This window comes from Lycium barbarum, chromosome 7 (genome assembly GCF_019175385.1).
Source record: "Lycium barbarum isolate Lr01 chromosome 7, ASM1917538v2, whole genome shotgun sequence".
In the NCBI taxonomy this organism is placed as follows: Eukaryota; Viridiplantae; Streptophyta; class Magnoliopsida; order Solanales; family Solanaceae; genus Lycium; species Lycium barbarum.
The window spans coordinates 44,063,073-44,207,251 of NC_083343.1; positions in this window are offsets into that span (position 1 = coordinate 44,063,073).

Consider the following 144,179-nt stretch of genomic DNA (forward strand, 5'->3'; position numbering starts at 1 on the left):
AGAATAAAAAATGTGTCCTCTTAGTCATCTTTTATGAATTAATTGGGCTCCCATGTGGGCCTTGGCCCACTTCATGTTGGACGGCCATATGGCCTATTAATTCAAGCCCACTTTTTTTTTTTTGTTTTGCAATTCATGAAAATTTATTTTCCAAATTCCAAATTTGCCCTTAGCCTTCCTCCATATTTCTATGAGTCATCTTGCGAATTTCCCTTTCTACCCCTAACTATTCTTAATATTTCAACATCAAAAATTGTATAAACAACTTATGTACCAAACAAGATCAAAATATAGCCTTGCTCTTAACTTGTCACAATTACCTTAAAATATTCGAATACACAAAATACGGGATAAACCAGTCTCGGCGAATGATATAATAGTAGTACGCACGAGCAGAGTAGTGAGAAACCATATGCATATAAATCAATTCTGAGACTTGATGGACAAGTACACTTACTGACACCTGAAGGCTCAGAAACAAGTTTCGGGTCAATCCGACTTAGGAAAGTTATGGGCGTTTGAAGTACAGAACCTTCTACGAACGTTTCAGAAGCAATTTTTGAAAAATCAAAGCAACAATCATGTTAGGTACCTTTCGAATATCGTTATGGATCAAATCAAATAGAGATTTTGGAACCATATGTACGTATCAAAATATATCAAAGACTCAATGGAATAATCAAACGTGCTATCATTTGAAAATCAAGACATTAGTCATATCAATTATCTCTCGAATGCCATTCGGAACATATCAAGTAGATCTTCGGACATCATAGATACGCATCAAAACCATATGAAATAGCTTATGGAGGTCAAGAATATTAGCCATCCTAGTGGCTCTAAGAATAGGAATTTCTTTGAAATCGTACATATACGTCATCTGCTCGTTTCATAAGGATCATGCCAAAAGAAAGAAAGGGTAAGCCTTACATACCTGTCCCACGTCCAATTAGCTACGCTTATTCGTCCAAGCTTGCTAGTCTACATTCAAGAGAATCGACATAATCATTAAACTCATTGACATATACTTGTCTTAGTCTTTCAAACAAATTCGTTATAATCTGCCAAAATTTCGGCAGCATCTCCCCTGTAAATACACCATCCCCGAGAATCTAACTCGGCCAAATCATCAACCACAAACCCGAGAATTCAACTCGGCCAAATTATCAACAACAATACTAACAATCATGTCTCCAACTTCAACAATTATTTCCAATGCATTCTAACACTAGCATTCCTTTCTACACAATTCGACGACATTTCATTTATATTCAATTCAATCACATATATTCAAGCTAACACCAATGATCCCACATTCAAGTATTAATCTGAAACATTCTAACATGATTCAAGAATACTTCAAACAATTCACATAATTTTCAAAACAACCCAATCAACATACTACTTCACCCGAAACCTTCCAAATTCAACAAGAACAATAACAACATATTTTCTTTCCTTCCAAATTCATCAACTACACCAACAATCTATACATTAACAACTTCATCCTCATAATTTTAAGAAACCACACTAATATCAAATTAACTTCTTCAACACTCCCACAACAATTGCAACTTCATTTCAAATCATCAAACCTTCATTTTTATTATGGAATCCACAACAACAACAATCAATACACTAAATAAAATTAATTCATCACTTCTACACAACACCACCCCCATTCGGCCACACCATACACATACATATTTCATGAATTTCATCCATTTCTACATACTACAACATTCATAAATCATCCATAACACATGTAAAAGAAGATTGAACACATACCTTTCTCCACACATCTCTTCACTTGGATAGGGCTTATGAATTACACAAATAAAGGCTTTGCTTGCTCCAACAACTCTTTCATGCTAATGAGGACCTTCCATTTGGTGGAAATACTAGAAGAAAATAATTTTTCTTGATCAATTTCCATGGGGTCATTTTTGGAGCTATGGCCGAATGGCCTTCTTCATTTGTCTCCAAGTTTCTTGAATTTTCTTGAGTGAAGAAGATGATAACTTTGACTACTAAGTCATCTATTATATACATATATTATACATCCATGTGGGCCAAGCCCACTCCACCTCACACGGCCACTTGGCCCTTTTTTTTTTTTTTTGTTCAATACTTATAAGTTTCCATAATTCACTTCTAACCGCAAATCTTTCCTTAATATTTCCATGAGCCACCTTGTGAATTTCCCTTTTTACCCCTAGCCTTTCTTAATATTTCCACATCAATAATGTTGATAAACAACTTGTATATTAAACAAGATCAAAATATGGCCTTACCCTTAACTTCTCGCAATTATCTTGAATTATCCGAACGTACAAAATACGGGCCATAACAGGAATGAAATGTAAGGAACGTGCATGGAAAACCACTCGGTTATAGCATCAGAAAGATAGATAATGGTTCGGTGAACGAGGATAAAGAGAGTGTAAACTGTAAGAATTCTGTGCTAAAAGCAAAAGTAGCAGGACGCTTGAAGAACTTGGATGCACAGCTGCGACATAAACGCTTTAGTTAAGAAGGATTATGAGTAAGTGAGCTAAGCGGGTGAAAGGACTAGTAGTGCATGGAAGGGTATGGAAATGTTGGAAAAATAAAAATAAAAAAATGATGATATAGACATAAATGGAAGAAGAACTCAAGATAAGAAAAATTCTAGATATGTTATAAGCAAAGTCGGGAATAGAAAAACAAGGAGTTAGGTATAATCGAAGACTTCATAAAGGACGTGGTGAATCTCGATGTCCCCATTAACTTGTAGGTCCGGAAAACCGTTAGTCATAAAAAGACAGAGGTGTGAAAAGACGAAAAAGAAGGCATCGGAAATGGATCTAACCCTTATAAGTATTCCGATTAGATACAAGACTGTAATTAGCAAGAAGATAGACAAGTCAGACCATACGATGACAAAACCCCGGCCGTAAGAAGATCATGAAGGACGACAGACAATTATCGAAGACGATGGATACTTGAAGGCTATTGGTATATAAGGACCTTCATAATAAGGAGGGAAGAATATATTATACCTGAAAGGACTTATGACGTTCTCAAGCTCCAGAAGAAGAAACTTATTAGCTCAAGGCCAAAGTTTGAGGCATATCGGCATATCAGGGAGGTACCAGAAAGAGACAAAAACGAATGAAAAATAAATGTACCATGAGGCAGACGTAGGGAGAAAGTATGGAAGAAACCTTAAGAGAATGCTTCATGCCGATATGAGCTACGATATTTCTAGACCATGGTTTGAATCCCCCGTATCGAGCAAAATTGCGCAGTACCTAAGTATGCAGCGACGTGTCCAAGAGGGTAATAAAGAGAGCAAAAAAGGTCTACAAGCTAAGTTCACAAAGGATAATGGAGAGGATGACAAATCCAAAGGACATTTCGGATGACAACGACTATTATAACGAAGTAACAACAATTGGTAGTTTGGTAATTTTTCGAAGAAAGGAAGAACGCTGCTCTTATGAAAGGAAATAAAAGAGTTCGCCGGATATTAGGAAATAGGTCATGGACCACTAACTACGCTGAACATGAGAGCATATGCTATGGAATTATATGAACCGTCAACGTGAAGCTATGCCCAACTACAATTGTAAGAAGGCCACACCGGAAAGCCAACAAGGAATAACGATTGACGAAACGATCGCCAAAATAAGAAAATCGAAGACAAGTATACTTGAGTTGCAAGAGAGTCATAATAGAAGAATTCCCGTAGTCCTATGCTTCTGGGATTGTGTTGAGAGATGTGAGGGAAAGAAGTAAAGAAACGTTTTAGTAGGAGCTCAAAGATGTTGCGAGATATGAAATTAGTTGAACTCAGATTATAAGTTGCCATAAGTGTAACTAGACTGCGAAGGATAATAAATGGCGAAGAAACATTACGTATATATGTATTTTGGATATTGATATAACTAGCCTAGGAAAGGAACGTAACCATTATGCTCATTAGCGACAAAGTCGTGATTGGATAAATGTTTAGAATGTAAGATTAAGAGGGATAGTGACAAGATGTAAAAGAACAGGGAGCTGAACTAATGAACTATAGGGAGTCGATGCAGTGTATGTCTAAGATCAACGGTTATAAAAAGGATGGCCCGAGATGGTACCGAAGAGATAAACGCAAAGAGTGTGCCATATATGAGCAAGTAAATTGCCCACTAGCAGGGAAACAGGGAGCAAAACAAAGAGAATACTTATAGGCCGATGAATATTTATAGCACGATAAGCAAGACTACTGTTATATCCCGCATTCTTGTACAATCGGATAATTCAAGACAGTCGCGGGAAGACAGAAATCAAGGCCATAATTTTTACTTGGCTTGGCATATAAGTTGTTATGAGAATTTTGAAGTGGAAATAATGAAAAAAAGGTTAAGGGCATAAAGGGAAGTGCGCAATATGACTCGTGAAAATATCGAGGATGAGTAAGGGCAAAATTGGAATTTCGGAAATTAGCTTCTTGAATTACAAAACATGGCCTATGATTAAATTGGGCTCAAAAAAAAATTATGAAACAAGAGGCCCAACATGTGAGGGGTGGCCGGCCATGGTCCAATAAAAATGGCCCAAGCCCATGTCTTGATTTAATTCAAGACTAGTAAATAAATAAGGGGGCCATGTGTCATTTTCATCTAGAAATTTCAAGAAGACAAAAGCAAAGAAAGAGAGAGCTCAACCAAACAAGGCCATTCGGCCATAGAGTAATCCCACAAGAAAAATTGATAAAAATTCCGTCAAAAATCATTTTCTACCAAGTAAAGGGTGCTTAATAAGGTGGAGTTGTTGTTGGATCAAGAAAGATTCATAAGCATCCAAGTTGCCAAGTTGTAGGCAAGTGGGAAGATGAAGAAGAAAGGTGAATTTTAATCTTGTTTTATGTGTTATACATGGTTTATATGTGTTGTAGTATGCTAAAATGGATGAAATTCATGAAAGAGAGGAATATGGTATGTGGCCGTGCATGTGTATATATGTGTAGGAATCATATTTCAATTATTTTGTTTAGTGCTTGGTTGTTCTTGTTGTAAATACTATATTGATAATGGAAGTTGAATGAATTTGGAAAGAATGTAGTTGTGTGTGCATGATGAAGCCGTGAGTGTGTAGTGTGCATGTGGCCGTGTATACATGATGTATAGTCGTGTATATTGGTGAGTCGTGAAAGAATAATGAGCAAGTTGTAGTTAATATTTTAGTTGTTGTGTTGTAGATTTCATATTGCAAATAAAGGCTTGATAAGTTTGGTGAAGTATTGGTAATTGGAAGATTGTGTATATGGAAAAATAATGTTCTTGCAGGGATAGCATGTAATGGTATTAGTATGATGTTGTTGGAATATATATTATAAGGTTGCTATTGTATTCATTGAAGTCGGAAGGTTTTGAAGAAAGTGGTAAATTGAGATCATGTGTTTTGAATGGAATATGTGAATTGCTAGTGTGATTGTTGAGCTGTGTTAATAGTTTGGCCGGGTTTGAATTCCCGGGTTGTTGTTGATTGAAAACTTGCTAGGTTGAATGTCGAGGATGGTATATTTACAGAGGAAGTGCTGCCGAAATTTCGGTAGCCAAGTATCACCTTAAGATTTCAACTCTAAGCATCCTAATAAGAGTTTTGGTAAATATGACCAATTTGCAGATTTTGACGAAATTGCAACGTGAATTTGGAGTAGCAAAAGGAGCGGAAAGAGGTATGTAAGGCTTCACCCTTCTTTCTATGGCATGTCTTAGACGTAATAAGTCGGGTACGAGCCTCGGGGACAACCCTATTTCCCGGAATCGGCACTTAAAGTTTTCCCTTTTTCCTTCAGTAGAATTGAACTAGAAATTGTGCAAAATGTTGAAAAACCTTCTTGAACCTCTAGAACTTGCATAAAGAGGACCCGATTACCTTAAAACCCTCACAAGTAACGCCATGAAACGTAACATATATAAATTTAGTATGCCGCCTCATTTGACCCGAGGTGGGCCCAGTGATCCCGGATTTTTCCTTAATGTTCAGTTATTACCCGATAAGTGTTACAATTATTCTAAAGGGAGTATTCTATGATAAAAATGATAGCGGTGATGTTAAGAAAGGAATATGTCTATGATGAGTATGACAAGAGTGATTCCACGACTAAGAACCTTAAGTTAAAGACTCAAAATAAGTATGAAAGTGTCAAGCTAGTATTGATCTTTAATGCTACTCCTTGGTTATGACTCTAATTTCTAAAGACTTCAAGTAAGTGACTTATGATGATGATGACCTTGTCCTATGTTTTTCCTTAACGCTATTCTTCGTTGATAGTATCGCCTTATATTACTAGTCCCTTCAAGGCGAGGCAAAGTCATGATGATTATTCCATAATGCAATCGGAGGTTTCCGGCCTTATGTCACTCCGATAGAGTTGTAGCGTTCACTTGGGCTCTCATGCATGCTTTATACTTATGTATTATTTACTTTATGACACCGTGCCGTCCCACGAGCGGCCGGGCAGATATACACACCACTATAGTGGGCAGCTTATACCCCGGACGCGGGAGGCCTGGACGCGGGCTCACACACCGATCCTACATGGACGGGCAGTCTATGCACCGTTCCTATTGGGACGGGCAGCATTACACCGCACCTATATGGTCGGGCAGTTTACTTACAGATTTTTACATATTATTTTTAAAGCTAGCATGCATGGCATCCGCCCTAAGGGGCATTCAGATGAACAGCTTATTCCTTTACCCTATGGTATGCCCAGATAAAGTTACACCGTACCTCTATGGTCGGGCAGTATTACACCGTACCTACGCGGTCGGGCAGTGTACTTGAGATGACTATATTTTATTTCTAGAGATAAAGTTAAATTGCATAAGTATCTGCCTTAACAGGCAAACAGAGGTACAGATTATATCCCTCCTCCTCTATGCTATGTTTTATGCTTTCTAGCATGATCTTATTTTACTATTCATGCCTTACATACTCGGTACATCATTCGTACAGACGTCCCTTCTTGCAGACGCTGCGTTTCATGCCGCGCAGGTAAGCAGGTTGGCGGACTTGATCCTTAGGAGCTCCACCAGCGGTATATTGAGAGTGCTCTAGTTTTTTCGGGGCTCCAGCTTATTGGTACTACTTTTGTGTACATGTCCGGACTCGGCAGTATCCGGTCCTTTTTGTGATGCTATGTATTATGTTTAAAGGCTCGTAGACAGACATGTATAGTTAGATGTTTTGTACTTATGTGGGCCTTCGTCACTGTATAAGGTGCTAGTAAAGTTTAATAGCGTACGTTTATGAATATGCGGTTAATGTTAATGTCGAGTAACAAGGAAAAAAATGTATGGTATAGTTCATATGGCTCACTTAGTAATAAGAATATGATGCGAGATAAGGGGTGCTCGGTACAAGTATCGGGTACTCGTCACGGCCCCTAGTTGGGTCGTGACAGAAGTGGTATCAGAGCAGTTCGGTCCTAGGGTTTTGTCTACGAGCCGTGTCCAGTAGAGTCTTGTTTATGGGTGTGTAGCGCGCCACACTTATAGGCAGGAGGCTACAGGGCATCTAGGAAATATGACCTTCTTTGTATTTTAAGATCGTGCGATAGAGCTATGCTCCCAGGTTTCCATATTCCTTTCCTAATCCTATGTTATGGTTTCAGTAATGCCGCCGAAGAAGAAAGCTAGGGCAGCCCAGAAGGGCGAGACAGTGGCTGGAAGGAGAGTTGAACGGGATCTAGAAGGAGACGAGTCTTATAATGAAACTCCCCCTCAGACTTCTCCTGCTTCCCCTGTATCAGCGGAGCAGGAAGGAGCTCCAGCTCCAGCCCCAGCACCTCGAGTCCCACCGCCAGCAGCCCCGGGCAATCAGATGGCAGAGGCCATCCAGTTATTAACCCAGTTAGTTGCCGCACAGGCTCAGCGGCAAGATGTAGACCTGGGGGACAGGGCGGTGAGTGCAAGGGCTCGCGACTTCATCACCCTGAAACCTCCGGAGTTCTATGGCTCGAAACCAGAGGAAGACCCGCAGAATTTCATAGATGAGATGTTATGGACACTGAGAATAATACATGCTTTAGATACAGAGTCAGTGGAATTGGCATCTTACAGGTTGCGGGACGTAGCAGTGTTGTGGTATAACAGCTGGATATCCTCTAGGGGAGCAAATGCCCCTCCCCCAGTCTGGCAGGAGTTTACGGAGGCATTTCTACGACATTTCTTACCGCCGGAGGTTCGACGGGCTCGAGCTGATATGTTTTTGAATCTTAAACAGGGAAATATGAGTGTCCGAGAATATAGCCTTCACTTTAACTCGTTGGCCAGGTACGCCCCAGCCATGATAGCTGATATGGGGGATCACGTACACCGGTTTGTGAGTGGATTGGGGCCAAACATAATTAAGGAATGTTTGACAGCTTCACTCCAGGACGGGATGACCATTGCTCGTATTCAGGCCCACGCCCAAAACCTGGAGGAACAACATCCGTTGCAGAAGAGCGGGCGTCATATGGATAGGAGCTCTAGAAAAAGGGCCAGATCTTTTGGAGCCAGCAGCGAGTATAGAGGGGGCCAGACACAAGAGCAGTCCAGGATTTCGAGCCCCCAGTACGGCAGTGGATCTGGTCAGACGAGGTCGCCCCCACCACAGTGTAACCGGTGTGGTAGGATGCATTCGGGACAGTGCCGTCTGGGTTCGAATGCTTGTTATTCTTGTGGACAGACGGGGCATATGATGCGTGACTGCTCCTCAATGCGAGGCAGAGGTGCGAGTCAGCCCATGGGATCGGTAGCAGGTTCATCATCGTCCGTGCGCCCTTCTGGACAATCTTCCCAAGCCCCAGCAGGCCGTGGCCGAGGTAGAGGACAGACACCCAGTTCGGCCGGTCCCCCGCACCGTATATATGCATTGACAGGACGGCAGGATCCTGAACCTTCCCCAGACGCGGCTAAAGGTACACTATTGATATTTTCCTATTATATGCGTGTGTAAATTGATCTAGGTTCTACCTTATCATGTACCGCTCTTATATTACTGAACTTATGAGAAATTGGGAATTCGGAACGAAGAGTAGCTGTATACGTAGGAGAAAGGTGAGTAATAGTAACTACGGAGGCTAAAATAGTAATTGAAAAAAAGGAAATACGTTACGAGGGCGTCTCGAAAGTTGTCAAAACCCCAAACCGCCCCTAGTGATGTGATAAAGATAGTCCGAGAGAATGGGGGTAGAATACTAATACTAAGACACAAAAATGCGTTAAAGTTTCGAGGTTAAGCGTGCTCAGGTGGGAGCAATTCCATGATGGGTGACCCCCTGGGAAATGTGCTGAAATTTTCATAAATATGGGAACAAGAGACGAATGTGAGATTAGGTAGCCCAATGTAAATTAGAGTGTGTGGAGTGGTTAGGAACCCTACAGAAGTCCAACAGGCGGAGGCGGACAAGACAAGCAGAAGGGAAGAAAGCATGACAGAAAGGGTATCCAAGATCAGGGAAAGTTTGATTAGCTTTTGGGAATGGCTGTAAGTAAATTAGTGGCGGAAATGTATATATATATATATACGTGACATCTTATCGGTGACTGAACAACCCTAACAAGCAGTGTCGCGATACATAGCATGCGCAAGCTGAATGAAATTCAGATGACGCAATGAAAGGTATAAGTATGGATGTCACAGCGTAAGACCGATCCCGATCCCGAACCCACAAGGCTAGAAAGGCCTAATGCGGTGATACACGGGAACATATCTAACAAGTGAGTAAACGTGACAAACTCTATGAAGAAGGAATTATAATGGTAAAAGATCGCGGGAAGCGACGATTACTTAAAGGGCATAGGCGTGTGCAGACCCTCTTAATAAAAGGGGGGGAGGACATGTTGGACTTAAAATGGATTATGACGATTCAAGATCCAACAAAAGGTACTTGTTAACGCAGAGCCAGCGTTCGGAGCTACATCAATTGACCTAAGACTTAAAGGCAACCTAAGCTCCTAAAATGGATATCCTAAGGGATATGTGAGGTATCTACAAAGGAGACCTCCCCGAAGTATTACAATACACTATGAGGCTAGTTTAACATTCGAGGACGAATGTTTTAAAGGGGGGGAGGATGTTATATCCCGTATTCTTGTACAATCGGATAATTCAAGACAGTCGCGGGAAGACATAAATCAAGTCCATAATTTTTACTTGGCTTGGCATATAAGTTGTTATGAGAATTTTGAAGTGGAAATAATGAAAAAAAGGTTAAGGGCATAAAGGGAAGTGCGCAATATGACTCGTGGAAATATCGAGGATGAGTAAGGGCAAAATTGGAATTTCGGAAATTAGCTTCTTGAATTACAAAACATGGCCTATGATTAAATTGGGCTAAAAAAAAATTATGAAACAAGAGGCCCAACATGTGAGGGGTGGCCGGCCATGGTCCAATAAAAATGGCCCAAGCCCATGTCTTGATTTATTCAAGACTAGTAAATAAATAATGGGGCCATGTGTCATTTTCATCTAGAAATTTCAAGAAGACAAAAGCAAAGAAAGAGAGAGCTCAACCAAACAAGGCCATTCGGCCATAGAGTAATCCCACAAGAAAAATTGATAAAAATTCCGTCAAAAATCATTTTCTACCAAGTAAAGGGTGCTTAATAAGGTGGAGTTGTTGTTGGATCAAGAAAGATTCATAAGCATCCAAGTTGCCAAGTTGTAGGCAAGTGGGAAGTTGAAGAAGAAAGGTGAATTTTAATCTTGTTTTATGTGTTATACATGGTTTATATGTGTTGTAGTATGCTAAAATGGATGAAATTCATGAAAGAGAGGAATATGGTATGTGGCCGTGCATGTGTATATATGTGTAGGAATCATATTTCAATTATTTTGTTTAGTGCTTGGTTGTCGTTGTTGTAAATACTATATTGATAATGGAAGTTGAATGAATTTGGAAAGAATGTAGTTGTGTGTGCATGATGAAGCCGTGAGTGTGTAGTGTGCATGTGGCCGTGTATATTTCTAGTTCAATTCATTGCTATTGTATACGGTCGGGCAGCATTACACCGCACCTATATGGTCGGGCAGTTTACTTACAGATTTTTACATATTATTTTTAAAGCTAGCATGTATGGCATCCGCCCTAAGGGGCATTCAGATGAACAACTTATTCCTTTACCCCATGGTATGCCCAGATAAAGTTACACCGTACCTCTATGGTCGGGCAGTATTACACCGTACCTACGCGGTCGGGCAGTGTACTTGAGATGACTATATTTTATTTCTAGAGATAAAGTTAAATTCAATAAGTATCTGCCTTAAGAGGCAAACAGAGGTACAGATTATATCCCTCCTCCTCTATGCTATGTTTTATGCTTTCTAGCATGATCTTATTTTACTATTCATGCCTTACATACTCGGTACATCATTCGTACAGACGACCCTTCTTGCAGACGCTGCGTTTCATGCCGCGCAGGTAAGCAGGTTGGCGGACTTGATCCTTAGGAGCTCCACCAGCGGTATATTGAGAGTGCTCTAGTTCTTTCGGGGCTCCAGCTTATTGGTACTACTTTTGTGTACATGTCCGGACTCGGCAGTATCCGGTCCTTTTTGTGATGCTATGTATTATGTTTAGAGGCTCGTAGACAGACATGTATAGTTAGATGTTTTGTACTTATGTGGGCCTTCGTCACTGTATAAGGTGCTAGTAAAGTTTAATAGCGTACGTTTATGAATATGCGGTTAATGTTAATGTCGAGTAACAAGGAAAAAAATGTATGGTATAGTTCATATGGCTCAGTTAGTAATAAGAATATGATGCGAGATAAGGGGTGCTCGGTACAAGTATCGGGTACTCGTCACGGCCCCTAGTTGGGTCGTGACAACTACAATACTGAAGATAAGATGAGAGCGAGGTGCTAATTAATTTCCGACCATGTACATGAGGATAAAGAAGTGAAAGAAACTGACTGAAAGCAACGAAAAAGTTAAGGGAGGATGAGAAGAAACTGAACCAACTTATAGTCTAAGCAAACGGTCATCAGACCTTGAGGGAAGAATGACGGTTCTAAGGAATCAAAGATGGTGTTGTGGGTTGGCAATACTGCAATATTCGAGGATGAATGTTTCTAAGGGGGGAAGGATGTTACACCCCGTAACTTCTGTACGTTGAGGTTCGTGAGGTATTAGCTACTCAATTGCAAACATCGGAGTTATTGTCGAGAAGATACAAGATTATAGGTGCTCGTGTTACGATTATAAAAGTCTGAGTTCGCGTAATAGGTTATAGGAGGATTGGAAAACCAGTGAATTAAGGAGATTAAGCTTCCGAGGCTTTGAAGGAAAGTTGGGCAGGGGTTGGTACGAATATTTTGGCCTAATTGGAAGAAAGAATATGTTTTGGTATATTAAGAGTTTTGAAGCAAAACAAAAGTCTAAAGTGAAGTTCCAGAAGTCTAGTTTCCAACACAACAAACCACTCCTCGATAGGACATCGGGGTAACGAGATATGGACATTACAAGTTAGGCTGGCAGACCAGGAAAATGGCCTGCGCGAACGCACCAGGGAGTGGCGCGAATGCGCAGAAGGCCAAGGGCCAATACAGCGCGAACGCGCGACCACGAGGCGTGAACATGCTGGACCATTTTGACGCCCAGATACCGGATGAAGGTTATATTATAAGAATGTAATAATAACCTATGTATGGCACTGGGAGACCATATGGTGTGAATTAGTTCATATGTTACTTGACGAAAAGCCCTCGTTGCTGCAAGCTAAGTGGGGTCCACATACCAGAGTTTTATAAGGGACATATGAAGAGATATATGAGTAGTACATGGAAATTTGAGTAAGTCCTAAGAAGGACCCTTAAGCAAAATATGGGCATAAGCCCTCCAAAAGGACGATTAAAGGAAACATTTTCGGATAATCTTACTTGGAGGGGACAAAACGATATTATAAGTTTGGAATTTGGAAAAACACAAAAAATTAAAGTTGTAGATAATTGAATTATATTTCCAACGATATGTCTTGGGCCCTCACACGAAATAGGTATCAAGAGTTATGACCTTTTTACTGAAGGAAGGTACAGTCAGAAAAAAATAAGCCAGCGCGAACGCGCTGAAGGAAAAGTAAGTCGGTCCAGGCAGAACCTGGACCGTTCTATAAAAGGGGGAGGCCCCCATATTTTCGTCCAAAACACACCCAAACCTCCCCACACCTTCCAGAATCCTTTCCAGCTTTCCACCACCAACTTTTTAGCCCGAAACTAGGTATAATTCCCAAATTCCGGTCCAGACGGCGTATAGTTGCAACTACAAAATTGTGTATTAATGCGCTGTGGCTCAAGATCAAGGTGGAGGAGTGAAGATATAGCATTCTTATCGAAACAAAATGTTATATCCCGCATTTTTGTGCAATCGGATAATTCAAGGCAATCGCGGGAAGACAACAAGCAAGGCCATATTTTATTTTGTTTGACATATGAGTTGCTTATGAAAAATTTAAAAGTGGAAATAATGAGGAAGGTCAAGGGCATAAAGGGAAATTCGCAATACGACTCGTGAAAATATGGAAGAAGACGAAGGGCAAATTTGGAAGTTGGAAAAAAAATTGTTTTCATGAATTACAAGAACTAGCCCAAAATACAAGTGGGCTTGAATTTTTTTTAAAACAAAGAGGCCCAAACGGCCATGGTATGGGCTAAGCCCATGTGGGGATTTAATTTGCCAAGTTAAAAAGATGACTAAGTCATCTTTTTGGCCATAATTCTCTAGAAACCTCAAGAAAACAAGAACAAGAGAGAGAGGAGAAAAACCTAAGGGCCATTTCGGCCAAGAGCAAAAACCAACAAGAAAATTTACAAAAATTCCTTCAAAAATCATTTCCTACCAAGTAGAGGGTCCTTACCAAAGTGGAGTTGTTGTTGGAACAAGAAAAACACAAATTCACAAGTTGGAGTTTCAAACAAGTTGGAGGATCAAAGAAGAAGGTGAGAATTCATTTTCTTTGTATGTTATGGATGTTATGCATGTTGTAGTATGCAAACGTGAATGAAATTCATGAAACCTTGCATGTTGGTGTTGAGCCGTGTGAGGGTGTTGTTGGCCGTGCATTTATGCCTATGTATGTGTAGGAATCATGTTGTAATTATTTCATTTAGTGCTTGGTTGTTGCAATGAATGTTATGTGATAATGGAAGTTGAATGAATTTTGGAGAAGTTGTAGTTGTGCATGCATAATGTTTGAAGCCGTGTGTGCATGGTGTGTGTGTGGCCGTGCATATATGTTGAATTGTGAAGGAATAATGAGCAAGTTTTATTTAGCATTTTAGTTGTTGTGTTGTGGATTTTATATTACAAATAAAGATTTGATAATCTTGGTGAAGTGTTAGTAGTTGGAAGTTGTGTAAATTGAAAATAATGTTCTTGTATGGATGGTATGTAATGATATTGGTATGATGTTGTTGGAATATATATTATAAGATTGTTGTTGTTTTATTGGAATTGGAAAGTCTTGAAGGAAGTAGAATGCTACTTGAAGTGTTGGAATGTACTTTGAGTGGAATATGGAAATTGCTAGTGTGGTTGTTGAGTTATGTTGATAGTTTGGCCGGGTATGAATTCCCTGATTGTGATTGATTAAAATTTGACTATGTTGAATGTTGAGGATGGTATATTTACAGAGGAAATGCTGCCGAAATTTTGGTAGCCAAGTGTTACCTTAAGATTTCAATTCTAAGTACCCTAATAAAAGTTTTGGTAAATGTGACCAAATTGCAGATTTTGGCGGATTTGCAACGTGAATTCGGAATAGCAAAAGGAGCGGAAAGAGGTATGTAAGGCTTGTCCCTTCTTTCTATGGCATGTCTTAGACGTAATAAGTTGGGTACGAGCCTCGGGGACAACTCTATTCCCCGGAATCCGCACCTAAAGTTTCTCCTTTTTCCTTCAGTAGAATTGAACTATAAAGTGTGCGAAATGTTGAAAAGACCTCCTAAACCCCTAGAACTTGCATAGATGGGACCCGACTACCCTAAAACCCTCACAAGTAACGCCATGACATGTAACATATGCAAATCGTATACGCTACCTCATTCGGGCCGAGGTGGGCCCGTTGCTCTCAGATTTTCCTTATAGTTCTGTTTGACTTACTTGAGGTTGAATCCAAAGGGGTCCTTTGATCCCGATTCTGTTACTAAATGATAAGTACTATAACTACTCTAACGAGAATACTTTTATGATGATAATGATAACGACGATGTTAGACAAGAGAATATGCCTATGATAAGTACGACCGGAACGATCCTACGGCTAAGATTTCTAAGTTAAGGATTCAACGTGAGTATGAAAGTAATAAACTAGTTCTTGAACCTTATTTCCACCTCCTAGCTATAACACTATTTTCTAAGGATTCCAAAGCCTATGAGTTGACGTCTATGATGCCCGTGATTTCATTCCACGTTTACCTCTAATGTTATTCTCCGTTGGTAGTCTGGCCTTAAAATACTTGTTCCTTTAAGGCAAGACAAAGCGACCACGATTGTTCCATAATGTAATCGGAGGTCACCGACCTTACGTCACTCCGATGGCTACACGATTTTTCTTTGGGCTCTCTTGCGTGCTTATATGACATACGTATATAAGACATGTAAATGTATATAAGACATGTATATGTATATAAAATATGTATATGTATATAAAACATGTATGCGTGTTATATTTATATGTATATGATAAAAGAACCAGAGCGCTATAGACGCTGATGCATGTACATGACACACGTATATGCATATGATGAAAGAGCCAGAGCGCTATAGACGCTGAGATATGTACATGGGAAATGCATATGTATACGGGGAAGATGGAGATAAGGGCAGAGCGTTATATACGCATATCCACCTGATCAGTTGGCATTACATGACATGATATCGTCCCGGACGCGGGATGTGTATATTTATGGTTAAATGGATCGGCTGCCGACGCCTCGGCAATATGACATGTTCTACTTATATATATATATATATGAACAAGAAAATATTTTCAAAGGAAAGATAAGCATGCATGGCATCTGCCCAAGGGCACTTATATGTACAGGTTATGTTTCTACCTCAGGACATGTGTTATAACTCATTTTATGTCATTATCCCAGTTTTACATTTTCCGTATATTAATATTCATGCCTTACATACTCGGTACACTATTCGTACTGACGTCCCTTCTTGTGGACGCTGCGTTTCATGCCGCGCAGGTCAGCAGACAGGCGGATTTGGTCCTTAGGAGCTCTACCAGCAGTATTGACAGCGCTCCAGTTATTCCGGAGCCTCACTTCCTTGGTACTATTTTGTGTATATATATTCGGGCACGGCAGTACTCGGCCCTTCCTATGTATATGTTTATTATGTCTACAGGCTCGTAGACAGATATGTACAGCTAGATGTCTTGTATTTTGAATTGTTCGCGTCTCTGTATAATTTGATAGCAACGCTTACTAGTCTATGTTTATGATGACGCGGCTAATGTTAAAGCTCAGCAATGAAAAAAAATGTATAGCACAGTTCCTACGGCCTGCTAAGAGGTAAGGGTAAAATGATAAAGTAAGGGGTGCTCGGTATAAGTATCGGGTACTCGTCACGGCCCCTAGGTGGGTCGTGACACAAAAGGTATGAATCTCTTGCTATTAACGTTAATCTTGGTTTATTTATGGAGAAGGAGCTGTAAAATTGTTATAAAATGATTTTGTGATGGAAATATGGGACAAACACCATATGGGGTATTTATGAAGTATTTTGGAGTTGGAAATATTATGGTTAATGTTGGTATTGTTGTGATTGTTGTTGGTTGTTGAATTGAGAACTCGGGCTAGGTATATAAACATGGGAGATGCTGCCCGATTTTCGGCAGAATATAGAATAGTTTGGTTTGAAACTTGGAATAAGTGTACAATGAAGAGGCTAACGTCAGTGTAAATCCTCTTAAATGTAGACTTGCGAGCTTGGACGAATAAGCGTAGCTAATAAGAGGTGGAACAGATATGTTAAGGCTCGTCCCTTTCTTTCAAAGGCATGATTCCTACGTTATGATTTTATAAGTGTTTTCATATTTCCCTTGTTATCAAAAGTTAAAGGTCTATGATTCCAAGGCATGATTCCTTCCCTCATAACCCGCAAATATTTTCCAAAATGTCCATATTATTCCAAAACAGAGGTTTATGATTTTATAAGCTCTTGTGATAACGATGATGGACATGCTTTATCATGATGGTAATGATGCCAAAGATGGGAATACTTTTCTATGATGAGAACGATTTCATGTTTAAAGGTCCCAAGTTATGATTTCAATGACGATATAAGAATGTTGAACTATTTCTTGGCTTCTCAATTTTATTCACGGATGATGACTATTTCTTAAAGATTTCAAAGTACATGAATTGATGCCTTATGAGATTATGATTTTATTTTATGTTCTTTCTTAATGTTATCCTTCATTGATAGTCTCACTGTCTAATAATTGTCCCTTTAAGGTGAGACACGACGATCATGATTATTCCATAATGTAATCGGAGGTTACCAACCTTACGTCACTCCGATAGATACACGACTTTCTTTGGGCTTTCCTGCATGCTGCTTATGTGATATATGTATATGTACATGGGGAATATGGGAAAAACGGGTGAGCGTTATATACGCGTAACCACCTGATCAGTTGGTATAATATGACATGATATCATCCCGGACGCGGGATATATGGGGTTGAATGGAGCAAAGCTAACGCCACGGCAATATGATATGTTCTATTTTCTATATGTATGAGAAAGAAATGTTTCTCAAAGAAAGCTAAGCATGCATGGCATCCGCCTTAAGAGGCACTCATATGCACAGGTTACTCTTTTATCTTACGATATGCTATATATTTCCAATATGTGCTTATTCATATTTGTATCCCTTATTATACTATCGTTCATACCTTACATACTCGGTACATTACTCGTACTGACTTCCCTTCTTGCGGACGCTGTGTTCATGCCCACAGGTAGACGGGGAGATGGTACAGATCCCTAGGGCATGGCGGGGTCTTGTCCCGTCCTAATGTTCAGTATTCCATATAGAGGCTCGTAGATACATATGTGTGGGTAATAGACGTCTCATGATAACCTCAGTATATATTTTTGTATATCACTTTTGACACCTCGACAGCTTATGCACTTATGCATGTCTTGTGAAAATATTTAGCGACCATTTCACCGCAAGTATGTTGGGAATTATAATTGCACAGGTAGAGTGATAGATAGTATGATATGGGGTGCTCAGTTGCTAAAACTGGGTACCTGTCATGGCCCTCTTGTTGGGTCATGACAGTACCGATCTACAAGACACTACTAGACACGCACTTGTATTATAGACCGAGTAACCTAAGGTTCTGGTACCAACTTGTCAAGACCCAATCTAGCTAAGTCGCGTGGGTATCAACCTTTCCCACCTCAGTAGGCGAACTTTCAACCCAACAATAGTGAAAACGTAAATAAATAATTAAATAAGCGGAAGAGATAAATTCATGTAAGTCTGATGATAATAATGTAAAGAAAGTGCGGAAATAAGGAAAATACACCCCAGAGTCTGGTCTAATCCATACAAGACAAGTCTAGAATATCAATAATACATCAAGTCTGAATATGTCTTTGGATAGAAAATAAGACATAAATAATGAAGAATCTTCAAGGCAGCAAATGTCTCGTGCTCACCCTGTAGACTGTAAGAAACGCTCGGAGTGACTATCAACCACGAGAAATAGAAGTAGATCCAACTTGGAATTCTGCATTCATAAAAGAATGCAGTAAGTGTAGGTCAGTACAAAATCATAGTACTGGTAGGTAGCACAGGCCGACTAAGCTTAGCTATTATAATCCAGACAATACGGTAAGATAAGCAGATAAATCAACAAGTATAAGTCAAATACAAGTCAGAACCAAATACACATAAATCACCCAGGTTGCAGCATCTAAATCCAAGTGTGCCAAGCCTCAATATACCCAATCTGAATAAAAATAACACAAGTAAATCTCCAGATCATCACAATATAAGCCATAGTAAAATGCAATGCAACAATGTATGAAATGCAATGCAATACAATGTTGTGTGCATATCTACTCCAGACGGAAGTATCGACATCTCGGTAGCACAATCCATGGGGGACCCGCGGAGTCCATCTACCTCTGGTTCTGGATCCTTGCCCAACGGTAATAAGTCTCCGGATCTTTGCCCACAGAGGATTTTTATCAAATCATATCATATAATATCACATCACCCGAAACCATTTCCCATCGGGAATTTAAAACATTTCCTCTTATAGATACCAAAAGTCTTTCATTAATCAGTTCCAAACCATTTTCATCATTTATGAATGTATGAATGCATAAATGCTAAATCAATGCAATAAATGCCAATGAATATGCTATGGAAGTCACAACACTATAAGCCCTATCAAGACTTATATAAATCAACTCAACAGTAAGCATGATCTCGTCATCAACTGTCAGATCAATATCACAAGTACCAAGCATGGGTACGCCAACAATATCATGAAAAGGCTACACAAGCCATATATAAAACTATCCTCGTATCAAACGTCAACAAGTAAGTTACTTCAATATCATGAAGCGGTATAAAAAAAAGCCTCCAATATCTATTATCACCACGTGACATCGAGCCAATAACAGTAGAACAAATCAAGTCACAACACAACAGGGCCCAACCTATGAAAATATCCAGCCCAACTTCATACCTGAAGGCTTAAATGCTTTCTCTGACAATATCGTCTAAATGTATGCTTCGCTAAATGAAGTCTCACCATAGGGTAAACCGTAACCTACCTGGAAGGCCGAACATCAATAATACCAACAATCACTCCTTAGCCTTCCCTTTCCTTTGAGTCTCGAGATCAAGAAAGTCTATGCATATTCAAATCATGGAATTAGAATCAAGGAGAACATAAAAAAAAATCCTACTTCTATCAAGACCCAAATCCCCAACCTATAGAATAGGGTTTATGAACTAGAAGGGTGAAATTAGGGATCTAAAGGTCCCAATATGAAATTAAACATCTAGGTGATCAATTCCCATCATTATCAAGCTAGAGTAATCAACAATTCACTCTGATTCGGATTCTAGGAAAAAACCCCAAATTTGGGTATAAACCCTAACTTCTAAATCCACAAATTAGCCTGTAATTAGGAAGAAGTTATGACATAAGGGTTCTAATCAACAATTCAATGCTTAATGAAGCTAACCCAACCAACAATCATGATTTAGAAGCCTAGATAGAATATTCATTAAACCCACTTTTAATCTTCATCACTTAATGAACCTACAAGATGAAAGAGATTCTAAGATGATTAGAGATAATGGAATAGCAAAGAGATTAGAAAGACTTACCACCAAGAATCTTCTATAATTTCTCCCAAAAGCTCAATTTTTCAGAATAGTAATAAATGAGAGACTAAGGCTTTTAATACACACTTACTGAAATAACAGGCCCAATATCGATACGGCGGCATCGGTATCGCTGCGGCGGTGCCGCCCCGACGGCCTCTCAGACCACCGAGACGGTCGGCTACAAATATACAAGGCCGCCCCAGCAGCCCATCCCACCGCTATGGCGATGCCGCTGGGACGATAAGGGTGCCTCCATGGTGTCCTGCCGGACACCAGCACCAGAATTTTCCGAAATAAACATAATATCAATAAGAAATCCTGACTAATATCCGAGGTTATCTCCTCACAAACAACATACACAGACACATAAAAACACGCTACGAACACACTCGTGGCCTCGAAATTCCCAATAAAGGTCTCATTGACCAAGTCAACCCTCGATACCTCAATTTCAACTTCCCAACCCAAGTCCCAAAATGCATTCGAGTGCATTAGGAACCGAACCAGATATACACACAAGTTCCAAATGACCATCCGGACCTCTCGAAATTGACGAATTTCCAAATAAGGTCTGTTTACTCAAAAGTCAAATTTGAGTCAACTTTTTTTTTGCTTTAAGCCAAAATTTCACAAAAAGTCTTCCGAATCAAATATAAACACCTCATGAATCGTGTCAACAAACCCTTAGGGTCAAAAGTGAGCTAACCAAGCTCAGGTAAGGGTCAAAAGTGCCAGAAAGACTATAACGACCAAGCCGGTCGTTACAGCCACTACGGCACGACGTGTGTTAATTGTTACTTATATGAACCATGAAGTCTAGAGCTTATAGTGTATTGATTCCATGTTATAAGTCTTATGAGTTTCTTAAGAAATGTTCTACATCCAAAATCAGTTGTCACTCAAGCATATTACTCTTAGAAGTCAAGTTCCGAGTGATCATATGGAAGTAGAGTTTCCCTTTTGGTGGGATGATATTGATAGCTTGCAGATTCTGTTGTGTGTTCCTTCATACTTCTTATGTAGTCTTGAGTTATGAGTAGTATATCAGTACATCATGTTATGAGTTTCATAAGTTGAATAAGTGTCACGTCATGTGTCTTGATATCGATAACTCATGCAATTATTCCACTCTTATTGATGGGTTCCAGAATATTGACCTTAGACCATTACCTAAGGAAATTCATATTGAAAGATGTTAAATAGTCATTATGGATTTATAGTCCTCGATTTAAGGTGAAACGTGTTGGTAGTATTTGGATCATCATGAAAGGGATTTGCAGAATGTTGTCTAAGGTGAATGATATATAAGATGGATTGTGTGATAGTTGTCAGAGGATAGTGAGAGGTTACCAACCTTGAATAAGGTAAAGTACGTCGGTATGTATGAACTATGATAATGGGACAGTAGAGTATTAACTAAGAAGAACGTCACCCTATGGCTGGTGTTCATTGGGTTAAGAGGTTATAGAATAAAGCGCAAGATGAATTTTGATTGAAGATACTCAGGTTACCATTGTTGGGTTGTAGAGCATCCCTAGGACAAGTTATGTCAGTGTGGTTATGTAATGTTGAAGGTTTCTAAAGTATGGTTAAGGATTTTGTAGAACATTAGCTAAGATAAATGAGATCAATAGTTCTACATGGTTAGAATGAGGTATAGAGGGATCATTTAAGGTAAGCTATGTTGATAGCTCCTAAAAGCTCTAATAGGGAATAAAATGATGTGTAGGACCAGTCATATGGCTAGTTTCTCGTTGTAGTTGTTGGGTTGTAGATCTGAAGGTAAGATGAATCAAATGACTAGTTTTGGCCTATCATTGACGAGTCATAAGGTTTATTGAAGTTAAGTTATATGTAAAAGGTTCAAGAGGTATCATTGAAGAGTTTTAGAGTTTTTGGAAATACATTAACACCATGTCATAAAATCCATAAACTAAATGAGGAAATACATTATGTTCATGATACGATTTATCATTCGAGCGTATTACTCCCAAGGTCAAGTCACTACCTTGTCATTGTAGGATAGAGCCTCTCCCTCAAATGGGTTGATATTGATAAGTTGCATGTAGGCTTAAGGGATTATGGTCACTGCCTAAGATGGACATTATGTTGATAGTTTCTAGATGATCGATAAGGGGCTATGGAGCATAATGTAAAAAGAATATTGTTTCGTAAGCATTCAGATTACCCCCATTGAGGCTATAGGGCTTCTTTTAAGATAAACCGCATTGATGTAGTCGACCATAATCTTTCCAAAATAGGATGGTCCGCAAGATTAATTAATGGTTTCTGAAAGCATCATAATACGGTATGTAGAATAGTAAGTGCGTATGCCTAGATCGTATTCATCTTCTCCGACATTGTCACGACCCAGTTAGGGGCCGCGACGGGTACCCGGAGCTAGTTACCGAGCACCGCTCACTCTACTACTTATCTTGCTCATTTAATACTCTTTTATCAATTTACATACCAGTTGTAGGAAAATCATAATTAAGCAAACATAAATACTTTATATACAATTGCCTTTCGGCCATCAAAATAATATACATGCATATGAAAACCTCTTGTGAGACCATCTAACTCACACTGCGTATCTACGAGCCTCTACTAACATACTGTATATACATGGACGGAACAAGACTCCGTCGTGCCCAAAATATACATATATACCAAAAGGATAATCCTAAGCACCTCCGGACAATGGAGTGCTTTCAACCAGCTGACTGCTACTGAGGATCTGGGCCAAGCTCTCCTCTCTGTCTACCTGTGGGCATGAACACAGCGTCCGAAGAAAGGACGTCAGTACGAATGTTGTACAGAGTATGAGAAGCATAAACAATGAAAGAAAACATCAACAATATAGTGATAACATCAACATGAAATATCTGGATCTGTCTGATAATCATAAAGGAAATCATGCGTGCCATCTTACTCGTACTCATCCTCATAACATATATGCATCATATGCAAGCTGCCCGTCCATGTCGGAACGGTGTGATAATCAATAATATTAGCCCGCGTCCAGGCCTCCCGCATCCGGGGTACCATCTTTTGCCGCCCACTAGTGGTGTCTGCCCATGCCCGAAGGTCATGGTGTATCCGTGTAGCTGCCCGCCTTGGCGGTGACTGCACGGCTAACTAGGCACGGTGTGAAATGCTCATGTCATGCTTATCATAAAATGCTCATAATAATAATATACTCATCATAAAATACTTATCTCATTGTAATACATGCATAAGGCTCAAGATCAACTTTATTCTATCGGGGTGACGTAAGGTCGTGATCCCCCGATTCCATTATGGAACAACTATTGATACTCTGCCTCACCTTGAAGGAACTAGTACATAAGGTGAGTGTAAGAGATAATTAACATCGTCATTATACTAGCATCATCATATCGTTCCTCATCTTATATAGACATTAAGGAGTTAGACTCTTAGCCTTTCGGACTATAAGAACTCATGAAGAGAATAGGAATTTCGTGCTACAAGATTCATGCCATCAGGAAGAAGGGACTAGCCTCACATACCTTGGTCGTTTAGCTAAGATATCGCTCACTCGTTCTCCTTCAATATCGCGTCGTTACCTTCATAAAGAATTCATATCAACATTAGCATACTAACTACAAGAACGCGTCGCTAATTCTAAGAGAAGTCGGACAGCGCTTCTCTTGTTTATACTATTTTCCCCATGTTTTATATTAACTCCCAACATTCATAGCATTACTCACAATATCGAAATCAACAATTGTCGTTTACGTACATTTAGCAAAATCCACCATTTTCCTCCAATTTGCCTCATAATTATCCTTATGACTCGTCCTTGCATTTTCATGTGTTTAACGCTTGTTTCATGATATAAACATCATTTATAACGTATTTGTATTCACAACACTTCAACATTCATAATTCAATCCCACTATCATTCATTTATGGCACTATTCACTCAATAATGGTCCATTTCTATGTTCTTCTACATTTCAAGTGTCTAAGCTTTTCAATACTTCAAACAACATAGAATGATCATGAAAGTTACCTTGGATAGTGGTTGAACAACCCTTGAGTTGAAATTCTTCACTTAAACAAAACCCTAGTTTCACCTTCTTGGGAATTACTTGACTTAGATGATCCCTTGATGTGTTCTTGCACTTGATTTCATAGGTTTTGTGTTGTTGATCTTTAGCTTTTTCCTTGATTCTCTTGGATTCTTATGGAGGAAGTATTTGGAGGGTTCTAGAGTGTTCTTGAGTTGTATGAATGAAGAATGAAATAAAATGAGGCCTAAGTTCCTTTTAATAACTCAAAAGCTGATGTTTAATGATTTCTCGTCGGGTGAACAGTGGTCGTAAATTGCAATTTATGGACCGTATTGTGGTTTACGGTCCGTCTTCTATGATCGTGTTTAAGCAATTCAAGAACAGAAGGTTTGGCTGAGTGTCATGGCACTTTACGACTGAGGTTTACGGTCCGTAAACCAGTTTACGGGCCGTCCTCCAAGTCGTTTTTAATCATTTTCACCATTTACAGGAAGTCTTGGCTGAGGGACATGGCAGTTTACGACCTGGTTTACGGTCCGTAAACCAGTTTACGGGCCGTAAACTGGGTCGTCTTTAACCATTTCAACACTTAACAGAATCTTGAGACTTTTGACGTAATGAAAGACGATTGCACTATACGGTCCGTAAATCACTTTACGGGCCGTATAGTGCCATATACGACCACTGGGTGAAAATTTTTCTGCAACTTTATTATTTCCAAAAATGCAAAATTAGCCATTCTCGACTTAGTAAAACACCATACACTCAAGTCCTTCATTGTTCTACTCATCACACAAGTACGGAAAAATTTCCGAGGTGTAACAGACATAAAGTACTATCATATGTTCCTTTCTTTAGATAAGTTCCAAAGAACGAAGCTTCATAAGTCTTTTACTTTTGCACAATTATTCCCTCCATGAGATGTTATTTATCAACTCCTCATAAGTGATTCAACTCTCATTATTATGGAGTGATATGTTCCAACGGCCTTAGGTCTATCATAAGAGCAGAAAGTATGTTTAAGGCACTTTCTCTTATCCTTTTGGCATGACGAAAATGAATTGAAACGTAAATGAACGATATTCATAATGACTCTATTCCTAGAAATGTTAGAAGCTTATGTTTCTTTCCTTCAATGTTATGACATTGATTTGATTATATAGTTTATCGATCCTTGTAGAAGTAAGTCCTATTGATGATGTTAGTTCCATAATGCTAATCGGAGGTGCAATGACCTTACGTCACTCCGATAGATTTAGGATGTACTCTTATATATATATATATATATATATATATATATATATATATATATATATATATATATATATATATATATATATATATATATATATATGTTTATATGGGTTATAGGAACGGTTATGGCATTATATACGCACTACCACCTGATCAGCTGCTTATATGATGATGATGCCCACAGAGGCTGTTACATTATGATGTTATGCCCACAGAGGCCGATGGTGTTACACACACACGCGCACACACACACACACACACACACACACACACATATATATATATATATATATATATATATATACACACGACAAGCATTATATATGCACCACTAATCAGTGTTTAGGATGATGATGCCCACAGAGACTTGACAGGCATTATACACGCATATATATGTAAGAACATGCATTATATATGCATATATATATATATATATATATATATATATATATATATATATAGTATAAGTATGCATATCATGCGCTCTCACTGGCATTCAGAGTTTCAGGTTATGTCTTATCCTCTTTACATTGATGTCTTTACATATGTTTTATATATGGCTAACGTACTTGGTACAATCTTTCTGTACTGATGTGCTTTTGCTGAGGGTGTTGTATTTGTTATTTTCCACATTGCAGGTTCAAATTTACAGGCTGGTAGACTTTCCCGCTATATAGAGCAGATGTTCAGCAAAAGGATTGTAAGCTTCATTTCTACTTGGAGCAGAGGCAGGTCTAGTATTATCATTGATGTTAGTGATTTTGGGTAGGCCGGGGCCCTGTCCTGACACTTATATCAGATGTTTGGTCATAGGTATTCGTAGGGGCTTCATAGACGGTGTGTGTGAGTTTATTGTATTCAATCACATATGTACGAAAATCATTATGTCTCTCTTTTGTATCTCAAGTTATGACATATAGTCTGTTATAAGTTCGTAGTAGTTGAATAGAGAGCATGGTCTGTCCCATTCAGATTTAGGACGTGACAAGTATTGTCCAGAATTACTGTTTTGATAGTTTAGGGTGATTGTCACTGATAACATGTTTAGTTTCGACATGTTGAAACCACTGAACTTAAATATATATTTGATTGTGTATTTAAGGTGTATATACTCTCGTACAAGCTAAGTAGAATTGGTTGAGGAAGTGGACAAATTTGGTTGGTCTATGGCATAGACGATTTGAACTCCACGAGTTGTGGTAGAACTTGTTGTGTGGTAAAACGCCAAGGTTTGTGTATAAATCTGAACTTGAAATATCTTTACTTGTTGGAATTTTCGAAGTATCATTATGTGTTGTTTCCTTTCTCTTCACTTTATATCATTCTATGGTTATTATCTCAAGTATTGCAAGAAATTCGCTAAATCGCCCACTTGTACGAATTGCTTGATCATTTTGCATTATTGTTAGGACTTTGTCTTTCTTTTGGCTGTGACTTTGTCGCCTATATCAACATGCCTCTTGACTCGAATCTTTTGCCATCTTGACTTTGGATTTTTGGTTCGTCTTAGTTATGGAACATCTCCGTGTTAAGTACGAACTAGAAAGCCATTTTTAATATGGTTCTTGATTCTCTTGATTATTGGGATTCGACCCTATTTGATTTGGGGCTTCAGTCCATCTTGATATTGATTATGCTTGGTGTGATGGCATGACGTACATATTGGGCGACATTTGTTATTTGACAAACTCTCTTGAATTGATTTTATAAGCTTTCTTGACACTTGAGCCTTCGAATAGTGATATTGATATTTGGAAACTCTTCAAGGTTTGGTATTTGAAACTTTTGATATACTTGTTTAATTGATTTATTTTTATCTCATTGAGCTCCTATAACTGGTAAGGGAATTGGAGAATCTAATGGCTCTAAGCCCAAGGTTTATATGCCACTAAGCTTTATGCCTAGCGATAGTTGTTTTCTATCGCAGGTAATGTATGGGAAGAGATTTGAAGATGGTCATTTGGAGTAGAATTTTTGGGAGCTTTATTGAAGATCACATTTGCATATGCATTTAAATTTGGATAGTTTTGGGTCTTGTACATGATCCATATGTTACACTGATGTATGAAATTTTGGAGGCTTGTTAGACCACAAGACCATAAGCCTATAACTTAAATTTGGTGACTTGTTTTCCAGTTTTAGGGTCTGCTAATAACCCAAGTCATGTCATGCACTAAATTTACATTTTTCCTTGTAATTATGTACAAAGGAGATATTCGCAAGTTGAAATTCGTATATAATATGAACCTACAGCGGTGTTGAATGGAAAATATAATTTCACTAGTAAGTTGCTTCAACATTTCGATTATTCAAGAAGGGTGCTACCAAATTAAATTGATACTTTGATATTGTATTTCTTTAAGGGATTTTACGAAGTGTATTATGAAAAAATATATCGCACCTTTAAACCTTTTTCACATGGGCCTATTTCCGATACTAAATTATTGTGAATATTTTTTTAAATTAATTTCTTCTGAATGTTGTAAGTATGAAATTAGCTTTTGTTTCGTAAGTGGCAACCTCCTAAAGGGCTACTATAACCAAGGTCAGCTACAAATCTCATAAAACTGGATTTCCAACCAAATGACCAAAATACCCTGAGTCCCTCGAAAATCGAACCAACTACTCAACCAAGTCATGCTCGATATTCCGGACCTAATGGAATCAACAAAATTTCCAAAAGACTCATTTACCCCCGATGTTGACTTTGGTCGACTAAACACTTATGTACTTCCAAACATCCCATTTTCTTACCCGAATCTCATTTGAATGCCTCGGTACCCGCGCCACCCATCCCCACAAGTCAAATATACCATAAAGAAGCTATGGGAAGGGTTAATAGGGGTAAAATAGGGAAAACAACAAAAATGACCTAGCGAGTCGTCACATCATCCACCACTTAAACATATGTTCGTCCTCAAACCTAAAAGAGAAACGAAGTACCTAAATCGCCGAAAAGTTGTTGGTATCTACTCCGCATATTAGACTCAGTCTCTCAAGTAGCCTCCTCGATTGGATGATGAATCCATTTAACCTTTACAGAAGCAATCTCCTTAGCCCTCAACTTCCAGATTTGTCTATCCAAAATAGCAATTGGCTTATCCTCAAAAGTCAAGTTCTGATCAAGCTGCACCGACTCCCACTGAATCACATGAGAGCCATCAGACTGATACTTCTTAAGCATGGAAATATTAAACATATGGTGAACACCAGATAACACCAGAAAAATTAGGAGGCAAACCCAGCTTATAGGCTACCTCACCAACACGCTGAACGATCTGAAACAGACCAATGTACCTAGGGCTCAACTTTCCCTTCTTCCCAAACTTTATCATACCCTTCATGGGTGAAACCTTTAATAGGACTCGTACACCTGCCATGAACTCCAAATCGCGAACCTTCCGGTCCATATAACTCTTTTGTCTACTCTGAGCTGTGAGAAGTCTCTCCTGAATAAACTTGACCTTGTCCAAGGAATCCCGCAAGAATTCTGTACCCCAAGGCCTCACCTCAAATGCATCAAACCATCCAACTGGAGAGTGACAACTCCTACCATACAAGCCTCAAATGGTGCCCTTTCAACACTCGAATGATAACTGTTTTTTTATGCAAACTCAGCCAAAGGCAAGAACTAGTCCTAATGACCACCAAAATCAATCACGCAGGCCCGCAACATATCCTCAAGAACCTAAATAGTACGCTTGGACTGATCATCAGTATGAGGGTGAAATGTTGTACTAAGCTCCACTCGTGTACCCAACTCCTTCGGCATGGATCGCTAGAATTGGGATTTAAACTTAGTGCCTCGATCCGCAATGATAGAAATTGGTACACCATGTAAATGAACTGCCTCTCGGATGCAGATCCTGGCCAACTTCTCTGAATTATAAGTAGTCTGAACTGGTACAAAAATAAGCCAACATAGTCAAGTCCACAATGACCCATATAGCATCAAATTTTCCCAAATTCTGGGGTAACCCTAATGCGAAATCCATAGCAATCTGCTTTCATTTCAACTTAGGTATAGGCATCCTCTAAGTAATTCCACCTAGCCTTTGGTGCTCATACTTCCCTTGTTAAAATTCAAACAACGAGACACGAATCCCGCAATGTCCCTCTTCATACTGCACAACCAATAATGTTGCTTCAAATCTCGATACATTTTTGCAGCTCCTGGATGAATAAAATGACTCAAACTATGAGTTGAATCCATGATCAGTCTAGTTAAATCACCCACCTAGGGAACACATATGCCACCCTTCATCCTCAAAACCCCCTCATCATCAAGAATGGCCTCTATTGTTTTTCCTTTCAACACCATATCTCGAATTCTGCACAACTTTGCATCATCAAATTGTTGGGCTCTAATTCGCTCCAACAAAGAAGACCGCGCTTCCACACAAGCTAGAATCTTGCCAGGCTCCGAAATATAAAGTCTAACCATGCTATTAGTCAAAGACTAAACATCTAGAGCCAAAGGTCACTCCCCTACATGTAACGATGCTAGGCTATCTATACTCACCGCCTTTCAACTCAAGGCATCCGCCAGTACATTGGCCTTGCCCGAATGATAAAGAATAGTTATATCATAGTGCTTGAGCATCTTTAACCACCTCCGCTACCTAAAATTGAGATCCTGTGATTGATTATATGTTGAAGATTCTGATGATCAGTGAATACCCCACAATGCACACCATAGAGATAGTGCCCCAAAATCTTCAATGCAAATACTACCGCCGCTAACTCCAAATCATGAGTGTGGTAGTTCTTCTCATGTACATTTAAGTGCCTCGAAACATAAGCTATCACTTTCCCTTTCTGCATCAAAACAAAATTAAGGCCAATCCAAGCATCACAATACACAGTAAAGCCCTCTCCATCCACAGGAAGAGTCAAAATCGAAGCTGTATTTAATAAAGTCTTGAGCTTTAGAAAGCTCGCCTCGCACTAATCCAACCACTGAAAGGGTATATTCTTCTGACTCAATCTAGTCAGAGGTTATGCAATGTGAAAATCCCTCTACAAAACGCCGCTAGTAACTACTGAGCCAAAGAATCTCTGAATCTCGGTAACTGAAGTAGGCCTGACCCAATCACGAATTGCCTCAATATTCTTAGGATCCAACATATTACCATCTTTTATCACTACATGACCCATAAATGCCATAGAATCTAGCCAAAACTCACACTTTGAGAATTTAGCATAGAACTGCTTCTCCTTAAGTATCCTAACCACGATCCTCAAATGCTGCTCATGCTCCACTCTACTACGAGAGTATATCAAGATATCATCGATAAAGACGATCACGATTAAATCCATGTACGTCTAAAAATACTTCAAGTCCATAAAGGCTGCTGGGGCATTGGTCAGCCCAAAAGACATAACCAAAAAACTCATAATGACCATAACGGGTCCTGAAAGCGGTCTTAGGGATATCCTCCACCCTAAACTTTAGGTAAGGACAATCGGACCTCAAATTGATCTTAGAGAAGACCAATGCACCCTGAAGCTGATCAAATTAATCATCAATACTAAGAATGGGATACTTGTTCTTGATGGTAACCTTGTTAAAGTCACGCCCCAAATCATGGGTCGTGGTGGCACCTACATTATTCCCAATAGTAGGCGTAGCATTCCAAAACCATTAACCACCTTTTTAAATACAGGTGCGGAACTGAAATAATTAGAAACATTATCTAAATCGTATTGACATTCACAAGAATTTTATAAATAAATTTCCCAAAATCTGGTCTTACACGATTGTAATGACCTGCTTGGTCGTTATAGTCTTTTCGGCGCTCTTTGACCTTTTTCCGAGCTTGTTAGCTCATTTTTTACCCAAGGGGACCGTTGACGCACTTCCCTAGGTGTTCGAATTTAATTTGGGTGATTTTTTAGAAAATTTGGCTTTAAGCAAAAAAAAGTTGACTCAAGGTTGACTTTTGGGTAAATGGGCCTTGTTCGGAAATCCGTCAATTTGAGAGATCCGATGGTCATTTAGAACTTGTGTGCATATCTAGCTTGGTTCCCAATGCACACGGGGCATTTTGGGACTTGGGTTGGAAAATGGGAATTGAGGCATCGGGGGGTTGACTCGGTCAACGAGGCCTCCGTTTGAAATTTCGAGGCTATTAGTACGTTCGTAGCGTGTTTTTATGTGGGTCTATATATGTGGTTTATGAGCAGATGGCCTAGGGTATTCGTCGGGATTTCAGATTGAGATTGATATTATTTTTGGGGCAAATCTGGTGCTGGCGTCTGCTTTGGTGGCACCCTTACAACCTCAGCTGTACCGCCATAGCGGCGGGATGGGCCGCCACAGCTATCAAGTGCATTTGAGGGTCGACCGTCATAGAGGTCTGAGTGACTTTCGAGGCGAGACTGCTGCAGCAGAAACGGTGTCGGGCTTGGTTATTTCATTTATTATGTATTAAAAGCCCTTAGTCCCTTATTTATTACTATTCCGAAATCTGAGCTATTGGGAGCAAATCTGGGGTATTCTTGGAGGAAATTCTCAGTGGTAAGTTCTTCTAATCGCTTTACTAGTCCATTGTCCTTAGTCACCTTAGAATCCAATTGTCTTGTTAGTTCATTAAGTGATCGAAGATTAAAAGTGAGTTTAATGAGTTATTCTTTCTAGGCTTCTAAATCAATATTGACACCTAATTTTTGACCTCCCGTAATTCATTTTAAGTACTCGGAGTCATCGGATAATAAATAAAATAAGATGTGCATCTTAAAGGGTCTAAATAATTTTGCAAAATTATTTAGGACAATATTTCACTTCTTTAAATTGATGACGAGATTTTCAGGGGCATTATAAATTATTTATAAATTAATTGATATTCTATGATATTTATGAAACATTTTATTAGAATTAATCAAAAGCAAAACAATTTGAATAATTATTTACTTAATTGTTGGCTCGAGGAAAAATCAGATGAACAAATAAATTATTCTGTTTTTATCCAAGGTATTTGAATAATTAAAGGAATTGACCATTTTACCCCTCAATCTTTAATTTCTGTGTGTTTACATAATGGTTTAAAATTAATAAATTGTTTTAGTATTTAATTTGGTTAATTAGAGGGGTCATTTTTGCAAATTTGGTTTTGATTATTTTATTGTTTTACATAAAAGACCACATTAAATTAATCAACTCATAGTTTGAGATGATTAAGGTCATTTTTGCAAATGTAGACTTCTAATGGCTTTAATTGAGATGTCCAAATCCATTGGCAAATCAATTGAGGTCATTAGCGCAAAATAGCTTTAATTGGTTAACTAATACCAAGATAAGGCTATATTTGAAGTAATTGATCAGATTAAGATTAGGTAAGGATATTTTTGTAATTGGCTGGATAAAGGCTATAATTGCAACAATCACTTAATTTTGAAAGCCAATTGAGGCCATGTTTGCAAAATGAATCTAATAGTATCAATTTAAATTAGTTACATCCTAATTTGACCAATATTTAAATAATTACGCTCATAATTAGTTATTTTAAGTAATTTTATTTTAATAAAATTCCCGTTTCACCTCTACGTATGTATATACATCTAATATACACTAGTATATATGTATGATATACGAAAAGGGGGCCATGTCCTTGTATTTCTTGCATTGGACCTAGCCCGGTCCAATAATAAGACTAGACCCGGCCCAAGAAGTAGATAATAGGGCAATATTCCCTATCTTCCCTCATTATTCACAACACTCAGGTCCTAGGGGCCTCTAAGAAAAAGAGAGAATGAGGAGGCGGCTAGGGGCAAAACCGTAACGCCGCTTTCACTCCACTGTACCCCCCCCCCCCCCCCTTTCTCCTCTTATCCCATTGGAAATGGGTGTAAAGCATGAGATTTTCAGAGAAGAGGACGAAGAATTAATGCTTCGTCCTTTTCCACCTTTTTCTTTCACAAATTTTGTCCAAACGCGCCTCTAAGGTACAATCGGTGTGGTTTTTTTTTTCCGTTGATTTACAGTTGTTAAGATGCAAACAAAGTCGTTGATTGCGATTTTCCTTTGATCTTGAACGTTTAAAGTTTAGATCTGAGTGAGACGTGTGAAAATCACAAGTCCCACATCGTTTGTTTAAGCTTTGGGTTGTACTTTTGGGGTTCTATTCTTACAAAAAAGGAAAAGGAAAACAAAGGGTTTCAGAATCAAAAATCTTGAGGTTTGAACCTAAAATATTTTTAAAAAAAAATCAAGTATCAAGTATAATTTTAGGCTTTAAACTCGAAATTAAAGTCTCATAGTTTTAAAATTTGTTTTCCTTTGCGCCGTTGTTGGTGTTTGTGGCTTGAGTTGAAAGAATTGGAAGCACAAAAGGTTCCAAGTCCATTCTTGAACACGACTGCACACACAAAAGGTAATATTTTATCTTGCTATTAATTTTTTTCTGCATTTTTTTTTCTTTGTTTGATTCATATTGAGAGAAAATCTGCTTAGTTTGGGTTATTGTATTATTAGTTCCTTACTTTGCTTAGTAAATTGTTAATGATGGGCTGTTCTAGTTTGCTAATTTATGTTGATGTTACTATTTGGTCAAAAGTTATGTGATAATCCTCGTTTAGTTGAAGATATGACTTGCTAATGACATGTGTTTTAAGTTTGAGGTGGGTTTCTGATATCATTATATTGGCTTGGGTTCATTTGTGATAAATCTGTGATCATGATTAGTTAGAACTATTTGATTGAGTCATGACAAGAGATTTTACCCTGTTCTGAGTTCCTAAATGTAAGTGAATTGATCTTCATCCATTTGTCTTTCTTAACTAGGGTTGTATAAGAAGATTGGGACATGATAATGTGAGGATGAATTTAAAATGGTGTAGCCCTGAATTTATAGACTAGAATTGTGGTATGGTTATTGACAATGGAATTGAGTGATGCATTCTTGAAGTCTAGTAGAGTCAAATGTATAATGATTGCCGTTTTGATTGTTTTTTTTCCAACATAATCCTCTCTGTGTGATCAGTTATGTATCTAAACTAACCTACTTTAATGGTCATGAGTAATGCTGAGATATACTAAGTCGTTTATATTTGAATTGCTATGAACAATCCTCTATGACTGAATTTAGTTGAACTGGAACAATTTTTGTCCAAAGCCCATACCATGAACTCTTTTTTTTGTTAATTTGTTTTCTCTAGTGTCAAAAATTTAAAGTTAGAAAGTTGTCGTTACATTAGAACTGAGGCTTATCTGGTTTTGTGTCATCACGTCCCAAGTCTCTGTTTGTTGTTTGAAGCCTATCTAGCCTGCATGAGACCTCACGTTGATAACCTTTTACTTATTCTATATCTCAAAATGCTCTGCTTTGAATGATCATAGGTAGTATGCATGAATCACAATACAATGAGCTATTATTTTCTGTAATCTTCTTCCCTCCCTTATTTGAACAATGACTTGAGATTTGGAGTAACCTATCCTGTAAGTGCATATTTGTGTTGATCTTTGTTCAGTTGATGAAGTGAAAACATGCCATGACTGATTGAGTGTTGATATAGTTCACATGTAGATATTGGTAGGGTTGTATAGGGATTTAAGTAACTCTAAAAGATGCAAAATATGAATCACCAACTAATTATTGTTTGTTTAATGTTTTAACACCTAATTGTAGATTAAATGGCCTAGATAACCTCTGGTTATGCTTGTTTTGACCATAAGGCCTTAAGGGTTTAAGCAGGACCTAGTGAGGTCAACTATGGTAGAATTATGATAATGCTAAGTTATTCTAAGCCCTCCCAAGGCTCTTAGTGGCTGTCACTGGGGTATGGAAATGAAAGCCCAGGATTCCTTTTTATTGAAAGAAGGATCCAGGAAAAGGAGATGGGGATGTGTTTGTCACGACCCAACCCCGTAGGCCGCGACTCGTGTCCGAGAAGGACACCTTACGTACCCAATAACCCCAAACCAACATATAAATTAGATACGCATATATAAAAGCCAAACGGAGTCGCAAGCTATCGTACATAAGCAGATGTAGCGCACGAAAGCCGATAAGGCCGTCACAAAATACATATTCTCAGAACATATATACACAACCCACGTATGTGTCTACAGACCTCTACAAACAATACTAACAGAAACATAAGACGGGACAGGGCCCCGTCATACCCCTGAATAAACATATCCATATGTGATAGAAAAGTCTATACCAAAATATGGCTCCGGACAAAGGAGCACTCCAAAACAGCAGAGCAGATATCCTAAGCGGGCAGATCTCTGAAGTGGGTATCTGTACCTGCGCGGCATGAAAACGCAGCCCCCGAAGAAAGGGGGTCAGTACGGAATATGTACTGAGTATGTAAAGCATGAAGTATAGTAAACAAAATCATAACCGGAACAGAAAGTACAGAAAATGAGTGCAAAGTCCAGAATATCAAAATTCATACTTACAAAACGTAAATAATGCATGCAGAAACATATGCCAAATCCGGCCCCAATACGGGACTCGGTGAACAGAACGTGGCGCCACCCCGTCACTGGCGCCACAACACATCATACTTCAGAACAAGTCAAACGGAACAAATCAGAAAAATTCGGGAGTAGTGGGCCCACCTCGGGTCAAACGAGGTGGCGGACACAAAGTATGTGTAATAAACTTTATGGAGTTGCTTATGAGGTTTTTAAGGTAATCGGATTTTATTTACACAAGTTCTAGGTATTTAGATAACTTTCCCAACGATTTGCAACAAAATTAGTTCAATTCCACTGAATGGAAAAGGGCAAATTTAGACGCGGATTCCGAAGAGTGGAGTAGTCCCCGAGGTCCATATTCAAACCTAATACATCTAGGACATGCCAAGAGAAGGAAAGGTGGAGCTTTACATACCTTATATGCCCTTTACGCCTTTCCAAATCCAATTCCCGTTTCGCCCAAAATCTGCAATTGGTCACATTTACCAATTCTCAATTTCAAGTCTTTAAATATTCAATCTTTATTCATATTTGCCTACAGAAATTTGGGCAGCATCTCCCCTATACATATAGCATCCCCGAGAGTTTAACTCGGCCAAAACACTCAACAACACCCCAACAACAACATCAACAATAACAACAATCACTATAAAACACAATATAACACAACTAGTCTTCTTCCCAAGATAATGTAATTACTTCCATTCCGACTTCACATTTCAAGCCAATACCAACATTCTCATATTCATTACTAATCAAGATCATTACAATATAATTCGGAGGCATTTCATATCATTTCTACAATATTTCACAAGATATACAAAATACACAAACTCTCCACCAAAACCATAATTCATCCGAAACCTCTAATTTTTGACATAAATATCCATAACACATTTTCATCCTCCAATTTCATTAACAATAATCATAATTCGTGCCTTAACAATTTCATTTTTCATAATTACATAAATTTACCATAAAATCACAAAACTTCCCATAACAACTTAACAACCAATCTTTCATGCTAATATGGACTAGCATCCTTCTAAATTCACCAACCAACATAACAATTCACATATAGCTATTTCATAATTTTTATTTCCGTAATGAAGTCGAAATTAATACTAACAACATCAATAGAAACATCCTCCACATTCTACAAGTTAACTACATTTATTTTCATCCAAAATTCTCTTCAAATCTCATTCCATAATTCACAATACCAACGGCCGAATTTATATCGCTATTTTTTCCGTTCTAATCCGTTAAAACTTTAAATAATCTTGTTAGCAATGAAAAGGAGCCTTATCCATACCTTAAGAATTCAGCCACCACGTTATCACCCTCCTCCTTGGTTGATTTTTACCTCAAATTGAAGATAACGCGACATACAACACTTTTGTCTTCATGGGCTTCGGGATTCGGGGCTCGGATTTTGATCAAAATTGATTTTTCTTCTTTCCAATGCTCTTTTCTCTCTCTCCAGAACTTTATGGTCTTCTTTGTATGAATAATGAGGAGAAAGACCTGGAATTTCATTTAAAAGGGTGTGGGTAATGGGCCTAACCCGGTTGGGCCCGAGTTGGGCCTAGCCCACTGACCTTTCGACCTTAAAACGTCTATATCTCCTTGTACCGACGTCACCTGGGAACCCACGAACTATGGTTGGAAAGATAATTCAATTATCTACAACTTCTATTTCTCGGTAATTTTCCAAATTCCAAACATATAATACCGTTTTTGCCCCTCAAAGTCAGGTCACCCAAAAACGTTTTCTTAAAAATATTCGTTTGGAGGGCTTCCACTTTGATTTGGCCCAAGGGTCCTTCATGAGTTGTGTTTAACTTTACATATGTGATTCATATAACTTGTCACATGTTCCAAAAAAATATCGATGTGTGAGCCCCACCCCAGCAAATAATCCGACGTTCAAAAATACGGGATATAACAGTGTTGACCCCACCTTATCTTATTTCCCTTTCAGGACCCGAGGTCCTTCTTTTTCTTTTGAACTTCTTTCCATGTTCCTGGGACACACAAGGGACTTTGGATGGATTAGGAAAGCTTGATTATATCTGGAAAAGGGTACACTTAGACCAAACCAACTCTTGTTGTTACTTGTAAAGCTCAAAGCATGTGTTTAACTATGTTTTTTTAGAGGGGTTTAGTCTAAAATGATCAATTATCTATATTGATATTGTTTTAGGTGAGTTGATTGATAAAGAAGTAGGATTAGGGAATGTATATGGAAGGATGTAAGCCACATTGACCTTGAGAAAGTCTTTTAAAGGCCCCTCGGGGTAGGGATTCAGAAGAACCAAGGTAAAACTTAGTTCACAGTACCTCTCCCTCAAATAAGAGGTGCCATGGCATGCCTCAAAGATCCTGTGGGGGCGCATATCCACTTCTCACATTGCTCTCATTAGGTTCATATATTGCCCTGAGTTGTTTTTGGTTGTGCCATGAGTATGCATGCGTGGTTATGCCCCTATAGTTAGTTCTTCTGATCATCTATATTCATATACCTCAGGTTCACTTTATTTATATGCACTCATTGATCCCATGTATTGCCCCTAATTGTTTCATGGACATCCCATGAGCTTGTGTGATTGGTCATGCTTCTGCTTACTTCCTATATATGTCCTGGAGCTAGGTCCTCTTTGATTATTCTGTGTATATAGAACCTTGACTCACTTTACTTACCCTGTACCCATCAGTTCTATGTATTGCCTCTGATTACATTACATTTACGTGTGTCCCTCTACCATACTTTAATTATAGGCTATTGCTTATTATCTTCTCTTATATGGTTACATTGGTGGGGATATGGAAATTCTAGGGAGAGGTATGACTTGTGAATGTGTTTGATACATGTATATATATATATATATATATATATATTTGATATATGTGCTTGTATAGTTGAAAGTGTGATAAGTTCTGTATCCCTAAACTAACCGGGTTCCTTTTTTCCTTTTCACCCTTCTCACTGCATGGCCACTCGAGTCAAGACATAGCCTTTGGCCCAATAGAAAAAAATTCATTTTTCGAAGAACATTGAGTTCTCGAAAGTGGAATTAATAAGTGGGTGCGCAGAAGGGCCAGCTATGGGTTAAAATGGCCAACTAGGGCTTGGTACGCCGCTAGCCTTCCCTTATCTTTTTATTTTGATTCATTTTCTTTTATTTGAGTCTTGTTGGTGTTTGTACAAAAAACTTGTAAACAACTCATATTATACTTGTGGAATCTTTATGTTTATGAACTAGCCGTCTTAGGACAACGGTACACATGTCGTTTAGATGACTTTAGGTCCCCAAACGACTTTTAATGTGCGATTGGTATAACATTTTCTAAACCCGTACAGACGATTAATAAAATAATTTAGGTACAGTTTTATAAATACTAATAAAGGGATGAAAAGGATTTATAAAAAGGGATTTCAATATTCACAAGTATTATGACACTTTTATTTCAAATCAACCCTTTTAAACAAACCTTACAAAGGTTTAATAATTGAATTTTAAATTGGACTAAAGATTTGGAATTCAAAACAGGTTTAAAGAGATAAAAGGAGATTTTGGGCTGAGCCCCACTTAAATAAAAAACTGGTTTAAAAAGTGAAATTTTCAGAAAAACTTAGAATTCTCTTTGGGCCAAGGCTGGACAGACTTTCTTGTTGTCATAAGGCAAATGCTATAATTTTGAGATTAAATTCAAGACCAAGTCTTCAAATTTGTAATAATGCACACCTTCTTAAAAACAAATACGCTTCAAACAAAACATTCGTATATATGAGTTCTTAGATAAGGTGTTCCAAACGTATTAAACGGATCGACCCAAACCAAGTATGAGTTAAACACGGACATATTATGTATACTTAAACGTAACGATTTAACGTAACGATTTTACATCTTTTCCTTATAAATAACATGTATAAAAGGATGAAAAAAAATTTATACTCTCTTTACAAACAACATATACGATCCTTGTATATAAAAGGAAACTATTTACATTCAAATATGTCACGACCCGACTAGGGGGCCATGACGGGCACCCGGAGCTGACTATCGAGCACCACTCATTATGCTACTCGTCATACCCCGCCTGAACACATATACTCTTCAAAGCAATATATAAATATACATAGGCCCTCATGGCTGCAAAAATGATATACAAGAGTGTACAATGTAGTCATTAAGGGACATCTACTACCCACACATATGTATCTACGAGCCTCTACTAGAGTACTAAGACAGAAGGACGGGACAGGACACTGTCGTGCCCATATATGTACACAAAAGAATACATTAATAAATTGCACCTCCGAAATAGTGGGGTGCTCCTATATAGCTGTTGATAGACTCCTATGAATCTGGGCTACCTCCCTGTCTACCTGTGGGAATGAACACAGCGTTCAAAAGGAAAGGACGTCAGTATGAACATTGTACTGAGTATGTAAGGCATGAACAATAATAACATATCGAACTGACAAGGAGACATCAAGTAAAGAAACAACCTGTAGCGGAATGCCACTTAAGAATGAGTAATGCACGCTAACTTACATCATAAACATCATCATATCAAGTATGTATATATAGCTGCCCGACCATATAGGTACGGTGTGATCAGCATTAGCCCGCATCCAGGCCTCCCGCGTCCGGGGTAAACATCTCATGTCGCCCACTCGTGGTGTCTGCCAATGCCCTCTAGACATGGTGTATATGCCGCCCGCCTTAGCGGTGTCTGCCTGGCTATATAGGCATGGTGTAATCTCATTATCATATATTTATCATAAAGCATGCATAAAACTCAAGTACAAGCTATAACTCTATCGGGGTGACATAAGGTCGAGAACCCCCGATTCCATTATGGAGTAGTCATAATCGTCATGCCTTACCTTGAAGGGACTAGCATTATAAGGGGAGTTTAGCAACAATGAATAAAATCAAGGAATCATTAGCTTTATAAGAATATCATATCATAAGCTTTAGAATCTCTAGACATAGACTCATCATCATCATTATCATGTTCATAACATATCTTTTATCTTTATCTCATGAGAAGCTCTTTATAAACATAGACTCATAGTTTTCGGACTGTAAGAAAGTCATGAAAAAATAAAGGAAGTCATGTCATAGGAATCATGCCTTAGAAAAAGAAAGGACTAGCCTCACATACCTTTACGTCTCTCTAACTTTATCAATTAAACACTTCCTTCCAATTCTCACGATTCTACTTATAAGAGAATTCGTACTAAAGTTGGATAATCGGAAACATGCTTAAGCTTAAGCTAAAGCTAATGAAAATTGAACCGCATTTCATTTGTTTCTACAACTTCCTCCATATGACATAAAAACTCCCAAACATAAACCACAACATACATAATATCGTAATCTGTAGCTTTGACAAGTTTGACATTATCCAATTCTCAAAATTCCTCTCAAAGTCATGCATAACCATAGCCATAATATAACACCACATTCATCCTCATATAATGCTTCTTCAATACTCTTAATACCATTTATAACAATATTATACTCATAACATGTCAAGAATTATGATTCATGTTAAGATATTACTCAAGAATACCGTTATTTCACACTTGGACTCCATTTTCTACTTTCTTCCATAATCCAAGTCTTTCAACCATTAAATATTCTAATAACATGAAATGATCATAAAAGTCACCTTTGCTTGTGTAGGAATGAGTTTTGGATGGAAATGCTTCACATGAAGAAAACCCTAGCTCCACTGCCAAAGAAATTCTTGACTTCTAACAACCCTAAAGAGCTTTCTTGCACTTGATTTCCTTGTATTAGTGATGCTGATCTTTGATTTGTCTTGAATCTACATAAGTGAAGGGTGTGGAATGTTCTAGAGACTTAGAGAGAAGTGGAGAAGTTGGAAAAATGAAAATTTAGAAGTGGGAACACATTTATATACTTGGAAAATACTCAGCCCGCCAGGTGTTATACGGACCCTTATATGGTCTGTATAATCTTATACGGTCCGTATAAGTGATCGTATTTCACCATCAGGGAAATATCCATTTCTGTTGGGTTATACGGACCCTTATACGGACCGTATAAGTGGTCGTATAACTCCACTTTTCTGAAATTATTTTCGTTGTTTCGTTTGATCTCCAATCCTTATGGAACCTTCTTAGCACTTGTTTTGCACTTCACTAGCAATCTAAGGGGCATCATAACCCTTTCTTAAGACATAATGAGTCGATATTAGCTCGGTACTTTGTAAAACCTTTCCAAAACACAACGTATACTTCGCCATTCTTAACGAACTTTCTTCTCTTGCTTCAAACGTCTTTGGAATCTTAATTAGAGCTGTTAAGTACTACTCCTTACTTGTAGAAACATCATACACTTCTCACCCTGCGTTAGTCTATCTATCATACGATGACATGAAATTTTCCGAAGTGTAACACTCTTCCCCCTTTAAAAACATTCATCCTCGAATGTTAAGTTCTCGGGGATTCTATAAACATTTCGCCAGAGTTTCCCCTGTAATGTGACACTATCACCGTGTCACAACAACCCACAATAACAATGCCTCACAGGGCTACAATACAATGACAAGAAAATATGGCCACACACGACAAAAAGCATTAAAAGAGAAGCATTACATACCTTATGACAATGGTGTCTCATCTTGAATCTCTTCCGGCGGTGGAAATAATTGCGGATATTTGGACTTCATGTTTTCTTCTGCCTCCCAAGTCATTTCCTCTCAATTATTGTTTCTCCATAAGACCATGACTGAAGCTACTTCTTTGTTTCTAAGTCTCTGTACTTCCCTATCTAGTATAGCAATGGGTACCTCCTTATAAGTCAACTTTTCCGTGACTTGAACATCATCCACAGGTACGATTCTAGTAGGATCTCCGACACACTTACGGAGCATTGATACATCAAAAACTGGATGGACTGATTCATGTTCTGGAGGTAACTCTAGTTCATAAGCTACTTGGCCTACCTTGCGGATAATCTTATAAGGTCTAATGTATCAAGGACTTAACTTTACTTTCGTACCAAATCTCATCATGCCTTTCATTGGTGATATCTTTAAGAATACCCAATCATCAACTTGAAATTCTAAGTCTCGCCGACGGTTGTCTGCATAAGATTTCTGGCGACTTTGGGCCGTTAGTAATCGATCTCGGATAGCCTTGACCTTTTCCACCACTTGTTGAATCAACTCTAGACCTATTAGTTGTACCTCTCCTATTTCAAACCACCCAATTGGGGATCTACACTTTCTTCCATATAGAGCATTATACAGGGCCATCTGAATATTGGAATGATAACTGTTGTTGTACGCAAACTCAATAAGAGGTAAGTGATTATCCCAGCTACCCCCAAAATCTAGCACACATGCCCGTAACATGTCTTCTAAGGTCTGAATTATGCATTAGGCTTGCCCAGCAGTGTGTGTATGGAACATTGTGCTAAGCCTCAGTCAAGTACCCAAGCCTTCTTGGAAAAACTTCTAGAATTTAGCAGTAAATTTTGTTCCTCTATCCGTGATAATAGATATCGGGACACTATGAAATCCCACGATCTCTTTAAGATACAACCTTGCATAATCTTCTGCCGAATATGTGGTCCTGACTGGAAGAAAATGAGCTGATTTCGTGAGTCTGTCCACAATCACCCATATGGAGTCATACTTGCGTCGGGAATGAGGTAAAACTACAATGAAATCCATGCTAACCACTTCCCATTTCCAGGTTGGTATTTCCATGATTTGTAACAATCCTCCTAGCTTTTGATGCTCAATTTTCACTTGTTGGCAATTTGGTCATTGGCCTAGAAATTCGGCTATGTCTTTCTTCATTCCATCCCACCAGTACATTAACTTGAGATCGTGATACATCTTTGTCACTCCTGGATGAATAGAATACCAAGAGTAATGAGTTTTTTCTTGAATTCGACGACGTAGTTCGACAACATTTGGGACACATAACCTGTGTCGGTACCTAAGAACTCCATTTGTAGAAACTTCAAATGGCGACTCCTCTTTCTCATGGAATGTATCTCTATAGGGGCTCAACTAGGGATCTTTATATTGGCACTCTCTTACCTCCATATCTAAGGATGAAACAGTTGGGTCGTGGATACCAATTCCTGCATTGCCTGAATCAATTAGACGAACTCCGAGGCTGGCGAGCTGGTGGAGCTCACGAATTAATTCTTTCTTCTCCGGAGGTACCTCACATAGACTACCCATTGATTTGCGGCTAAGTGCAACATCTACTACATTCGCCTTTCCGGGGTGGTATAAAATACTCACATCATAATCTTTCAATAGTTCTAACCACTGCCGCTGCTGAAGATTTAACTCCTTCTGCTTGGAAATATATTGGAGATTCTTGTGGTCTGTATAAATATCAACATAAACGCCATACAAATAATGTCTCCACATCTTTAGTGCATGAATAACGACAGTCAATTCGAGGTCATGAGTTGGGTAATTATTCTCATGTTTCCGCAACTGCCGGGAAGCATAGGCAATAACTTTGCCGTGCTGCATCAACACATAGCCTAATCCAACACCAGAGGCATCACAGTACACAACATAACCATCTGGCCTTTCTGGGAGTGTCAGGATTGGGGCTGAAGTTAATTTATCCTTCAACTCCTGGAAACTGCATTTACAATCATTAGTCCACTGGAATTTTGTTAACTTCTGAGTTAGCTTCGTCAATGGTGCTGAAATAGAGGAAAACCCTTCCGCAAATCTTCTATAGTAACCTGCCAATCCTAGAAAACTACAAACTTCTGTAAGCGTTGTAGGCCTTGGCCAAGTCTTTACGACCTTAATTTTATGAGTATCAACTCGAATGGCATCAGCTGAGATGATATGGCCCAGAAAAGTCACTGAATTCAACCAAAATTTACATTTCGAAAATTTAGCATACAACTCACGAGCCCGAAGAATCCCAAGGACAGTGCATAAATGGTCTGCATGCTCTGCTTCTGTCCGAGAGTATATTGAATCTCATCAATCGACACGATCACGAACATATCTAAGAGAGGCCTGAATACATTATTCATCAGATTCATAAACAGTGCCGGAGCATTAGTTAACCCTAATGACATCACCTGAAATTCATAATGGCCATATCTCGTTCTGAAAGCTGTTTTGGGAATATCTTCTTCTCTAACTCTCACTTGATGATACCTCGATCTCAGATCAATTTTGAAAAACCATTTGGCACCCTGTAATTGGTCAAACAAATCGTTGGAAGCGGATATTTATTCTTTATCATCACCTTATTTAGTTGTCTATAGTCAATGCACATCCATAGGGAACCATCTTTCTTTCTCACCAATAGGACAGGTGGTCCCCACAGTGATGAACTGGGCCTAATAAATCCTTTCTCAAGAAAATCTTTCAATTGCGCCTTTAGCTCTTTCAACTCTGCAGGATCCATTCGGTAAGGAGGAATAGATATAGGCTTGGCGTCAGGAAACACATCAATCGCAAAATCAATCTCCCTTTCCGGAGGAAGGCCTGGAAGTTCATCTGGAAATACATCCGGAAATTCATTCACTACCAGGACGGATTGAAAACTCGATGGCTTTACTTCGGTGTCATGAACTCAGACTAGGTGATAAATATAGCCTTTGGCGATCATCTTCCTTGCCTTAAGGTAGGAAATAAACCTACCTCTTGGAGACGCTGTATTACCTTTCCATTCAAGCGCGGGCTCTCCTGGGAATTGGAATCGAACTACTTTCGTTCTACAATCAACATTGGCATAACAAGAGGCCAACCAATCCATGCCAATAATTATATCAAAATCTAACATTTCCAGCTCAACCAAATCAACTTTAGTCTGACGATCACACACCAACATCACACAATTTTATACACTTGCCTCGCTATTACTGGATCACCAACCAGGGTAGATACCTCAAAAGGTTTAATCAGATCGGGTTTCACCCCAATACGGTCAACAATATGAGGGGAAATATAAGACAACGTAGAACCCAGATCAATCAATGTATAGACGTCATGAGAGAATCTCGCATCATATGCCCAACCTGACCACAGACATAACAAGCATCTGAACCTCAGCGACATTGGCCGGAATGTAATTTACCGCACTGGCTACATTGCGGCACTGGTGGTCTCCCCTGTCAAGGATCACCTCCAAACTGAGGACTTGAGACTTTCAAACTCTAACCCAGACCAGAATAAAGGGGGCGATCAAATCTCCTGCCCGTAAATCGAGGTGGTGCGCTCGTCACCGACTGGCCCGAATATCTGGAATACTGTTGCCGCTGACCCCTCTATACTCACTACCAGCACCAGCAAATCTGGCCCTCTTGCTCTATCTCTCTATCAATATCACACTCATCCTTCTGCGGCTGTTGCTGCTCCTCTAAATTCTGGGCGTGAGCTTGAATACGGAAGATGTCCATCCCCTCTTGCAATGAAGCTGTCAAACAATCTTTGAACAAATATGGCCCTAAGACACTCACAAATCTGTGTACCCTATCTCCCATGTCAGCCACCATAGTCGGAGCATACCTAGCCAATGAATTAAAGTGAAGGCTATACTCTCGGGCACTGATATTCCCTTGCTTAAGATTCAGGAATTTATCAGCTATAGCCTGACAGATCTAGGGTGGCAAATAATGAACAATAAAAGCTTTCACGAACTCTTGCCAAACCGGGGGAGGTGCATTTTCCTTTCTTGAAGATATCCAGTAATTATACTAAAAAACCGTCACATCCCAGAGTTTATAAGATTCCAACTCCACAGATTCAGTATCGGAGGCATGGATGATTCTCAACGTTCACAGCATCTCATCAATAAAATCTTGGGGGACTTCATTCGGTTTTGACCTGAATAATTCTGGGGGATTTAAACTCATGAAATGACGGGCTCTAGCACTAGTCTCCCTGTCACCTGGACCCGTACTCTGCCGCTGAGCCTGAGCGGCCACTAGCTGTGTCAATAGCTGAATAGCTTCGGTCATTTATTGACTCGAAGCTCTCGGTGGAGGAACTGGAGGCATAGGAGCCGGAGCTGAAGCCCCCTCTTGTTCTTCTAGAATAGGCGAAGTGTGAGGGGTATTGGACGGAGCCTCCTTATGAGATTCATCTTCTTCTATATTTGTTGGTGGCTCCTTTTCCATCTGTCTTTCTGTCGTAGCCTTACCCTTCTAGGCAGCTGTGGATTTTTTCTTTACCGGCATCGTTGAAATCATAACACACAATTTGGGAGGAGAAAATCTTATAACATGGCTCATTTTACCTAAATTCCCCGCAGCCTCTTGTTATAAGTGTGGCGCGCTTCACACCCATAAACGAGAATCTGCTGGACATGGCTCGAAGACACACCCTACGACGGAACTACTCTGATACCACTTTTGCCACTTCCCGACTAGGGGGCCATGACAGGCACCTGGAGCTGACTATCGAGCACCACTCATTATGTTAATCGTCATACCCCACCTGAACACATATACTCTTCAAAGCAATATATAAATATACATAGGCCCTCACGGCTGCAAAAAATAATATACAAGAGTGTACAATGTAGTCATTAAGGGAAATCTACTACCCACACATATGTATCTACGAGCCTCTGCTAGATTACTAAGACAGAAGGACGGGACAGGACCCCGTCGTGTCTATATATGTACACAAAAGAATACATTAATAACTGGCACCTCTGAATTAATGGGGTGCTCCTGTATAGCTGCTGATAGACACCTATGAATCTGGGCCACCTCCCTATCTACCTGTGGGAATGAACACAGCATCCAAAAGGAAAGGACGTCAGTACGAACATTGTACTGAGTATGTAAGGCATGAACAATAATAACATATCGAAGTGATAAGGAGACATCAAGTAAAGAAACAACCTATAGCGGAATGTCACTTAAGACTGAGTAATGCATGCTGACTTACATCATAAACATCATCATATCAAGTATGTATACATAAGCTGCCTGACCATATAGGTACGGTGTGATCATCATTAGCCCGCGTCCAGGCCTCCCGCGTCCGGGGTAAACATTTCATGCCATCCACTAATGGTGTCTGCCCATGCCCTCTGGATATGGTGTATATGCCGCCCGCCTTAGTGGTGTCTGCCCGGCCATATAGGCACGCTGTAATCTCATTATCATATATTTATCATAAAGCATGCATAAAACTCAAGGACAAGCTATAACTCTATCGGGGTGACGTAAGGTCCAGAACCTCCGATTCCATTATGGAGTAGTCATAATCATCATGCCTCACCTTGAACGGACTAGCATTATAAGGTGAGTTTAGCAACAATGAATAACATCAAGGAATCATTAGCTTCATAAGAATATCATATCATAAGCTTTAGAATCTCTAGACGTAGATTCATCATCATCATTATCATGTTCGTAACATATTTGTTTATCTTTATCTCATGAGAAGCTCTTTATAAACATAGACTCATAGTTTCCGGAATGTAAGAAGTTCATGGAAGAACAAAGAAAGACATGGAAAAACAAAGGAAGTCGTGTCATAGGAATCATGCCTAAGAAAAAGAAGGGACTAGCCTCACATACCTTTATGTCTCTCTAACTTTATCAATTAAATGCTTCCCTCCAATGTTCACGATTCTACATCCAAGAGAATTCGTACTAAGGTTAGATAATCGGAAACATGCTTAAGCTTAAGCTAAAGCTAACGAAAATTGGACAACATTTCCCTTGTTTCTACAAATTCCTCCATATGACATAACAACTCCCGAACATCAATCACAACATACATAATATCATAATCCGTAGCTTTGACAAGTTTGAAATTATCCAACTCTCAAAATTCCTCTGAAAGTCATGCATAACCATAGCCTTAATATAACACCACATTCATCCTCCTACAATGCTTCTTCAATACTCTTAATACCATTTATACCAAGATTATACTCATAACATGTCAAGAATCATGATTTATGTTAAGCTACTACTCAAGAGTACCCTTATTTCACACCTGGACTCCATTTTCTACTTTCTTCCATAATCTAATTCTTTCAACCATTCAATATTCTAAATAACATGAAATAATCATAAAATTCACCTTTGATTGTGTAGGAACGAGTTTTGGATGGAAATTCTTCACTTGAAGAAACCCTAGCTCAATTTCCAATGAAATTCTTGACATCTAACAACCCTAAAGAGCTTCCTTGCACTTGATTTTCTTGGATTAGTGATGTTGATCTTTGATTTGTATTAAATCTACGTAAGTGAAGGGTGTGGAATGTTCCAGAGACTTAGAGAGAAGTGGAGAAGTTGGAAGAATGAAAATTTAGAAGTGGGAACACATTTATATACTTGGAAAATACTCAGCCCGTCGGGTGTTATATGGACCCTTATACAGTCCGTATAAATGATCGTATTTCACCATCAGGGAAATCTCCAGTTTCGCTGGGTTATACGGACCCTTATACGGACCGTATAAGTGGTCGTATAACTCCACTTTTCTGAAATTATTTCCGTCATTTCGTTTGATCTCCAATCCTTATGGAACCTTCTTAGCACTTGGTTAACACTTCACTAGCAATCTAAGGGGCATCATAGCCCTTCCTCAACAAATTACTGAGTCGACATTAGCTCGGTACTTTGTAAAACCTTTCCGAAACACAACGTATACTTCACCTTTCTTAACAAACTTTCTTCTCTTTCTTCAAATGTCTTTCGAATCTTAATTAGAACCGTTAAGTACTACTCCTTACTTGTAGAAACATCATATACTTCTCACCCTGCATTAGTCTATCTACCATACGACAACCTGAAATTTTCCAAAGTGTAACCGGATATTATAAATCCGAACTATAATACTTTGTATATAAAGGGGATATATTCAAACTCTTTTTTTCTCAAAATTATATGCCAAAGAAATGGCAGGTTTTTAAATGCAGGAATAAACACTAAATAACCTGTTCATGCAAATACTCATACATTGGAATTTGAAGGTTAACCGTATAGTACACATCCTTAATACTGTGGTGCTTAACACCTTTCACCGGGGATCATCAGAACCCATACCTGGAACTCTGGATTACAAAAGATTTTTTCACTGTAGTTGAATAAAACCTTAACTACTAGGTTTTCCTAATTTCCTAAAAATTAGGTGCCAACTCTTTTAAAACAAAGTCTGAAAGAGCACCAACAAGTTCGAAGTAGCTTTCCGAGCGCTAACCCCGTCTGCGAAATGCGAACTGTAACAGATGGTGACTCTGCTGGGGACTTAAAGGTTCTAACCATAAGGATTCCAAGGAAATGCTGTTCCGTTTTGGTGATATTGAAATGACTCCAACCCTAGAATAAATTAGGGATGCCATAGACAACGATGGAACCTGTCTAAGGAAGTGACACAAGCCAGATCACAATTCGTTATTTCCACAAAGGCCCACCGCCAGCCATATCATGAAGTTTCTTGCCTTAACTGAGGCATCCTAGGTCGAAGGACCCACCACAGCCTTTAGGGATCTATACAAGAGGTTTGGGGATGTCACCGGGTATACTCTATATCAAAGGGAATTCAAGAGTCAAGAAGAATGGGAGACTGTTAGGCCTTTATCCTTTGCCATAGCCTTGTTAGGCACTATGGTACGGATCATTGGCAATAGAAACCTGGGTGATCTACCTGGCCCACGCTATCTTCTATGGCATAACCAAAGACCAAGAAACAAGGTATTTTGACCTGGCACCCATCATCTTGGCTGACATCTTCTGGGCTTTAGAAAAGTGTCGAAATCATTTCCGATACTTTCAGGGATGCAATCTGTTACTGCAATGGTGGATTATCAAACACATTAACATGGGAAAAGAGGTTCGGGGTTTGAGTCGACAAAAACAGATAGATCACCTCGTAGGTTACTGTCCAAATCTCGGGTTCATGTCCAAAATTGCGTGGGCTTGTTTCTTTACTGACTTGACTGAAAATCATATCCATTGGATGTTTCCTGACTTCATATCCGAAATTGTGGTGGTTCGAGGCAAGAATCGCCTCTTTGTGCCATTAGCTGGGGTTCAAGGAATCCGTCCTTATCATCCAACTCAAGTTTTAAGGAAATTTGGTAGTAGGTAAGTGATACCTCAGGTAGGGAACCCCGAGCAGTTCATCATTGAGCACACATAAATAAAAATCAAGAACGCTGGTATAGTTCTCAGGGAATGGAATGGCAGCGTGAGTTAGGGCTCGGATACTTTAGCTCCAGATAGGTTCGAAGCAAGGTGTGACCCAAGGTATTATGAGTGGCGACAAGGACACTTGGCTCGTGCACTTACACAAGGGCCCGCACCTCCCCAAGAAGCCCGAGAAGAAGAGCGTTTGAAATGTGTCTGGAAAGCATGGATGAGCACTTGGCCAAGATCTTAGAAGAAACAGACCCGGTGATTGTTAGGATGGAACTATATCAGGCACGCCTTCGTATTCAGACCACCATTCGAAGGGTTAAGAAGGCCAAGACAAGCCAAGCCTCGACATCAGCCGCTGGAGGACCTCCCTGATTTACTGCTTTTATTATTATAAGCCCTATGTCGGCTTCATCATCACTTTTGTAATCCCTTCGGGGAAGATATTATTATTATTATTTTTATTTATTAAATCATGATGACTTTTTCGGGGCAATGGTTCATCTTCACAAATGGCAGTTACATGTTTCAAAGTATTAAGAAAGCCTTAACTCAAAAAGGCCTTAGGAACATGAGTAGTATAAATATCTACAAATTACATGTTTGCTTGCTACGTGCTTCATATGACTACTTGTTATGTGTGTTGTCATACATTAAAGCCTGAGTACAATTGGTCCGATGATCTAAACTACATACCCAAAAGAAAAACCATGAGGCTTAAAACATAGCCGAATTTATCTCCACTAAAGGTTGACTGACGATGGAGAATCAAGCAGAGCAGGAAGCGCAGACTTTAGGAGAGACAACTGAGATGCTGCGGGATAAGGTGCTATAAATGGAAAATCACATCCAGGAAATAGGAAAGAAAATTGAGGAGGTAGACAGATTACTGGGCATGGTTGGGAATCTGCCAGAAGGCATACCCCAAGATCAACACTATGGAAATGTCCCTGAGGAGGTGAGGGAATTGGTGCTAAACTACATACCGCTATAGAAAAGGCTTGTAACACCCATAGAAGGAACCTCAGAAGGGGCAAATGGGGAACAAGGAGCCAGGTCGGATCTATGGGTGTTTGAGTCGAACCCACAAGAAGCAATAGAGCCCTAAGAGAAGCATCTCGAGACTATTGGAAAAGAATAGCTGGAAGAGGAAGAACAAGAACCAGAGGAGGAAGAGTAAGAGCCTCAGGACATAGAGGAGGAAGAACCAGAGCCCATCGACATAGGGGTCGAAGGGGGAGAGAACCCATTTGATATGTTTCTCGATTTCAAAGGAACGATACGGATGAAAAATCCGGTTATTATGCCTCCACTGATGAGGGAACGGATTTCTATGCACCTTCGCCAATGCTAATGTCTGCTGCCTCTACTATGGCATCAAAGAACATGGAAGGGTAAACTTTCCTACACTTGATCCGTGAAGTATAGCCTATAGAGCCCGATCCTCCCCATTCAGAGTAGCTCCTTTGCCCGTCACTTGCAAGGAAGTGTTCAGAAAATTTATTGCCGCTGGGATGGATTGCACCACTAGGGCTAAGCTACCGCTTCCTGACTTAGTGTATGCCTACAAAAGATGCCCGCTCCACCTCAATCGGGAGGGCCATACCTTGAACGAATGTTTGGCGTTAAGAAAAAGGATTGCTAGTTTGATCGATCACAGGATCATCTGGACTTTGTGGGGGCCACATACCTTACTGGTCCATGATCCTGTTATCCCAGGAGAGGCAGTTACCCCCGAGACTTAGATTTGGCAGTACGATTTCATAATTTTTGAGGAATTATACGCTCGCATTTTCATAACTTTGGCCTAGTTGAACAAGATCAGACCCACGGAACCTGTCTACGACCCCGCGCCATTAGGGCCCAGCAGAAACAAGTTCTTCTTGTACCATACTGAAGCCAGGGAACATGATATTGAGGAATGTTATGCCTTCAAACTCGAGCTCAAAAATATGATCAAGACCAGACAGATATTAGTCTTCCTCCCACCATGGTTTTGAGATTAAGAAAGATCGGCATGAGAGAGAAAGTTCATAAGGACAACGACTTGTAGAGCTATACTTTTGGGTAGATATTAGATGTCCTTCTCTTTTGCACAAATGTTGCCCCCACCCTCATAAATGTAAAGAAATCGCGCCGACCTGATGTTCCGATGGAGGGATACGCGGGAAGCCCTAGTCGGGCCTTATCTGGGGATGTCTGTAGTTAGGATTAACCAAAGGATATTTAGGAATAAATGTATATCCTTCTTTTGTAATCGAACTACGTAGTGCCTGATTTCCCCCAGCGGGACACGTAGGTAGTCTACGTAAGACTCACTCCCTTAATGATTCAAATTATAATCCCCCTCCCCCCCCCCCCCCCCCCCTTTTTGTTTAAATTTTTATGACAGGCCGAAGGGTTCACCGTAGTAAGTCAACCGCGAAACCACCGGACCAAGATCCGATCCTTTAGAACATAGGATCAAAACTATTCGAGCTTTAATGCATGAGTTTATGTGGTACTTGCGCTTTAAATACCCATTTATGATGTCTTGATTTTATATTTGATATCCAGAAACTAGCTTTGTTTACCGTTGAGTTATTCTTATCTTATAGAAAAGGGCCGATTAGTGTAACATTGAAAGCTGGCAGACTTCACGAGATCTAAAGCTGCGTTAGCATCCCTCTCAGACAAAGGAAAAGACAAAATGACTGGTACCCCCGAAAAAGTAAGAAATGAGCTTATTCTCCGCAACGGAGACACCCAGGACTCATAAGAGGCAGCATCCCAAGAGGATGTTATTGCAACATTATTGACTATTATCGCCACTCTCCAGGAAAAGGTAGAAAGAAGGGAGCCGGCCAATGCTGAAAAGAATACCTCCACTAAAGGAAGGAAGCCCCCTTATCTCTTCCCCTCGTTAAGCTCTACGATGCCTAACCACTTTCCTGTCTACCTACCACGAACCATGCCACCTCTACTAAACACCGCCAATCCAAACCATGCTAGCCCCTCTTGCTGTATGTTACACCTTGGAAATTTCCACCGCTAGCGTACAGTGATTAGGCCAATGAAGGGTATGACATATATGGTGTTTTGACGAGGGACAACGCCCTTTAGACTGGTATTGAGGTGCTAAATAATTGTTAAGAAGGTTCCATAAGGATCGGAGGTGAAACGAAATGACGAGAAAAAGACTCAGTGAACTAATGGGTTATACGGTCAATTATGCGGACTGCATAACATTATACGGCCATATAATGGACCGTAAAAGAGTCACAAAATGAGGCAGAATGAGCTTGCTGAAGGGATGATTTTACGGTCAATTATACGGACCGTATAAAATTATACGACCCGTATAATGTACCGTCAAGTTGACACAGAAAAATGGTAGTCAGTGGAGCAGTTTTACGGTCGATTATACGGACCGTATAAATTTATACGGACCGTATAATGGACCATATAATGATGTCAGGACAGATTTAAATTTTTAAATAAGGACCCAAGTTCATTTTATTTTATTTCATCCTCTCTCTCCACGACCCAACATCTCTCTAGACCTTCCAAAAATCTTCCAATACAAGAATCCAAGTGAAAATAAAAATCAACCACACCGAGTTCATGAAAACAAGAGTGTAAACCCAAGTAAAGTTCATCCTCCTCAAAGAAAACCAAAAGAGGTGAGATAGGGTTTTGTTGCTAGAGGAGAAACTCCACTCAAGACTTGTTCAACCATCATCCAAGGTAAGTTTCATGACTATTTTATGTTGTTTAAGGTATTGGAAGGTTAAGGTACCCGAATTGTAGAAGAGCATAGCAAATGGGTCATTCAAGAGTGAATAGTGTCATGAGTGAGTGGTAGTTGAATTGAATCATGAATGTTAGTGTGTTGTGAGTATGAATATGTTATAAATGACATGTAGACCATGAGATAAGTGTGATACATGGGAAAGTACGATAGCGAACCCAAAACCATAAATGTGGGGAAAAATGAAGAGAAATGGTGGATCATGGCCATTGTATATGAATGATAATTGTGATTTGCTATATTGTGATTGTTATTGTGGGTGATTGGGAGTTGATATGGAATACGGGAAAAGTAGTATAAACAAAGGAAGTGCTGGCCAATTTTCTCTAGAAATAGTAGTGCGTTCTTATAGTCGGTTAACTAACGATCGTACGAATCCCCTTTTTGAAGGTAGAGGAGTGACATTGAAGGAGAATAAGCAGACGCTAAATTGCTTAAACGACAAAGGTATGTGAGGCTTAACTCTTCTTTCAAAAGGCCTGAATCCTTCAAGCTTTACACAAATCCTTCTATAAGATGAAGCTTAAGAGTCCTCCTATATATTAAATCCCCTATGAGCATGATAGTGATGACAAGGAGCTAGAGTCTAGAGACTCAAGAAATTGTGGCATGATGTTCCTACAATGCTAATGATGCTATTATTGTTAACACTCACCTTACTTTTTCTTCCCTTCAAGGCGAGGCATGATACTCATAAATGTCCATAATACAATCGGGGGTTCACGACCTTACGTTACCCCGACATAGTATGGTTGTCTTAAAGCCTAATGAATGCTCTTAATGCTATTGTATGATATGATAATAAGATGATAAGTAATGCTAACTTGTAACACTATGGGATACATGGAACACTAAGAAATGATAACATGATGCTATGGTTTGAGATGTATAATAATGACGCGTTATGATTGATGTTGTACTGATAAGATTCCACCGTGCCTATATGGCCGGGCATCTCACCACTAATGCGGGCTGCGTATGATTCCACCGTGCCTATATGGCCGGGCATGTCACCGCTAATGCAGGCTGTGATGTTTACACCGAGCCGAGAGGGTCAGGCATGATCACCACTAGTGGGCGGCATATGAGGGTTACCCGGACGCGGGAACGATACAAATTATGATGTGATGATGTATATGACGACGTACGTGATGATGTATGGGATGTGATAACATGTGTACTATGATTGTGCAAAATGTGAAATATGATAGTAATACGATTGCCTATGACATGTGTGCAGGTTATATCTTTATCCCCTGACTCATGATCTTTCTATTACGCTTGTTTATTTCATTCCTGCCTTACATACTCAGTACAGTACTAACGTCCTTTTTCTATGGACGCTGTGTTCATGCCCACAGGTAGACAGGGAGAAGATCTTGCTCCGGATTCTTAGAGGCTGCTAGCTGATTGGAAGCCCTCCGTTGTCCCGCAGATACGTATGATGATTCTTTTGTGTACAGTTATTGATGTCATCTCTTAGAGGGTCGTAGATACTCGACGTGGGTTGTGTGGTTTCATGGCATGGTCATTATGTATATATATGTATGTGTATATTATTTTGCTAGCCTAAGGGCTCGTATGTATAAAAGCATTTCGTTCTAAATAAAAAAATGAATTTTATTATAAATTAAGCATGAATCGGATTAATGATTGCTAAATAATCTTAATAAGTGATGGCACGAGCGGTGCTCGGTGGTTAGCCCCGGCTACCCGTCACGGCCACTAGCTGGGTAGTGACAAAAGTGGTATCAGAGCAGTTCGGTCCTAGGAAGTGTCTACGAGCCGTGTCTAGTAGAGTCTTGTTTATGGTGTGTAGCGCGCCACATCAATAAACAAGGGGCTACAGGGAATTTAGGAAAAATGACCATCTTTCTTCTATGAGATCGTGTGATAGAGCCGTGTATAAGATGCTATCCTCTCTAATAATGTGTTATGGTTTCAGAATGCTGCCAAAGGGAAAAGCTGCAGGCGCCTAGAAGGGTAAGACTACGGCAAAGAGACGGGTAGAAAGAGAGCCTTCGGTGAATTTAGAAGAAGGCGAATCGCATAATGAGGCTTTGTCTAATACTTTTTCTACCCCGCCTAATGTGGGAGAGCAAGGAGGAGCCCCAGCTCCGATCCCTCCACCGGTTACTTCGGGTCAACAAATGACCGAGGCTATTCAGTTATTGACCCAATTGGTTACCGCACAAGCACAACGACAAAGTGTGGGTTCAAGTGACCGGGCAGCAAGTACAAAGGCCCGTGATTTTATGAGTCTAAATCCCCCAGAATTCTTTGGGTCAAAGCCGGAGGAAGACCCATAAAGTTTTATTGATGAAATATTGGGGACATTGAAGATTGTCCATGCCTCCGAAACTGAATCTGTGGAGTTGGCATCCTATAGACTCCGGGATGTGGCGGTGTTATGGTACAACAATTGGGTATTATCAAGTGGAGAGAATGCGCCTCCTCCGGTTTGGCAAGAGTTCGTAGATGCTTTCATTCGCCACTATTTGCCACCCGAGGTCTGCCTAGCTAGAGGGGATAGATTTCTGAATTTGAGATAAGGAAACATGAGTGCCCGGGAGTATGGCATGCAATTCAATTCTTTAGCTAGATATGCTTCGACTATGGTGGCTGACAAGGGAGATCGGGTACATAGATTTGTGAGTGGTCTGGGACCGTATTTATTTAGAGATTTTCTGACCGCTTCCTTGCAAGACGGGATGGACATTTCCCGAATACAGGCCCATGCTCAGAATTTAGAGGGGCGACAACGACAACAAAGGGGCGATCGCGACAGTGATAGGAGGCAAAACAAAAGGGCTAGATCTGAGGGCATAGGTGGTTATTATAGAGGGGGATCGAGGCAGGCTTATTCCCGACATTCAGGCCAGTCAGTGACTAGTGTACCTCCCCGGTTCGCTGATAGGGGATTTGATCGCTCTTTTCCATCGGGACAGGGTCAGAGCTCAAGAGCTCCAGGTTCTCAGTTTAGGGGTGATTATAGTCAGAGACGACCGCCAATCCCACGATGTAGTCGGTGCCGCAAATTACATTCAGGGTCGTGTCGTCAGGACACTGATGGTTGTTATGTTTGTGGGCAGACTGGACATTTGATGCGAGATTGTCCCTCGCGATATGGTATAGGTGGGTTTCAGCCCACAGGCTCAGCAGCGGGTTCCTCATCAGCACGCCCCGCAGGGCAGACTTCCCAGATGACAGCAGGCCGAGGGGCAGCATCTACCTCGGGTGCCACTCAGCCCCGTGTATATGCTTTAGCGGGACGACAGGATCTCGAGTCCTCTCCGGATGTAGTCACAGGTATATTGTCTATATTCTCCCGTGATGTGTATGCGTTGATAGATCCGGGTTCTACATTTTCTTATATTACTCCATACGTTGCTGGTTGTATCGGGGTAAAACCTGAGTCAATTAAACCCTTTGAGGTACTCACTCTAGTTGGTGATCCTGGGATAGCAAGACAAGTGTACAAAAATTGTGTTATTGTGATATGCGATCGACAGATCAAGGCTGACTTGATTGAGTTAGAAATGGTAGATTTCGATGTAATCATGGGTATAGATTGGTTGGCTTCGTGTTATGCAAATGTTGATTGTCGCACAAAAGTGGTCCGATTCCAATTTTCGGGAGAGCCCGTGCTTGAGTGGCTGGGTAATACAGCATGTCCGAAAGGTAGGCTTATTTCCTACCTAAAGGCAAGGAAGATGATAGCCAAGGGCTATATTTATCACTTAGTTTGGGTTCATGATACCGAGGAAAAGCCACCAATTTTCCAGTCAGTTTCGGTGGTGAATGAGTTTCCAGACGTATTTCCAGATGAACTCCCAGGCCTTCCCCCAGAAAGGGAAATTGATTTCGCTATTGATGTATTGCCGGACACAAAGCCTATTTCTATTCCCCCTTATCGAATGGCTCCGGCAGAATTAAAAGAGCTAAAGGCGCAGCTGAAAGACTTGCTCGAGAAGGGATTCATTAGACCCAGTTCATCACCGTGGGGAGCACCGGTCTTGTTTGTGAAAAATAAAGACGGATCTCTACGAATGTGTATCGACTACAGGCAATTGAACAAAGTGATGATAAAGAACAGATATCCTCTTCCAAGGATTGATGACTTATTCGATCAACTACAAGGTGTCAAGTGGTTTTCTAAAATAGATCTGAGGTCGTGTTACCATCAAGTGAGAGTTAGAGAAGAGGATATTCCCAAAACAGCTTTCAGAACGAGATATGGCCACTATGAATTTCGAGTGATGTCATTCGGGTTGACTAATGCTCCGGCTGTATTTATGAATTTGATGAACAACGTATTCAGGCCTCTCTTGGATCTATTTGTGATTGTATTTATTGATGATATTCTGGTATATTCTCGCACGGAATCGGAACACGCAGATCATTTGAGAATCGTTCTTGGTATTCTCCGAGCCCGGGAGCTATATGTAAAATTTTCAAAGTGTGAGTTCTGGCTAAATTCTGTGACATTTCTGGCCCATATCATTTCATACGATGGCATTCGAGTTGACACTTAGAAAATTGAAGCAGTGAAGACTTGGCCAAGGCCTACGATGCCTACAGAAGTTCGTAGTTTTCTGGGTTTAGCAGGCTATTATAGAAGGTTTGTAGAGGGCTTTTCATCCATTTCAGCCCCATTGACGAAGTTAACCTAGAAGTCGGCTAAATTCCAATGGAATGACGCTTGTGAACGTAGTTTCCAAGAGTTGAAAAACAGATTGACCTCAGCTCCAGTCTTAACACTTCCAGAAGGGCCAGATGGCTACGTTGTGTATTCTGATGCTTCCGGTGTGGGAATAGGATGCGTGTTGATGCAGCATGATAAAGTTATTGCATATGCTTCGAGACAATTGCGGAAACATGAAAAGAACTATCCGGCGCATGATCTTGAATTGGTTGCGGTTATTCATGCCCTGAAAATGTGGAGGCATTATTTGTATGGTGTGTATGGTGATATCTATACAGATCACAAGAGCCTCCAGTACCTTTTCAAGTAAAGGGAGTTGAACCTGCGGCAGAGGCGGTGGTTAGAATTATTAAAAGATTATGATGTTAACATTTTATACCACCCTGGGAAGGCGAATGTAGTAGCCGATGCACTTAGCCACCGATCAATGGGCAGTTTATGTGAAATCCCTTCGGAAAGGAAATAGATGGTTCAAGAACTTCATCGATTGGCTAATCTTGGAGTGCGTGTAATTGATTTAGGTGATGCAGGTATTAGTATCAAAGATTCCACAATTTCGTCCTTAGATCTGGAAGTGAAGGAACGGCAGTGAAGATCCTCAATTATGTCATTATAGAGACACATCGCATGGAAAGGAAAAGTCTCCGTTTGAAGTTTCTAGTGATGGAATTCTAAGATACCGAGGCAGGTTGTGTGTGCCGAATGTGGCGGAATTGCGCCAACGAATTCTAGAAGAAGCACATTGCTCTCGATATTCTATTCACCCGGATTCAACCAAAATGTATCATTATCTCAAGATGATGTATTGGTGGGATGGCATGAAGAGAGACATAGCAGAATTTGTAGCACAATGTCCAAATTGCTAACAAGTAAAAGCGGAACATCAAAAGCCAGGAGGCTTATTGCAAGCAATAGAAATACCCACTTGGAAATGGGAAGTGATTAACATGGATTTCATTGTGGGATTACCTCGTTCCCGTGGTAAATATGATTCTATATGGGCGATCGTGGATAGATTGACGAAAGCAACCCATTTTCTTCCAGTTAGAACCACATACTCAACAGAAGACTATGCAAGGCTGTATCTCAAGGAAATTATGCGACTCCATGGTATTCCATTGTCCATTATCACGGATAGGGGAGCACAGTTACAACTAAGTTCTGGAAGTCTTTTCAAGAAGGTTTGGGCACGCAAGTGAAGTTTAGCACGGCATTTCATCCACAAACTGACGGGCAGGCCGAGCGTACCATTCAAACCTTAGAAGATATGCTACAGGCGTATGTGTTGGATTTCGGTGGTAGTTGGGATGATCATTTGCCATTAATTGAGTTTGCATATAACAACAGCTACCATTCTAGTATACAAATGGCTCCGTATGAAGCGTTATATGGAAGGAAATGTAGATCTCCAATCGGATGGTTCGAAATAGGAGAAGCACAATTAGTGGGCCCTGAATTGATCCAACAAGCAGTAGAAAAGGTCAAGGTGATTCGAGATCGGTTGTTAACAGCCCAAAGTCGCCAAAAGTCTTACGCGGATAACCGCCAGTGAAACTTGGAATTTCAAACTGACGATTGGGTATTTTTGAAAGTGTCACCAATGAAAGGGATAATGAGATTTGGATAGAAGGGGAAGCTAAGTCCTAGGTACACCGGACCCTACAAGGTCATTCGCAAGGTGGGACAGGTAGCATATGAATTGGAATTGCCTTTGGAGCTTGAATCAGTCCATCCAGTCTTTCATGTTTCGATGCTCCGCAAGTGTGTTGGAGATCCGACAAAGATTGTGTCACACCCCGATCTCCCTAGGGTGTGATGGGCACCCGACCCCATATCTGGAGCCGAGCGAACCCGCTGACTCTTATTACACATATAAACTCGTGGATCAATTAAGAATAAAATACATAGTAAGCTCTCGATTTTTTTTTCTTTTTTTTTTTCATAAGTAAGGTCTATCATCATATGGGACCCGCGACATGAAATGTAATAACATTGTGACGGTTGAAGTCGTCTACCAAACTGACACTCTATACTCATGACTCTGTCTGTAAAGTCTCTAACATTGAACAGACACCATAGCTCATATACTCTGACTCGGCAGCACTACAGAACAAGTGGAGCCCGCCAACTCCGCTGGAACATCTTCCATGATAATTGTGCCTCAGCTGGTGTACCTGCGCGGCATGAACGCAACCCCCGAAAAAGGGGGGTCAGTACGAGTAATGTACTGAGTATGTAAGGCATGAATAGTGACATAATAAAGGAATATATAGTATGAATAATAACGGAGTAGACATATGGAGCTTATCTTGGAACAGAAGTAACCTGTACATATGAATGCCTTTCTGCGGATGCCATGCATGCTTAGTTTTTTTTTCCAGAAAAACGGTGCTTCTTATTTACATGTACAGAAAACAGAACATTTCAGAAAACGGTGTCCTTTATTTACATTCACAGACGCCGAGTACATCGGCTCTCCCACCCCCTCCTCAACAGTGTCCCAACATATTATATATATATATCACATATACAGATGCCGTATCCGGCTCTCCCATATCCCGCGTCCGGGCATGCTGCGTCCGGGACGAAATCCAGCTGAATCAGGTGGTGATGTAACAGTGACCCTTCCCCTTTTCGTCATATACATATACATATACATATTCACATTCATATACATATGTCATACAATTGGCATGCATGAGAGCCCAAAGAAAGTCATGTGTCCATCGGAGTGACGTAAGGTCGGTGACCTCCGATTACATTATAGAATAATCATGGTCACTTTGTCTCACCTTGAAGGAACGAGTATTTTAAGGCGACACTACCAACGGAAAATAGCCTTAAGAGAGAGCATAGAATGAAATCATGGACATTATAACCGCCGACTAATATGCTTTGAAGTCTTTTAGAAACTAGTGTCATAGCTAAGGAATAGAATTGAGGTTCAAGAACTAGTATAACACGTTCATATTCACATAGGATTCTTCGCTCAAGACTCTTAGTCATGGAATCGTTCTTGTCGTACTTATCGTAGGCATATTCTCTTTCTCAACATCATCATTATCATAGTCATCATAGGAGTATCTTCGTCAGCATAGTTACAGTACTTGTCATTCGGTGAACGGAATACGGATCAAGGGTTTCTTTGGATTCCGCTTCAGAATAAATCAAACGGAACAATAAGGAAAATCCGGGGACCATGGGCCCACCTCGGGTCAAATGAGGCGGCATACCAAATTTACATATGTTACATGTCATGGCGTTACTTGTGAGGGTTTTAGGGTAGTCGGGTCCTATTTATGCGAGTTCTAGAGGTTTAGGAAATTCTTCCAACATTTTGCACACTTTTTAGTTCAATTCTACTGATTGAAAAAGAGAAAACTTTAGGCGCGGATTCCGGAGGGTAGAGTTATTCCCGAGGCTCATATCCAACATATTCCGTCTAAGACATGCCATAGAAAGAAGGGTGAAGCCTTACATACCTTTTCTGCTTCTTATGCGACTCCAAATTCAAGTTGCAAATCTGCCAAAATCTACAATTTGGTCACATTTACCAAACCTTAATTAGAACATTTAGAAGTGGAATCTTAAGGCAACATTTGTCTACCGAAATTTCGGCAGCATTCCCCTGTAAATACATCGTCCCCAAGAATCTATCTTGGCCAATTTCAATCAACAACAATCCGGGAATTCAACCCGGCCAAACAATCAGCAATACCAACAATTTTTCTAGCAACATTTCAATATCCAACTCAATCCAATTCAATTCACACAATCTTTCAACAACACAATCAACATATTACTTTACCGAAACCTTCCAATTCAACAACAACCATGCACGTCATCATAATTCATGTACACTTACTTTAACAACAGCCTTCATTCTATATCACATAATCCATAACAATCCAATTTCTAAATAAAACTAATTCATCACATTCTACCATCACCACTTCCATGCATATTTCCATAAATTTTTCATTCATTTCTTAATATTCCAATGACAACCAACATGCTACATACACTTCATGCATATTTTTATGAATTCTCATCCTTTTTATACATTATAACAACAAACAACATACTACATAAAATCATTCCAACACAACACAACACCACACAACACACGGCCAATACCATACATGCACGGCCACACTTCAACATCATTGATTTCATGTTTTTCATGCATTTCTCCATATCACAACATGTACCAAGCATCCATAACACATAAAGGAAGATTAGTTCTTACCTTTTTCCTTCAACTTCCCACTTGACTATAGCTATGAACTTGCACCAAGGAGGGGATTTCTTGCTCCAACACTTGCACCATGTTAAAGAGGACCTTCAACTTAGTAGGAATACTAGAAGAAATAATTTTTTGGAACAAGATTTCAAGGGTTCAAAATCCCCTAGCCATGGCCGAAACCCTCTCTTTTTCTCCACTCTCCTCATTTTTTTTTTGTTCTTCTTTTTGTCTTGAATTAGAAGGTAAACTCATATATATATATATATATATATATATATATATATATATATATATATATATATATATATATATATATATATATATATATATATATATATATATATATATCTCCAAGCATGTGAGGGGCACATGCCCCTCTCTAGAAATTTCTTGACTTTTCCCACCTTTTTCTTGAAATTAAAGAAAGAAGACTAAGTGTCTTCTTGTGTACACCTTAGTCCCCATTAATTAAAAATGTGCACATATTCCACACAAGTCACACGGCCAACATGGCCTTTCAAGAACCTTCATGAAATTTTTGTGACATTCCCGTCTTGCCCTCCGACTTTCCTTGATATTACCATTTACCATTTTGTGAGTTTCTCTTTTTACCCTTAACCTTTCTCAATATTTTCATACAATAATACTCATAAATAATATCCATAACCAACTTGTACATTAAAATAATTTTTAAAATGGTCTCGCCCTTAACTTTCCACGATGACTTTGGAATTTCCAAACACACAAGATACGGGCTATAACAGATTGTCCCGATAGACGATGTGCAGATAACAGAAAGGCTAACTTATGAAGAGGTGCCTATTGCCATCTTGGATAGGCAAGTGCAAAAGCTTCGAAATAAAGAGGTAGCTTCAGTCAAAGTTTTATGGCGGAACAACAAGCGGGAAGAAATGACTTGGGTGGCGGAAGAGAAGATGAGATCCGAGTACCCCCATTTGTTCCAACCCCCAGGGGAGATCCAAGCTGAGACGTCAACGGTATAAGGTATGTATGCTTTATTTTACTCTTTGGGTCGTGTGTGGCCATAGATATGTTGATATTGTAATGTAGCCCCGTGAGGCAATGATATTATGGGTTGTTGTGATAGGTCGGTAGTGCCAAATCACAGGGGAAACTCTGGTAAAAATTTTCTAGAATCCCGAGTGTTTAACATTCGGGGACGAATGTTCCAAAGGGGGGAAAAATGTTACACCTTGGAAATTTCCCCCGCTAGCGTACAGTGATTAGGCAAATGAACGGTATGACGTATATGGTGTTTTGACGAGGGACAACGCCCTTTAGACTGGTATTGATGTGCTAAATAATTGTTAAGAAGGTTCCATAAGGATCGGAGGTCAAACGAAATGACGAGAATAAGACTCAGTGAACTGATGGATTATACGGTCAATTATACGGACCGCATAACATTATATAGCCGGATAATGGATCGTAAAAGAGTCACAGAATGAGGCAGAATGAGGTTGCTGAAGGGATGATTTTACGGTCAATTATACGGACCGTATAAAATTATACGGCCCGTATAATGTACCGTCAAGTTGACACAGAAAAAAGGGTAGTCAGTGGAGCAGTTTTACGGTCGATTATACGGACCGTATAATGGACCATATAATGATGTCGGGACAGATTTCAATTTTTAAATAAGGACCCCAGTTCATTTTATTTTATTTCATCCTCTCTCTCCACGACCCAACATCTCTCTAGACCTTCCAAAAATCTTCCAATACAAGAATCCAAGTGAAAATAAAAATCAACCACACCGAGTTCATGAAAACAAGAGTGTAAACCCAAGTAAAGTTCATCCTCCTCAAAGAAAACCAAAAGAGGTGAGATAGGGTTTTGTTGCTAGAGGAGAAACTCCACTCAAGACTTGTTCAACCATCATCCAAGGTAAGTTTCATGACTATTTTATGTTGTTTAAGGTATTGGAAGGTTAAGGTACCCGAATTGTAGAAGAGCATAGCAAATGGGTCATTCAAGAGTGAATAGTGTCATGAGTGAGTGGTAGTTGAATTGAATCATGAATGTTAGTGTGTTGTGAGTATGAATATGTTATAAATGACATGTAGACCATGAGATAAGTGTGATACATGGGAAAGTACGATAGCGAACCCAAAACCATAAATGTGGGGAAAAATGAAGAGAAATGGTGGATCATGGCCATTGTATATGAATGATAATTGTGATTTGCTATATTGTGATTGTTATTGTGGGTGATTGGGAGTTGATATGGAATACGGGAAAAGTAGTATAAACAAAGGAAGTGCTGGCCAATTTTCTCTAGAAATAGTAGTGCGTTCTTATAGTCAGTTAACTAACGATTGTACGAATCCCCTTTTTGAAGGTAGAGGCGTGACATTGAAGGAGAATAAACAGACGCTAAATTGCTTAAACGACAAAGGTATGTGAGGCTTAACTGTTCTTTCAAAAGGCATGAATCCTTCAAGCTTTCCACAAATCCTTCTATAAGATGAAGCTTAAGAGTCCTCCTATATATTAAATCCCCTATGAGCATGATAGTGATGACAAGAAGCTAGAGTCTAGAGACTCAAGAAATTGTGGCATGATGTTCCTACAATGCTAATGTTGCTATTATTGTTAACACGCACCTACCTTTTCTTCCCTTCAAGGCGAGGCATGATACTCATAAATGTCTATAATACAATTGGGGGTTTACGACCTTACGTCACCCCGACATAGTATGGTTGTCTTAAAGCTTAATGAATGATCTTAATGCTATTGTATGATATGACAATAAGATGATAAGTAATGCTAACTTGTAACACTATAGGATACATGGAACACTAAGAAATGATAACATGATGCTATGGTTTGAGATGTATAATAATGTCGCGTTATGATTGATGTTGTGATGATAAGATTCCACTGTGCCTATATGGCCGGGCATGTCATCGCAAATGCGGGCTGCGTATGATTCCACCGCGCCTATATGGCCGGGCATGTCACCGCTAATGCGGGCTGCGATGTTTACACCGAGCCGAGAGGGCCAGGCTTGATCACTACTAGTGGGCGGCATATGAGGGTTACCCGGACGCGGGTAACGATACAGATTATGATGTGATGATGTATATGATGACATACGTGATTATGTTTGGGATGTGATAACATGTGCACTATGATTGTGCAAAATGTGAAATATGATAGTAATACGATTGCCTATGACATGTGTGTAGGTTATATCTTTTTCCCTTGACTCATGATCTTTCTATTATGCTTGTTTATTTCATTCCTGTCTTACATACTCAGTACAATATTCGTACTGACGTCCTTTTTCTATAGACGTTGTGTTCATGCCCACAGGTAGATAGGGAGGAGATCTTGCTCCGGATTCTTAGAGGCTGCTAGCTGATTGGAAGCCCTCCATTGTCCCGGAGGTGCCTATGTTGATTCTTTTGTGTACAGTTGTTGATGTCATCTCTTAGAGGCTCGTAGATACTCGACGTGGGTCGTGTGGTTTCATGGCATGGTCATTATGTATATATATGTATGTGTATATTATTTTGCTAGCCTAAGGGCTCGTATGTATAAAAGCATTTCGTTCTAAATAAAAAAAAGAATTTTATTATAAATTAAGCATGAATCGGATAAATGATTGCTAAATAAGCTTAATAAGTGATTGCACGAGCGGTGCTCGTTGGTTAGCCCCGGGTACCCGTCACGGCCCCTAGCTGGGTCGTGACACTGTACTCCACAACCAATTAAAAACACCCAAGTTCCAGAAACCACCCACTTAGTCCCCTCATACCAAATTCCTCTGCCAGTATTCTTCAACACGGCAAGCCAAGCACACTCACCAGCCCCACCGGCTGGGCAAACCACCACTATCCCATTTAACCATCCCACTCACCAAGTGTCCTTTTTCACTCCCCACGGCCCAAACGAATCTTCCCCGGGATATAAGGAGTTGGATCATTAGAAGAAATAGAGAGGACTTGGAGGACTGAATAAGATAGACGTGAGAAAGACATAGAGAGAAAGATGGAGGAGTTGCTGGAAAAATCCAATAGGTCCGCAAGAAAGGCCACAGGCCTAAGGTACGATGACTTGTGCGTGCACCCAGATTTGGACCTACCAGAAGGGTTCAAATTCTAAAATTTGAAATGTTCAACAGGACAGGGAATCCCAAAGCACACCTCCGTTCATACTGTGACCAGTTGGTTGGCATGAAAAAGAATGAACCTTTGATCATGCTACTATTCAATTGTACCCTGACTGGCAAAGCAGCCAAATGGTTCTCTACACAAGACATGCACCAATGGCTCCTTTGGGAAGACATGGAAGAATCCTTCATAGAGAGATTTCGTTTCAATGTTGAAACCGTTCCGGATCGCTACTAGCTCGAGAAGGTCAAACAGAAGTCAACAGAGAACTGCAGGGAATTTGCCAGCAGGTGGAGGGCGGAAGCAGCCCATGTGCAGCCACCAATGTGCAAGGGAGAGCTAGTCTCTGTGTTCATCAGGTCACAGGAGCCTGATTTCTATGATATGATGTTATCCATGGCCGGAAGGACATTTTCTGAGTTGGTAAAAATGGGAGAGGCCATAGAAGTTGGTCTCAAATCTGGAAAGGTCGTCAGTATCTTTAATAAAACATCTGGACAGGCCGCTGCAGGAGTTTTTCGTAAAAAGAAAGAGGACGTGGCGAGCATATCCCAAATTCCGAACCAAAATGTAAAAGAATTACTATTTTCTCACTAAATTCCACCCTTCGTGTATTACTCCGCTCCTTCATACAACCCATCACCCGTATATTATGTGCAACCAACCTTCACCACCACTGTACCAGCCTACACGGCTCCGCCCAGCGTTCGTCTGTCCGCTCCGGTTTATCAACCACCACCACAACAAGCATACCAACCACCACCACAGCAAAACTACCACCACCATAAAACAACCCACGACAAGCCTATCAACGCCAAACTTACCAAAATCAATCACCCCCAGCATATAATGCTCTACATCCAGGTTTTGAGAAAAGTTCAGTGAGAGAATTCACGATACTCCTCGAGCCGAGGGCTCAACTTTTTGAAAGACTATTAACTGCGGTATTGATCCAGAAAGTCCTACCAAAATTAGCACAGCCCAGAAGTAGGTTCTACAGGGCCGATCAAACTTGTGCCTACCTACAGGGCTGATCAGACTTGTGCCTACCATTTAGGAGGGAATGAGCACAGTATAGAAGATTGCATAAATCTAAAACACAATATCCAAGATCTGATCGACAAAAGAGAAATAATCCTGGAAACTGAAGCTCCCAATGTAAACACGAACCCACTACCGAATCATGGAAACAGCGGGGTCCACATGATAGAAAGAGATGAAGACTGGGAAGCTTGCGAGGCGTTGGTCCCAAAAATGGTCGAATCTCTTGAACAGACAATTGCCTCCCTCACACTCTAAGAACATCCCAAATTCAAAGTCTTGATCCCCAGTCCGAGAGTTCCCAAGGCTATTGTTACACCCCATATCTTCGAAGAAGCACTTATCAAATTTGAAACATAAGTACGTTGAGTTATGTTTAAGTAAAACCACTTTGGAATATAAGAAGCAAGCATTATTATGTATATTTGATATGTGAAGGATGTATAAGGCATACCGGAAGCTTTTATAAGGAAATGAGTGGAAGAAATGGAGTAGTACGACTTTGGAGAAAGGATGGGTAAAGTTTCGTGTGAAAATGTTGGTCTAAATTGAGGGAAGCATATCTATTAGCATATGAAGTGTTTTAAGGTATTTCAAAAGCCAAAAATTAAGTTCGTCGAGTCTAGTTTCCAACGCAATAAACCGCTCATCAATAGAACATCGGAGTAGAGAATTATGGACGTTACAAGTTCAGCTAACAAAGCAGAAACGCATGCTAAAGTACTGCCACAGTAACCGACCTGCTACAGTGACCCCCCGAATTTGAACCTTATAAAAGGGTAAAACCCCATTTTTTTCACCAAATTTCATATTGGGAGCTCATAATAGTAATTCTAGTATTGTTGTGCTGTGGATTTTGACGTGGATTCTAAGTGAATATTGAAGATATTGCTATTTCAACAAGAGTTTTCTGCTGCCTGGTGCCCTCTTTGGAGCCTACCACCACAACCTCGGCAGCGGCACCGTTGGAGTGGTAGCCCTGCCACTAAACTGGTCAATGAATTTTTGTCATTACCGCTGAAGCGGTCGAGTGATCATTGAAGTGGCACTGCTAGGGCGGTCCCAGTGCTGCTGAAGTAGGTGACGGGCAGTTTTGAAAAGTTAATGAAGTGTTAAAAACCCTTAGACCCTCATTATGTCCCATTTCGATATTTTAGCTTGAAAAAACTGTTCTTAGGGATATTTGAAGGAAAATCTTGGAGGTAAATCTTAACCGTTTCTTCATTCTTGCTTTAATACATTATCATGTTAGATTCCCCTTTCCCTTTAATAAACCCATGGTGATGGGAGTTCAAAGAGGGTTTTGGAAGAACATTGTCCCTAGGATTATTAATGATAAATTGGTGATGTTTATGTTAGAAATTGACTAAACAAAGCTTATTAAGCATATATCTTCCACTTTTAGTGTTGAATTCAGAATCAAAGACTTAGGGTTTATACCTAATTTGGGGATTTTGCTTGAAATTAGAAATTAGGATAATCCTTGAGTTAAATCAACAATTAGGGATTGGGTTATGATTACCTAGTACTTAATTTTTTATTTTGTTCCCGAATTTTCTGTTTTGCCCTTATTTGCCCGTTTCCCTAATTTCTAGGGTTGGCAATGGACCTAATTGAACAAATAGCAATATTAGTGTCATTCTTCATGATTTCTAATATCGAATTCTATTATGCTTAGACTACTTTAGTTCTGAGGTTCAGCAGAAGGGCAAGGCAATGGAATAAGTTATTGGTGTTGTGGTTCGGCAATCCAGGTAGGTAATGGTTTACCTTTGGTGAGACTTTGTAGAGCGAAGTGCATATTTGGATTATAATGTTAGAGACAGCATGTGAACCTTCGGGTTGGATATTGCTTTTGGTTGGGCCCTGATGTGTGTGTTTGGACTAGCCACCCCGTTATGTGTACGTTAATTGTTCTATTGTGATGGCTTGATGCCATGAGTAGTTGGTAGATATTGAATTATGTGTTATTGTCTTGATTGGGATAAGATTTGACATACCCACTATTGGTATTTATACTTGGATATGTTGGTGGCGTACCCACTATTGGTACATGTGATATTGATATGTTGTTGGTATACCACTATTGGTATTGTGATATGATATATTGTTGGCGTACCCCATTGTTGGTACTTGTGATATTGAACCTGATTGTTGATGATTGACATACGCATTGCACGCATTCTCTCAAATTCATGATGCAAGGCTGATACCTGGTGATGATCCGGTATCGTTAAGTGAGTAAACTGATATTTGACACTCTTTTACTTGTGTGATTGTGAGATGGCCGATGATCTATTTTGGTATCGTTGTGGCATGGCCGATTCCGATGGTATCCCGAAACCATTGTTAGTGTATGGACTTCGCGGGTCCCCCAGGGGGGTGCCGGTGAGAATCCTCTCATGGGCAAAGATCCGGGGTCCTGTCTGTCTGTTGGGCAAAGATCCGGGATGGGTGGCACTTAGACTTCACGAGTCACGCTCGGTTGTGCTACCGAGACGTCGATATTTCCATCCAGAGTACATGTGTACACCTCATTTATGTGGTATTGCATGACATTCACACCATTATTAAACTGCATTACATTATGACTTGATTGAGATGCTTGGTGATTGGATTGGGTCGGATATATTCAGACTTGACTTATTCGGGTTACATGCTTTACATAGGCGATGACGGATACTCGGTTGCAATTATATTATCTTATGCTTGGTTGGTTTACTTGTTTATCTTTTTTATTATCTGAATTATGTTAACTATGCTTTGTCGGTCGATGATGCCTCCCAGAACTGTTGTTTGTACTGACCATTACTTGCCGCATTCTTTTATGAATGCAGAGTACCAAGTCGAATCCACTTTCGTGACCCGTGGCTAATCGACGCTTCAGGTTTCTCTCGAGTTTCCAGGGTGAGCATGGCGTCCGCTGACCTTGAAGAATTCTATCATATCTCCTATTTTTATTTCAGAGACATAAACATTTATGTATTTGTATTCCAGACTGTATTATTCTCCCTAGAGGCACTTGTAATATTTAGACTAGACCCTGGAGGTGTTTATTGTCTTCCGCACTTTCTACTACTTATATATAGATGTATCGTAAGACTTACATATTTGTTCTATCCCGTTGTTTTAAATTCATTCTTTCGTGTAGTTATTCATTGTAGGGTTGAGGGTTCGCTTACCGAGGTGGAAAGGTAAGTGCCCGCATGGCCTAAGCAAAATGGGTTTAGACTTGAATTGTGATATAAACTTATCATAATACAGAAATGAAGACTTGACGTACGAATTACGGTTGATGGTGATATTATACTTGGCATGCATTCTCATTTCATATGTGTATTGATATTGAATTATGACTTGGTATTGATGATGATATATGAGAAAATAGAGCACGTTGATTATACAAGACTTAGTTGTGAGGTGTACTCGTTATATTTGGAAGTAAGAGGGACATAAACACTTTATGTTAACTGAGATGGTTTGAATGATTCATTCCATGGTTGAGCTGACTTATCTAAAGTTCTGGAAGGGCTTATAGCACTGTGATTTGCACTTGATTTCATTGATTGATCATGCATATAGTTGAGTCGATTTATCAAAGTCTTGTTATGACTTATGGCATTATGACTTCTTGTACCTTCATCGTTATTTAGTGCATTGATTTACCATACTTACACCCATTTATGCATTCATACATTCATACATTATGAAAATGGTTTGGAATTATTGAAAGGAAGGTGTTCATATATACTCTTTGCTGATTGATTGAAATATTTGTATAATTAGGCTATGGTTGAGCAGAGTTATTGGTGTGTCTTGTTATGACTTGTGTTACTATGACTGTACTTCATTGTTCTGGTTTGATATGTGTTCTTGAGTTACTCATTATGATTCTATTATGAGGCATTGTTGATGAGATTTTGAGATGGAACATCTACATCTATTAAGGCACATTTGACGGGGGTGACGATGTGGCCTAGTTGTGAGCTCGTGATCCGAGGTTCGTTTCGGAATGAGTGGTACATGGACACCATGAGTCCCCTGCAGGTCATGACTATTTGGGGAAAACATTACCATTTAGCATGTATGTACAGGTTTGGAGTATTTTGCCAATGCATTGCATTGCACATCATTACATTTTTATTCGGCATCATCACTTGGCTTCTTATTTCTGATTTTGGCATGGTTTGTTGAAACGACAGTTGCGGTATAGATAAGATCATTGATTGAGTCAAATTTTGGATTAGTGAAACTTGGATTTGTGATTATCGGGAGAGATTATTAAGACTGGACAGACTTGTGGTTTAGAAGCTTCATCTTAGGCTGTGATTTAGTTATGGGATATTCTGTCACTTGGATATGAGTATTACGTGGCTATATGTTTATCTTGTTGATTTTATGCTTATATGCATGAACTAATCGTAGTCAGCCTATGATGCTTACCGATATTTAGTGTTTGTACTGATACTACCTTGTTGCACCCTTTTGAGTGCAGATTGTGTTCCAGAGATTTCACCCAGGCCGCATCTCTAGCTTGAAGCTAGTTTGCTTGATCAGATCCGAGGGTGCGCTTTTTTCCATGCCATGTCGCTTGAAGATCTTTCTTTCCAGATGTCCACTTTCATTCTAGAAATTACTTATTATCATATTTGACAGATATTTCATTCTTTAAACATTGTTGGTTAGAGCCCATGTATGATGAATTTCAGATTTTGGGAATTTAATAGTTAGACATCCACACTTATATTATTTATCATTCCCTTGTTTATACTATTTATTTCTTCACTTATTTATTGATTGTTAGAGTATAAATTATTAAAAATGTTGAAATTGGCTAGTAATTAATGGATTAACGGATAAGGGTTCGCTTCCTAGTGATAATAAGGTAGGTGCACGCACGATCGGTAATTAGGGTTGTGACAAAGGATAACAATCGGACATAAAATTTGGACCAAATTAAGTTTAACTCTACTCAAGGGAAAAAACCTCGAGTGTGTTTTGGTTCAAAAAATGAAATGACCATTTGAACCTCGTGTGAATTTTCCAAAAAAACTCAACTCTTTTCAAATAATAAGTTTTTTTCCCAAAAACAATTCAAATGATATGCCATGACTTCACATAAGATTTTTAAACTCTTTTAATAAAATAAACAACAAATCACACTTTGAATGTTACTGTCACGACCCAACACCATGGGCCATGACTAGTGCCCGAGCTGGACACTTATATACGTACCTGTTAGATATAGCCAAATTGAAACTATGAACAATATGGAAACTTGCAAAAGAACTCCGAAGGTTCATAACGTCATCATAGATATATGTCCAGATAACTATCTCCTGAGGAGTCACAACTGATCAAATCATAAGATGATACGCAAGCCGGCAAGGCTGCCACTACATATCAATATCATGCGCAAGCCGACAAGGCTGCCACCACATACGAACATATCCATTGTACATCGTATAGACATAGCTGAACAAACTTATACACAACCCACACATATGTCTACAGACCTCTAAGAGTATCGATAGCGAAATATGACAGGACAGGGCCCCGCTGTACCCCTGGGAAAACATATACATACATCATAAGATCTGTACCAAAAGTCTAGGCTCTGGAACAACAGAGCTCTCCAAGACAGATGAGTGGAAGTCCTATGCTGAAGGGTCACCAAATCGACTATCTGTACCTGCGGGCATGAAACGCAGCCCCCCGAAGAAAGGGCGCTAGTACGAGATATGTACTGAGTATATAAAGCATGAAATACAATAAAGAGGATCATAACTGAAATAGAGATTACCGGAAACAAGTATGACTTTTAAAATATCAATACACTTTCCTTATGAAATGAAAATCATACATATCAATATCATATATCATATCCGGCCCATTATGGGACTCGGTGAATAAGGTCACCACATACCATCCTTGGCGCCATAATCACATCATCATATCATCACATAATCACATCATCACATCATCATATATATATATATGTATATATACCGTATCCCAGCCCTCTAGTGAGGGACTCGGTGAACAATGCAGTGAAATTGTGCACGAGAACGTATCCTGGCCCGGGACTCAGTGAAAGATGTATTGAAGCATGCCCGAGTAGAGTAGTGAGCAACCATATGCAAATTAAATCATAGCTGAGACTCAATAAGATAATCAAAATGAACCATCATTTGAAAATTTAGACGATAGTCATATCAAGTACCTTTTGAATGTCAGTACGGATTATATTAAAATAGAACTTCTGGAATCATATACTCGTATCAAGACATAATGAAATAGCTTCTGGAAGTCAAGAACATTAGCCTTCCTAGTGGTTCTAAGAATAGGATCTTCTTTGGAGTCATATATATACGTCGTCTATTTGTTTCATAAAGATCATGCCAAAAAGAAAGAAGGGTTAGCCTTACATACCTTTAACGCTTATTTAAATGTACAACGTCTACTTCTCGATCTCGTAGGTCTAAAATTTAGATAACATAACCCACAGTTAGATCATCCACATCACTTACTAACCAATCCAAGTACGAATGAAACTTAACGAAATTCGGGCAGCATTTCCCCTGAAAACTTAACAATCCTCGAGATTCAAATTTAGCCAAACATCAATAAAAATACCAACAACAACAACACCAACAATTTCATATCAAACTAGAATTAAATCCATTCTTAAATCACTTCCAAAACAGCCCAATATACATTTGTATACCAATGCTTTTATACACTTCTTTATTTTCGTGTATCTATAGTATAACAACAAACACAACAATAACAACAACTACAGCCAATCCCACAATATTCCAGCCCACAATACCATTCATAACAACCACCAAACAGCCCCAAAATATTGTCACAAAACAGCCACGAAAATCACATAAAAAAACAGCCCGGTATACGCTTTGTATATGATATCTTCATACACTTTATTCTCCCAAATTCAAGAACATCAACTTGTCAACAACATCAACAATTATTACACATCATAAATCAGCTAATTCCATCCATTTAGTCTAACTAAAACAGCCCCCGATCCATAAATCTCAATAAAACAACAAACGAATTTATAACGCTATTTTCTCCATTCTAATCCGTTAAAACTCTAAATAAACTTATTAACAATGAAAAAGGGACCTTAATATTACCTTAAGTATGCAGCAACCACGTCAAAAGTTCTTCTTCTTGGCTGATTTTTAGCTCAAATTGAAGGCAACGCAACGTACAACACTGTTCTCTTCATGAGCTTCGGGATTCGGGGCTCGGATTTTGATCAACACTTGGTTTTTCTCTCTAAGGCTTTCCTCCCTCTCTCTCTCTCTAGAATTTTCTGGGTCTTCTTGGTCTGAAAATGAGGAGGATAACGCTGAAACTTCCCTTAAATAACAAGGGAAATGGGCCTGACCCGGATTGGAATCGGGTTGGGCCCATTTCACTGCCCAGCTTGACCTTTCTGCCTTAAAACGTCCATAACTCTTTATCCCTATGTCACATATAGTACCACGACCTATGGTTGGAAAGGTATTTCAATTATATACAACTTTCAATTTAGGAGTGTTCCCAAATTCCCAAATAATGATGGGGTTATGGCCTCCCGAAGTCAGATCACTCGAAAACGTAACTTAAAAACATCTTTTTGGAGGGCTTACACTTAGATTTTGCTCAAGGGTCCTTCTTGAGTTGTGTTTAACTTCACATATATTGTTCATATAACTTATCATATGTCCTTTATAAAAACCCATTATGTGGTCCCCTCCTCAGCTTACGGTTACGAGGGCTATATATCTTTTAACGTATTATTCCAATCATATTGTACGAATTCCAAATATCATACTCGTGCTACTACAGTAGAATTTCATTCTTTATACTTGTGATATTTGCTCCTCCTCGAGCTCACATTAAGCCGTCTGTAGCCTTAGTAACACGAAATTTTCTAGGGTGTAACATCCTTCCCCCCCTTTGGAACATTCGTCCTCGAATGTTAAACTAATTCTGCACTTCCAATACTGCCTTAAACGTTCTTTTACTGAATTATGCCCTGCACATGCCTCCTTTATTGGTCGATCCCTTCAGTTTATTATAACGCATTCCAGATCTGTAAGTAACCATTCCCATAATATTTGTTCTTGCTCTTGCCTCTCGAGGTGATAATTCCACGTCGTTATCTTTACTCTCCTTTTCATTTCGCAGTTGGTTGACGATTGTATTGTGAGCTCTTCCGCTGAAATCTTACTCTCTCCTGGTGCACGTAGTCTTAACTCGACTCTTTCTTCTTCTATAGTTAATCCTTTAAGATGATGTATCGTTCACTTCACTTTATCTTCTAATCTTTAAATAAGACCTTGTAACACGCAGATATCCCTCATTGATTCATTAGACTTTACAATTCTTGGAGTATTTCATACCTCCGGTAACTTGTAGACCCTTCATAGATTCTACGAATAAAACAACATTTCCCAGGATGTAACATTATTTTACTCCAATAACCTTGCTTTGCTCTACTGTTACAGTTCATATTCTGGAAGCTTCAGCATCATCTGTACTCAGATTTTGCTCGTAGTTTTTCTGTCACACATTATGTTGCAATCTTTACAAGAATGTGCGAAGGTGCTCAAATACCTTAGTGTCATTTCACTAGTCCTTATGCTTTACCTTGCATCCTCCTCTTGTATCTTTCAATCGGTATCGGGGCTCAACTATGGCCATGTCCTATTTGCCCTCAGTACTAATTCTATCTCGGTAATTTGGCTCAAACCATCTTATACCTTTCCTTAATGTACCCAAAATATCATTACTGCATTGCTATTACTGAATCCTTACTCTTCTTATCAAGTACTCATTTGGTATCATCCTTAGCATACAAATATTAGTAGGTTGTGTAACTATTCTTGTACAACTTGTATAATATATATCCAATCCTAGTCATAGTCTTTCCTTCTCCTGACTCATTCTGCTTTACATATCTCATCCGTACTAAAAATCGCTTGTAGGCTATCTTGTCATACTCCTTTCCTTTCCCTTATTCACCCTTTGATTTTTCTTGTATTCTACTATAGGAGATTCTCTATCCCTTTGTCACGACCCAGCGCCGTGGGCAGCGACTGGTGCCCTATATGGACACCCGAACAGACATACATACCCAGTCATCATAGCCAAACTTAATTCAGATTTCATAATAGTGATTTCAAACGTAATTTAAATCAAAACTTGTCTTAAGCGGTCATGCATACCAAAATATCATAGCGGAACAGATAGAAGCGGCGGAATACACATCGCTGATCATATGTACAAATATAGACACAAGGGCCATTTTGGCCACCATAACAGACGGACCGCATTAAGACACAAATCATAGACAAAGCAGACACATATAAGACCCCCGACCCACATCTATGACTACAGGCCTATACAAATACCGAACGAAAGCATATGACGGGACAGGGCCCCGCCGTACCCAAAATAGTCAAATATACATATGCATATACACCACAAAAGCTATACACCGACATATGGGCTCCGGATCAACAGGAGCACTCTGTAATAGCAGAACGCGTGGCCTACACTGGCAGATCACGGACCTCTGTACCTGCGGGCATGAAACGCAGCCCCCGAAGAAAGGGGGTCAGTACGAAAGATGTACTTAGTATGTAAAGCATAGAGTGCAAAAGTGTAAACCATAACTGAGAACAAACAGAATACAAAAAGGGGAGTACTGACCAGTATATCAAAATCTGTAGCAAAACATATATACATAATGCAGATAAAATCATGCAAAGCTCAGGAACGTGGTCACCACTCCGACGCTGGTGCCACATACAGCATAACACCAGAAGGTTCAGATCTCCGTACATCCCCGATCACACATGTCATCATAACATATCACCAGCCATATCACAGCATAACTCCAAACGGAACCCGGCCCTATGGCGAGGTCTCGGGAACCGTAACACAGCATACGGCCGAATTTATCATAGGGCGCACGAATCATAACCGGCCTGGGAACCGGTGAACGAAATCATAATAAGGGCACGAGCAGAGTCGTGAGCAAACAATGCAAATTACATATCAAAATACTTTTGCAAACTTGATAACATCATATGTTGACTCATTAGTCAAAATAGTTCGAACAATTAATCAAAACGGGGTTTATTCCACAAAAGTATTTCCAAAATGGTAATTATGGTTCAAAATATAATTTAGGATGTCGTGGTAATCAAAACATTATTTTATAATGGCCAAATTCATAAACAAAAGTCTTTTACCGACGTTATACAAAAATGGGTCTAATAGAGCGAACAAAGAAGTCTCGGGGTTAGCAGACCCACTTCGGGTCAAGTCGAGGTGGCGGACGTGAATCACGGACATTTGGGGTCTATAGAATCATACATGGAGGTTTCGAAGCGATTCGATTACATTTACATAGATTTCGGACATTAGATCACTTTTCAACACGAATGAGAGTCTTATGGTTCAATTGAATTGAATGAATAGTACTCAATTTCCAATTTGGATTTCCAAGAACAGAATTGCCCCCGGGGCTCCAACATCGACCTAGTATACCTAAGACATGCCAAAAGAAGGAAATAGGGTAGCCTTACATACCTTTCGCGCTCCCTACACTTGTCCAAAATCGAATCCCGTTTCGCTCAGAATCTACAAATGGTCAAAGTTACCAATTAGGAATTTCAAGACTTTAAGAATTTACTTATTTTTTTATTTTTGTCTACCGAAATTTTGGCAGCACTTCCCCTATAGATATAACACCCCCGAGGCTTAGCTCGGCTCAATATATATCAACAACACATCCCACAATACCAAAGTTATCACGACTCACATCAAAATGGTCCTAACGTCAATATTCTTCTTTTCTACATAAAGCAATACTTCCATTTCAAATTTCAAATTTCCAAACGAATCTCAAGGATTTCACATTCATCATTAACCAAAATCATCCCAATATAATTTGGAAACACTTCATATCATTTGTACGAAATATTCATTCGATATACAAAATATACAACTTTCCACCAAAGTCATAATTCATTCAAAACTTCTAATCTTTAACATACTTATTCATAACATGCTTCCATATCCCAAATTCATCAACAATCATCATAATTTGCACCTTAACAACTCCATTTTCATAAAATCATACTAAAACGACATAAACTTCTACATTCCATTTCAATGCAAACTTATATCATTTCATCTTCATTTGCATTGCAAACATCACAATAACACAACTAACATGTCAAGCCAAATTAATTCATTCTCATTCCAAACCTCAAACATCACACGACCACATATTCATTTTCCATCTTCCATCAAATTCGTTCAACTTTCATTCTCAATATGGATTCCATCATACACACAACTAGAATACAATATAAACTTCAACTCATCACATACATACAACACATATACACACGGCCACATACTACACTTTATACCCACTTTGCAAACTTCCATGTTTTCATGAATTCCACTCATTTTCATATACTACAACACAAACAAACCTTCATAACATAATAACATGGAATGAATCCTTACCTTTTCTCTTCAACTTCTTCAACTTCCACTTGCCAATCACAAGTACTTTCTTGCCTTAAAAATTATGCCATCTTGAAGAGCACCCTTGAGTTAGTAATTTTGCTAGAAAACTATGATTTTTGGATCACAACTAAGGGACTTGGAATTTTTTTTTTGTTTGGGAAAGGGGTTCGGCCGAGAGGCCTTACCTCTCACTCTCTCTTGTTTAATTTTCTTGAATGTTCTACTTGAATATGAAATGAAGACTTGGTCTTCTTATATTGACTTGTCACATGACCAAGCACATGACTAATTAATCCATGGGCTTGGCTAGCTTAAGGGCCATGGCCGGCCACCCTAGCCAATTGGGCCTTGATTTTTCATCAATTCTTGTTGAGCCCAATTCGTTAAAATTCTCGTTTTGTAATTCCCGAAATGAATTTCCAAAATTCCAATTTTTCCCTTTGCCCTTCCTCCGTGTTTCCACACCAATATTTTTCACGAACAACACACACATATACTAATTCAAATCACCAAATGACCTTATTCCTTACAAATCAAAGTTATTTCAAATTTTCCCGAATACGCAAAAATACGGGATATAACACCCTTCTCCTTACTACTTATAAGTCGCAATATCATTAGCGAACAACTCTATTGCCAACATCTTAGTCTTTAACCCAGTATAGCGTAGCTATCCTTTATAATATCTCTTAAGTTACTCGTTACCATTCTCTTGTCGTGCTCTATATTTTTACAAGCACCCACTTCCTAATGGCATATCATATAAGATCTTTACAAATGATCCTCGGTCTTGTCTCAAATACCATCCTAACTTCTATCCGTTTATTACTGGCCTTCAGATCTTACTAACTTGTTTTAACAAGGGATCTCACTTGAAGTTTAAGCCTCCATATCAAATATATTGTAGCGTCAATCGTTTCCATCTTACACTTACTTTGCTCTCACCCGCTTCCCCCCTTTGGGGTTGTACTTATACCATTATTTGTTTATATTCTGCTTTATGTCCCTATTTCCAATCTCAAATTCATTTGATCCCAACTGTGCCATATCTGTGTCCTTCCTTTATAATCTATAACTTTGATTACCCGGGTACGAAATCTTAACAAAATCTCGAAGCGATGAGTACTCTTCTATGTATTGTACAAAATCCCATCTAATCATCTGTACTCAAGTAATGCAACCCATGTAGCAACTCGTCCAAGGCCACATTCCACTTACTCCAACCAGTAATTAATTAGAACTTATAGTCGTTCCAAATTCTCAATTAGATATCACTTATTTTCCGATGATAAGTGTCCAAAGTTCTTGTAATATTATCTTTATCCCAACCTATATCATCTGTTTCCTTTGATAAATTTACAACACATTATTTGTTCCTCAAGCCTACAGTCTTTGTCCTTTAAGGATTTCATTATTTCCGAGGTGAAATCATACACGCAGTACTCCTTTGTTCCTTATGCTCTTTTACCCTTGTTGTGTACCCAACACTGGCTTCTAGCTTACTCAAAATCATATCAAGTTCGTCTTAATCATGGTCTTATCTTATCACCTTGTCGTCGTATTATACCTTTAAGTTCATAGCTATATATTTCCCTTTTGTTCTATACTCGTACTCAATTAATCACGTCTATGTTAGGTGTTTCCTTTTTGAATTCTCTTACCATTTCTCCAGTCTATGTCCATCTTTTATTCTGTACACGAGGAATCTCATGCTACCTCTGTACCTTTCGGAAAACACTACTTCTGCATAATCCCTTCCGTATTCTGTTCATCCCTATTTGTTCTTATCATACCAGTCATTTTCTAGCACTTATTCTGCTTCGTTGCTCATCTTTCTGTAGTTTGGTCTTTCACAATTCTGTCACTTATATTACTCGTGTTCTCGGCTATACATGCCGTAACTTATTACTACACTATTATCTCGCTCGCTTCCTTCTTATTTCCTTCTTTCAATTAACCCTTTCTTTTCTTGTGCTCGCTTTCATTTCCGTTATCAAATAATCTGTATTCTGAACCTTTCCTATAAAAGAACTTTATAAGTCTTTCTCATTCGTTATATACCTTGCCTTTCCATTTCACATTTGCCTTCATACCTCAGTCGTATACACCACGTCATATCCTTTAGTCAGTTCCTCCCTAGGCTTTACTCATTTTCATAATAATCCTTATTGTATTCCCATAATATCTTTTTCGTAATTAACCCTATGGTGTAACACTTCTTAACCTTAAGGATTCACGACTCTTACTATGGTTTAATTACACTCTGTGGAGTAGGTGTACTTAACCCTTTCTGATCAATCTTACCCTTAATATCTCACAAGCTGTCTTATCAATACATTCATATTCGTCACAATTCTTCCTCCTCCGTACTCTTGTCTCAATCATACTATTACTCCTTTTAACTATAAACTCGTCTTAATTTATCCCTACTGATCAATTCAGTTGATATCACAACATAACACTCTATTAAGATTTGCCATCCCTTTCTAAATCATCTTTAATTATCACAAGCCCTTCCAAATTGTCTTAACATTTCCTTTTTACCATATTGATCTTGACCTCATAATTACTATTACCATCAATTCAACAGTTAACTTATTTCTCGAAGTCAGACTTGTAACTTGGTCAAATCCTATCATTACTATTGACATGACCTTTCAAGAATATCACAAACTAATATCTCATTCTCTTTTTATTTCTAGGAAAATTTTGACAGAGTTTCCTCTGTATTTCTTACTTATCCCAAAACCTACACGCAGAAAATACCAACAATGCCTCACAGGGCCAACATATATACGTATATTTCATATCATATCATAGCCACACAGGGCTCCCAATTTCAAGTAAAAGTATAAGGATGTCAAACTTACCTTATATATCACACCTCGAGACGTACTTGATCCTTTAGCGATCTGTCCTGTTATACCTTCCTATCTACCTTCCCTTTCATTCTTCAACTTTACATTTCAATCATACTTCAATATTCTTACCTTATCCGACATGCATCTTTCACACCAGTGCTTACCTGTGTACTTTGTAGCTTCCAATATCATCAGTCACTTTCTCCTATCGATGTCGTTCTTCAGCTGAAATCAGGGGTTAGTATAAGGAATTTCATTTCCTATGGCTGGGCTCTATCGCACGATCTTAGATACGAAAGAAAGGTAACATCCTAAATGTCCTGTAGCTTCCTGTTTATAGATGTGGTGCACAACACACCGATAAACAAAACTCTACTGGACACGGTCTGTAGACACTCCGAGGATGAACTGCTCTGATACCACTTTTGTCACTACCCAACCCCATGGGCCAGGACTAGTGCCCGAGCTGGACACTTATATACGTACCTGTTAGATATAGCCAAATCGAAACTACGAACAATATGGAAACATGAAAAAGAACTCTGAAGGTTCACAACGTCATCATATATATATGTCCAGATAACTGTCTCTTGAGGAGTCAAAACTCATCAAATCATAAGATGATATGCAAGCCGGCAAGGCTGCCACTACATATCAATATCATGCACAAGCCGACAAGGCTGCCACCAGATACGAACATATCCATAGCACATCGTATAGACACAGCTGAACAAACTTATACACAACCCATACATATGTCTACAAACCTCTAAGAGTATCGATAGCGAAATATGACGGGACAGGGCCCCGCCGTACCCCTGGGCAAATATATACATACATCATAAGATCTGTACCAAAAGTCTAGGCTCCGGAACAACAGAGCTCTCCAAGACAGTAGAGTGGAAGTCCTATGCTGAAGGGTCACCAAACCGACTATCTGTACCAGCGGGTATGAAAGGCAGCCAACCAATGAAAGAGGGTCAGTACGAGATATGTACTGAGTATATAAAGCATGAAATACAATAAAAAGGATCATAACTGAAATAGAGATTACCGGAAACAAGTATGACTTTTAAAATATCAATACACATACCTTATGAAATGAAAATCATGCATATCAGTATCATATATCATATCCGGCCCATTATGGGACTCGGTGAATAAGGTCGCCACATACCATCCTTGGCGCCATAATCACATCATCATATCATCACATCATCACATCATCATATATATATGTATATATACCGTATCCCGGCCCTCTAATGAGGGACTCGGTGAACAATGCAGTGAAATTGTGCACGAGAACGTATCCTGGCCCGGGACTCAGTGAAAGATGTATTGAGGCATGCCCGAGTAGAGTAGTGAGAAACCATATGAAAATTAAATCATAGCTGAGACTCAATAAGATAATCAAAATGAACCATCATTTGAAAATTTAGACGATAGTCATATCAAGTACCTTTCGAATGTCACTACGGATTATATTAAAATAGAACTTCTGGAATCATATACACGTATCAAGACATAATGAAATAGCTTCTAGAAGTCAAGAACATTAGCCATCCTAGTGGTTCTAATAATAGGAGCTTCTTTGGAGTCATATATATACGTCGTCTGTTTGTTTCATAAAGATCATGCCAAAAAGAAAGAAGGGTTAGCCTTACATACCTTTAATGCTTATTTAAATGTCCAACGTCTACTTCTCGAGCTCGTAGCTGTAAAATTCAGATAACATAAGCCATAGTTAGATCATCCACATCACTTGCTAACCAATCCAAGTACAAATGAAACTTAACGAAATTCGGGCAGCATTTCCCCTGAAAACTTAACAATCCTCGAGATTTCAATTTAGCCAAACATCAATCAAAATACCAACAACACCAACACCAACAATTTCATATCAAACTAGAATTAAATCCATTCGTAAATCACTTCCAAAACAGCCCAATATACATTTGTATACCAATGCTTGTATACACTTCTTTATTTTCATATATCTATAGTATAACGACAAATACAACAACAACAACAACAACAACTACAGCCAATCCCACGATATTCCATCCCACAAAACCATTCATAACAACCACCAAACAGCCCCAAAATATTGGCACAAAACAGCCACGAAAATCATATAAAAACTGTCGGGTATACGCTTTGTATATGATATCTTCATACACTTTATTCTCCCAAATTCAAGAACAGCTACTTGTCAAAAACATCAACAATTATTACACATCATAACTAAGCTAATTCCATCCATGTAGTCCAACTAAAATAGCCCCCGATCCATAAATCTCAATAAAACAACAAACGAATTTATAACGCTATTTTCTCCGTTCTAATCCATTAAAACTCTAAATAAACTTATTAACAATGAAAAAGGGACCTTAATCTTACCTTAAGTATGAAGCAACCACGTCAACACTCTTCTTCTTGGCTGATTTTTAGCTCAAATTGAAGGCAACGCAATATACAACACTTTTCTCTTCATGAGCTTCGGGATTCGGGGCTCGGATTTTGATCAACACTTGATTTTTATCTCTAAGGCTTTCCTCCCTCTCTCTCTCTCTAGAATTTTCTGGGTCTTCTTGGTCTGAAAATGAGGAGGATAAGGCTGAAACTTCCCTTAAATAACAAGGCAAATGGGCCTGACCCGGATTGGAATCGAGTTGGGCCCATTTCACTGCCCAGCTTAACCTTTCTGCCTTAAAACGTCCATAACTCTTTATCATGAAGTCACGTACAATCCCACGACCTATGGTTGGAAAGGCCATGGAAGCGTAAGGGCAGAAGTGTCATAAGAGTTCAAGTGGCACAACTACATTAGTCCCAAGGTTAAAAAGGTTCATAGGCATGAAGGGTAAGTATGGAAAGTGTAACGACCCGCTCGGTCGTTATGGTGCTTTTGACCCTTTCGAGAGCCCTATTAGTATGATTTTCACTGGCAAGGATATGTTGCATGGTTACCGAGCTCATCAAGTGACTTTTAGCATTACTTTTGGAAATTTGAGACTTTTAAGTGAAAACCATTTTATGTGTGTATGCATGTTTGTTTTATATTTGTGGGGCCTCAAGTGATAGTCTGATTTCGAGATGAACTAGTCAAAAACAAGGAAAATTCTGGTGTCTGGTGTCTGTCGCAGCGGCACCAGAACTGTGGTAGCAGTCCCGCTTTAGTGAGGGACCGATTGTCGTAGCATGTTCTGTGAGTTTGCGGCGGTTTGCCACAGTGGATGACCATCCGCTATGGAGGACTCGTGATAGTGGTCAAGCCATCCATTGTAGTGGCTGGGTGAGTTTTATGGTGGCCGCCATTGCGGTTCTTGTAGCGCCATAGCGGGTGCGCTTCAGAGGATGACCTATTACTGCAGTGGGTTGTAGGCAGATTTATTTCTTATTCCCTAAGTTAAAACTTACTGCTGTAGCGGGTTACAAGCAGATTTATTTCATATTCTCTAAGTTAAAAACCCTTAAACTCTTCTCATTTCAGTTCATCCATTTCTAAGATTACCTATGCGATTTTGAGAGCTTTGGGACTGAATCTTAATATAGGTAAGATCCTTGCACTTAGAATTCATTACTTACCTTTCTTAATCATTAATCCATGCTAGAAACCACTAGATTCAAAGAGGCAAAGATGGGTTTTATGACCAATTCTTAAAATGGTTGTTAGATTACCTAAATAGAAATTGTTAATGAAATTGGCTAGTATATCCCCTGGAATCAGATATATTCATTGTTGTTAAGCTTTTACCTTCTATTATTAGATGTTAATTTGTCGATTGAAAAGCTAGGGTTCATACCCAAATTTGGGGGTTTGACTTTAAATCCTAATTTAGCTTAATCTTGAGGTAATCTAGCAATTGATTAGCGGGTTTTGATCATCTAGACTTGAAATGCATATTCCACCTTGGAATTTCCCATTTTACCCTTATGGGCCTGTTACTCCAATTTCCATAGGTTGGATTGACCTAAATTAGAAGCTTAGCAATATGGGTATTGTTCTTCTTGGTTTCTAAACTAGAATACGTTTATGATTAGACTTTGAGTACTCAGAGGCAACAAGAAAGGGCAAGGCTAAGGTGTAACGGTTAATGGCTCCTGTTCGGCATTCCAGGTAGGTTACGGCTTACCTTATAGTTAGACTTTGGTTAGTAAAGCATAAGTAGAGTTAGTGATTGTTGGAGAAAGCATGTGCGCCTTCGGGTATGAATTTTGGGTTGGAATAATTAGGTTTGTATTGTTATTGACTATGGCTTGTCCCCTTATTGTGTACTATGGCTTGTTGCCTTATGGTAAGTTGTTGGCTTGTCGTACGTGATTGATTATCGAGTTGAGTCTTAGTGATTGCTTATGATTTTGAGAGAATATTTATCATTGTTGAGGTTGTTGGAAAAGAAAATAACGTTAAGATATTGATATTGTGATTGAGATATGTGTCCATGAGTGGCACGATTGATTTGATAAGTTATCATTATTCATTGATATTATGCATTGTACTCATTCTCATCTTCCATGATACTCTAATATGAGCTGGGCTTGGTATTGTTGTGTGATTGTAATTATTGGGCATTGTTTTGTAAAGAGAAAGTAAGTGATTTATTGGTGATATTGTGATACGTGCCCATGTGTGGCAAAATTGATATTGACAGATTCTCGTGATATCTCTCCATGTTTGGAACCATTGATATTGATAGATTCTCATTGGCATTAATATTATTCATGCATTTGGATTGGGTTGCGCACCACAATATATTTTATACATATATTGGATCGGGTTGCGCGCCGTAACATATATTAAACCTATTTTGGACCGGGTTGCACATTCCGCAAATAATAAAGAAAATAGAAATAATAGTACCAAGGTTAGAATTAATAAGTGAGCGCGTTCGGCTGTTAAGTGAACAACAAAAAGAGAAAAATAAAGAGACCTCTAAAAATAAAGAAGTTGAAATATTAATAGAGCTATTAAAAAAGGTAGAAATAACACCTCAAAAAGAAAAAGTCAAAATAACTAGAAAAGCACAAAAATGGACCTTCTTCCAATTAGATCAAGAAACGAAGGAGGATCAGAAAGGCAAGAAGGACCAAGAGTATTTTTTCAGATAATAGAATAGGTAATAATTTCTTATCAAGAATTTTAAGTAGAAGAACGCCAGAGGAAACCAACCAACAGTTAAGTGAGGTAATAGATGTAGACCGAGACATACCCATATTTTAACCATTTTATAACTAGGTTTATAAAATTCTGAACAAGTGTTGATAAAGCTAATGTATGCCTTATGAACATAATGTTTATATATATTATTAGTTCCATCCATTTGCATGGCTGCAACTGGTTTGTGTAGAACTTTTATTAAATTTGGTGGAACTATTCGTTTATTTATTATACATTTAGTACATCCCGAATCTACTAATGCTAATGTCTCTATTTCATAGTCATCTATTTTAATTCTTGCAAGTATTTTTATTGTTCCTACGTTTTTATCTTCATTACATACTAGGGCTCCATGGTCTTCTATACTCATTAGTTCTGCTGTTGAATCTTCTGGTATTGTTCTTAGTGGTTGTATATTAGATAAACCTATTTCTTCATCTTCGCTATCTGCTTCTTGTTGTTTTCCTTTTTCTAATTTATATAACTTGGTTTCTAATTCTTTCATTCTAGTTTCTAATGTCATTATTCTTATACTAATAGTAGGGTCTTCTATTTTTTTATGTCGTTCTTCTTTGTGTATATTTGTCTTAAATTCTTTTTCTATACACATGATACATCCTTCTATATATATATATATATATATATATATATATATATATATATATATATATATATATATATATATATATATATATATATATATATATATATATTGGATCGGGCTATGCGCTGCAGTAGGTACATAGACTTCGTGGGTCCCACGTGGGTCATGACTGTCAGAGCGTAGACATCGTCTGCTTGAAGCGTGCGTGTATCATTGCATTGCATTCATATTTTATTCACTCATAAACCTGATTTCTATTGTAGTTATTTATTATATTATATGGTACTCGTGAACTTTGACATCCTGGTTGATTATTGCTTGAGATCGTCTCGTGCCTTATTAATACATACTTGGGAATTGATAGATTCGAGGAGTGGAGACTTTCTCCTAAGTTGAGACTTGAGGATGCAGAGTAATATTGTTGGTCATACTATTGATGTGGTTATTTTGAGAAATCGTGGAAAACCTGGCAAGACTTGTGTTTAGGTGCTTCACCGTAGGCCATGATTCGATTATTGATCCTTATGTACTTGAGACGACTATTCTTGGACTTTGTGGTGTTTATATCTGATTCTGAGTATGTCAATTCTTCAGTCTCTTTCTTTATATATGTTAACTAATTGTTGTTGGCCTATGATGCCTGATCAGTATGTGTTGTTGTACTGATGCTATCTTGCTACACTCCTTTTTGGGTGTAGATTTGGCACAGGTTCCATTCCATTCCGCGCGATTGACTTTTGAGGCCTGGCTGACGAGTATCCAAGGTGACTATATGCCCCGATTCGCAGCCTAAATGACTCCTCTTATCATTATTGTCTTTACCCTTTCCATTCAGACAAATAATTGTAGATAATCGAGACTTGTATTTCCTAGACATTATGTAGTGGATCTTGTACTATTTAGACCAGTTTTTGGGATTTGATGTAACTTCCGCATTTATTATATTTATTTATTTATGTTAGACTTATTATGTAATTCTTGTGATTGGATTTATTTTATTTATTGTTTGGTTGTGAATAAGGAACTGGTTCACCTACCGAGGTGGGGAATGGTAGGTGCCCCCACGTTACCCTAGCTGGGGCGTGACAAGTTGATAACAGAGCCCTATGTTACTCGGCCCATATGTACCAGAGCATGTCAAGCAGAGTCTTGCGGATCGGTATGATGAACTCTGTACCTATCTGCGAGAGGTTAGGAGACATTTAGGAAACTTCAAATTCTTTCATTCCTTCATGCTACTTCATCAAAATTCGTATCTATTCGATTCTAGTTGGTATATGAATATCCTTCTCTTACTCTCTCACGAGTGGTGAAAACTCGTTCTTGAACTGTTATGCGAGCGATTTTGTTATGACATGTTATGCTGTGATATGAGATGTGTCATCCTGATTCGGATGAGTTATCAATTTCAGTTTCTAGCTATGGTTTGAGGTTTCAATTGTGTGGAATCATGGATAGAATCGTTCGTTGTGGGGGTTTCTTGGAAAATGGGATAGACGGTACAGAGTGTCAAATGATCGCAATGTTTTCAGTGTTAGGTTGCACGAAAGAAGCAAAGTGCATATATGACTTAACAAGATTGATTTGTTAGATGATATGATTTGTTTTGGGGAAGGTTCAACTTCATCAGGGTAATATGGTGGTGTGGGTAAAAGTATAGTGACCGCGTGTAATAAAGAAGAGAAGTTGATTATAAGGATGTACGGGTGACTTTTGTGGGAAACATAAAGTGAAGTAAGACTTCTTAGAATATTTTGGTATGAGTACTTTCTGTACTAATGGGGCAGATGCATAAAGGAGAGGACTTGGATATTATAATCTCCACAATTAGGATGAAAAAATATTTGTATCTGACATGTTTGTTCGAATGAGGTTGCAATTGGAACGAGAGTGGATTTCATTTTCGGTAGGGGAAAGTTAAGTTGAACTTCAACATCACAAGATGCTAGTAGCTTGTAGTTCCTTTCAGGAAACTAGTTATCAGTCCTAGATCGGAAAGCAAGGCTACCTGTGGTGAGTGGAGACTTAAGATGTTGGCACTTGTGGTTCGGGTCTTTCAATAAAGGGTATGCTCACCGAGTCTTCGTGTTAGCGGGATGGTAAGGATATCGTGGAACTAAGAGCTAGTTGATTTGAGAGTTATATTGCGGTCATACATGGCAGAATAGACATAAGGGTTCAGTGTTGAGTCGGTGTTCGGTTATGCCGTGGGACAATGATAGCCAGTGGTTGACTAGCAAGGATGACTCTAGTATTGGACAAGTGGAAAGTTTTAGTATTCATGGAGCGATAGGGTGTTACCTCTAGTATTTGATTGTGGCTGGAAGCTTTATAACTGTTGTGTTAGTCTCGGTTAGTTCCTACTATTACTGGTGTTGCTACTTGGTTGAGTTGATCGAATGAAAGGGTTAATCGCGCAAATGGTTAGAGGTATCTTGGTTTAGCAGTGAGGATGTTCGAAGTGGAAAATCGATGATGATGTTTAAATTAATTCAAGTTGTGGAGAACAATTCAGAATTTGAGTACGGAAATTTGAGCAAAGGTGCCTTGGTAGAGATACGTGGGGACATTAGTAGGACTGTCTATGTGATACACGGGTTTTCGAGAGTAGCGTATGTGATACATGGTTTTTCGAGAGTTTTCAATTTTAGAGTGGAGTGAGTTAAGGGAACTCTAGTGCATAGACTGTGTGACATGTTACTATCTCTAGGATTGACTTGGCTAATTGCAAGACTTATGATTATATGATATTCTATGGAGCGGGTTCATGAGATAGTTAGAAGGTGACGGCGATTTTGATTTGGGGAATTGAAGAGTCAAGAAAGAGTATAGTTGCTGGAGAATCGGTAAAAATAAGCTACATCTTCGAGATCACTTGGGTCAGTATAGGTTGTGGAGATGTTTTGTATATTTCAAATGTAGTGTCACCGTGAGTCGCTCAAAGATCTATCGATAAGGACTAAGTGATATGATGGATTAAGTTATATGATAGTTCCATGAGGATTCGTGACCAGCGACTAGTGAGAAAAGTATTTCAGGTAGCTGACATGTTAAGGTTTATAGGAAGTGGCTTGTGTGGTACACCGTTGGAGAGTTCCCTAATACTCCACAATTATTGAGTTAGTGTGGTTTTAAGAGAAAGTATTTGTGAAAAATTCCTATTGTGTGAGGGCTAGAGCTATATTCTCGAGATGGGACCGTATTCGTGGTAAGTGTTTTATGTTACGAGTAATATTGACTGCATATCTTAGGTGAATACTTTTGGATATTAAGGACTCGAAAATAGTTGTGCTAGGTTGGCACAAGAGGTTCTGAGAATTGATGCTTTCGTAAATGTTATGGTTATATCGAGATATTATAATAGGAGGTTCGATGGTCAAAGGGTTATTATATGAGGCCTGGTTTTTGTGTCGAAAATTTTGGGATTGCATCTGATTTATGTATCGGGTAAAGGTTGAGAAACTCTAAGGTTGTATTCATAAGGTATAGTTATTCGATACTAAGTTGATAGCTTGGATATGACTAAGCTTTTGGAGGCAAAAGTCATAGACATGAATTATTATGCATGAGGAAAATATTAGAATTGGCTGCCACCGATGCGTGGTAGGATTTGGTTGGGTTTGGAATTTTGGAATCAGTTCGAGTGGCTATAGATGGTATTCAGGGGTTGTGCATTGATTTCGGGTCAGTATTGTTTGCTTAGAACTTGATGTACTGTATTTGTATCTCCAGAAGGACCTATGGGTTCCTAGTAAATCACCTTCACGGATTCGGTGAGTTTCAGTTCAGATTTGAGGTATGACAGGTTATTGAGCTTTTTCAGAGTTTACGAATGGACTTGATGATATTTTGCCGAGAGCAGCTACTCGGACAAGTGTGCTAGTTCATGTCGACGCATTGTAATGATTGTTACACCTCTCATTTTCATAGTAGTAGAACCTATGGTTTCCTGGTTGGGTATGCCTTTGGAATAGTGACCCGAACTCGAGTTTGGAGGTAGAAGGTGTCTTGCCCCGTGTACAAGGTTGCCAGCAACTGTTCCTGGTAATTTATGGAGTTAGAAGTTGAACGAATCAAATGGACGCGATCTAAACTTAATCTGAGAAAATCTGTAGACACCAGATATCGTCGACGGGTCATCGACATGTTCGACGGACCATCGATGTGCAGCGTCAACAGGGCTCCGTACCCTTGCATCTGCAGGCGCAGGTCGATGGAGAAAGTCGATGGACCGCCGACACGTCAACGGGTCGTCGACCCGCTCGTCAAACCAGACCGCTATAGTCTTTTTAATTTCGAGTATAAATAGGTGGTTCACGACTTATTTCTCATTTTTCCTCCATTCCAAGTCAGAGAAAACCCTAATATTTCCCTCCCAACATTTCTTATCATATTGGTGAAGATTTGGTAAGATCCGAGCCCCGTGAACCCGTGCTTGTGAAAAAGAAGATTGTTTCTAGGGTTTCTTCAAGGTTGTGAAGCTTAGAAAGTTGAAGTTGAAGTGAATCTTGGAATCTTAGGCCCCTCAAGGTATGTAAATGATTTTTACCCTTGTATTTGATTTTATTATCAAGGGTTTTAGTGATTATAAGTAAATAGAGGGTATTTGAGGAAGTGGTAAGTTGATGAAGGGTAATGTAGTGACTTGAGGCTAATTGAAGAGATGATGGGGATAAATTCGAGTATATATTTATATATAAGTGTTGTTATTGTTGTTGTGGTTAATGTTGGATTGAATGGGAAGTTGAAGAGTTGTAAGCTTACAAAAAAAATTATTGTCTATAAGTCGTTAAGCTTTATATGAATTTGAGGATGGTTAGTAAGCGAGGTAAATAGTTTAATTGAGGCCTATGTTATTTTAATTGTAGACTTGCGAGTTCGAGAGGTAGAAGTTGGAAAATTCGATATACATCAAGGTATGTAAGGCTATCCATTCCTTCTTCTGGCATGATCTTACGATATGAACAAACAAATGAGTAAGCGAGCTTTCATATTACTCCACTCTTAGACGACTAGGGAGTAACTCAGTCTTTGATCTTCATGTATCCCATTTATGATTGCTCCTTCTGTTCATGGGTCTAGCTTTATGCATACAGTTATTCATGCATTACATTCATTCATATATATGTATATTGACCCATGACCAGAAGACGTTATATACGCAATTATTATATGTATATGGGGTATGGAAAATGGGTAGGCGTTATATACGCATTACCACCTGATCAGCTGGTGCAACTTGATGATGATATATGGATCGGGCCGTACGTTCCTCGGCATTACTATTATATGATATAAGGATCGAGCCGTACGTTCCTCAGCATTACTATTATATGATATATGGATCGGGTCGTACGTTTCTCGGCATTACTATTATATGGGATATGGATCGGGCTGAACGTTCCTCAACACTATAACCTATATTTATTTATATGAGCACGATTATCATTGAGAGCATGCATATTGTGCGCCCACAGAGGCATTGTCAGTTATACAGGTTTATGCAGAGACATACATATACTAGTTCATACAAATACATGCAGACAGTTATTTCATCTTATGAGTTCAGATCCTATTCATGATTCTTATATGTACGTGATTGTTCTTATGCCTTTCATACTTAGTACATTATCCGTACTGACTCCTTATTGCTCAAGGAGCTGCGTTCATGCCTGCAAGTTCAGGTAGACCAACAGGTGGTCCAGCTTTAGTAGGACTTCTATCCAGCAGTGGCCAGTGCACTCCATTGATCTAGAGTAGCCGTTTGTTTTGGTATGCTAGCCTTTTTGGATGTACATGAATATGGGTATGACGGGGTCCTGTCCTGTCCTTTCTACAACTTTCATTCCAGTAGAGGTCTTTAGACAGTTATATGTAATAGTCAGATGATGTAGCCTTGTTGGCTCTCATTCTTTTGTGTACAGTATATGAGCGGCCTAGCTGGCCTGCACTGTTTTTCAGTATGTATGCGTATATACAGATTGTACAGAGTCTTGATGTTTCACTTTTATGAGATCAGTTTATGCCATTAATTGGCCCTTCATGTTCAGTATGTTTCAGATACGTGTTTAGCGGTGTTTGGTCGCTAGAGGTCAGACACTCGTCGTGACTCATCAGCTTGGGTCGTGGCAGAAGTGGTATCAGAGCAGTTCCGTCCTAGGGTTGTCCACAGACCGTGTCTAGTAGAGTCTTGTTTATGAGCGTGTTGTGCACCACACTTATAAACAGGAGGCTACAAGACTTTTAGGATGATGTCATTCTTTCTCTCCTAGATTGTGCCATAGAGATGTGTTAAGCGTTCGCTCCTAATGAATTGTTCTGATTTCAACGATGCCTCGCAAGAAAGCTACAACTTCCCAGAAGGGAAACGAAGCGACAGGTGAGGCCACTAGCCGCACTCGACAGGCTACGAGGGCCCAGGATAAGTAAGACTCAGAGTGAGGGGCCGTCTGAGACATCGCATACCCCGCCTCCAGCACCTGCCCCAGTTCCTCAGCAGGATGCACCGGGCCAGGATGTACGGGATGCTATACAACTATTGACCAGATTAGTAGCCGCCCAGGCTCAGCGGCAGGGAGTTGGTGTTGATCAGGCAGATAGGACTAGTAGTTCGAGTGTTAAGAACTTCCTTGGGTTAGGTCCTCCAGCGTTTTCCGTGATCAAGCAAAATATAGACCCCCAGGATTTCATTGATGGTAAGCAGAGGACCTTGGTTATGCACGCGGATGAGATCGAGTCTGTGGAGTTGGCTTCGTATAGGCTCCGTGATGTTGCATTAAAATGGTATCAGACTTGGGAGTTATATAGGGGAGAGAATGCCCTCCAGCTGTTTGGCGAGAGTTCTCGGATGCTTTTATTCGCCATTATCTACCTCCTGAGGTTAGGCAAGCCCGAGTAGATAGATTTCTAGGTATTGAGCAGGGCAGTATGAGTGTCCAGGAGTATTGTGTATATTTTGATTCTATGGCTAGATATGCCCCTGCCATGGTGGTTAAGATGGAGGATAGAGTTCACCGTTTTGTGGCTGGTCTACGACCACATTTGATAGATGCTTGTACGACTGCTGTGTTACAGCCAGGCATGGATATCTCCCGTATACAGGAATATGCACAGAATCTGGAAGATCGCAAGCGTCGGAAGAGGACAGATCGTGATAGTGACCGGGGCCATGGCAAGAGGGCCAACACTTTAGAGATTGGGGGTGAGTCCAGGGGAGGACAGAGACCGCAGTATCCCCGATATCCGCTCCATTCGGCAGGGAGTGCACGTCCGCGGTTTTCAGGTCCGAGGTGTGATTGGCCTTCTTATTTCGGAGCGGGCCAGAGTTCCAGAGCATCAGGCTCTCAGTACAGACCAAAGTCAGGCTATATGAGGCCCCCTTTGCCGCGGTGGGCTCAGATGTTTGTTATGCTTATGGCCAGCCAGGTCATAGGATATAGCAGTGTCCGATGAGAGATAGTGGGGGTATGGTTCAGTCCACAGGGTCTGTGGCTAGTTCTTCTTCTGCAGTGCGCCCTTCGGGGCAAGTTTTTTGGATGCCAGCAAGGCGAGGTAGAGGGAGGAGGGGAGCATCCAGCTCGAGCGGTCCTCAGCATCGCGTGTATGCATTGGTTGGTAGACAGGACCGCGAGATGTCTCCTGATGTTGTTACAGGTATATTATCAGTTTTCTCCCATGATGTTTATGCACTGATTGATCCAGGTTCCACCTTATCATATGTTACACCATTTGTTGCTGGCAAGTTTGGGATAGAGCACGAGTTGATTAAACCTTTTGAGGTGTCTACGCTAGTTGTTGATCCGGTTATAGCTAGGCAAGTATACCGAGACTGTGTTGTTATAGTTTATGACTGCCATACCGTAGCAGATCTGATTGAGTTATATATGATTGATTTTGATATTATTATGAGCATAGACTGATTGGCTTCTTGTTATGCTAATTTTAATTGTAGAGCAAAGATTATTCGATTCCAGTTTCCAGGCAAGCCAGTCCTAGAGTGGAAGGGCAATGCTACTTCGCCTAGGGGTAGGTTTATTTCCTACCTTAAGGCAGAAAAGATGATCAGGAAAGGGTATATTTTTCACCAAGTTCGAGTTCAAGATATGCAAGCAGAGTCGCCAACTCTTCAGTCTGTTCCTGTGGTTAATGAGTTCCCAGAAGTGTTTCCAGATGAGCTTCCAGGCATTCCCCCAAAGAAGGAGATTGATTTCAATATTGACCTATTGCCAGACACTCAGCAAATATCTATTCCTCCTTATAAGATGGCGCCTGTGGAGTTTAAGGAATTGAAAGAGCAGTTGAAAGATTTGCTTGAGAAAGGCTTTATTAGGCCTAGTACATCGCCGTGGGAGCGCCGGTGTTATATTTAAGAAAGAAGGATGGCTCTTTGCGAATGTGTATTGATTATAGGCAATTGAATAAAGTGACTATAAAGATTAAGTATCTGCTCCCGAGGATCGACGATTTATTCGATCAGTTGCAAGGCGCTAAATATTTCTCGAAGATAGACTAGAGATCAGGATATCACCAGGTCAGGGTAAAGGATGAGGACATTCCGAAGACGGCATTCCGAACTAGATATGGCCACTATGAGTTTCGTGTTATGTCGTTCGGGCTACCCAATGCCCCATCTGTATTCATGGATTTAATGAATCGTTTATTCAAGCCCTTCCTAGATTTGTTCGTGATTGTGTTTATAGATGATATTATGGTTTATTCGCCGTCAGAGGCTGGTCATGCAGAACATCTACAAACAGTGCTTGGAATTCTTCGAGATAGAGAGTGGTATGCCAAGTTTTCCAAGTGTGAGTTCTGGTTGAACTCTGTGGCTTTTTTGGGTCACATTATTTCATAAGAAGGCATTAGAGTGGATGCCCAAAAGATTGAGGCCGTGAAAAATTTGCCAAGGCCCACGGCACTAACAGAGGTACATAACTTCTTTGGCCTGACAGGGTATTATAGAAGGTTCGTAGAAGGAGTTTCCTCTCTTTCAGCCCCATTGACTAAGTTGACTCAGAAATCAGCTAAGTTCCAATGGACAGATGCCTGTGAGCAAAGTTTTCAGACGTTGAAGGATAAGTTGACATCGGCACCAGTTTTGACTCTTCCAAAAGGAGCAAATGGATATGTAGTATATTGTGATGCTTTAGGTGTATGATTGGCCTGTGTGTTGATGCAGCACGGTAAGTTATCGCTTATGCTTCTAGACAATTAAAGAAGCACGAGAAGAATTATCCAACCCATGATCTTGAGTTAGCGGCAGTGATTCATGTCTTGAAGATATGGTGGCACTACTTATACGGTGTCCATGTTGATATCTATACTGATCATAAGAGTCTCCGGTACATCTTTAAGCAGAAGGACTTGAACTTACGTCAAAGGTGATGGCTAGAGTTGCTAAAGGATTATGATATGGATATTCTGTACCATCCTGGGAAAGCTAATATAGTAGCCGATGCCCTTAGTCGTAAATCCATAGGTAGCTTGTCATATGTATCACCATAGAAAAGAGAAATGGTCTGTGCAGTTCATCAATTAGCTAGCCTCGGAGTCCGATTGGTAGATTCAGGTGATGCAGGGGTTACTATTTAAGACACGGCGGTGTCATCTTTAGTTAATTACCAAGATACAACACCTCAGAAAGAAAAGACACCCTTTGTGATTACAGGCGATGGAGTACTCAGGTATCGAGGTAGATTATGTGTCCCTAATGTTATAGGGCTCTGTCAACAGGTTATGGGGGAGGCACATTACTCTCGCTATTCTATTCATCTAGGCTCAACAAAGATGTACCGTGATCTCAGGGAAGTTTATTAGTGGGATGGTATAAAAAGAGATATAGCTGAATTGGTTGCCCAGTGTCCAAATTGCAAACAGGTCAAGATAGAGCACTAGAAACCTGGAGGTCTATTGCAGGCTATGGAGATTGTGACATAGAAGTGGGACGTAATTAATATGGATTTCATTACAGGTTTTCCCCATACTCCGCGGAAGTATGATTCCATATGGGTTGTAGTTGATAGGCTTACAAAGTCAGCCCACTTTTTTCCTGTCAAAACTACTTATGCAGCCGAGGATTGTGCGATGCTTTATCTCAAGGAAATTGTATGACTTCATGGTGTTCCTACGACTATTATTTCAAATAGGAGAGCACAGTTCAAGGCTAAATTCTATAAGTCTTTTCAGCAGGGATTGGGGACTCAAGTGAGACTTAGTACTGCGTTTTATCCGCAGACGGATGGAAAAGTAGAGCGTACCATATAGACCCTTGAGGATATGCTTAGAGCTTGTGTGCTTCACTTTCAAGGCAGTTGGGATGATCATTTTCCTCTTATCGAGTTTGCATATAACAACAGTTACCATTCCAGTATTCAGATGGCTCCTTATGAGGCCTTATATGGGCGGAGATGCAGACCGCCCATAGGATGGTTCGATGTCGGGGAGAATCAGTTGGTAGACCCAGACTTAATTCAGCAAGCAGTTGATAAGGTGAAAGTGATTAGGGAGAGGTTGCTAATAGCTAAGAGTCGATATAAATTCTATGCGGATAATCGACGAAACAAGCTAGAGTTTGAGATAGGCGATTGGGTGTTCCTGAAAGTTTCGCCTATGAAGAGAGTGATGAGGTTTGGCAAGAAGGGTAAGTTGAACCCTCGATATATTGGGCCATATAAGATCATTTGTACAGTGAGCACGATGGCATATGAGGTAGAATTTCCTTCTGTGTTAGAATAGGTACATCCGGTATTTCATGTATCTATGCTTCGTAAATGTATCGGAGATCCTTCGAGAGCTGTACCAGTGATGATATCTAGGTGACTGAGCAGTTATCATACGAAGAGGTTCTAGTGGCTATATTGGACAGACACGTTCATCTGTTACGAACCAAGAATGTAGCTTCAGTTAAAGTTTTATGGAGGAATAAGAATGTTGAGGAGGTGGCTTAGGAAGCGGAAAAGGCAATGAAGATTAAATACCCGCATTTTTTCCCAGCAGTACAGGAGGTGCAGTCTGAGCCATCATCTCCCCAAGGTATTATTTCATTTCAGTTATCTTGCTTGGTCGTGTAAGGCCCTGGTATTGTACATTATAGTATGTGGCCCTGGGTGGCATTATTTTGGGTTGTTGTGTGCAGGACGGATGGGTATATGTATAGGGGAAACTCTGCCAAAATTTTTATAACTCAGAATTATTTGAACATTCGAGGACGAATATTCCTAAGGGAGGGGGGGGGGAAGAATGTTACACCTCTCATTTTCGTAGTAGTAGAACCTACGATTTCCTGGTCGGGTATGCATTTGGAATAGAGACCCGAACCCTAGTTTGGAGGTAGAAGGTGTCTTGCTCTGTGTACAAGGGTGCCACTAGGTATTCCTGGCAATTTATTGAGTTAGAAGTTTAACGAATCGAATTAACGCGATCTGAACTGAATCTGAGAAAATCTACAGACACCAGTCATTGTCGATGGGTCATCAACAAGTTCGATGGACCGTCTATGTGTGGCATTGATAGGGCTCCGCAGCCTTGCATTTGCAGGCGCAGGTCGATGGAGCAAGTCGACGGACTGTCGACACGTCGACAGGTCGTCGACCTGCTCGTCGAACCGGGCCACTGTATCCTTTTTAATTCCGAGTATAAATGGGTGGTTCACGACTTATTTATCGTTTTTCCTCCATTCCAAGTCAGAGAAAACCCTAATATTTTTCTCTCAATATTTCTTATCATATTGGTGAAGATTTGGTAAGATCCGAGCCCCGTGAACCCGTGCTTGTGAAGAAGAAGATTGTTTCTAGCGTTTCTTCTAGGCTTTGAAGCTTAGGAAGTTGGGGTTAAAGTGAATCTTGGAATGTTAAACCCGTCAAGGTATGTAAATGATTTTTACCCTTGCATTTGTGTTTATTATCAAGGGTTTTAGTGATACTAAGTAAATAGAGGGTATTTGTGGAAGTGGTAAGTTGATGAAGGGTGATGTAGTGACTTGAGGCTAATTGATGAGATGATGGGGATAAATTCGAGTATATATTTATATATAAGTGTTGTTATTGTTGTTGTGGTTAATGTTGGATTGAATGGGAAGTTGAAGATTTATAAGCTTACAAAGGAAATTATTGTCTATGAGTCGTTAAGTTTTATATGAATTTGAGGATTGTTAGTTAGCGAAGTAAATAGTCTAATTGAGGCCTATGTTATTTTAATTGTAGACTTACGAGTTCGAGAGGTAGAAGTTGGGCAATTCGATATATGTCAAGGTATGTAAGGCTATCCTTTCCTTCTTCTGGCCTGATCTTACGATATGAACCAACAAATGAGTAATCGAGCTTTTATATTACTCCACTCTTAGAAGACTAGGGAGTAACTCAGTCTTTGATGTTCATGTATCCAGTTTAAGATTGTTCCTTCTGTTCATGGGTCTAGCTTTATGCATACACTTATTCATGCATTATATGCATTCATATATATGTATATTGACCCATGACCAGAAGGCGCTATATACACAATTATTATATGTATACGAGGTATGGAAAATGGGTAGGCGTTATATACGCATTACCACCTGATCAGCTGGTGTACCTTGATGATGATATATGGATCGGGTCGTACGTTCCTCGGCATTACTATTATATGATACAAGGATCTGGCCGTACGTTCCTCGACATTACTAGTATATGATATATGCGTTCCTCGGCATTACTATTATATGTGATATGGATTGGGCTGAACGTTCCTCAACACTATAACCTTTATTTATGTATATGAGCACGATTATCATTGAGAGCATGCATATTGTGCACCCACAGAGGCATAGTCAGTTATACAGGTTTATGCAGAGACATACAAATACTAGTTCATACAAATACGTGCAGACAGTTATTTCAACTTTTGAGTTCAGATCCTATTCATGATTATTATATGTACATGATTGTTCTTATGCCTTTCATACTCAGTACATTATCTGTACTGACTCCCCGTTGCTCGGGGGGCTGCGTTGATGCCCACAGGTTCAGGTAGACCGACAGGTGGTCCAGCTTAGTAGGACTTCTATCCAGCAGTATTCAGTGCGCTCCATTGATCTGGAGTAGCCGTTTATTTTGGTATGCTAGCCTTTTTAGATGTACATGCATATGGGTATGACGGAGCCCTGTCCCATCCTTTCTACAACTTTTATTCCAGTAGAGGTCTATAGACAGTTGTATGTATTAGTCAGATGATGTAGCCTTGTCGGCTCCCATTCTTTTGTGTATAATATATGTAGCGGCCTAGCTGGCCTGCACTATTTTTCATTATGTATGTGTATATACTGATTGTACAGAGTCTTGATGTTTCCCTTTTATGAGATCAGTTTATGGGCTCTTGATGTTCAGTATGTTTCAGATATGTGTTTAGGGGTGTTTGGTCGCTATAGGTCAGACACTCCTCATGACTCATCGATTTGGGTCGTGACAATGATGTGAGGAGGTACCATTGTTGCGGAGGCCTTTAGAGTGATTAGATGGTTTCCTATGGGCTTGGCCTGGTGAGGCACACAACGGTATGCCTCCAATAATGTGATCTAAAGGTTTAAGAAGAATTAAAACTAGCGAATTGGCTACAATCAAGATCAGGTTGATGGGATTGCTTGGAGTTGCTCCGATAAAGAAAAAAATCTTTTTGGTAAGTGTAAGTCATGGTTTCAGGCTTGTGTTGTTGTGTTTTTAAGAAATCATGGTGAAAAGAACGACTTTAGAAAATGTGAGAGGAAGGATAGTGGAATCAGGGTATTATACCGGTTCAGAGTAGGCTACGATCGTGTCAATGTCTAAGGTTTATGTTGTTTTGAGAAATGTTCGTGGGACCTAATGACCGCTTCCTGGGGTATAGTTTTATCGAATCAGAGAACTCCGGTAAAGGCAGCTCTTTTACTCAGGGATCAGTTATGAAAGAAATTAAAATATGGAAATTGGGTCCTTGGGGTAAGTTAGAGAATTTGATTGATGAATTGCGAGAGCAATGTTGCTGTGGAAGCTTCCATGTTGTTATGATAATGATTTCGTAGTTATTGTCAGCTCTAATACTATCTTTCTTCATTCGAGCACGAAAGATTATTTAATTTGTATGTGATGAAATGAATCGTTTGGTCGTTATGGCACTTTTGACCCTTTCCCGAGCCCTATTACTACGATTTTGACCAGCAGGGACATATTTCATAGTTTTCGATGTCATCGGGCGAGTTTTAGTACGACTTTTGGAAATTTTGACCTTTTAAGTGAAAACCGTTTGACTCAAAGTTGACTTTTAGGTAAACGAACCTTTTTGTGAATCGCGTTGATTCCGAGAGGTCCGGTTGGTCATTTGTGACTAGGTAGCTGGTTTGTTTCGCTTCCCAAGGCTCTTGGTAGTGTTTTATGACTTGATTTGGAAAGTTGGCGTCAACCCATTGGGGGTTGACTTGGTCAAATAGACCTCCGTTGGAAAATCCGAGGCCACGGGTTACTTCGTAGTGCATTTTCTTATGTGTGTGCATGTTTGTTTTGTATTTGTGGGGCCTCGGGTGATAGTCGGGTTTCGGGATGAAACTAGTCAAAACTAGGAAAAATTCTAGTATTTGGTCTTAGAATTCATTACTTACCTTCCTTAATCATTAATCCATGCTAGAAATCACTAGAATCAAAGAGGGAAAGATGGGTTTTATGATAAATTATTAAAATGGGGTTTAGATTTCCTAAATAGAAATTGTTGATGAAATTGGCTAGTATAACCCTAGAATCAGATATATTCATTGTTGCTAAGCTTATACCTTCAATTATTAGAGGTCAATTTGTGGATTGAAAAGTTACCGTTCATACCAAATTTGGGGGTTTCACTTTAAATCTGAATTTAGCTTAATCTTGAGGTAATCTATCAATTGATTAGTGTGTTTTGATCATATAGATTTGAATTGCATATTCTGTTACATTCTAGAAAAATTCGCGCCGTTCGCATTATGAGTAAACTAACGTAAGCCCAAGTTGGACATGAAGCCCGTAAGAAACTAAGGAAGATATCTAACAAATTCTAAGTATGTACCTTAAGGTTTTGGAGTTCAGTGAATCGGCGGAAACAAGTTCGTTGAAGACTAGAATTGGTGTCATGTTTTTGGAAGGTTTTGCATCATTTGTGCTATAGATTACTTAGCATTAGCTTGAGAGGGATTTATAGGGATCCTTAGATGGTTAACGAAGGTTTACATAAGTGTCAAGAAGATATCATAAGGATTGGAGGTCAAACGAATCGAAAAGAATGCATTTTCGTGAAAATTTGAGTTTATGGACAGTTTGGGGCCGCATACTGAGTTTGTTGTGCAGCATACGGGCTGCAAACTCACATTTTTGGGGTACGTTACTTCCCAGTACCTCCCCATGTTGTGGAACTCAAGATTTAAACCTTGGAACTCTTCTTCCAAAATCAGATTGTTAATACAAGTTTGGAGCATTACCAGGTATGTAGGGTTACTATGTACGTGTGGGAACATCATTGTTCTTCCCCATGCCACTTCTTCCTTAAAGTATGAAGTTAAATGAAAACTAAGGTTTTTAACGATGCTCATGATAACCTGAGGTCCATGTACCATGCTATGCTAAGTATTGAAGTATTATTAATCCATTATTGAGTTCTTGATATTTTGTTACGATTATTGAGAATCTTTCCGTAATCCTTGAAAACCCATACTTTGCAATCCATGGGTTCTTACATGCAAGTTATAATTTATTATGTTTATTTTCAAGAAAATACTCTACATGCTTTACACGTTTTCGTGCAAGAATAATATGAGGTGATATCCATGTGCATGCAAGTTATGATTTATGAAAACCCTGGGCTTAAGTGCCACCTATTTTCCATGTTCATGTTTTTGGGAGTTGCACAGATTACCGAGAAGGCTTCAAGCAGCCTAAAACTACGTTAGCCACCGTAGGATGAGGATCCCTCTGCCCACGATTCCTTGAAAATGATTGGATCCTTTCATGTTATATTTATATCTCATATCCCTGCCAAGGTATGGGATCTCTGCTGGTAGGGTGCGAGTACTAGAACCATGTTGTTGTTTATATTTACGCTCTCCCTACTAATAAGGTTTTACTCAGGTTTTATCTATATTTTATCCTGTGCATGAACAGGCTTCAGTTTCAGTTTTAGTTTTTATGATGTTATTTCCATGTTCCATGTTATTTCATTCAATTGCTTTACATACTAGTACATTTAATGTGCTGACGTCCGTTTTAATTACTAGAGGCCTGCATTTCATGATATAGGTACGGATTTATAGGATGACCAATCTACTCAATAGGATTTGCTCATATCAGCCTATTGGTGAGCCCCATCTCCTTCGGGGTTTAGTCAGTCATTTATCCTATGGTAGTTATGCATTAAAGGTATGATGGGGGCCTTGTCCCAGCAAGTATGATTTTTATTTCAGGCTCATGATAGAGGTTTCATAGATTAGACTACTCAGTTATTTCATGTCATATATTCAGAGTCATATAGCCATCATTGGTCATTCATGATATTTCCGCACTTATGTTTAAACAAGTATTTCTATTAAGTATTATGACTTATTATGTTTCATAAAGGATCATCATACATTTATGCTATATTCCGCTTATGATATGCCTCATAATGATTCATCAAGCCATGTGATTCGCTCAGTCACATATAGTTAGGCACCGAGTGCCATGTTTCGCCCAGACCATGGTACGGGGCATGACAAAGCTTGGTATTAGAGCACCAAGTTTAAATGTCTTAGAGAGTCTATGAAACCGTGTCTAGTGGGGTCACTTTTACATGTGTGTTTGCGCCGCACATATAAACAGTTGATCAGCAAGACATTTAGGATTGTCTCACTTCTTTTAACTCTATATCGTGCAATTGAGCTATGTTCTAAGAAATCACTCGAACTCGTGTGTTGTTTTCCATTCTGCCAAATACGCCTCGTCTCAATGGATGAGGAATATGTAAAGCTAATCATTATTTGTGGGTTGCTTTCAGATGAAGTCATCAGGAATTATTCTACCTCGTGCCATGAAGCTTAGAGCAATAAGTAACATCCTTTTTCTATCAAATTCCGAACGTATTGATTGTTTAAGCGGCGAGAATAAAAAATATGAGACCTAAGACTTGCCAAATGGTGCATGGTGTATTTATCAGGTGATAGTACCATTTTAAAGACAAATTTCAGTATGATAGTACACGTAGGATATATACCTTACATAATAAGTTTATTTGGATTCTTTAACCATGGAGCTATAGTATAAGGATGATAGTTCAGATTTAAGACTATACAAGGTAACATGTTATGAAGTTAACCGCAGCAAGCGTAAACTGTCCACGGTAGTTTTGAAGTAGAAATAACCTAAGAGCAAACCACCTATATTACTAGAAAGTCTCGACCTTTTCAAGGATATATATATTTTTGCCATATGAACTATGCATATCACTAAGAAGGGACTGAGTACGATAAGAAAACCACGAGTAGACGATATTGAATTTCTTGGGATAGTTTTAAATTATTTAAGCTTATTCAGACCAGGCCTAGAGAGTAAGACGTTAGTAAGTTACTAGAAGGAGTAGATAGTACTATAAGATGATAAGATGTGACAGTTCCCTCTAAGGTTATGTGATTAAGTGTTTACCCCTAGATGTGTCTAGTATGATATGATTTTACAGTGTATTGAAAGTTCGGGGCTAAGTATTGGAATCTATCATTTAAGACTGATGAAAGTTCCCTAAGTGTGATCCATGTCTATAGGATAGAAGAGATAGTATACACATAATTGGGTCAGATGATGAGGGAAGTTAGAAATAATATACGTTTCACTTTATAGTTCGGGACAGAATCAAAGAACAAGATGCTAACAGGTGTTTCATAGAGAATAGTAAGTTCAGTGTATGGTATTTTAAATTTTCCTTCGAGGATGTAGACCTAATTTAGTATGACTATGTACATAACTAAAAGAAGGAAGCTTTCAACCGTAAGATATGATCAAATGATGTTAAGTCTCTTGTAATAGTTCTAACTTGTTTACGTGGCTTAGGCTGAATTAGAGGGCATGGTGTTAGTAAGTTGCCACAAGAATATTATTGTTATGGGTAATAGAGGAAGTAGGTAAGGAGATAAAAAGACAATTTTTATGGGATAGTCTTAGAGATAGAATAAAATTTAGAGAAAATCAGCGGAACGATTAGATTACCACTTATCACTAACTTAACAGATCCACATGCTTTAAACGTCATTTTTTGAAGTTAGGGGGAGATCGTGCGATAAGGTTCTCATATAGATCATGTGTTTCATAACTTGATAGATGTTAAGGAGATTATGTCAAAGGATCACTGTTTCATTTAGCCAAGATAAGGTGCATACAATGCAATTTTTGTCATGACCGTTGAGGTCAAGTACTAGGTAATTATGTTATGATATAAAGTTCTAGATCGAATAGCGGGTTTAAGGGCATAACGGTTCCAATTCCAGAGTAATTCATGCACTATATGGTACTAATGCCCAGACGTACTCTACTCGTGCCTTTCGTACCTATATTATGCCTACGTTAGAGCTTTACACTGCACATTTAAGATAAAAGAATTAGGACTCCATATGATGATAAGCTACCCAAAGGAAATGTCCTTCCATGTTTCGCACATCAGGTTGTGCTCATGTATAAATTTAAAAACCGCATTCATGTCCCACGTATCTATCATGCTTTTATACCCATGTCCATGTTCTAGCTTCTAAGTACTTTCCGATTATGATGGTGACTTTGATAATGATTGAAGGGAAGGTAATATAAGAGTTTAAAGAATATGAATCCTATGGAATACACACCTATTCCTTGGAAAAGAGGAGAATGCCTTTGGTAAATGACTTATTTCGACTCCAATGGTACTACCTATGTTTTGACGTACTCGTGCCCACGATAGATTTATTCGAGCATCCCCCTTTAAAAATAGCATAATAATGATGTTGGTAGGCAATGATGAGAGTAAGTCAAGATGGATGCCCGACTCACGATTTTATATGTTTTGTGCTTATGTTCCTCTGGCTAATGTCTTAAACCATCTCATAACTTGTCACAATGGATGCCCTTTCTTTCACTAAGTACCTATGTACTATTAATGATCAAGGTGACTTTCCACCCAGGTGACTTTCCACCCATGTCTTAGGTCCTTGACGAATGAAGTGTTCATGTAAATGACATGTTGCTTATGTCCCTATTCCCCATGTCATGCTATCCGCATAATTACGTTTCATGTCATATTAATCATATTTCCATGTACGCATGCTCCAAGTTACGCCCTTCATGTTCAATGTATCCATGTCCCGCCTATACTCTAAAATGAAGCATTTCACATAATTTGTATCTACGAATTCCATTCCTCTATGATCCTTTATGATCGGCTCACGATAAGAAGAATGATGAACGAAAAGTAAGATAATCTAAGGTATTCACATCTAAGTTTCAGAGCAAAGAAGAGTTCCTTTCCTGTACCCTATGTTGCTTATTTTTGGGAGTACTCTACTCAGATTTGACGTACTCATGATATGCCATGCTCGAGTTTCACACTATATGTCGGGATCTTATTTCTATTCTATGACTCATGTCGGACTTATTTGCACCAAATTGCGATTTCGTTCAAGGCCTAAGTCATACTCTTATATCATATGTCTACCGTGGCGACACACGAACGTCTATGATCAAGTCTCTGAGTGTTTAGATCCTACCCGCGCTCAGTATTCAACCCTCATGTTGTAACAATCATGTTTTTGACATTCAGATCCCATGTTATTATATCCATGTTTACACGTATTCGTATCTCATGATAGTTTAGCACTCATGTATTCATGCCAGCCAGTCTACATGTATTTATGCCCTACATCATGCTCCTCATACCAAGGTAATCATGTCATGTTCGTGCCAATTTTCTGAAACTCATGTCATTCGTGCCTACGAATTCTCTTCCAAACCCCATGTATAGTAATCATGTAATCATTCAGCCAATGTCCATATGTTCAGGCCAGCTCAGTATTCACGCTGGCCACATTCAAGATTCAGTAATCACGTTATATCACATCATGTGTACTAAGATACCCTATGAGGTTTGTGTTGGTACTTTAGTTGGCTGGCAGGCGTTTGAGATATGTTGTTAGAGTCCGAATTACGAAGGAAGTCCTGCAATAATTTTTGTAAATTCCAGAGTTAGTAGTAATTCTTTACCACTATTCATAAATCGAGGACAAATGTTTCACCATTCTCGTTCATGTAGGTACTACTTAGTTTCATGTTTCCACGTACATGTTTCAATGTAATCCCGTATTCAGTTCTCATGTAACCATGTCGATCTCTTTTGTTTCATGTCATGTTTAATCATGTTCATGTATTCATGTCATGTCCAGCCTAAATTCAAATCATGATCTGTCATTCGAGGACGAATGATCCCAATGGGCAAATATTGTAACACCTCGTACCTTCGGGCGAAGGTTTGACTCGTAAGATGATAATATAATGGAACCAAGATGGGAGGTGAAGAAAGTGTTCTTGAAAACTAATCAATTTATTACATCTCGTATCTTAGAATAAAGGTTAGACTGGTATCATTAGAGTTTCAGAGGAAATTCAAAGGTTTGAACGTTTTGCGAAAGTGGTTGAGGGGCCTACTTCGGGCAACCATAACACCTTGATTTGTTGGAAATTTTGAAAAGGTTCCCCAATGAAACTTGTAGTACATAGAAATAAATTTCTATGCATATAAGGATCAGGCCAATCGGAGTCCGGATCAAGGAGATATGATCATCTCAAAATAGCTAATAGAGGGGTGCTCAGATTCGATAGAATCAGCTAAGTTTTCAGTAGGTCTGCCTTCCATCCTGATTTAGTGAAAATCTTTTCAGAATATTTGAAAACGTAAACCACGAAAGATATAGCCCTTTGAAATACCTTTCCAACGATATGTTATGGAGGTCAACCGAACATCTCTACAAAAAGTTATGGCTGTTTTACTGAGAGCAGTCCGGGCTAGCCAAAATCCTCGCGAGGCAAGGAAGGCAGACGAGGCGCGGAAGTCAGGCTCGCCAAAATCCTCGGCTTGGCCTAACTTTACTGGTTTGTGGCATCCCCAGATAGCCTGGCACGTCTAAATTCTCATGAAGCAAGGCCTGGGGATGAGCCAGGACTTGTATAAATATAACACTTACCTTCTAAATATCAGTTTTTCACATTCTTCAAGCCCTAGTACGAAGTTATTCTCTACCTACCATTAGAATACACCAAGGTAAGTTTATTACAACCATTCCAAGTGAATTCTAACATGTGATCTCATAATCTAACTTTCAAATCATTTTTTCTTAACAGTAGGGTTTTTAAGAAAACCTATTTAAAGGGCTTAAGACTTAAACCTTGGAACTCTTCTTCCAAAATCAGATAGTTAATACAAGTTTGGAGAATTACCAGGTATGTAGGGTTACTATCTATGTGTGGGAACATCTTTGTTCTTCCCCACGCCACTTCTTCCATAAAGTATGAAGTTATACGAAAACTAGGGTTTTTAACCATGCTGATGATAACCCTAGGTCCATGTACCATGCTATACTATGTATTAAAGTATTATTAATCCATTATTAAGTTCTTGATAATTCATTATGGTTATTGAGAATCTGTCCATAATCCTTAAAAACCCATACTTTGCAGTTCATGGGTTATTACATGCAAGTTATAATTTATTATATTTATTTTCAAGAAAATACTCTACATGATTTACACGTTTTCATGCAAGAATACTATGAGGTGATATCCATGTACATGCAAGTTATGATTTCTGAAAACCATGGGCTCAAGTGCCACCTATTTTTCATGTTCATGTTTTTGGGAGTTACACAGATTACTGAAAACTCTTCAAGCAGCCTAAAACTACTAGCTACCGTAGGATGAGGATTGCTCCGCCCATGTTTAGGACGATTCCTTAATAATGATTGGATCCTTTCATGTTATGTTTATATCTCATATCTCTGGCAAGGTATGGGAGCTCTGCTGGTAGGGTGCAAGTACCAGAATCATGTTGTCGGTTATATATATGCTCTCCCTAGTAATAATGTTTTCCTCATGTTATATTTATATGTATTCATGTGCGTGACCAGGCTTCAGTTTCAGTTTCAGTTTTTATGATGTTATTTCCATGTCCCATGTTATTTCATTCAGTTGCTTTATATACCAGTACATTCAATGTGTTAACGTCCCTTTTTATTATCAAGAGCCTGCATTGCACGATGTAGATACAAATTTATAGGACAACGCATCTGCTCAGTAGGATTTTCTCGTATCAGCCTATTGGTGAGCCCCATCTCCTTCGGGGTTTTATCAGTCATTTATCCTATAGTCGTTATGCATTAAAGGTATGATGGGGGCCTTGTCCCAGCAAGTATGATTTCCATGTCAGACTCATGATAGAGATTTCATAGATTAGACTAGTCAGTTATGTCATGTCTTATATTCAAAGTCATATAGCCATTGTTGGCTCATTTATGATATTTCCGCACTCATGTTTAAATAAGTATTTCTGTTAATTATTATGACTTATTATTTTTTATAAAGGCTCATAATGCATTTACGTTATATTCTGCATATGATGTGCCACATAATGATTCAGCATGCCATGTTGTTCACTCGGTCACATATAGTAAGGCGCCGAGTGCCGTGTTTCGCCCGGGCCATGGTTCGGGGCATGACACATTACTCGTACTGATGTATTTTTGTTGTGGATGCTGCGTTCATGCTCGCAGGTAGAGAAGGAAACAGACTAGACCCCTAGGTTGCTTCATCAACGATTGTGCAGGAGTGTTCCACTTGTTCTAGAGCTATAGTTCAACTGGTACTATTCCTTTATATATATATATGGGCATGGCGGGGTCCACATAATGATTCAGCATATATCATGATGTGCCACATAATGATTCAGCATGCCATGATGTTATGGACTCCTTGTAGAGGCCCGTAGAAAGATGTATATAGGCAGATGTTCTATACCCTCTTCGGTTCATATTTTGTATATCATTTTTGGCCGCCTTGTCGGCTTGTATATATGGGCATAGTTTGATGGTGAGTATATAGATGTGCATATATCTCTTAGAATTATGTCCCTTACAGATCATGGTATTTATGAGTTAGCTTTGTGGCCCATCTAGATATAATTATGAGATGTATGTCCTGAGGTGCTAGGTAGGTTAGCTCCGGGTGCCCATCATGGCCCTCCGGTTGGTTCATGACAAAAGTGATATCGGAGCAGTTAATCCTAGGGTTTGTCTACGAGTCATGTCCCGTAGAGTCTTGTTTATAGGCGTGATGTTACATCTCGGAGAATTTCATGTTGTCGTATGGTAGATGGACTGACGTAGTGTGAGAAGTATATGATGTTTCCACAAGTAAGAAGTAGTACTTAACAGTTCTAATTAAGATTCCAAAGACGACTGAAACAAGAGAAGAAAGTTTTTAAAAAAAAATATGTCAAGCATAAGTCGTGTTTGAAAAAGGGTTTGGAAAGTACCGAGCTAATGTGGATTCAATGATACCTTGAGGAAAAGTTATAACGTTCCTTAGATGTTAATGAAGTGTTAAACAAGTGTTAAGAAGGTTCCATGAGGATTGGAGATCAAACAAACGACGAAAGCAATTTCAGAAAGATGAGGTTATACGACCACTTATACGGTCCGTATAACATTATACGGTCCATATAACACCTAATAGAAATGTTGTTTTCTCTGATGGTGAAGTACGGTCACTTATACGGACCGTATGTGTCCATACAAGTCCCGTCGGGCTGAGTTAGTTTTAAGTATAAAATGATGTTCCCACTTTATTATTTTCATTTTCCGCACTTCTCCACTTATATCCAAGGCTGTAGAACATTCCACACATTTCATTTTCAAGAATCCAAGGGAAATCAAGGAGCAATATCATAATCCAAGGAAATCAAGTGCAAGGAAGCTCTTAGGGATTGCTAGAGTCAAGAAATCTCTTTGGATTGAAGCTAGGGTTTTTCTTCAAGTGAAGCATTTTCATCCAAAACTTGATCCTACACAATCAAAGGTGCGTTTTGTGATCATTACATGTTATTTATCATATTGAATGGTTGAAAGACTTAGATTATGGAAGGAAGTGGAATATGGAGCACAAGTGTGAAATTATGGTATTCTTGAATAGTAGTTGACATGAATCATAATTCTTGAGATGTTATGTTACACCTCGGAAATTTCCAATCTCGTACAATGAATAGACTAACGAAGAATATGAGTATACGATGTTTTAATCATAAGGGAATGACGTTTGACGACCCTAAGTAAGATTTCAAAGGCAATGGGAGTAAGAGGTAGGTTATGAGCCCAACGACTATTTATAGGTTCTGAGAATGTGAAAAGTTGCAGATTTGCACTTTGGTCTCGTCGATGAAATACGGACCGTAAAGTGGTATACGGCCCGTAAACTGCCATGTTGTATTTCAACTTACAAAACTTCAACTTTCTGCCAAAGACTTGAATTGTTAAATACGACTTGAAATACAGACCATAAACTGAAATACGACCCGTAAACTGAGTTCGTAAATCACCATGTCCTCAGCCTACCTTTCTGGTTCTGTTATGCATTAATACGCCCACAGAATACGGACTGTAAACTGGGTTTACGACCACTGTGCACTTCAACTACTGTTCATTTCAGATAAGATTTTAAGTCATTAAAAAGGAGACCCAAGCTCATTAATTCATTTCATTTCCACGTTACTTCTCTCTAGAAACCTCTAGAATATTCTCCACTCTTCATCTACAAGAAAACAAAGGAAATCAAAGATAAATATCAAGAATCCAAGTGAATCAAGTGTATGAAACTCATCAAAGTTCATCCAAGTTAAGAAATTTCAGGAGAAGTAAACTAGGGTTTTGGTGCAAGAAGAGTAATACCACTCAAGGCTTGTTCCTAAAATATCTAAGGTAAGTTTTATGGCATTTACATGTATGGAAGAGTTGAAACACTTGGATTACAGAAGGATGTAAGAAATGGGTCATGAAAGTGTGAATAGTAGCATTGTTGAGTAAAGGTTTGAATTGAGCCATGATCATTAGTAAATTCTGATTATAAAAATGTTATGAATGACATTTAGAACATGGAATAAGTATCCTACGTTCCAAAAATGCAACAATGAACCATGGCCATGATTATGGAGAAATTGAAGAAAAATTATGAAATACGGATATTGTAAACGAACGATGAGTGTTGTCTATCATATTGAGAATGTTGTTATGAACATTTGAGAGTTGATATAGAATATGGGAAGAGTTGTATAAACGAAGGAAATGCTGTCCAATTTTATCTAGCATTAGTAAGCCGTTCTCATAATTATTAGCTAATGTCGATACGAATTCTCTTGAAGGTAGAAACGTGACATTGAAGGAGAACAAGCGAACAATAGACTAATTAATTGAAAAAGGTATGTGAGGCTAGTCCTTTCTTTCTATGGCATGAATCCTATGGCTTGACTTTTCTTTCTTCTTCCTGAATCTCCTACATTCTAGAAAACAAAGAGTCTATGTTCATGACTAGCCATATGAGATAAGAGATATATATTAGGAGCCCAATAATGATGATGAGTTAAGTCTAAAGATTCTAGAGTTCATGATATAATATCCCTACATAGTTAATGATGTTGTTTATTTTATACACTCACCTTATATACTATTTCCTTCAAGGTGAGGCATAATACTTATAAATGCTCCATAATGGAATCGAGGGTCCACGACCTTATGTCACCTCGATAAAGTATAGCTATCTCTGAGTTTCTATACATGCATTATGATGAGTACATGTTGATGATATAACACCGCGCCTATATGGCCGGGCAGCACCGCTAAGGCGGGCGGCTTATAGACAATTACACTGTGTCTATATGGCACGGGAAGCACCACTAGTGGGCGGAATGAGATGATACCCCGGACGCGGGAGGCCTAGACGCAGGCTAATGTTATGATTATTACACCACACCGATATGGACGGTCAGCTTATACATTATCACACCGTACCTATATGGACGGGCAGCTTATATATACTTATGCATACATGACATGATGATGATTATGAGTAAGCCAGCATGCATTATCTCCTTTGTACTTGACAGTTAGATACAGATGTTCCATATTGATATTTCTTTTATATCATTGTCTTATTTCATTGTTTATGCCTCTTATACTCAGTACAATGTTCGTACTGACGTTCGTTTTCTTTGGACGTTGTGTTCATGCCCACAGGTAGACAGGGAGTTGAGCTTGATCCTGATTCGTAGGAGCGAGTAGCTGATTGAGAGCACTCCTTTGTTCGGAGGTGGTCATGATGATTCTTTTGTGTATAGTCATGTATATGTATATGTATTTTAGGCATGACGGGGTCTTGTCCCGTCCTTGTGTCTAGCACTCCAGTAGAGGCTCGTAGATGTGCAGTGTGGGTGATATGGTCTAACGAGATTACTAATATGTGTATATTATTTTGATAGCCGAGAGGCATATGTATATAAAAGTATTTATGTTCCATATGAAATATGATTTTCCTACAATTTGAGTACAAATGTGATAAAGGATCACTAAATGAGCATGGTGAGAAATAGAACGAGCGGTGCTTGATGGTTAGCCCCGGGTACCCGTCGCGGCCCCTAGCTGGGTCGTGACATGTTATGAGTATAATCTTGCTCTAAATGATATTAAGAACATGGGAGAAATATTATAGGAGGATAAATGTAATGTTGTATTATGACCATGGTTATGGATGACCTTGAAATGGAATTGGGGGAATTCAATAATGTATGGTTGAGCAAGATTGTTGATTATGAGATTATGAATGTTATTATTGATGTTTGGAAGTTGTTATATGATATGGAGAAAGTTGTAGAAACAGAGTAGATGCTGCCCAATTTTCAGTAGCTTTAGTTCAAGCATATTTATGTTATCGATTATCTAATTTCAGTACGAACTCCCTTGAATGTAGAAACGTGAATATTGGAGGGGAGCGTTCAAGTGATAAAGTTAGCGAAACGTAAAGGTATATAAGTCTAGTCCCTTCTTTCTAAGGCATGATTCCTATGACATGACTTATTCTATTTTTCCATGATTTTCATACATTCCGGAAACTATGAGCCTATGACTATTAAGAACTGCTCAGGAGATAAAGATAAGAGATACATTATGAATATGATAATCATGATGATGAGTCTAAGCTTAAAGATCCCAAAGCTCATGACATGATATTCCTATGAAGCTAATGATTCTTATACGTTCCTTTGATGTTATTCATTGTTTCTAGACCCACCTTATAATGTTAATTCCTTCAAGGTGAGGTATGATGATTATGATTACTCCATAATGGAAACGGGGGTTCTCGACCTTATGTCACCCTGATATGGTTATAGATTATCTTTGGATTCTAATGCATGCTTTATGATGAGTATATGATGATACGATTCCAGCTTGCCTAGATGGCCGGACATGTCACCGCGAAGGCGGGCTGCATACGATTCCACCGTGCCTAGATGGCCGGACATGTAACCGTGAAGGCGGGCTGCATACGATTCCCCCGTGCCTAGATAGCCTGACATGTCACTACTAATGCGGGCTGCTTATGATTACACCATGCCTAGAGGGCCAGACATGACACCACTAGTGGGCAACGTATGATGGTTACCCGGACGCGGGTTAACGACAATGGTACATGTGATATGTTTATATATGTGAGATGTATAACACGTGTTTACTTTTAAAGGTTAATCAGGTTGTATCTTCATCTCATGCTTTATGATTTCTTTATTATGACAGTATTATTCATGCCTTAGATACTCAATACAGTATTCGTACTGATGTCCTTTCTTTTTCGACGCTGTGTTCATACCCACAGGTAGATAGGGAGACGGTGCGGATCCGTAGGAGCTTTTCAGCAGATTCACAGGAGAACTCCATTATTCCGGAGGTGCTACTTATGATCATATTCTTTTGTGTATATATATATTTTGGGCATGACGGGGTCCTGTCCCATCCTTATGTCTAGTACTGTATTAGAGGCTCGTAGATATGTACGTGTGGGTTGTTGATGTCCCACGATGATCACATTGTACTTTTGTATATCATTTTTGTAGCTGTGAGGACTTATGTATATAAATATGGGTTGCTGTGGAGATTACATATGTTCAGGTTGAGTATGATGATTAGCCTAATGAGAGGTGCTCGGTAGTCAGCTCCGGGTACCCATCATGGCCCCTAGTCGGGTTGCGACATGTGAAGCACGCCATACTTATAAACAGGAGGCTACAGGGCATTTAGGAATGATTGACCTTTCTTTTACATCTTAGATCGTGCGATAGATTTGTGTTATAAGGGTTTTCCTTTTCTAACAATATGATATGATTTAAGTGATGCCTGTGAAGAGAAAGTATGTAGCGGCCCAGAAAGGAAAGTCAGTGGCAGGTCAGAGAACTGGATAGGCGCCGCTTAAAGATGTAGAGGTGGGTGAGTCCCAGAATGAGGTTCCATCTTAGTCCTCTCACACTCTGCCTGCTCCAAAAGAGCATAGAGGAGCTCCAACTCCAGTACCCCCAGTTCCTCCACCAGATGCCTCACACCAGAAGATGAGAGAGGCTATATAGTTGTTGACCCAATTAATAGCCACTCAGGCCCAGCGTCAGGGTACTGGTCATGGTGATAGGGTTGTTAGTGCTAGAGTTCGTGATTTCATTAATTTAGACCCTCCAGAATTCTTTGGGTCAAAATCAGATGAGGACCCGCAGAACATTATAGATGGGATGTTGAGGACATTGCGGGTGATGCATGCTTTAGATATTGAGTCACTAAAGCAGGCCTCTTACAGATTACGGGATATGGTTGTTCATTGGTATAATACCTGAGTATCTTCTAGAGAGGTTAATGCACCTCCACCTGTATGTAAAGAGTTTGTAGATGCTTTCCTTCGACATTATTTACCGCCAGAGATTTGACGGGCCAGAGCTGATAGGTTCCTGAACCTTAGACAGGAGAACATGAGTGCTCCGGAGTATAGCCTTCATTTTATTTTATTGGCTAGGTATGCTCCAGCTATGGTAGCTGACATAGGATATCGTGTCCACCGGTTCGTGAGTAGATTGGGACCACTTTGATTGCTGATTGTTTTACGGCCTCACTTTAGACAGGCATGGATATTTCTTGCATTCAGGCATATACTCAAAATCTTGAGGAGCGTCAACAGTAGCGAAGGGTTAAGAGTAAGCATGATAGGGGTTATAGTAAGAGGGATATATAATGGCACTTGCTGAATTAAGGCAGTTGAAGGAGCAACTGAAGGACTTGCTTGAGAAAGGCTTCATCGGGCCTAGTTCATCCTCGTAGGGAGTACCTGTGTTGTTTGTAAGAAACAGAGATGGATCCTTGCGAATGTGTATCGACTAAAGGCAGCTGAATAAGGTGATAGTAAAGAACAAATATCCGCTTCCAAGAATTGAAGATTTATTTAATTAGTTTCATGGTGCTAAATGGTTCGTGAAGACAAATTTAAGATCCGGGTATCAACAGGTGAGAGTTAAAGAGAAAGACATTCTGAAGATAGCTTTCAGAACCAGATATGGTCATTTCGAGTTTCGAGTAATGTCGTTCGGGTTGACAAATGCACCGGCGGTATTTATGGATTTGATGAACAGTGTATTTAGGCCTTTTCTAGATTTGTTTGTGATCGTCTCTATTAATGATATTATGGTATACTCTCTATCTAAGGCAGTGCATGTGGATCATTTATGTACTGCCCTTAGAGTTCTTCAGGCCCGGAAGTTATATGCAAAGTTCTCAAAATGTGAGTTTTGGTTGAATTCTGTGACTTTTCTGGGGCATATTATTTCAGCTGATGGTATTCGAGTGGATACCCAAAAGATCAAAGTTGTGAAGTCTTGGCCAAGACCTACAACACCAACGGAAGTTCATAGTTTCTTAGGTTTGGCAGGCTATTATAGAACGTTTTTCTTCTATTTCTGCACTACAGATGAAGCTGACTCAGAAATCGGCTAAATTTCAATGGATAGATGCTTATGAGCACAGTTTCTAGGAATTGAAGAATAAATTGACTTCGGCCTCGGTTCTAACGCTTCCAGAAGGATCGAAAGGCTATGTTATCAATTGCGATACTTCACGCATTGGAATAGGCTATGTATTGATGCAGCATGGCAAGGTTGTAGCTTATGTTTCAAGACAGTTGCGGAAACACGAGAAAAACTACCCGACCCATGATCTAGAATTGGCTGCGGTGATTCATGCATTGTGGAGGCACTATTTGTATGGCATCCATTTTAACATCTATATAGACCATAAGAGTCTCCAATAGATGTTCAAGCAGAAAGATTTAAATTTACGGAAAAGGCGATTGTTGGAGTTATTGAAAGATAATTTTGTTAGCATTTTGTATCATCCTGGAAAGGCCAACATAGTAGCTGATCTCTTTAGTCGTAGATCCATGGGTAGCTTATGTGATGTTTAGCTAGATAAAAGGGAGTCAGCTCGTGAGCTTCAGCAGTTAGCTAACCTAGGAGTCCGATTATTGGACTCAGGCGATAGGGTAGTTGCTATTCAGGATTTAGCAGTCTCGTCTCTAGTAGTTGATGTGAAAGAGCACCAGTATGAGGATCCCATATTAGTTCATTACAGAGATACATCTCCTCAGAAAAAGAAGTCAGTATTCGAGATTTCTTTAGATAGAGTTCTCAGATACCGAGGCAGACTATGTGTTCCCGATGTTGCAGGATTACGTCGCCAGATCTTGGGGAAGACTCATGTTCTCATTGTAGTTAGCCCAAATGACATCACTCAGAACTCAAAATTGTCGTATCTTGTTCTGAAGGGTCTCTTAGGGATATCCATCTCCCTAACTCTCACTTGATGATACCCGGATCTCAAATCTATCTTTGAAGACCATTTGGCACCTTGTAATTGATCAAATAAGTCGTCAATCCTTTGAAGAGGATATTTGTTCTTGATCGTCACTTTATTCAGTTGCCGATAGTCAATACACATCCGCAAGGAGCCATTTTTCTTTCGTAAAAATAACACGGGTGCTCCCCAGTGGGATGAACTACGCCTAATAAAGCCTTTCTGGAGCAAGTCCTTCAATTTCTCCTTTAACTCTTTCAACTCTGCGGGAGCCATTATGTAAGGAGGAATAGATATGGGTTTTGTATCTGGTAGCACATCTATAGCAATATCAATCTCCCGCTCTGGAGGAAAGCCTGGAAGCTCTTCGGAAACTCATTCACTACAGGGATAGACTGAAGAGCTTGCGGTTCAGCCTCTACATCTTGAACCCGAACTAGATGGTAAATACAACCTTTTGTGATCATTTTCCTTGCCTTAAGATAGGAAATAAACCTACCTTTTGGTGACACAGTATTCCCATTCAATTCTAAAACTGGTTCTCCCGAAAATTGGAAGCGAACCATTTTCATTCTACAATCAATATTGGCATACCAAGAAACCAACCAATCTATACCCATGATAACATCAAAATCCACCATTTTTAACTCATGCAAATCAACCATGGTACGATGGTGACCAATCACAACTACACAATTTCTATATACTCGACTAGCTATCACCGGTTCACCAACGAGTGTAGACACCTCAAACCGTTTGATCGTCTCCGGTTTAACCCCAAACCAACCCGCAATATATGGAGTAACATATGACAATGTGGAGCCCGAATCTAACAAAGCATATACATCATGAGAGAATACCGATAATATACCTGTGACAACATCAGGACAAGACTCAAGAACTTGGCGTCCAGCCAAAGCATAAATACGGTGCTGAGGATGCTAGAACTGCGGGCTCTCTCCCTACCTCTACCATGGCTAACTGGCACATGTGAACTGGCCTCATAGGGCATATTGATGATGAAGATACGACTACCGATCCTGAAGGCTGGGTCCTACCCTTACCACCAACCGAGGGGCAATCGCGAATAATATAGCCTGGCCGACCGCATGTATAGCAAACCTCTGAACCTAGTTGACACTGGCCCCAATGTAACTTCCCACACTGGGAACATCATGGCAAGGGTGGCCTCACCTGACCCGAATCACCCCTGAACTGGGAACCTGAAGCCCTGAAACTCTGACTCGGCCCAGAATAAGTAGATCTATCAAATCTCTAGCCTGTAAACCGTGGAGGTACACTAGTCATAACATGGCCTGAATGTCTAGAAAACTGCTGTCTCAGCCCTCCTCTAAACTCAATCATCGGACCCGAAGATCTAGCCCTCTTGTTATACCCTCTATCATACTCACGCTCACTTCTTTGCTGTTGTTGGCGTTCTTCCAAATTCTGGGCGCGGGCTTGAATGTGTGAGATATCCATGTTATCCTGAAGGGACGCAGTCAAGCACCTATCCATCAAATGTGGCCCTAGGCCTCTAACAAATCGGTGCACTCCGTCACCCATATCCGCTATCATGGCCGAAGCATACCTAGCCAAAGAATTGAAGCGGAGACAATACTCTAAAGCACTCATACTCCCTTGCCTAAGATTCTGGAATTTATCGGCTCTAGCCCGCCGAACGAGGCAAGTAATGTCGGAGGAAGGCATCCACAAATTCTTGCCATACCGGGGGAGGTGCATTGGCTCCCCATGAAGCCATCCAAACTGTATACCAATGAACCGCGACATCCCTCAATATATAGAATGCTAACTCCACCGATTCAACGTCTGAAGCATGCATTAACCGAAGTGTCCTAAACATCCCATCAGTAAAATACTGAGGGTCCTCTTCTGGCTTTGACTCAAAAAATTTCAGAGGGTTCAAGCTAATAAAATCACGGGCCCTTGCACTAATAGCCCTATCACCTTGTCGCGTACCTTGCCGCTGAGTCTGGGCGGCAACCAACTGAGTAAGCAAATGAATGTCCTTTTTTGCATCTTGGCCTGAAGCATCCGATGGAGGAGCTGGAGGTGCTGGAGCTGGGGCTGAGGCTCCCTCATGCTCCTTAGAAATAGGCACTGAAGGAGAGGACTGAGATCGAGCCACATTCTGGGACTCACCCTCTTCAATATCCGTTGGTGGTGCTCTTTCAGCCTACTTTTCTGCCACTATCTTGCCCTTTTGGGCCGCCGTAGCCTTTCTCTTTACAGGCATCTCTGAAATACACAATACACAGTTAAGGAAAGAAAAATCCTTATATCGTGGCTCTATCGCACGATGTTATGAAGAAAGAAGGTCATTCATTCCTAAAATGCCCGCAGCCTCCTGTTTATAAGCGTGGCGCGCAACACAACCATAAACAATACTCTACTGGACACAGCTCGAAGACACACCCTAGGACAGAACTGCTCTGATACCACTTTCGTCACGACCCGACCCGAGGGCTATGACGGGCACCCGGTGCTATACATAAATAATGCTAAACTTATTGGGCAACAACATCTTTATACCATCATTAACAACTATGCCCACATCAATGTACATAAGCCGACGAGTCTATCGAAATGATATACAAAATATAAGCCGACAAGGCTTCAAGACATCTAACCATATACAACTGTCTACGAGCCTTTAAGAAGAGTAGGTAAAATCATCTAGGTGGGACAGGACCCCACCGTGCCCATGTATGTACACAAAATAATAATACCAAAAGTTGTAGCTTCGGATGAAATGGAGCTCCTCAGCCCCTGAATAAGAATGCTATGGATCGGGCTTGTATCCCTAGCCACCTGCGAGCATGACGCAACGTCCACAAATAAAAGGACATCAGTATGAATATTGTACTGAGTATGTAAAGCATAATCAACATCATAATGGGAGCATAAGAGACAACATAAGAAACAACATAAGATAGGAGAATCGGGAGATAGTAAAGCCGTCATCGTCATTACTTACTTACTTGTCTTTCATATGGACCTTAAATAACTAAAGCGTGCTCGTGTACATATATACATATACATTCGTGTTCGTATTCATATTCGTATCCATACCATACCCGACCATGAAGGTTCGGTGTTTCGCATACCCGGCCATGACAAGGCTCGGTGATCATACATACCTGGCCCTACCAAGGCTCAGTGGTATCCGTACCCAACTGCAATGGTGTACACGCAATAGATATCATACCCGGCCATATAATATAGTGACACATAATAGTCATACATACTTAGACACGTATACTTAAGGGTCCATAAGTATCATCAACATCATTACCATTATCGTTTTTGTTACGTCTTTCGTTGGAGGATCTACTATCATATAAAGGATGTAATGGAATCATGAAAGTATCGAGGATCATGAGCTTTAGTAGCTTTGGAGATAAAATGATTTGGAGGACGTTATGGAACTCATAAAAGGATACATACATATAGCCAAGGAACCATGCCTTATTTAAAGAAGGGTTAGCCTTACATACCTCTTTGTCTTCTCAACTATCTAACGTTCACCGTTGAAGCCTGAATAATCTACATTTAGAAGGATTCATGCCATGGCTAAGCCTTAATGATACTCTTAAATTCGAACTAGAATAATTCATAATCTAATGAAAATCGAGCAGCATTTCCCCTATTTCATCAACTTCCACCCTATTACAAAACAACTCCCAACAACCATGATAACCTCCATAATACACTCATAATATCCAATTCAAGTAATCGCATTACATTAAGCCTTCAATATTCACCACCATGTTCAACTCATATTAGCGACTTCATACCCATTTTAGCACATTTTAATATAATGCTTCTTCTTAACCATTATTACCTTTCATAACAATATTATATCCATATCATACTAAGAATCATGACTACATAGAGATTACTACTCATAAACATCATAAAAACTACATTTAGACTTCATTTTCTACTTTCTTCCTCTACCCAAGTCTATCAACCTCTCCATAGATCAAATAACATGAAATGATCATAAAACTTACCTTTGATTGAGTAGGAATAACCCTTGGATGGAAATACTTCACTTGAAGAAATCCCCTAGCTTCAATGCATAAAGTTTTCTTGACTCTAGCATCCCCTAAGAGCTTCCTTATACTTTATTCCCTTAGATTAATGATATGAGTCTTGGATCTCCTTTGGATTCTTTTATATGAAATGTAGGGAATGTTCTAGAGACTTGGAGAGAAGTGGAGAAATGTTAAAATAAAAATAATGAGGTTGGATCACATTTATACACTTGAGAATAACTTAGCCCGTCGGGTGTTATACAGACACTTATACGGTCCGTATAACATTGTACGGTCCGTATAAGTGGACGTGGTTCACCATCATGGAAATTATCTTCCTGCTGGGGGTTATAAGGAACCGTTATACAGACTGTATAAAGTTATACGGACCGTATAAGTGGTCGTATAACTCCATTTCTCTGAAGTGGTTCCCGTCGTTTTGTTCGATCTCTAATCCTTATGGAATCTTCTTGACACTTGTGTAACACTTCATTACCAATCTAAGGAGAGTTACAACTCTTCTTTAAGACATAATTAAGTCAACATTAGCTCGGTACTTACGAAACTTTCCAAAACACAACATATACTTTGCCCTTCTTAAGGAACTTTCTCCTCTTACTTCCAAAATCTTTGAAATCTAAACTAGGATCGTTAAATAACCTCCCTTACTTATAGAAACATCATATTCGTCTCACCCTGCATTAGTCTACCTATCTCATGATGACATGAAAATTTTTCGAGGTGTAACATTTCAGCTATACAGATTATGCACACTTACAGATACTGGTTCATACAAATCAATGTAGACAGTCAGTAATATTGGAGTTCCAGATTCAGTTCATGATTCTTATGCTTTTGCTACTCTTATGCTTTACATGCTCAATACATTATCCGTATTGACTCCCTGTTGCTCGGGGGGCTGCGTTCATGCCTGCAGGTTTAGGTAGAGTGACAGGTGGTCTAGCTTAGTAGGACTTTTATCCAACAGTGGTCAGTGCGCTCCATCGATCCAGAGCTGTAGTCTATTTTGGTATGCTAGCCTTTTGAGATGTACATGCATATGGGTATGACGAGGCCTTGTCCCGTCCTTTCTACATCATTTATTCCAGTAGAGGTCTGTAGACAATTGTATGTAGTAGTCAGAGGATGTAGCGTTGTCGGCTTCTATTCTTTTATGTATAGTATAAGTAGCAGCCCAGCTGGCTTGCATGGTTCTTTCAGCATGTTTACGTACATACAAGTTGTACAGAGTTCTTAATATCATCCCCCTTTTTTTTAGGCAATATGAGTTCAGTTTAAGATGTTTATGGGCCCTTGATGTTCATTAAGGTTCAGATATGAGTACCGGGGTGTTTGGTCACTAAAGGTCAGACACTTGTTACGACTCATCGGTTTGGATCGTGAAAACTTCTCATGATCACATAAGACTTATAAGCACAGTTATGGTCCATTAAAACTTCTTCTCGCTTACCTAAACATAAATCAAATCCTGAGATACACCATAAGCCTCTCTATTCATGTGCTACAAAACATTTGTTATGTACACATTCCTAAACTCAACGAAGTGATTTATAATATGGAACAATCATCATCGCTATATCTCACCTTGAAGGAACGGGTAACATAAGGTGAGATCAACACCAATGAATAAAATTTTAAAAATCATGAAATAAGATTAATAATCTCATAATATCGTCAAATCCATAAGCTTTGGAATCTCTAGAATGGGATCATAATCATTATCTTTATCATCATGGGACATACTTATGTTTAGCATTAAAAGAAACTCTAAGAATCATGAACTTCTAACTTTTGGGAATACGAATGTTATGGAAAACATATATAGGTTCATAAGGAAGGAATCATGCCTTTAGAAAGAAAGGGATTAGCCTTAACATAACTTTTTGGTCTCCTACTACTTAACGCTTATCCTTCCAAGCTCGTAAATCTACATTCAAGAGAATTCATACTACTTTTAGGCTTATCGTCATATGTTTATCTTAAGTCTTCAAATTAAATCCCCTTAAAATATGCCAAAATTCGGGCAGCATCTCCCCTGTTTATATCCATAGCCCAAAATCACAATACCAACAACCAACACAACAACAACAACACTAACGCCAACAACATCACAATCCATACCAAAATATTCCATAAAACATCCCACATGATGTTTATCAACATACAATAACAATATATACTTCCTTTCTTCCCAATCAAGGAGCATAATCTCATCAACAGACCAACAACATTAGATACCATCCATATACATGGAAATCATCGCAACAACACAACCACAACATGCTCAAAACAGTCTATAAACTCAACAACTACAACACAACACTTTATGACCTTTCCTCCATAACTATTTTCACTTTTAAGACTTGCTAGGCCTTCAAATCCACTCAACATAAGAAATAGGATGAAGAACATGCCTTATATTTGAAAAACATTAGTCATACCAACTTTCTTCAAGGCCAAACTTACCACAACATCAAGTAGAAAGAAGAATAATCACTTTTCATGAACTAGTTTGGTGCAATCTTGTTGAATTCTTGATTTAAGGGGTTATAAGTATTTAAGAGAAGAAGCGTATGGATGTGTTCAAAACTCTCAAGAAATTTAAATGATTAAAAAAATGGAATAATATGGTATTTATACCCTTTAAGAGTCGGTTCCACTGACTTTCCAAGAGGGGGCCCACAGGGAGCCATTTGGTAGCTTGGAGGCTTATCTTGAAATGCCCATAACTCCCTACTCCAATGTCGTTTTGATGAACGGCTTGTTGCATTGGAAACTAGACTTCTTGAACTTCGATTTAGTCTTTTTTTTAACTTCAAAACTCCTAATATACTAGGAGATATACCCCTCTAAATTTAACCAAAAATATTTGTCCAAAATTCTGGCAACGTTTCCAAAAATTTTGACAAACTTATTTTCTTCGATTTGCTTGATTCCGGAATCTTCAAAAACTCTCCATATATGATATTTGTCATTAATCATACTTTATAATGGTCATGTCCTTTTTTTCTAAGGTGTTTTTTCCCGGTTACGACTTACGAGATCATAATTCATCCTTTACTTCGTTGTTATGTACTTCTCATGGCTTGTACATTTCAAACCATCACATGACATCTCTGATACTCCATTAATACGGTGAAATACGTGGCGTGCTCCTGCTTTGAAAGTGTGGGGAGTAACAGGGGATGGGTGTTACGGTTCCCGAGATGATCGAGCGAGTTTTAGTGTGACTTTTGCAAATTTGTACCTTTAAGTGAAAAATGTTTGACCCACAGTTGACTTTTGGGTAAACGGACCTTTTTGTTATATCCCGCATTTTATGCAATCGGATAATTCAAGACAATCGCGGGAAAACAACAAGCAAGGCAATATTTTATTTTGTTTGGCACATGAGTTGCTTATGAAAAGTCTAGAAGTGGAAATATGGAGAACGACGAAGGGCAAATTTGGAAGTTGGAAAAATTGTTTCCATAAATTACAAGAACTAGCTAAGAATAATAATTGGGCTTGAATGTTTTTTAGGAAATGGACAAGGCCCAACCGGCCATGGACTTGGGCCAAGCCCATGTGGGATTTAAATTGTAATTTATAAGAGATGACTAAGTCATCTTTATCTCATAAACTTCTAGAGATTTCAAGAAGCCAAGAACAATAGAAAGGAAGAGCAAAAACCCAAGGCCATTCGGCCATAGAGGAAATTACCAAGAAAAATTCCAAAAATTCCCTCAAAAATTATTTTCTACCAAGTAGAGGGTGCACAACAAGGGGGAGTTGTTGTTGGAACAAGAAAGGTTCAAAATCATACAAGTTACCAAGAGTTAGGCAAGTTAGAAGTTGAAGAAGAAAGGTAAATTCTAATCTTGTTTTATGTGTTATACATGGTTTATATGTGTTGTAGTATGCTAAAATGGATGAAATTCATGAAGGAGAGGAAATTAGTATGTGGCCGTGCATGTTCATATATGAATAAGAATCGTATTTCAATTATTTTGTTTAGTGTTTGGTTGTTATGGTTGTGAATGATATGTGGAAGATGGAAGTTGAATGAATTTGGAGAGAATGTAGTTGTGCATGCATGAAGTGTGGCCGTGAGTGTTGTTTGTGTGTGGCCGTGAGGTTGTGGTATAGTATGGAAGTGAATGAGTTAATTTTATGTAGTGTTTTGGTTGTTGTGATATTGTGAATCCTATGTTGCTAATGAATGTCTAGGAACCTTTGTTGAGTTGTGGAAGTTGGAGACTTATTTTAGAAATCATGCATATTGAATGTGATGTTCTTACGCGTATGAAAGACAATGATATTGGTATGATGTCGTTGGAATATATACTATAAGGTCGTTATCGTGTTCATTGAAGTCGGAAGGTGTTGAAAAAAAATAATAAATTGAAATCATGCATCTTGGATGAAATGTGTGAATTGCTAGTGCGATTGTTGAGTTTATGTTGATAGTTTGGCCGGGTTTGAATTCCCGGGTTGTGTTGGTTGAGAATTTGGCTATGTTGAATGTTGAGGATGGTGTATGTACAGAGGAAATGCTGCCGAAATTTCGGTAGCCAAGTGTTTCCTTAAGATTCTAACTCTAAGTATGTTAATAAGAGTTTTGGTAACTATGACCAAATTGCAGATTTTGACGAGATTGCGACGTGAATTTGGAATAGCAAAAGGGAGCGGAAGAGGTATGTAAGGCTTCACCCTTCTTTCTATGGCATGTCTTAGCAGAAATAAGTTGGGTACGAGCCTCGGTGACAACTCTGTTCCCCGGAATCCGCACCTAAAGTTTTCTACCTTTTGTTCAATAGAATTGAACTAGAAAGTGTGCCAATGGTCGGAAAAACCTCCTAGACCCCTATAACTTGCATAAATGGGACCCGATTACCCTAGAACCCTCACAAGTAATGACACGACATGTAACATATGCAACTAGTACACGCTACCTCATCCGGCCCGAGGTGGGCCCGTTACTCTCGGATTTTCCTATAGCCTTGGTTGACTTACTTGAAGTAAATCCAAGGGGGACTTTTAATCCCGACCTCATTACCGAATGATAAGTACTATAACTACTCTAACGAGAATGTTTCTATGGGGATAATGATAATGACAATGTTAGACAAGAGAATGTACCTACGACAAGTACGACCGGAACGATTCTATGACTAAGATTTTTAAGCTAAGGGTCCAATGTGAATATGAAGTTGATAAACTAATTTTTGAATCGTATTTATATTCCCTAGCTATAACTTTATTTTCTAAGACTCCAAAGCCTATGACCGTTATCTATGATGCCCAAGATTTCATTCTACGGTTACTGTAATACTACTCTCCGTTGATAGTCTCGCCTTAAAATACTCGTCCCTTCAAGGTGAGACAAAGTGATCACAAGTACTCCATAATGTAATCGGAGGCTACCGACTTTACATCACTCCGATGGGCGTAACTTTCCTTGGACTCCCGTGCATGCTAGTTAGGTGCTATAAGTAGATGTGTATGGGTTTGTATATATATAAGGTAAGTACTTGTATATGGGACATGTGTATGCATAAGAGAGAAGTAAATGTACATGTATATGTATATGGGGAAAGGGGAAGGGCCACTGTTATATTACCACCTGATTCAGCTGGATTCCATCCTGGACGCGGGATGCCCGGACGCGGGTTATGGGAGAGCCGTACGCGGCGTCTGTATATATATATAATGTATGATATATATATGATGTAATGTGTTGGGACACCGTTGGGGAGGGGGTTGGGAGAGCCGACGTATTCGGCGTCTGTAAATGTGAATAAAAGATACTGTTTACTGAAATGTACTGTTTTCTGTACACGAGAATAAGTAATATATAAATGTTAATTCCTATGCCTATGAAAAGAAACGTTTCAAAGGTGAAAAGACAAGCCTACATGACAGCCGACCTGAAAAGGGGCCTTTCCACGTACAGGTTACCTTCCTGCCTCGTTATATGTCCTATGACTCCATGATATTGTTAATCGTACTCTAGATTACTGTTTATATTATCTTTTATGCCTTACATACTCGGTACACTATTCGTACTGACGTCCCTTCTTGTGGACGCTGCGTTTCATGCCGCGCAGGTCAGCAGACAGGCGGGTTTGGTTCTTAGGAGCTCTACCAGCAGCACTTGACAGCGCTCCAGTTGTTCCGGAGACTCACTTCCTTGGTACTATTTTGTGTATGTATATATTCGGGCACGGCAGTACTCGGCCCTTTCTATGTATATGTGTATTATGTCTAGAGGCTCGTAGACAGATATGTACAGTTAGATGTCTTGTATCTTGAATTGTTCGCGTCTCTGCATAATGTGATAGCAACGCTTACTAGTCTATGTTTATGATGACGCGGCTAATGTTAAAGCTCAGCAATGGGAAAAAAAAACGTTATAGTTTATACGGCCTACTTAGCAACAAGAATATGATACGAGATAAGGGGTGCTCGGTACAAGTATCGGGTACTCGTCACGGCCCCTAGTTGGGTCGTGACAGAAGTGGTATCAGAGCAGTTCGGTCCTAGGGGTTTGTCTACGAGCCGTGTCCAGTAGAGTCTTGTCTATGGGTGTGTAGCGCGCCATACTTATAGACAGGAAGCTACAGGGCATTCAGGAAATGTGACCTTCTTTGTATTCTGAGATCGTGCGATAGAGCTATGCTATCAGGCTTCCATATTTCTTTTCCTAAACCTATGTTATGGTTTCAGTAATGCCGCCAAAGAAGAAAGCTAGGGCCGCCCAGAAGGGCGAGACGGTGGCTGGGAGAAGAGTCGAACGGGAGCTAGAAGAAGGAGAATCTCATAATGAAGCTCCCCGTCAGACTTTTCCTGCTCCCCCTGCACTAGCAGAGCAGGAAAGAGCTCCAGCTCCAGCTCCCGCACCTCCAGTTCCACCGCCAGCAGTTCTGGGCCAGCAGATGGCAGGGGCCATCCAGTTATTGACTCAGTTAGTTGCCGCACAGGCTTAGTGGCAAGATGTAGACCTGGGAGACAGGGCAGTAAGTGCAAGAGCCCGTGATTTTATTACCCTGAAGCCGCCAGAGTTTTATGGGTCAAAACCAGAGGAGGACCCGCAGAGCTTTATAGATGAGATGCTGAGGACTCTGAGGATTATACATGCTTCAGATACCGAATCCGTAGAGCTGGCTTCATACAGGCTGCGGGATGTGGCAGTTCTGTGGTACAGTAGTTGGATATCAACGAGGGGAGCAAATGCACCCCCTCCGGTTTGGCAGGAGTTCACTGAGGCGTTCCTGCGACATTTCCTACCGCCAGAGGTTCGACGGGCTCGAGCCGATATGTTCTTGAACCTGAGACAGGGAAATATGAGCGTCCGAGAATACAGCCTCCGTTTTAACTTATTAGTCAGGTATGCCCCAGCCATGATAGCTGATAGGGGAGATCATGTGCACCGATTTATGAGTGGGCTAGGGCCACATTTGGTTAAGGAATGTTTGACGGCTTCACTCCAGGACGGGATGACTATTACCCGCATCCAGGCCCACGCCCAAAATCTGGAAGAACAGTACCAGTCACGGAGGGAGGAGCGTTATTCAGATAAGGGTCCCAGGAAAAAGGGCAGATCCTTTGGGGCTAGAAGCGAGTATAGAGGGGGACAGGCACAAGAGCAGTCTAGGTATTCAGGCCAATCAGTGGCCAGTGCACCACCTCGATTTGCGGATAGAAGATTTGACCGCTCCGCCTATTCGGGACCAGATCAGGGTACTAGAGCTTCAGGATCCCAGTACAGAGCTGATTTTAGCAGGACAGGGCTGCCCCCACCACGATGTGCTCGGTGTGGCAAGCCCCACTCTGGGCAGTGCTACCTAGACACCGGCGGTTGTTTTGCCTGTGGTCGAACGGACCATTTTGTACGTGATTGCCCACTAAAGGATGAAGGAGGCCGAACTCAGCCAGCCGGATCAGCGATCGGTTCATCGTCGACCGTGCGCCCTTATGGACAGACTTCTCAGGCCCCAGCAGGCCGCGACCGAGGTAGAGGAGGGGCACCTAGTTCAGCCGGTCCTCCGCACCGCCTATATGCACTGACAGGACGACAGGACTCTGAACCTTCTGCCGACGCGACCACAGGTACACTTCCGGCATCTTTTCTATAATGCATGGATGTTAAATTGAACTGGATTTTACTTTATCTTGCACCGTCCCGCGTGTTGCGGAACATATAAGAAATTCGAGAAAAGGTAGGACAAGGGTAGTCGTGCACACAAGAAAGAGGGTGAATAGTAGTGACCACGAAGGCTAAAATAGTCGTTGAAAGAAAAATATGCGCTACGAGTGCGTTTGAACATTGCCGAGACCCCAACTTGCCCCATGTTATGTAACATAAGTAGTACGGGGAAACGGAGGTAGAAATACTAACACCGAGACACTGAAATGCATTAAAGTTTCAAGGTTAAGCGTGCTCAGGTGGGAGTAATTCCATGATGGGTGACCCCCTGGGAAATATGCTGAAAATTTCGTAAATGCGAAAACGAGAGACGAGTGTAAAAGTAGGCAACCCAGAGTAAATTGGGGTGTGGAAAGCGGTTAAAAACCCCACACGAGTCATATAGGCCGAGACGGACTAAACTAACAGAAAAGGGGAAGCCATGACAACAGAAAGTTTTGAGGATGAAGGAGAAAAGTGCAGATGTCATAGGGTGAGACCGATATTGAGTCCACACTAGCTAAGTCAAGGAATCCCGGATATGGCGATATACAGGAACATGTCTAGTGAGGGGATAGACGCGGCAGACGCCACGAAGAAGGAAGTACAACTGTAAAGATCGTAAAAGGGCAACCTAAGCTCCTAAGAGGGACATGCTAAGTGACATGAGGTATTGACAAAAGAGACCTCCCCGAAGTATGATACTACGCTATGAGGCCAATTTAACATTCGAGGACGAATGTTCTAAAGGGTGGGAGGATGTTATATCCCGCATTTTATGCAATCGGATAATTCAAGACAATCGCGGGAAAACAACAAGCAAGGCAATATTTTATTTTGTTTGGCACATGAGTTGCTTATGAAAAGTCTAGAAGTGGAAATATGGAGAACGACGAAGGGAAAATTTGGAAGTTGGAAAAATTGTTTCCATAAATTACAAGAACTAGCTAAGAATAATAAGTGGGCTTGAATTTTTTTTAGGAAATGGACAAGGCCCAACCGGCCATGGACTTGGGCTAAGCCCATGTGGGATTTAAATTGTAATTTATAAGAGATGACTAAGTCATCTTTATCTCATAAACTTCTAGAGATTTCAAGAAGCCAAGAACAATAGAAAGGAAGAGCAAAAACCCAAGGCCATTCGGCCATAGAGGAAATTACCAAGAAAAATTCCAAAAATTCCCTCAAAAATTATTTTCTACCAAGTAGAGGGTGCACAACAAGGGGGAGTTGTTGTTGGAACAAGAAAGGTTCAAAATCATACAAGTTACCAAGAGTTAGGCAAGTGAGAAGTTGAAGAAGAAAGGTAAATTCTAATCTTGTTTTATGTGTTATACATGGTTTATATGTGTTGTAGTATGCTAAAATGGATGAAATTCATGAAGGAGAGGAAATTAGTATGTGGCCGTGCATGTTCATATATGAATAAGAATCATATTTCAATTATTTTGTTTAGTGTTTGGTTGTTATGGTTGTGAATGATATGTGGAAGATGGAAGTTGAATGAATTTGGAGAGAATGTAGTTGTGCATGCATGAAGTGTGGCCGTGAGTGTTGTGTGTGTGTGGCCGTGAGGTTGTGGTATAGTATGGAAGTGAATGAGTTAATTTTATGTAGTGTTTTGGTTGTTGTTATATTGTGAATCCTATGTTGCTAATGAATGTCTAGGAACCTTAGTTGAGTTGTGGAAGTTGGAGACTTATTTTAGAAATCATGCATATTGAATGTGATGTTCTTACGCGTATGAAAGACAATGATATTGGTATGATGTCGTTGGAATATATACTATAAGGTTGTTATCGTGTTCATTGAAGTCGGAAGGTGTTGAAAAAAAAAATTGAAATCATGCATCTTGGATGAAATGTGTGAATTGCTAGTGCGATTGTTGAGTTTATGTTGATAGTTTGGCCGGGTTTGAATTCCCGGATTGTGTTGGTTGAGAATTTGGCTATGTTGAATGTTGAGGATGGTGTATGTACAGAGGAAATGCTGCCAAAATTTCGGTAGCCAAGTGTTTCCTTAAGATTCTAACTCTAAGTATGTTAATAAGAGTTTTGGTAACTATGACCAAATTGCAGATTTTGACGAGATTGCGACGTGAATTTGGAATAGCAAAAGGGAGCGGAAGAGGTATGTAAGGCTTCACCCTTCTTTCTATGGCATGTCTTAGCAGAAATAAGTTGGGTACGAGCCTCGGTGACAACTCTGTTCCCCGGAATCCGCACCTAAAGTTTTCTACCTTTTGTTCAATATAATTGAACTAGAAAGTGTGCCAATGGTCGGAAAAACCTCCTAGACCCCTATAACTTGCATAAATGGGACCCAATTACCCTGGAACCCTCACAAGTAATGACACGACATGTAACATATGCAACTAGTACATGCTACCTCATCCGGCCCGAGGTGGGCCCGTTACTCTCGGATTTTCCTATAGCCTTGGTTGACTTACTTGAAGTAAATCCAAGGGGGACTTTTAATCCCGACCTCATTACCGAATGAGAAGTACTATAACTACTCTAATGAGAATGTTTCTATGGGGATAATGATAATGACAATGTTAGACAAGAGAATGTACCTATGACAAGTACGACCGGAACGATTCTACGACTAAGATTTTTAAGCTAATGGTCCAATGTGAATATGAAGTTGATAAACTAATTTTTGAATCGTATTTATATTCCCTAGCTATAACTTTATTTTCTAAGACTCCAAAGCCTATGACTGTTATCTATGATGCCCACGATTTCATTCTACGGTTACTGTAATACTACTCTCCGTTGATAGTCTCGCCTTAAAATACTCGTCCCTTCAAGGTGAGACAAAGAGATCACAAGTACTCCATAATGTAATCGGAGGCTACCGACTTTACGTCACTCCGATGGGCGTAACTTTCCTTGGACTCCCGTGCATGCTAGTTAGGTGCTATAAGTAGATGTGTATGGGTTTGTATATATATAAGGTAAGTACTTGTATATGGGACATGTGTATGCATAAGAGAGAAGTAAATGTACATGTATATGTATATGGGGAAAGGGGAAGGGGCACTGTTATATTACCACCTAATTCAGCTAGATTCCATCCTGGACGCGGAATGCCCGGACGCGGGATATGGGAGAGCCGTACGCGGCGTCTGTATATATATATATATAATGTATGATATATATATGATGTAATGTGTTGGTACACCGTTGGGGAGGGGGTTGGGAGAGCCGACGTATTCGACGTCTGTAAATGTGAATAAAAGATACTGTTTACTGAAATGTACTGTTTTATGTACACGAGAATAAGTAATATATAAATGTTAATTCCTGTGCCTATGAAAAGAAACGTTTCAAAGGTGAAAAGACAAGCCTACATGACAGCCGACCTGAAAAGGGGCCTTTCCACGTACAGGTTACCTTCCTGCCTCGTTATATGTCCTATGACTCCATGATATTGTTAATCGTACTCTAGATTACTGTTTATATTATCTTTTATGCCTTACATACTCGGTACATTATTCGTATTGACGTCCCTTCTTGTGAACGCTGTGTTTCATGCCGCGTAGTTCAGCAGACAGGCGGGTTTGGTTCTTAGGAGCTCTACCAGCAGCACTTGACAGCGCTCCAGTTGTTCCGGAGCCTCACTTCCTTGGTACTATTTTGTGTATGTATATATTCGGGCACGGCAGTACTCGGCCCTTTCTGTGTATATGTGTACTATGTCTAGAGGCTCGTAGACAGATATGTACAGTTAGATGTCTTGTATCTTGAATTGTTCGTGTCTCTGTAGAATGTGATAGCAACGCTTACTAGTCTATGTTTATGATGACGCGGCTAATGTTAAAGCTCAGCAATGGGGAAAAAAATGGTATAGTTTATACGGCCTACTTAGCAACAAGAATATGATACGAGATAAGGGGTGCTCGGTACAAGTATCGGGTACTCGTCACGGCCCCTAGTTGGGTCGAGACACTTTTTTAGAACTTCATCTATTCGGAGAGGTCCAGATAGTCATTTGTTACTTGGTATGGTATTCGGTTCGATTTCCAAGGCACTCGAGAGCGTTTTGGGTTATTGGTTAGAAAGTTAGTGTTAGGTCATTGGGGGTTGACCTGGTCAAATAGTCCTCCGTTGGGAATTTTGAGGTCGTGGGTGAGTTCTTATTATATTTTTATGTAGGTGTGCATGTTAGTTTTGCATATGTGAGGCCTCAGGTGATTATCAAATTTCGGGGTTGAAATTGCGAAAAACTAGGATTTTCTGGTGTTCGCCATAGAGGCACCAAGCTCGCAGCGGCGGTTTCTCTAGGGCGGAAGACCTACCACCAAAACAGCTGATTGGATTTGGGGTTAGCGGGGTTAGCGGGCACAGCAGACTGGATACCGTTGTAACGAAGGCGCGACAGCAGTTAAGGAACCACTGCAGCCGGCCCGTCGTGGCGAACACGTGGCAGCATCAACGGGTGATGAGGTAGATTTCTTTATTTATTTCTAAGTTGAAACCCTTTCCATTAAGCAAATAAATTATCCTTTATTTTTCATAAATTGTAATCTATGTTAGAAATCATTAAAAGCTGAGAAACAAAGTGAGTCTTGATGGTTTCTTCACTAATTGAGTTTTAGCCTACTCAATTGTGATTTGTTGGTGGGTTTAGTTTCTCTAAGTAGGGATTTGATGGAATTGTAATCAATAAGGTTGAATCCTCCATTAATATTGAGAAGTTGCAAAATGGATTTTCATGATAAATTCTTGAAATGGGTTCTAGACTTTCTAAATAAAAATTGGTGATGAAATTGACAAGCATAAACATACAAAGTGATGAATTCATTGTTGTTAAGCCTAGTTCTTCTATTATTAGTGATTAATTTGTGGATTAAAGAGTTGGGATTTATACCCAAATTTGGGGGTTTCACTTTAAATCCGAATTAGGCCCAATTGTGAGTTGATTAAGCAATTGATTAGTGGGTTTGATCACCTAGAGCTTGAATTTCATATTCCATCCTTCAATTTCCTGTTTACCCCATGTGAGCTCGTTTCCCTAATTCATTGGGTTAGAATTTGACCTAACTAGAAGTTTAGCAATATGGGTGTTGTTCTTCATAATTTCTAATATAGAATTTGAATATGAATAGACTTTGAGTGTTAGGAGGTGCAAAGAAAGGTCAAGGCTAGGGTTTGACGGTTCGAGGCTTGTATTCGACATTCCAGTGTCATGACCCAATCGAAGGGCATGACGGGCACCCGGTGCACCTCTTATCGTACTTTCCTATTCACATCTAGGTGAGCCACATCGCCTACTCATGATTTTTATACATCAACAATACTAATCACATCGGGTAACGACACATGTATATAATCATCAATGACAATGCCCATATCCATGTACACAAGCCGATGAGGCTAACAAAATAATATACAAAATATGAGCTAACAAGTCTACAAGACATTTGACCATACACAACTGTCTACGAACCTCTAAAAAGAGTATGTAACATCATATAGATGGCACAGGACCCCTCCATGCCCACATGTATGTACACAAAAGAATAATACTAACAGTTGTAGCTCTGGATGAAATAGAGCTCCTCTATGAATTCCATGAACGAGAAATCTAAGGATCAAGCCTATCTGTCTGTCCACCTAAGGGCCTGACGCAGCGTCCACAAACAAAAGGACGTCAGTACGAATAATGTACTGAGTATGTAAAGCATAATCTACAACATAATGAAAGCATAAGAAATAACATAAGATGGACGAGTTATGAAATGAAAGAGCTAGGTATGCCTCTAGCGACGTTCGTCATATTTACTTACCCTCTTTCTAAGAGAAAACTTCCATTTGATACATTCATAAATTTAGAAGTATCATACCCGACCATAGAGGTTCAGTGTTTTACGTACCCGACCATGATGAGGTTCGGTGCTATACGTACCTGGCCCTACCAAGGCTCAGTGTTATCCGTACCCAACTGCAGTGGTGTGCGTGCGATAAATATCATACCCGACCATAAAAGCTCAGTGTAATATAATGGCCATTCGTACTTATACACGTATACATACGAGTCCATAAGTATCGTCAACATCATCGTCATCATCGTTTTCGTTACAACTTTCCTCAGGGGATCAACTATCATATAAAGGAGGTAATAACACCGTACAAATATCGAGAATCATGAGCCTTAGTTATTTTGGAGGTAGAGTCATTTGGAAGATATTTCGGAACCCATGAGATGGTATATAGCAAAGGAATCATGCCTTAATGAAAGAAGGGTTAGCCGTACACACCTCGTCCTCTTCTTAATTATTTGACGTTCACCGTCGAGCTTGAGAAATCTACATTTAGAATGATTTGTACCATAGTTAAGCCTTAAAGATACTCTTAAACCCAAACTAGAACAATTCATTATATAAAGAAAATTGGGCAGCATTTCCTCTATTTAATCGACTTCCACAATATTACAAAACAACTCCCAAACATCCATAATAACATCCACAATATCATAATTAAGTAATCACATTACATTAAGCCTTCATATTCACTCTCATATTCGGCCCATACTAGTAAATTCATACCGACTTTTGCACATTTTCATACAACAATTCATCGTCACCATCATTACCTTCCATAATAATATTATATCCATATCATACTAAGAATCACAACTTAAGTTAGCTTACTACTCAAAAACATCATAAAAACTACATTTAGACTTCATTTTCTACTTTCTTCTTCTACCCATGTTTTGCTTCAACCAATCACCCTTAATAACATGAAATCAGCATGAAACTAACCTTTTTATGATATAGGAACAAGCTTTGGAGCAGCTATCAACTTGTGCAAAACCCTACCGACAATGCCCAAGTAAATTTTGAAATCTACCAACCCTAGGAAGCTTTCTAACACATGAACACTTTGATTCTTGCTATTAAATCTTTGTAATCTCTTGGGTTTTGGAGTTTTGGAGACTTGGAGAAAAGGTGGGAAATTAAAAATAAACAAGGGTCGGCCTCGTATACAAAAAGAAAATATGTCCCGACCCAATTATACGACCAATTGTACAGGCCTTATAATTTATACTATCCGTATAATTAGACCGTATAATCTCATCAGGTTTCACCCTTCTCTGGAAGCAATCTACGGGCTGTATAATTTATACGGTCCGTACAAATGGCCGTACAATAGGGAAAATCCAAATTTCATTCTCGTCGATTTGCTTGACATCCAATCCTCGTGGAACATTCTTGGCAGTTATATAACGCTTTATTAACCATACAATAGGCCCTATAGCAGCCCCTCAAGATATTCCTAAATAAACATTAGCTCAATTATAGCGAAAACCTTTCCGAACACGACTTACATTTCACTTCCTTCAACAAACTAAACTTCGCATATTCATAGGACTTCGAAATCTTATAGTATGCAACTTAAGATATCTAATTCTTTCCTTAATCTCGTAAGGGTTTCATAATCACATTAGCCTACTCACAAGGCAACAAATCTGAAATTTCCAAGATGTAACATCCAGGTAGGTTTTGGCTAACCTTTTTTGTTAGAATTCAATTAGCGAATTATATGTAGAGTTAGCGATTATTGAAGAGAGCATGTCAACCTTCGAGTAGGAAGTTTGGGTTGGAATACTTGGGTTGGTATTGTTGTTGACTATGGCTTGTCGACGTATTGTGTACTATGGCTTGTTGTCTTATAGTGAGTTATTGGCTTGTCGCCACGTGATTGATTATTGAGTTGATTCTTAGTGATTTCTTATGATTTAGAGAGAATATTTATCATTGTTGAGGTTATTGGAAAAGAAGATAAAGTTAAGATATTGATATTGTGATTGAGATATGTGTCTATGTGTGGCATGATTGATTTGATAAGTTATCATTACTCACTGATATTATGCATTGTACTCATTCTCATCTTCCATGATACTCCGATCTAAGCTAGGCTTTGTATTGTTGTGTGATTGTAATTATTGGGCATTGTTTTGTAAAGAGGAAGTAAGTGATTTATTTGTGATATTGTGATACTTGTACGTGTGTGGTACAATTGATATTGAAAGATTCTCGGGATGTATGTCCATGTGTGGCACCATTGATATTGATATAATCTCATTGGCATTGGTATCATTCATGCATTTATACTCATGCATTTGGATCAGGTTGCGCGCCACAACATATTTTATACATATATTCGATCGGGTTGCGTGCCACAACATATATATATATATCCCACATAGGTCATGACTGTCGAGGCATAGATATCATCCGCCCGGAGCATGTGTGTATCATTTCATTACATTCATATTTCATTCACTCATACATCTATTTTCTGGTTATGGTTATTTATATTATTGTACGGTGCTTGTGAACATCGACTTCCGGGTTGGTTACTGATTTGATAGCTCAGTGTGCCTGATTATTATAGATTTGGTGATTGATGGATTCGAGGAGTAAATACTTTCTCCTTGGTTGAGACTTGAGGTTACGGATTACTATTGTTGGCTATACTAGCGTTTATGGTTATTCTGAGGAATCGTGGGAAACTTAGCAGGACTTGTGTTTAGGTACTTGACCATAGGCTATGATTCGGTTATTGATCCTTATTTTGAGTTGTTATTCTTTGATTTCGTGGTGTGTATACTAGATCGTGAGCATATCTATTTTTAAGTCTCTTTTTTTATATATGTTAACTAATTGTTTTTGGCCTATGAAGCCTACTCAGTGCTTGTCTACACTCCTTTTTGGGGGGTAGAGTTTAAGACAGGTTCCATTGTCACTTCCCGAGATTGATTTTTGAGGTAGACTTGCGAGTATTCTAGAGTGAGCATCTGTTTGCCGCTACCAGAAGACTCTTCTATTTTACTGTCTTTATTTCCTATTTAGAGATAGATTTGTTATTTTGAGACTTGTATATTCAAGACATATCATTTAGTGCTCTTGTATTATTCAGAAAAGATCTAAGGGGTTGTATTTTTAGTTTTCGCACATTACTTATATTAGTATGATTAAGACTTGTGATTATGCTTTTTCTTTATTCCTTATTGTATGGAGTAACGATTGGATAAGGGTTCGCTAACTAAGGTGGGAAATTATAGGTGCCCGCGCGACTTAGTAAACTGGGTCGTGACATGTTGGTATCAAGGTTACCCAGTCTATAATTACAAGAGCATGTCTAGTAGAGTCTTGCGGATCGGTACGATGAGCTCTGTACTTATCTGCGAGAGGCTATGAGACATTTAGGAAACTTCCAATTATTTCTTTTTGTTACACCTCGGAAAATCTTCCATTGGTACGCAAGTGAATGACCTAGTGATGAGCACGAATGTATGATGTTTCCATGGGTAAGAAACGACATTTGATGACCCTAAATAAGATTCCAAAGGCAATTGCGATAAGAGATAGGTTGTGCTCCACAATGACTAATTATAGGTTTTGGAAATGTGAAAAGTTGCAGGCTTGCATTCTGGCCAGTTGGTCGTAAAGTGAAATACAGACCGTAAAGTGGTATACGGACCGTAAACTGCCATGTCGTATTTTTGCTTCCAAAACGTCAACTTTCTACCAATTGATCAAATGGTTAAATACGACCCAAAAAATGGACCGTAAAGTGGTTTACGGCCCGTAAACCATGATCGTAAATCACCATGCTTCAGCCTGAGTTTCTGGTTCTGTTATGATTAAATATGACCATGAAGGACGGTCCGTAAACTGGAATACGGACCGCAAACCAAATTTATGACCACTATGCACATCAAATCAGATTTTCAAGTCATTAAATAAGGGGACCAAGGCTTATTTCATTTCACTTCGACATCACACCCCTTCTCTCTAAAACATCTCTCTACATTTATTCCACAAGAATTCAAAGATATTTGGTGACCAACAACATAAAACAAGTAAATCAAGAGTAAAAAAACCATCAAAGATCATTCAAGGTCAAGAAATACAAATGGAGATAAACTAGGGTTTTGCTCAAAGTGGAGTATTATCAACTAAAGCTTGTTCCGACAACATATAAGGTAAGATTCATGATGTTTAAGATATTGGAGAGTTGAAATACTTGGAGTGTAGAAGAATATGGTAAAATGGGTCATGAATGATGAATTGTGCCATTTAGAGAATTAGTTGGAATCGAATCATGATTGTTGTTATATTGTGACATGAATGGGTTATAAATGACGTTGAAAGACCATGAAATACACATTGTATGTGAATGGGCGAAATCATGTGTTATAGCCCTAGATATGGGCAAATGAAAGTAAATTGAGGAATGTGGATAATGTGAATGACTAATGGCCATTGTTATGATATTGTGAATGTATTGTTGACATTTGGGAGTTGAATTATGATGTGAAGGAAATGTTTTCCGATTTTCCCCTAGTTTTAGCCATGTGTGCTAATTATCGATTCTAATGATAGTATGACTTTAATGAAGGTAGAAAGACTAACGTTGGAGGGGAACACGCAAGTGTAGAATAGTGCGACGGAAAGGTATGTAAGGCTAACCCTTCTTTCATAAGGCATGGTTGTTTGGCAAAACATCTAAATCCTCTATACGAGTATGTTGTCTTCCAAATGAATTGATCTTCCGAGCTTGTAAGCTCACGGTTCTTGATACGCTATGATTGTACTAAGTTTCTCGTATTACGAGTAGGCCTATTAAGGTTGGAGAGGTGGATGACGATAGTAGTGATAATGCTATTGATGATGATTATAATGATAATAACGATGACGATTATTATAACGATGATTAAAAGTAAAGATGTTTATGAGCTATTATGTATATGTACGACTATTATAGAACCCCGAGCTTATGAGGCCAGGTATGATATGTAAATAAGTATGTATACAATTACGTAACGCTCGCGCACCTCTGCAGAGGGTACGGATAACCCTGAAGCCTTGGTAGGGCCAGGTATGAGTAACCTTGAGCCTTGATTGTCCAAGTATGTATGAAACACCGATCCTACGTGGTTGGGTATGCTATGGAAATGCTGTGTATATGATATGAGTACGAATATGATATGACTAAGTATATGAATGTGAATAAGGGCATGTATACGAATACGAGCACAAATATGGTACGGGTACTATCACGGAATACGGATAATGATGTATGTACACAAATACGTATTAGCAAGGGAAAGTTCCTATGAAAGGCAAGTAAGTGCATATGATGACAATATTGCCATCTCCCATCCTATGCTATTTCTTATGTTGCTATTTATGCTTCTATATTGATATTGATCATGCTTTACATACTCAGTACATTCTTCGTACTGACGTCCTTTTGTTTGTGGACGCTGCGTCATGCCCGTAGGTGCACAGGGAGACAGGCTTGATCCATAGCTGCTTTCACAGAGACTTCACAGCAGAGCTCCATTTCATTCCGAGCCATGGCTTTTGGGTACTTATTATTTTGTGTACATAATTGTGGGCATAGCGGGGTCCTGTCCCGCTCATGTGATATGTTATACTCTCCTTAGAGGCTCGTAGTCACGTGTGTATGATTAGACGTGTCCGGCCTTGTCGGCTTATATTTTGTCTATCTTTTGATAGCCTCGTTGGCTTATATACATTTGATGTGGCATAGATGTCAATGATGATTTAAAGATGTTGTCGTCCAATGGGACTGGCGT